Raw genomic sequence first — 130,745 nt, forward strand, 5'->3', positions numbered from 1 at the left:
AAACCCCGATGTGTGCCACTGTCTGGCTCAAATGCTATTAAAATTCTGGCTCGGGCGAAAACTCCCTAGGGCTTCCTCCCCTCCCTCACTGATGGTACCACTGTCACAGGCTCACTTCCGTTAGGACAGGAGCAGGGGCAGACCCTACCTGCCTTTTGTGATGTTCAGATTAGTAAATTGTCAGGTGTCCACCATCACCCCCACCACTTCTAGTACATTTGTCTGAAGTGTCACCAAGAACCCTTTTTTGGGATTGGGCTGGGAGGGAAGAGAACAGAAAGACTCCCCAAGAGCAAAACCATGCATCCTTGAGAACAGCTGGAAGGGCAGCCATCGCCAGTGTATTACTATAGTTATCACCGGGTGATAGGAAAGTGCCTGGATGGAGCCTGAAGACCATCCTTGGGAGAGAGCTCCATTAGAAATTCTCAAGATGGTGGTGGTGGCACTGGCCTTTAATCCCAGAACTCAGGAAGCAGAGGCAGGCAGATCTCTGTGAGTTTGAGGCTAGCCTGGTCTACAAAGCTGGTTCCAGGCTGTGAGTTTGAGGCCAGCCTGGTCTACAAAGCTAGTTCCAGGATGGCAAGAGCTGTTACACAGAGAAACCCTGTCTCAAAAACAAAACAAAACATAAAACAGACAAAACAGAAAGAAAGAGAGAGAGAGAGAGAGAGAGAGAGAGAGAGAGAGAAAGAAAGAGAGACAAAAGGAAGGAAACTCTAGTTGACTGCCTCAACTTCCCCAGGTGGCTTCTGTTGGCTATTATGAGACCTCAACAACTGGTGATGTCATCTCTCTGTTGCTATTTGTTCTGTTACTTGTAAGCCTCACCCAGGGGACCCTTGCTCTGCCCAGGACTCTCTCTACTGGGAACTCCAGTTGGCTGCCTCAGAGGGGCTTTCCCGTCGATTCTGTGGGACATTTCAAGAGCCCAATTTTGTGATGTTTTGCCGCCATCACTTGCTATTTAGTCTTTTTCGATTTCTTTTTCTTTTTTGAGACAGGGTCTCTCTATGGTGCTCGATATGTAGACCAGTTTGACCTTGAACTCACAGAGATCCTCCTGCCTCTGCCTCCCAAGTCCTGGGATTAAAGGCGTGTGCCACCACTAACGGCTTATTATTTTTAACTATTCCTGCTACATGACTTAAATCCACTCGCTCAAAACTGAAAGTGTGGCCAGTGTAAATCATATTAAGGAGTACTTAGTGAGGAAAGACCCTGTCCACCCATGAGCAGCTCTCTCAGAAAAATCCCTCGGAGATTTCCCCAGCCAATGGCAATCAGCAGCCAGGTAGGGCCAGTGCCAACCAACACTCCTCCCTTTCAAACAAAAGGCCTGAGGCTAAGGGACTGCTCCAGCCTGAGGCTCCTAGCCACGAAATCCTGGAGCTCTGGGGAAACTGAGGTGTTAACCCCCATTCAGGCTTCCACTGGAACCGAGGCACGTGACATCACCTCTAGTGACAAGAACAACTGAGAAAAACCCATTGGTCAGCCGTGACTCCCAACAACCCATTGTGTTCGGGTTGGCATCAGGGCCCCCAGGCAGCAGAGATGGGAGGCTCCACTTGATAACCTTTCTCCTCCATCTGACTGACCCTGATGCTGAGGGACAACAGCAGCCCCTGGGCCACCACCAGCCTCTCTGTATTCATCTGTGGCTCTTGGTCCCATGCCTCCTGCAGACCACCATCAGGGAGCAAGAACTTAAGCCCAGGGGTTCAGGCTCTACTCCAGAAAGAGATACCAGGAACCCCAGGGCCCGCTCGGCTGTGGCCGCAGCCTACTGGGATGCTGCTGTGAACAGCTGCACATCTCACCCTCGGCACCTATCATCCAGATGCCAGCGATGGAGACTAGGGATGTGGCTCTGTCGGTCAAGTGCCTGCCGCACATGCATCAAGTCCCAGGTTGCCCCCTAGGCAGGTCATCACAGCTCTAAGAGGAAGAGGTGGAGGTAGAAGGGTGGGAAGTTCAAGGTCATCTGCAACTACTAAGGAACTGCAAGGCTGGACCAGAACACATGAGGTCCTGTGTCAAAACAAAAATACATGCCTGGTGCAGGTTCTCTGCCCTTGACATGGAGACAGTCTGTCCAAAGAGCCACGGTAAAAAAACAACAACAACAACAAAAAGGTGGCATGTGCCAGAGTGGAGGGGCACACAGGTATGAGGTGGTCAGAACACTAGAGGTGCAAATGAGGTAGGGAATGCCCTAGTGTGGGTGAAGGCCAGGGGTTGATGCCTTTGTCACATCATGTGATCAGAAGACCTCCCTGAGAAAGTGGCTTCTTGGAGTAAGGAAGGAACCAGGCAGGCCGAGAAGTTCGGATGCAGCCAGCACAAAGGCCCTGAGGTAGGAGGGGGCTACCCCTGAGGCTAGCAGGGTAGGGGTGTGAGAGGAGGAGGATTCTGATAAGGGGCCGAGGGTGGATGGAATGTTGTCTGCTGAGCGGCTTAGCGGCTACTCAAGAGTATGTCCCTGTCCAAGCAGTGGGAAGAGTCACTAGAGGTCTGCTATGTTGAAAATAGATGAGGGAGAAGGGCCCATAGGAGCACTCTACTACATCAAGGTAAAGCAAATGAAGGTTCCCACCAGGCAGGGGCAGTGAGGAGAGATTCTGAACCAAGTTTGGGGTAGAACTGAGGAGATTTGCTGATGGCCGGATGTGAACAAGAAGCAAGAAGCGATGCAGTGAGTACAGACTGGACCAGGCTTCCTCAGAGCTGGGGGAAGGTGCCAGTCCTGAAAGAGGGCAGACAACTGTGAGGATGGCTAATTCTGACCATGGGGGCCAGTGAGCAGGGACCGGCTTCTCTGAAAAGAAGTCTTCCTGAGACCTAAATCAAGGAAGAGGCAGAAGGGGATGCTGGGAAGACCTTAAGGAAGGCTTTAGGGGGACTTCCAACAGCCTCAGAGGACCCCAGTGTTGAAGACAAGGGGAATGAGCCCCAGAGGAGGTCAGAAGTGGGCAAAGCCAGTCCAGGCTGCTGACTCAGCTCTGAGGAGGAAAGGGGGCTCGGGACTGTGAGCAGCCTAATCAGACCGAGAAATGCTGGGTGAGAAATAGCCCTGGCTGAGTCATCTCACGCCTGCTGCTCCAAGCCTGCCTTGCAGCTCACTGGGCCTTCACGCTACCACCTAGGAGAGGGCCTCTCATCTCCAAATGACCAGGTCAGCCCCCCTGGGGCCCCTGTGTGCTGAGTGCCCCACTGCACGGGCTCAAGTCGTGAGTGGGACAGCTTTTCCTCGCCTCAGCTGCTCCCCATGGCCTTCCCCAGGACTCAGATGAAAACAAACAGCACACACCCAGTTTGTGTCATGAAAGTCAATGTGTAATTGGAGGTATCCAGGCGTGTAAAAGAGAAGAGGGGGGACAGCTTTTGGAGGACAGCTGCTGGAGGAGTTCTCTGTAATACTTGTCTAGTGTGCAGGAAGTCCTGGGTTCTAACCCCTGTACTGCATTAATCCTGGGGTGGCAGCATAAGCCTATCTTAGCACTTAGGGAAGTAGAGGCAGGAGGATCAGAAGTTCAAGAATGTCCTCAGCTAGATAGTGAATCTGAAGTCAGCCTGGGCTACTTGAAAAGTCATGTCAAAAATGAGAGAAGGCAGGCATGGTGGTGGTATACATCTTTAATGCCAGCTCTGGGGAAGTAAAGGCAGATAGATCTCTGTGAGTTTAAGGCCAGGCTGATTTATAAAGGGAATTCCAGGCCAGCCAAGGCTATACAGTGAGATCCTGTCTCAAAATAAATAAGTAAAAATAAATAAATAAATAAAAGCCAGGTATGGCGGTGCATGCCTGCAGTCCCAGCACTGGGGTGAAAGAGGGGTGTTATCCCAGAACCTCCTTTGTAGACCAGGCTGGCCCTGAACTTGCAGAAACCCCCTCTTTCCTGCCTCTGTTGAATTAGAGGTCTGCATCACTGTGCCAAGCTTAGTCTCCCCAATGATTTCCCCTGAGAGCTCTTTAAACCTGTAGGATGTTCTATGCATGGAATTTAACCGTGGGGATGCTGGACCCCCAAGGCAGGAGTCCCCCAGTCTCACAAGGGACTACTAGCAAGCCTATCCAATCTCTGCTCACCTATCCCTGACTGGCCTACAACATGTTGTGTCAGTCAAAGGTAACCTTGAACTTCTGATCCTCCTACCTCTGCCTGCTAACTGGGATTACAGCCTAGATTAAGCAGTACCAGGGTTGGAATGTGCTAGGCAAGCGTTCTTCGGACTGAGCCACACATCTCCAGCCCTGAAAACAGTCTCATTGCCTTGGAATAGCAATCCCCAGAGGGTGGAAAGCCTTCCTGTGCTGAGCAGTATATAGATGAAGACAGATCTTGGGGTCTCAGGGCCTTTTCCTGGACAGAGAGTAATCCTTGTTAACTTACTGAGAGGTTGTACACATGCCAGCCATCGAAGTGAAGGCTGACCACTCCTAATCTGAAAATTCAAATGCCCAAACATCCCCAAATCCAGAAGTCTCCAAGTGCCAATGCCATGACGTAAGTGGAAAATCCTGTCCCTGACCTTATGTGATGCTCAGTCTTCACCATCATCTTGACTGGGTTTGGCGTCACCTGGGAAACACACCACTGGTCGTGTCTATGAGGACATCTCCTCAGAACTTCAGCTGAGGAGGGGAGACAACCTGAATGTGGGCAGCACCATCTCACGGGCTGGGATCCTTGACTCAGTAAAAAGGAGAAAAGTGAGCTGAGCACCAGCTTCTGTCTCTCTCTGCTTTTGGTCTGCAGACACAACATGACCCACCACCTCGTGTTCTGTCAGCAGGCCTTCCCTGCTGCGTGGAGGGTGTCCCTCCATGACCAGGAGTACAGACAAAGCCTCCTTGCCTTACATGCTTTTGCCAGGCTTATGCTAATTTATTGGATGTGTGAGTGCAAGGGCCCACGTGTGGAGATTAGAGGACACTTCCGCTCTCGCCCTCTCCTTCCACTGTGCAGGACCATGGCACAGAGCTCAGGTCATGAGGCACATTTACCTGAAGAACCGTCTCACTAGCCCTGGGTAAGGCCTTTTTTTTTTTTTTGGTCATAGCTGCATGTGTATACAGCACATTTGAATTGTGTGTTTGGATTTGTGCCTCGTGTCCAAGATGTCTCCTTGTGTATGCAAATCTATAAAATTCCTGAAGTCTAAACTAGTTCTAGCCTCAAACATTTGAGCCTGGGGACAGTGGTCCTGGAGTAGCTTCCATTGGTCTGCCAGGGACAAGACACCAGAGACTAAGATGTTTACTCAATAGAAATCTCACTGCTCCCAGTTCAGGAGGCTGAAGGCCAAGATCAGGCGTTGGTGGTCTGGCTTTCCTGAGGGTCTCTGTCCTTGGCTCGTAGACAGCCACCCTCTCACAGGCTCCTATACAACCTTTTCGTGCTTGCACTTTGCTGAGGGCCCATTTCAAAGGACAGCAATCTTACCGGAGCAGAAACCCACCTAAACCTGCTCACCTTCCTAAAGGCTTTCCCTCCAGATACAGTCATGTGATGGGGTGTCCAGAGCTTGGATGCACAAGTTGGGGTTTAGGGGCACAGTTAGGTCCATGCTCATTTCTCTGCTCCACACCACACAAAGCGGGCATTATAGAAGGTGTTTTGTAGATAAGATATTGAGTTGAGGAAGCTGGAGAGATGGCTCAGTGGGTAAGAGTGCTTGTTGCTCTTCCAGAGAACCCGAATTTGGTTCTCAGCACTCATATTGGGCACCCCCCCACACACTACATATACCTATATAGGCATATACACATAAATTAAAAAAAAATAAATGCTTAAAAGAAGATACTGAGTTGAGGCAGGCATGGTGATGTACATTATTTAATCCCAGAACTCAGGAGATAGAGGCATAAAGATCTCTGAGTCTGAGGCCAGCCAGAGCTACATAGTGAGAACCTGTCTCAAAAGAAAAAAAAAGATACTGAGTTTAGAAGTGACTTGTTCAAAGTCACATCGGAAAAAAGAAAAGCCAGAGGTATAATCCAGGAGTAGAGTGCTTGCCTAGTGTGCATGAGGCCCTGAGTTCAATTCCCAGCAAAGGAAGGAGGAAGAAAGGGAAACAGAAGAGTACAGGGGAGGAAGAGAGGGGGGGATAAGTAATAATACAGCTGCTTCCAAGCATCCCACACAGCTGCAGGAAGAGTGTGTGAGCGCCAACAGGAAGACTCCCCCAAATCTGATGGCGGAGGATGGGGTGTCCACATGGCAGTCATCCTGGAGAAGCTCTGCCATCAGCTGGTGACCCCAAGCAACCCACTGGCGTTCCCAGCTAGCTCTTCTCATAATCCTCTGAAGCAGCACTTATCGGCTGTCCCTCAGCAGGCCACGAGGAGGAAATTTAAATGACATACTTAACGGGTCTGTCCCCACACTCCCTCCCCCATGACGTCATTTCTGGTCTTCCGGTCTCCTTCCTCTCTGCCTTCCAACACTCAAACCACTGGGCTGGCCAGCAGGGAAGTCCTGGGCCTCTCCCAGCCCTAGTGGACTGACCAAAGAAGCAGGTGGTGGCCTGGAGGCTTGAGGTTTGAGCACCAGCCACAGTTCTGTCAAAACCACATGAGAGAGATCGAAAACAGCCCTTCGCAGTCAGAATGAAAAGTGAGACCAAGAGAAACTGAGTTCGAGGCCTCAGCTACGGAGAAGCCCAACGGCGGCTTCTGTGAAAGACACACAGCCCCAAGGCTGTTAAATGACTCAGTTCTGGGGCCATGGTAATGAAGGTGGTGCCTCCTCAGCACGTGTGTGTGCGTGCGTGTGTGTGTGTGTGTGTGTGTGTGTGTGTGTGTGTGTGTGTGTGCTTGAGTACGTGTGTCGGGGCATGTGTGGCTACAAGAACATGAGGGAGGTGCGTTTAAGTGCAAAAAAAAAAAAAAAAAAAGAGAAAAGAAAAGAAAAGAAACCCACAGCTCTTCTCTTAATGGGAATTAGAGATATAGTTTATTCTGGAGCCACTCACAGATTTAGGTTACCCTAATTCCATGATCCAGAGTGGAAGCAGGTCCATGAAGTTTATAGTTTACAGAACAAAGAAAGGCAAGTTTAAAATACATTGGTGAGTACATCAGAGAGGCAGGTTCAGTGAGACGAGAAAGCTTTCCTACATGCCCAAGATACTAGCTGAGCTTTTGGGTTGGAGGAAGCTGGTGGTCTACCAAGTTAATAGATTCTAAAAGGCTTTTATCTATTAGTCGAAGGATGTTGGGTGGGCAAAGAACGGTTGTTCTAGAGGGCTAGAACTGGTCCAAGATAAAGTAACTAGCCTTCAGACCTGCCTCATTCCAACCTCTCCACAGAACTGTAGTTCTAATCAATGGGTTTCTGCAGACACAGCTTCTTTCCAGTTTACATTCACATAAGAGAGTGTGAGAAGCTGAGATTATAAGTATATGCCACCATTTGTAGCACCTGTCACTCAAAGGGACATCCATGGCTAGAGATGAGCCCTCCCTAACAGGATCATCTTGTCTCCTCAAGACACCTGCAATGGATTCAGGAAGACTCTCCCTCCACACAGGGTCACTTTCTGAGGTCCCAGGTGGCATGCATTTTGGGGGCCACTACTGAGCCTCCTTCATGGACTCCGAATGTGGTGAACTCTCCCTGTGTCAATGATCATGGAGCCTTTGAGAGGTAGAGGCTGGGGACAGTCTACACCCGGAGACCCCTCTCTCAGGAGTTCCAGTCCAGCAGGGCAGGAGGATCTGGTGAGCCCACCCAGCCTGGGTCGGGAGACAGAGGTGAAAATACCCATGTGGTGACCCAAAGGCTCTCAGGAGTCCATATGGCCAGGCGGCGGGGACCTTTGGCTCCTTCCTCTCCCCAGTTGTAACACTCCGTCCTCCAAACACCCCATGCAGGGAGGGCTTGAACCCACCGGACAGGCAAGGAAGCAGGCTCAGGTTCAGTGTTTCCTGAGTGCCCAAGGGTGAGGGTGGACACTGAACCCAAGGCAGAGCCCCACCACCCACAGCTAGCTCTCGGGCTCAGGTTCAGGGAGAGTCCTGACTTGCCCAAGGGTGAGGGTGGACACTGAGTCCCAGGCAGAGCCCCACAACCCACAGCTAGCACTGAGCCCCTGAGAACAGGAGGGTTGGCTCTGCTGCCTCTCCTTCTGTGGACCAAAGCCTCCAAGGAGGTGGAGGAGTTGGCAAGTGTTGCTGATAACCCTGATGGTGCAGACACATGGACAGACATAGGAAATGACTTATCAGGGGAGACACAGATGAGCTGGGAATTGTGCCAGGGCTAGACTGAAGTCTCGCTCCAGAGGCTGAGCCGGGATCACTGGATCTTTTCACGGGTCATTTGCATGGTGTGCATATGTATATGTGCAGGCTCGGTTGGTTTCCCGACACTTAGCAGGAAGATTTCTGAACCTGCAGGCCAATAGTCCATCTATCATGTGTCAATCTTTGGGCTTTTCCTCAGCTAGCCTTGTCCCTACTCACCTACCTCAACAGGGAGGACCCCACAGACACACCAGATCTTAGACCTGGAAAATTCTTCAGGCCTTCTCTATCTTCCTCCCCAGGCTGAGACTTGAGGGTGTGTCCCCAACCCTGCCCAGCAGACACAAGCATCCTTAACATGGGAGCAGGCACCTGTCCCAACAGCAGGGGCTGGCAAATCCAAGCAGTTTCTGCTGTCTCAGGGACTTTCGGGTCTGGGAAGAGGAACCTGTCACTGTCAGTACCAGATCAGAAGGGGCCTGGAATACTCTGCGGTCAGGATGGACTCAGATCTGTGCCACGATGGGAATGTTTTTATCTGACTGCCGACCAGAAGATCTCAGGTTCAATTCTTGGCTGGCTCACCAACCTTTTGACAGGAGTTATTGGGGTCAAAGCCTGGACCTAGCAGCCCTAATAAGCCAGATTCAGCCACCTTTCCTCAATTTTAAAGCATTGTGAAAAGCAGAAGAAGGCAATGTATTCAATGTGGCCACATTGGGAAGAAGAACAAAGAAATCCAGTGATCCCCCAAGTCCATTTGGGTCCTGCCATGAGGTTTAGGTGAAAGTAGATGAGAGCTGTGCAGAGCCAAGCAGTCAAGGTCAAGGTGTGGCCCCACCCAGGAGTTGGTTTGCTTTTTGTTTTTGCTTTTGCTGTTTTGTTTTGTTGTTCAAGACAGGGTTTCTTTGTGTAGCCCTGGCTATCCTGGAACTAGCTCTGTAGACCAGGCTGGCCTTAAACTTAGTGGTCTGCCTGCCTCTGCCTCCCAGTGCTGCTAACCTGGCTCATCCTTTCAAGTCCAGTCTCTCTGAAAGTCAAAGAATAACCTGTTCCTGCCAGGCTGGCTCCATTTCAACCCAAACCACCGCAGGAACCTTCCTGCTGCTGTGGAGCACAACCTCAGGCCACTCTCACTGGCCACATCAGTCTGGATTCCCCCTTTCGGTTTCCTGTGCACCTCAGCCGTGCTAGACAGACACCTCAGCGCTCAGGTGCTGGTCACAGGGAAAGCCCTGGTCACCCACAGCCTCTTCCCCTCTATGGACAGAGCTCTGAGTCCAAAAATGGTAATGAATGAAAAAAAGAAAAACCAACGGGTGGTGGTGGTACATGCCTTTAATCCCAGCACTCAGGAGGCAGAGACAGAAGGATCTCTATGAGTTCGAGGCCAGCTTGGTCTACAGAGCGAGTTCCAGGACAGCCAGGGCTACACAGAGAAACCCTGTCTCAAAACAACAACAACCAAAAAAGGAAGAAAGAAAGAAAGAAAGAAAGAAAGAAAGAAAGAAAGAAAGAAAGAAAGAAAGAAAGAAAGAAAGAGAGAGAGAAAGAAAGAGAGAAGGGAAAGAAAAGATATGACTGCTCCTAGGCACAGTGGAGGGGAAGGTTTGTTGTAGACAAAAGGAGAGCATAGCCAGAGACAGAGACATCTGGGAAGGTCCAGAGTGCACATGATCAGGCTGAGCTGCCCCATGTGGGAAGATTGAGTGGGGTGCAGATGGGAAGGTTCAGGGTGGGGGATGGGGGGCAGGTACAGCAGTCAGGAGGCCAAAGGTACAAAAGGGGTGGGTAAAATCTGGTTTATAAAAGAAAGGGCCTGGGGGCTGGAGAGATGGCTCAGAGGTTAAGAGTCATCTCTTCCAGAGGTCCTGAGTTCAATTCCCAGCAACCTCATGGTGGCTCACAACCATCTGTAATGAGATCTGGTGCCTTCTTCTGGCCTGCAGGCATACATGCTGTATACATAGCAAATAAATAAATCTTAAAAAAAAAAATTTTTTTTTTTTTAATGGGAAGAGCCTCTGGGGAAGGGCTGGAGAGTTCAGGGTAGAGGGCAAGTGTGCCAGCCATACCCTGTAACAGGTAGGAACTGAGGGATGCTGGGAGAACCTGGCAGCCAGATCTGCTCTGATGTATTAAATAGGCACCTCAGCTGTTTTTCTCAGGTTTGAGAACTAACAGGCAAGAAGATGCATTCCCTGTGTGTTCCCAGACAGGCAAAAGCAAAAAGCCTGGGAAAGCTGAACAAGAGTGAATTCAGCACCTTATCCTTTTCAGGATGATCCTGATGTTCGGACAGGCTAGAGCAGAGGACAGGAAAAACTGAGGAGAGTCTTAACATCTCCCCGGTGCAAACATCCCCTACTTACCACGGTCCAACTTACAACCTATAGTGCTTTCACAGGAATCATAGAAGCAATCCACACCTTGATCGTATCTTGACTTTTCCATGGGCTGCTACGACATGGATCCTCTTTCATGATGCTGGATGGAGACCCCAGCTCAGATCCCAGCCATGAGACCATGAGAGTAAACCATCGAGACACTACATGGGATAAAATCTGCAGCACCCTGGGTGACCTCTTATCGGCACTGTCACAGTTTTATAGGTGATGAAAGCCAGCTCACGGGGTCACACAATATACCAAAGGTCACAATACTGGCAGGAGTGTTTCTGAAGCCATGCTCTGTTTCCCCCATTTGGGCTGAAATACTCAGAGCAAGCCAAGAACAAGGCTGAGGAGGACCTGGGGTTGGACCAAAATGTGAATTCCCAGAACATCAGAGCATCATAGAATACTTGTCTTGGAAGAAGGAAATAATCGTGTATGCCACATACACACTCAGGAGGGACTGGAGGGAAAACGGAAGAGGTCTGGTGAAGACACACCTGTAATCCTGGCACTGCAGAGGGAGAGGGAGGAGGATCAGGACTTCCAGGCCCATGCTGGGGGCTGGAGAGATGGCTCAGAGGTTAAGAGCATTGGGTGCTCTTTCCGAGGACCCTGGTTCAATCCCCAGCACCCACATGGCAGCTCACAACTGACTGTAACTCTAGTTCCAAGGGATCTGACATCCTCACATAGACATACATGCAGGCAGAACACCAATGCACATACAATAAAGAGAAATCAAGGTCAGTGCTGGGTTCATTAAAAAAATATGAATGGTGAAACAAAATGTGGAATGGACACGTAATGGAATATTATTCAATCTTCAAAAATGAAAATTCTGAAGGAAAAAAGCAAAGCACGCTGTAGTCTTACTATTGCCTAGCCCTGCCACTCCTGGCAGTATACCTGCTAAACTTACTTCCTTCCAAAAAATAAAATTACCAAGGAAACCCTGACACATGGCAACATGGATGAAACTTAAATTATATACAGTGAAATGAGCCAGTCAACAAAGAACAGCCGTTGGTTGATTCCAGTTATATGAAGTTCCTAGACTAGTCAAATCCAAAGATACAGAAAGAATAATGGCTGCCAGCAGCAAGAGGAGACAGACATTAGGAGGTCCAGTTTAAAGGGGACAGAGTTTCCCCGGATGGAGTGAGAGAAGTGAGCAACAATTCTTGTGCTGACAAGATGGTTCTAGCAAGCCTGACGACCTGAGCTTGATCCCCAGGACTGAAGAGACCTGACTCCACAGCGTTGTCTCCTGACTTCCACTCACACACGTTAGCATGTGCAACCCCTCACTAGAACAGACGGATCCTTTAAGGGACAAACTGTCCTTTCCGATTCCAAACAGATCATCACCTGATGCGTTTTACCTGTCCTAAATCATCTGTTCACAAATATAAGCCATCATTAATTTTTCTACTGTGGAAATTAACAATGAGATGACATATGAAAAAAACATTTTAATATTCATTTATCTTTATTTCATGGGTTTGAGTGTTTTGCCTCCGCGTATGCATGCTCACTGGGAGAATAGGCCAGAAGAGGGCGCTGGATTCCCCAGAACCAGAATTATGAATGGTTGGGAGTCACATGTCGGTTTTGGGACTGAACTCTGGTCCTCTGTAACAGCAAGCACTCTTCACCACTGAGCCATCTCTCCAGCCTCAAAATAGGGAAAATTGTTTCTTAAGTGAAAGGTATGACATTGTATGTATATGAATGAATGAATGAATGAATGAATGAATGAATGAATGAATATATAAGTAAGTAAATAAATAAATAAATAAATAAAAAACCTTCACATTAAACCAGTTTGGGGCATTAACTCCTTACTGCAGCATGACCTGAGTCACCCTGACACATGGGAGATGAAAGAAAAGCATTTTCACAGCTGCATGAACATAAGTCACAGGACAGTACAACCCTCTAAGCTAAGAAACTTTAAATAAAAAGCAAAAAGACACATGCTTAGAAGGGCAAGGTGGTAGACACCTGCATCTCAGCAGCCACAGGCTAAGGCCTGAGGATTGCCACGGCTTTGAAGCCAACCGGGCTATCATGATCTCAACACACACACACACACAGAGAGAGAGAGAGAGAGAGAGAGAGAGAGAGAGAGAGGAGAGAGAGAGCAAGTGCCTCTGAATGGTTCAAGTTCCCATTTGCTCTTTTTCGTTCTATGAATCTGGCATTTTTTAAAAAGGGTTTCTTCTATACATATGGGTGTGTGGTCTACATGTATGTCTGTGTACCATATGCATGCCTGGTACCTGCAAAGGCCAGAAGAAGGCATCGGAGTTCCTAGAACTGAAGTTACAGAGAGTTACAAAACACCATGTGGGTGCTGGGAATTGAACCTGGGACCTCTGGAAGAACAGCCTGTACCAACTGCCGCGCCATTTCTTCAGCCTGAAAGTAGAACTTAAAAGAAAAAAAGATTATGTGTATGTGCTTATATGTGCAGAAGTGTCTCCAGAGGCTAGAGACCGGTGTTGGATCCCCTGCAGCTGGAGTCCCGGGCGTCAGTGTGCCACCCAATAGGAGTGCTCCAATGCCAGCCCTCTGATGGAGCAGTGTCTTAGTTACTGTTCCACAGCTATGGTAAACACCACGACCAAGGCAACTCAGAGAGGGAAGGGTTTATTTGGGGTTCAGGGTTCCAGGTTAGAGTCCACAATGATGGGAATGGCCTGGCAGCAGGGCAGCTGAGAGCTGAGGTCTCATATCTAAAACCACAAACTGGACAGAACACACTCCCGAAGCCCACCTCCAGTGACATACTTCCTCCAACTAGGCCACACCTCCTAAGCCTATCCAAACCCCATGGACACTAGAGAGTAAACCTTCCCATGCCAGAGAATACCGAGAATATTCCCATTCAAACACAAATACTATGTGCACTTAGCTGGGACCCATCTCTCAAATTTTTTTTTTTTTTTTTTGAAAAAGCTGAAAACAAAATTTTTCAAAGATTTATTTATTTATTATGTATACAGTGTTCTGCCTGCACATATGCCTGTGCGCCAGAAGAGGGCACCAGATCTCACTATAAGTGGTTGTGAGCCACCATGTGGTTGCTGGGAATTGAACTCAGGACCACTGGAAGAACAGCCAGTGCTCTTGATTTCTGAGCCATCATCTCCATCGTGAAAAGCTGAAATTTAATATTATGCAACCTAAAGCATACAGGGATAGGAGAAACAAGACCCTACTCCCAAATCCCAAATCTGTTTCTGACATCAGAAACCAATTTCTTGACTGTCAGTTTCCCAATTTATCCTACCTAGGGTTGTGGGTCACCTAGTTTCTAGAACCGAGCCCAGAAATGGGCATGTAGATGCCAGGGACCTCAAGAGAACCCTTCCAATGATATCAAGGAGAGTGATCGCTCACTCAATATGAGACATATTTTTCAGTGAGTGTGTGTGTGTGTGTGTGTGTGTGTGTGTGTGTGTGTGTGTGTGAATGCAGGTGCACACATGCCATGGTGTGCATTAAAAAGTCAGAAGGCCACATTGGGTGTTGACTGACCCCTTCCACCGTGAAGTGGGGGTGTCTTTGTTGTTTTCCCAGGTATGTACCAGGCTAACTGGCCCATGAGCTGTAGGCCTTCCTCTTTCCATCTCTCATCTCCCCAGAGGATTACAGACACTCAGTATCTGGCTTTTACATGCATCCTGGGGATTTAAACTCAGGTCCTCAAACTTATATAGCAAGGATTCTTATCCACTGAGCCATCTCCCCTGCCTGAGATACTGTAACACTGACCTTGGCTCTAGCTTGCCTTGGAGAACCACTCCATTTGTCTAGTAGTCAGCCATCTATCTAGACCTGAAAGTTACAGAAAGAGCTAGAAGCCAGAGCAGGGCCCAGAGGCACATGCCTGTAATCCTAATACTCAGGAGGATCAGAGAAATTCAAGGTCATCCTTGGATACATTGTGAGTGCCAGGCCAGCCTGGGCCATGAGAGACCCTACCACAAAAAATACACGAAAAAGAAACCACACTCCAATGATGGGTGCTAGTGTCTCCCTTAGGCAAAGTGAAACCCGTTGAGGCCAGGGCACTTGGACATCAAGGGGACCAGCAGGAAAAGCAAGTTACTGGGGACAAAAGCTTTATTTACATACCACTCATCTCCTCTCCCTTCACCCTGGAGTTCCTACCCCAGGAGCAGAAGGGCCAGGGCCACGCCTGGACCCTCCCATCTGCCCAGCCCACGAAACACAGCACAGCCACTTCCACCTTGTGAGGATCCAGCCTCATCTTGAGGGCTTCCATCTCTCAGGTGCCACCTCCTCAGGGGAGGCTGATGGTACTGGTAGAATATCGTCCCTTCTGAGTGGTCAGTCCACAGCACTTCTAGTCGGTGTGGCGGAACTGGGTAAACTGAGGCTCTGACCAGATGGGTGGTAGGACCCGTGCTGGCAAGGCCTGGAAGGTGAATAGGGAGGTGTTGGGGAGCTACTAGGGGTAGATGACTGGGAAAATGTTAGGGGGTCACTCGGGGATAGGTCACTTGGAGTGACGGCCACCGTCCTGAGTAGACTGGAGCAGGTGGCAAGCAGTGCCCAGGTTGGAGGGACACCGTGTCAGGGCCTGAGCGCCCATCTTGATAGGCTCTGTCTCACCCGGACGCCCCGGACGCCTCCCACCCCAGGTTGGGACAGACCCTGGACCCTACCTCACGGGCTGAGCTGGTGGCTGACAGATGTCGGCGCTGTGTTCCACAGGAAACAGAGGACCACAGGTCAAGACTCTTGGGGACAGAGCTTTTCTCAGGCTTTGGAGGGAGGATGTCCCAGCCCAGCAGACAGTGCTGTGGAGAGCAAAGGTTAAAGGCTCCTGCCATCCCCAACTGTGGAAAAGCCCCTGAGCAGTGGATTCCTTCCCTGGGGCACCAGGTGTATCTAACCACTGGTTACCCAGGTCACCCCAACCTCAGTCCCTATTGACCTGACCACTCCAACCCTCCCCAAGACGGATGGGATGATGTGGATATTAATGGAGCCCTTTCCATGCTGGACTTGGCCCTGGACACCTAAGTTGCATGACCTCACTAAACCATCTTCGTGACCCCAACACTGAGGATGTTCCCTTTCTACCCACTTTATAGGGGAGCCAAAGGGTCTTTTCCCTCTTCTCTTCCCCCAATTGCAGCTACTCTGTCCTTCACCAGGTATGAGCAGGATACCCTTTGACTTCCATTCTGACTAGGAAATGGGATGCACAATGGAAACATAAAGGTCTGGGTTCGAATCCATCTCTCCTACCAGCTCTACTCTGCCTCTGTGGCCTGTGTGAGGCGGGGTAAGACAGTGGCTGCAGTGACTCTGGGAAACAGCCCTCCTAAGAACCATGCACGTGCACCCAAGAACTCATCGAATAGGGCCCACGGAGACACCCAACTTAGACACCACATGGGGGGCAGGTGCCACACCGGCCCGGTGAAACCAGAGGCCTGCTAGCAAGGAGCCCTGGAGCAAGCTCTCTTCAAGGCTAGCTCAGGATCCCGCCCACATATGCCTGCGTCTAGCCTCTTTGGGCCGGCAGCTTACCCGAGGCAGAGCCAGAGTGTCGGATGAATCAAAGCTTTTCCGTCTGTGAATTCGATACCGGTGTGGGGGGTCCAGGATGGAGAGGGGGATGCTGACCCTGTGTAAGAGGTAAAGCATCGAAATCAGCAGGGGCCACATTCTGCGCCCTACCCTAGTTGCAGCCGCCCACTGGGACCTGCTAGGAATTCCAATGCTCTTGACACTCACCTGACTTGCACAGGCTCCATTAGATTGTCAGGGCCCCGTTGGTCTCGGGGTACCCCACACAGGCGGCAAGGGGCACCTGGGTCCACTGGCACAGGAAACAGGCGCCGGTTGATACGGTAACAGTACACACCTGTGAGGCCCATGAGATACCACAGTTCCCCCTAAGCCGGGGAATTTGTTGCCAGGGGCTCTGGCTGTTCCTAGTCACGTAAGCCATACCATCCATTGAGGAGTCACTCTGTGCCACTTTTTTCCCAGCCCCTCTCCTCCCAAAGTCCTGGGTCCACACCTAAGATCAGGGAGAAATGTCCTCTCCGGGGCAGTGAGAGCTACACCCCACCATCTCCGAAAGCTGCTGGAGACAGACAGTTCCAAAGGGCAGGACCGAAGCCAGCCAAGGCCCCAGGCCAGAATGGACCGCACACTGCTCAGACACCAGGCTGCCCTCCCTGAGTGGCCAGCCCAGAGTGGCCGGGGGCACACTCACACTCGTGGGCCTCTTCTACAGCACTGCTCTCTTGCAGGTCTGGGAACACAGCTCTGGGGGCGGGAGGCGGGTGATAAGCAGGATGAGTGACAGAGTCCCCTACCCACCCTCGACACTCCTCATGCACCCTTGTTTACTCAGGGGAGTTGCAAACACAGTCCTCTTCGTTGGTTTCTCGAAACCTCTGAAGCATGGAGAAGAAGGCCTCGGGTTCACTGGTGACTGTGGAGCTACTGTCCAGGGTCCCTGGGTTGAGCAAAGCGCCACTGGTGAGTTAAGCTAGATGGGCTGGGGCCCCACCTCGCCTCTAGGACTCTACCCACTGTGAATACCAGCTCTGTTTGAGCACCAGCCTGTCCTGATATAGTCGGTCACCCATGACAACTCCCTCACAGAGCCCTTAACAGGGGTCACACACTCATTTTATTAGAGAGACAGTAACTATGTAGCCCTGGCTGGCCTGGAACTCCATATATAGATCAGGCTGGCCTTGAACTAACAGAGACTGGACTGCCTCTGCTTCTCGAGTACTGGGATTAAAGGCATATGCCTCCATGTCCTACCTACTTTTTTGAGGGGTGGGACCAGGTCTCATGTAGCCCAGGCTGGCCTCCAATTCAACACTTCTGCCTCCACCTCCCAGCGCAGAGATCATAGACACACACCTGGCTTACATTCTTACTAGCTGAGGAAGAGTGGGAAGCTAGACAAGGTTCCCACTCTGAGGAGGCTATATGCTAACGGGTCAAAAGACTAACTAGTCACCAAGAACTCTGTGAGGCGATACTGAATGGTGACACTTGCTGGGAAGCTGGAAGCCAGAGCCAGGTGGCTGAGTGCCACAGGGCAGAAGTTCCAAGGGGGCTCTGAGAAGGTGACCAGAGCAGAGACCAGAAAAGTCAGGTGGATAAATCAAAAGGATACCCCAGCAGGTGAAGAAAGTGGGTGCTTGGCATGTGTGAGGAACTCAGGAAGGAAATGCAACCAGAGGACAATAGAGGGCGGGGGTGGAGGGATGGAGTCTGAGAGGACTCAGGGACGGAGTGTCAAAATCAGGTCGGCCATGTTTTTACAGGACACATCCTTGAAGCTGAGAGGTGAGGGAAAGCGGGACAGTTAAAAGGAGATCGTGGATTCTAGAAATGCACTAAGGAAGGTCTAGAGAATGTACTCATGGTCAGGACATGAAACAGATAAAAGGGAGGCAGGGCCCAAGGTCATAGCCTGACTTCCTAAGTTCACCAAGTTGTCATTTACAGAGACAGGAGGAGGAGGTGGAAACCAGGATCCCGGTTACAGATGTGGAATTAGATATTTTTAAATTACATTTTATTTTTACTTATGTGTGTCTAAAAAAATTTTTAGTGGGGTGTGGTGGCATACACCTTTAATCTTAGCACTTGGGAGGCAGAGACTGAGGGGTCTCTGTGAGTTCCAGGACAGCCAGGGCTGTCGGGAAGACAGGTGCCCTCGGGTGCCAGGAGATGAGCAGTAGAGTGGAGATGTGCCCACTAGGGTCGGGCAGGGGCCTGACCTCTATAAATGCCTAAATATAGAGCAGTCCTGATTCATTCACTCATTCTGCTTCATGTGTGTCCAACCCCGCCACTCACCTGCTGTCCAGTCATCGCTCAGGTATGGCGAGAAGTGCCAGTCACTTTCAGGCACTGTAGACTCTTGGGAGAAGGTCACTTTGGGCTGAGGAAGTAGACAAGGAAGGCATGGGCTAGATCAGCAGGCCTGGCCCAGAAGAGACCCCATTTCAGGAGAACAACCCACTGTGTCTTGACTTAGACTCCAGGGTGGCGCTAACCTCAGCTGGGGAGCTCAGAAACCGGAAGGTAAGTCTGGCCCCACTTTGGTGTCGCTTTGAACAAGCCTGGGCTCCAAGCCTCAGTCCTTCCATCTGTACGATAGGGTGTGCCTCCTTCTTCCCAAAGTGCTAAGAACTAATAGCAATAATTGGACACACCTCACTGGACCTTCTGGAAGCCTCACCCCCTACAAGGGAGGCTTGTCCAGGAACAATTTGTCAGACAGGGAAACTGAGGCTCAACAAGCTCTCCCTGATTTTCGGGCACTCCTGAGTTACCTTAGATGGCTTGCTTGGTTGTGACAGGATGGATTTGGGGACCTGTGTCTTGTGAGGTCCCAGACCTTTTGGTCCGACCAAAGGCTCCTTCAGGCCTTTGGTGGCTAGCAAGGGTACTGAGGGAGGCCACAGTCCATCCTGGCGCTCCGGGTGTTGGCATGTGGCAGGTGGAAGAGAGTCCACTCTGCAGCTGTCCTTGCCATACCGGGACATGTCAAAGGTGTCTCCTCGATGGCTGTCCAGTGGGTCCTGTGAGCTTGGGGCCACTGAGGCGGTGGAAGAACTCTCTTGGGACAGTGGCATTTCTAAGTTGCTGCTGCTGCTATAGTCCAGGTTTGACTGCAAGAAACAGGTCAAGTTACCCAAGCAGCAGCCTGGCCAGTGCCCACCCACTCCGGCTCGCTCTGGACACATAGGTCTTCATTCTGCTGTGTCCTCTGGGTGTCCCAGCCCAGTCTCTCCCTCCCAAGGCCTCAGTTTTGCAACATAAGGCTGACCCTGGAAGCTTGGACACAGTCACAGGGGATAGGCAGTCTTTTCTTCGCCACCTGGGCATTGCCAGGGGGACCACCTACCTTTGACACTACTCTGGCCACTGACCGACACATGGCATCATGCCCAGCCCACAGCTGCTTCATCAGCTCCAGGCTGAGCAGCCGAAGCTGAACGGGGTCTTTAGTCTCTGCCATCTTGGGCATAGGTCACAGCTTTTCACAGCAATGTCACTGGCTCTGGGCTGCAGGATACTCACAGGAGGTGCTCAGGCTAGGTTCTACCTGAAGTCAAAGGATCAATGACAAAACATGAGGGAAGGAACCTGTCACACAGGCCTGAATTACAACCATCACCAGGATTCTCTTACTGTGCAGTCTCACCCTGGTTAGTTAACCTCTCTGTGCCTCTTGCCCTAACCTGATTACCTACCATTCTGTCACTAGGGTAACAGGACAGTGCATGATCAACTCCTAGTACAGCACTCGATAAATGTCCATTACTACTAAGCCAGCCAGGATGTCTGGAATTCGCTGTTTCTTTCCCCAAAAGACCACACCTCAGAACGCTGTGCAGGGCTGTTTTGAATGAATATGGACAACAGGAAATGCTTGCCTGCTGAGAGACTGACTTCCATTGGGCCTTCCTTGTGTGATCTGATTCCTGGGGCCTGTGAGATAGCTCAGTGGGCACAGATCGCCTTCTTACCTCCATACATGTGTCATGGCATGGGCCTGCCCATACCACACACAAATAAAAAATTGTTTTTAAAATTAGAGACTAGTACAGAGTGTTAATTCAAAGATTAGTAACGTGATATCTGGTGCTGACACTGAACCCCAGACCTGCAGCATTAAGCCTGTTCTCTGACACAAAGCTACCCCCAGACAATCTTCCTTCCTTCCTTCCTTCCTCCCTCCCTCTCTCCCTCCTTCTCCCTCCCTCCCTCCCTCCCTCCTTCCTTTGCACCTGTACCCCAAGGTCACATAACTAAGTGTCAAAATAAGGGTCTGAACTAATATGTGGGTTCCTGGTTGCTGTGCAGCGGCTACTCCCCCTGACATTCAAGCATCTCCCTCCTGGTGGAAGGAGGGAGTCTCCTCAGAAAGTTGCAAACGTTTTAAGGTTGCTTTAAACAACTTTAGACCGGAGCCGCCTGCAAGCTGTACAGGGGTGAATGCAAACCCATGCTAGGTGGGTTTGGGTCATATAAGTTCTCGAAGTGACCCCAATACACTCATGGGTGAACCAGCTACACTTGTGTGGAATCTTTGCTCTGCTCTGTTGGCTGTTCTCTGGGCAAACAGACCTTGGTTGGCATATGACTCCGGACTAAGGGTCTGCACTAGGAAAGCCTGGCTCTGACAGGGTTGGTAGGTTCCTGGGAAACCTCCCTCTGCTCCTGCCATCTTTGGTCCTTCAGAGGTCCAGCTCAGAGACACCTCCTTTCTGCAAGGGATGTCTGCAGTGTAGGGAAGCGCTTCCCACTTCCTTTACAACCACAGTTCCAGACTCCTCCACCAGCACCAGAGCTGGTTGGGTCAGAAGCCCTGCCTGCTCTGTCCCAGCCCTGCCACCCTACACGCCCCTGGGGACTCGGTCTCCATGCAGTCTGCAGGGGGCGAGCAGAGAAGCAGACTGTAGACTCTCAGTCACGAGCACCAGGCACATCGGGCCTGAACGCTTGCCCTTTCTCTACCTGGTCTAGCTGGACGTAGGCACACCTCTCTGGTCCCAAGATCAGGGGCGGCTTTGGATAAAAGGACTTGGACGCTCTCCACCCGGAAGCCCAGGTCCCCAGCAGCCCGGGGCTCCGCCCCCTCTGGGTGGGGCCTCGACAGTTGTCCTAATTGGGTAATGCTGGGGCGGGATCCCAGTCAGCTGTCCTGATTGGCCAATTGCCGGGCCGGACACCAGACAAACGTTATTTCGCATCCGGAAGCGGCAGTTTCAATTTGGGGGTGGGGCTAATGGCCCCTCGTTGCCGATTTGTTGATAATGTCAAGTCAACCAACTCGAATTTTACTGAATGGAAAGTACCAGAACTACAGGTTCCGATTGGTCAGTGTGGCCCAGCTACGTAAATTCCGGATGATTATGAAGCCTTGAGTGGCTGCGGGTGGGCGGGACAAGCGACGAGGGCAATGCATTCCATCTTTCAAGCTTTTTTTTTTTTTTTAAGAGAAAATCATATGAAGCCTACCCTTGCTTCAGACTAAGGGATCCTCTCGGCTAGTGGGGGAGGGTTGATTTACAGGCGACCCCTATTATGCCTGCTTTCTTTAACACTTCAAGTCTTTTTGAAGTGCCTACTTTGTGCCAGAGGCATTGGAAGGCAAAGATTTAAAAGAGTGGGGACAGAGAGAGAAAAGTCGCTGGCAAAATTATAATATAGATAACAAAAATCTGGTCCTATAAAATATAAACCAAAATTAGCCGGGCATGGTGGCGCACGCCTTTAATCCCAGCTTTCAGGAGGCAGAGGCAGGAGTTCTCTGTGAGTTTAATGAGAATTCCAGGACAGCCAGGGCTACACAGAGAAACCCTATCTTGGTTTTTGTTGTTGTTTTGTTTTGTTTTTCCAGAGCTGAGGACCGAACCCAGGGCCTTGCGCTTGCTAGGCAAGCGCTGTATCACTGAGCTAAATCCCCAACCCCGAGAAACCCTATCTTTAAAAAAAAAAAAAAAAAGAGAGAGAGAGTCAAAACGTAATGTAGCTCAGATTGGCCTCAAACCGCTATGTCATGAGGATGATCTTAGATTGAGTCCTTTCCAAACCTGCAGCCTTTACCTCCCTAATACTGGGATTATAGGCATATTCCAGCATACACAGTTTGTGTGGTACTGCGGATTGAACCCAGAGCTCTGCATGGAGGTGTGTTACCGTAGTGTTTTGAAGGGCACCGTGTTTGTAATACTCCTGTTAGCGGGTCTCCTTTCTCCCTGTCACCGTCAGAAGGCCAGCCTGCCCCAGGAAAAGGCCTTGAAGGACACTTGAACTAAGTAAGCATCCTGGAATTTAGGGTAAGAGGCCTGTCTTGAGCTCACTGTCTTCATTCAACAAGCACAATGTACTGATACTGCAAGCGCCTGTTCTGTGCCAGGTATTGGGGTGGGGGCGGGGGAGCCGCAGAAATGAAGTGCCCTGTGACAATCAATACAGTTCCATGGTGTGCTCCTGCATACCTTCAGTCCCAGCACTCAGTAGGCAAGCGGCAGGCAAAGTTCAAGGCCAACAGCATGGTCTACACATTGAGCTCCAGGATAGCCAGGACTGTTACACAGAGAAACCCTGTCTCAAAAAACAAAAAATAAATAAATTGGAAAAAGTAGCACTAGGAAAAAATGTCCTGAGTGCCTCAATTGTCACTGCTGCTGCCACCTGTCACTGTGATTGATACTCTGCTGATGTTATCCTCGCAGCTCTGCTGGCCTTTCAACTCGGATCTACCACCAGCCACTCCACAAGGAGCTTCTGGGCGACCAGGACTGGTTTGGACTGCTGAGCTGCCTTCCTTGATTAGACGGCTACCAGATTCTCAGCCTCTCCAGCATACAGATGGCCACTTTGGACCATGCATCTCCATTCTATAAGCCAGGCTAATGAATCCCCTTTTAATAACACATGCATACACTGTTGGTTCTGTTCCTCTAAAGAAACCTGCCTAATACAAATGCTCAATATAACACGACCACTGAGGCCTGCTGGACCTTCCATACGGCACCCTTGTTCACCACAGGCACCTTTAGCACAAGCTCCCATCCTGTGGCTTCTTCCAGAGTTTTCTGTTACCCTGAGAATCGCTCACTAGACACATAGAGACTAAAACCACACACACACACACACACACACACACACACACACACACACACACACAGCTGGGCAGTGGAGGTGCATACCTTTAATCCTAGCATTTGGGAGGCAGAGGCAGGTGGCTCTCTGTGAGTTTGAGGCCAGCCTGGGCTACAGAGCTAGTTCCAGGACAGCCAGGACTACACAGAGAAACCCTGTCTACAAAAACAAAATGTATATATTTATAATGTCTTGAATTATCTATTGGGTCAAGGCTGTAGCTCAGATGTAGAAAGGATGCTTAGCATGTGCAAAGCCCAGGCTTCTACTATAGTAAAAAGAAAAAAAATCAAAGGGCATACAAAGTGATTCACTGTACCAGCTGTTGCTGAGGATGGGAAAAGCTGGAACTTGTCCACTGCTGGCAGGGATATAAAATGCTATAGTTACTTTAGAAAAAGGTGGTAGTATGTAACCCAGAAATTCCAGTCTGTGGTATCTGCCAAGAGGGAAAATTTATGTCCATACAAAGACCTGTATACGAATATTCCTATCATCCTTGCACACTGTTTCCACAAAAAAGCTAAACCATCTGACTGTGTATCAGCTGCACTCACTAGTGTCACAGAAAACAAAGGCTACATATTGTAAAATTCCACTTACATGCAATGTTCAGAAAGGGCAAACCTATAGAGAAAGATCAGTGGATCAGAAAGTCTGGGGTGGGAATGGGGCTCGGGGATGTCACCACAGAGGGGTCTTTCTGGAAAGATGGAAATTCAAAATTGGATTGTATTTGGTTGCTGCACATTTTTTTAACAGACTGAATTTTTTTTTTTTTTCCCAAGACAGGGTTTCCCTCTGTACCACTGGCTGTCCTGGAACTTGCTCTGTAGCCCAGGCTGGCCTATAACTCAGAGACCCACCTGCCTCTACTTCCCAAGCTCTGAGATTAAAAGCGTGCACCACCACGCCCAGCTGATTGAATATACTCTTAAAAATGGACTTGTCAGAACTGCAGCACGAGCTGATAGTCCTAGCACTAGGGTGCTGAGGCAGAATTTTAAGGTTGAGGACAGCTATGGGTACACAGAAACCTTGTCTCAAAAATGTGGTGGGGTCCAGGAGATGGCTCAGCAGGCCAATCTCGTGAAACATGAGGACTCTGGGTCCAATCAATAGAAGACATATAAAAGCCAGATGTGGCACACCTTGGAAACCCTAGCAGCCTATGCTGAGATTGAGGGGAGGCAGGTGGGGACAGCATGGCCTGTAGGCTCTCTGGCCACTCTGGAGTGTGTTTGGAAGCAAACAAGAGACACCCTGCTTCAACAAGATGGGGGTGGTGCGGTAACCACGGACTCCAAAGTTGTCCTGGGACCTCCATATGCTGAGATGGCGCATCAATGCGTGGGCATGCACAAAGTTGTAAAGAGAGGTCTATATGTGCTGGGGATGTAGCTCAGATGGTAGAGTGCTAGTCTAGAGTGCACAGAGCCCTGGGTTTGATCCCCAGCATGCACAACTTGAGCTTAGTAATGCACACCTTGAATTCCAGCACTCAGAAGGCAGAGGCAGGTGGATCTCTGTGAGTTCAAGGGTAGCCTAGTCAACATAGTGAACTCCAGGCTAACAAGGCTTAAGGGTAGAGAGATGGCTCAGTGTTGACAGCCTTTGCTGCATAATCATGACAACTGGTTTTTTGGATCCCAGAAACTACATAGCAATCCCCCACCACCACCCATACACACATACACCAGCTTTAAAAGTAAATTTCTGAAAATGTGTGTACACGTTGTGGTGTTTCAAAAGATGTACAGAATCTGACCCTTTTTGCCGCTCCTGTTATGAGCAGCCCAGGCTAGGGCACCTTCATGGCCCTCCTGGAGTGTTACTGTCTTGACCTAGCTGGTCTCTTTACTTCCATCCTGGCTTCCATGTCTGCCTCCAGCGGCATCAACGGCCCCTACTAAGATGTGGTTAGCTCGGGGTTGGGGATTTAGCTCAGAAGATGGAAATTCAAAATTGGATTGTGTTTGGTTGCTGCACAATTTCAAGGCCCTGGGTTCAATCCTCAGCTCAAAAAAAAAAAAAAAAAAGATGTGGTTAGCTCTTAGGAGCCCTCTCTCCCCTCAGGCGCACCTGCCTCAGGAAAACAAAACACTCCATCCTGCCCCGGTCCTATCTGTGTTCTCTCTCACTACTTTGTTCTTTGAAGACAATGAGCACACCTCAGGGCCTCTGCACATACTATTTCTCCTACTTGAACATACTACCGAGATCTCCCAGGACTTCATTGCCCAGACTGTATTCAAGTGTTACCTCAGTTAGGTCTCCTCCAACCACACTATCCTTTTATTTTACCCTTGCACATCTTCCTCACACACCTATCTTCTGACCTCTTGTCTTTCACCTAAGTGATCTTGGTTCTTGTCCAGACAAGCTCCATAAGGGCAGGAGTACTGGAACCAAACCTAGAGTCTCCTGCATGCTGGGCAAGACAATGGCAGGGACTCCCACCTCCACCCACCCCACCCCCACACGATTTCTCTGTGTAGCCTTGGCTGGCCTCTGCCTCCCAAGTGCTGGGATTAAAGATGTGTGCCACCAAGCCCCGCCTTTTTTTTTTTTTTTTTTTTTTTTTCTTTTACGACCGTCTCTATGCAGGGTTGCTAGCCTGAAACTTGCTGTCTGGGAGAGGGGTTAGTCTCCCAGGCACCCTGTCACTGGAGGTTAAAACCTGCATGCCCTTGGTTCCCCTCACCTCCCAGTGGGCAAATGAAGTAGGGCTGAGTCTGGCCTTCCCTGAGAATAATTAACTCAGTGTGTGATATAAGGCAAGGTCTAGAACCTTTCCCGTGAGCCACCACCCATTGGGTCAGCTGCAGCAGCTTGCTAATGACAGAAGCCACCATCCCCTGCGTGTGCGCACTTGGTACACTGTTTCACATATACGTGTACTGGATCGTGGTGTATTTCTAGTAGAGGGGAGAGTAAAGAACACATTTGAAAGCTGACAGGCTTGAGGAAAACAAGTGTTGGGCTCAAAAGGAGGCTTCACCCTCTCTTCCTTCCCCTCCCCAATCAGCCCAAGATACTAGGACATACATCATCAGCATGTCTTATTTCTCTGAACTTCAGTTTCCACAAAGGGGCTGAACAAGCTGAATTCTTAACACACATCTGAAAGTCCTAGAACTGTGTCCGCCCACAGGCTTCCAGGAGCACTGGAGCTCCCCCGAAGTCCTGGACTGCTAATGTGTGACTAGCTCTGCTCTCCTGAAGCACTGAGCAGCCCTTACAGAGACTGTTCTGGCAGGGGAGCCAAACACAGCAGCTCCTGAGATGACTATTCTGGAACACATGCACATCCTGTGTGCTACCCAGGGTAAAGCTATCAGTTCAGGGTGACAGCGGCACTCGGACACAAGCAGAGGGGCCGGGAGGGAGGGCTTAATCTGAAGAAGCAGGGAAGAACTCGGGCCTGGATGCTGGAGGGGCTCTGGATGCTTGGAGTGTGGCACAGGCTAACTCCAAGTGCAAGGCCATAAAGGTAAGGGTGGAGAGGGAATAGCAGGAGACAATCATCTGTATCAGCCCAGAGCTTTGGTGGAGAAGAGGTCAGGGTCTCGGAGATTCGTATGGAAAGTGACACATTAGGTACAGTATGTGTGACAGTCGATTTCATGACCCCTCAAGTTTATGGCCTGGGAATCTGGAACGATGTAGTCACCATCAGCTGAGCTCAAGAGTTTCTCAGACAGATAAGTGGGTGGGGAGACAAGAAGTAGCCACCAATGGCCTTTTCCCCTCTAAAGGGCCCTTCAAACCAGAAAGGTCATACATAGCTAAGTTCTCAGAAGGCCAAGTGGGCTGGCCCGCTGAGTCACTGATGGTTTACATGAAAACTGGGTGTGTGGAATTACAGAGAACTCTGTACCAGTCACTCTGGATCTCCTGGCCCTCAGAGGCTGCCTGTGTCTTTTCTTCTCAGACCAGCCTACAGATTTTGCAGGGCCACTGCCAGGCAGAGAACTCACACAGAGTCACAACTGGGGCTTTATTTTAGTTTCCAATACAACAGCAGAGATACAGGTAACCCAGACAGCTGCATCACCTTCAATATACCAGAAGCAAATTCACTGTGTCAGGACCTTTCGTGCCCAGCCAAGATCACACGACAGTTAGCAGCAAGAAACTAAAGTGCTCCGCTAAACGTCTCAGGTACAGGCTCGCCCTCCCTGGTGGTACAAATGGAATTTTTACTTATACAAGTTCAAAATTCCATTCATTACTCAGGGGCTATACTGAAAAAGAGTTTATTCTATTTTTTTCCCCAAAGAGAATACAACATTCATTGGGATGTGACACTGATTTGTCCTGACCCACTGTGAGGTGATCCCATCTGTCAGGCTGGCAATACACTCACAACTTCTTCCCATTACATGCTGACCTTGACCAAGACCATCACTGTCCCAGCACTGAGGGGCAAGTGAGCACACAGACATGGGCAGGAGAGGAAGGACATGGCCACGGGGCACCCAACCAGCAGGACCTTGTCCCCAGGGAGCTCCTGGCTATGGGTTTCTGGGAGGGGCTGGAGCTCCATGGTTTGTCTCTAAGACAGTCTCTACCTGGTCTACAAAGGCGTCATCACCCTGAAACTGCTTTTCTAAGACAGCCAACCTTGGTGACTGGACTCTTCCCCACTGTGACCAGTAACAATTTCCACACTCAGCAGTGGGAAGTTCAGAGTCGACAGGAGGCTAAGCAAGCAGCAGCAGGTTTCTGGAGTAGAAGAGGTGGTCTGAGGGTTGGGGCAGTAGGAAAATGGCTGCCAGGCTTCTCATGCTGTTTTGTGGCCAGCTGCAATCATTGGCACAGGGTACAGTCTAGAGGATGGTGGCCACAGGGAGCTTGCAGCAAGGCGGGATGAGCTGAAGTTAGGGAGGTGAGCTCACAGGCTTGGGTGCCCCTCTGCTAGGTCAGACAGAGGGCTCTCTTCTGTACCTACCTCCTCCAGACACCCCAGGCAGCCCCATCTTCCACCATTCCTCCTGCTACATCCTTTAACCACCGGGACCAAACTAGCTTCTCACTAATAAACCAGGACTAACAGGCCAAGAGCTGACCTAGGAGCAAGGGCCTCAATGGCAAGAAAGGAGGCAAGTCCCATGTCATCGTGATGTCCAACACCACCAGCACTACCATATCTGATACCCTAATCCACATACCTTCTCCCGAGCTCTCCCTCGGCTCTGCCTGGCAGAGGTCCCCAGCTTCCCATACGAGCTGCCTGAGTCTAAAGCCCAGGGTGTGTTGAGCCTGGCCATCAAGCACAACTGAAAGAATCTGCAAGTGGGAAAAGCGCTAAAGCTGAGGGCCAAACACAAGATACAAGTCCTAGGACAACTTGGCCCTTCTTCCAGAACTACCCTGAAATCTTCCGGGGAGTCCAGTCATCCCAACATTGTCTTTCTCTAGGTATGCTCGGACTGGAGAAGGTGGGAGTGTCTGTCTGATGCCTGTGAGGGTTCCCCTCAGTCATTCTGCAGGGTGCTACCCTCAGGAAGACCTTATCAAATGCACAGTGAATTTCAACCAAGTGAACATGATGAGCAGACACGGACATGCATGACTCCTTGGTGCTGAGCTGTCCAATCCTTGTCAGTCTCCTTCAGGGTATGAGCCAGGGTTTTCCTGCAGGGTAGGGAGCAACTGGTGCTGGAGGGCTCAAAACAGTACAAGACAGGGGGTGCTTTCCTTCTCTCTGCAGTGGCCAAGGACTGGAGCTGATGGGAGGCACGGCCCTGCCTCTTCTCAGTGCAGGCCTGCCCCAGCTGCCCACTATCTGCTGGGCTGCAGGTACTGGTGTGTGAACATGTTGAGTTCACTGTCCAACCAGCCAGCTTTATTCCTGTGAAGACAAGATTGCTCTGTTCAAAGGGCTGGCAGTGGCAGTCACATGAGTCTGTCTGGACCTTCACTTAATCCTTCAATAGCACATTTCCCCACTTTGCAGGTGAGGAAAAGGAGGTCACAAGCTGATGGGACAGAACCAGGCTTTTCTAAAAAAAAAGGTGGGCTAAGACAAAATCTCATTAGCCCAGGCTGGCCTGGAACTCACAGCCATCCTCCTGCCTCAGCCTCCCATGTACTCTGATTACAGGAGTGAACCACCATGTCTAGTTTCAGATTTTTCTAGTTTCAGGTTTTGTTGCAACCCAGATTCCCAAATCTCTGGAGGCCAGCTTTCTTGATGGACAAGTGAAGGTTTGGGGCTAGCTCAGCCTGTCTTTGTGGCTACCAGCAGCAGCAGCAGCCACTGTCCCAAGAGCCCAGCAGGTGAGCAGTGTGTCCCCGTGGTAGGCAGGAGGAGCTGCGAGCTGACACCCTGAGTGTCTCTTCTCTAACTCTGTCCTCTGTGGAACTCTGACATCAGAGGTGGGGGCAGGCCATGCAGGTCCCCACATGCTGATGTCATCACGGCCTGAGCAGGCTGAGGCCTCTGAGTACTTCTACCTTCAGCTGTGGCTGTCATCTCAGAGAGAGAGCCGCAGGACACAGAAAGCTGAGGAGGTGCAGGGCCAGCACCCAGAACCTGGCTCCTCCAACTGATCCTCCTCCCAGCAAACTTCACAGCTGCATGAGACTACCAATCCTGTTCTTGTGGAGAGACCTGGTGCTAGACACTCCCGCTCCTGGGATCAGAGAGGAACTGAATATGACTGACATAGGTGGCAGATTCTCACACAGGGCAAGGAGAAGCAAAGTGCAGCCCACCTGTACCCCAAGTTCAATCTGGCCACTTCCTGTGGCACTCCAGACAAGGAACTCAGCTTCCACAGCCACCAATTTTCCTATTCAAAAGCAGAACTGAGGTGGTCATGGTGACACACACCTTTAATCCCAGCTAGGGAAGTGGATCTTAGTGAATTTGAGACTGGCCTCATTCACATGGCAAGTTCCAGGCCAGTCCAGGCTAAAAAAAAAAAAAAAAAAAAAAAAAAAAAATCCTGTCTCAAACAAACAAACAAACAAACAAACAAAAAAAAAAAAAAAATGGAGAACTGGGCTGGAGAGATGGCTCAGAGGTTAAGAGCACTGACTGTTCTTCTAGAGGTCCTGATTTCAATTCCCAGCAACCACATGGTGGATCACAACCATCTGTAATGAGATTTGGTGCCCTCTTCTGGCATGCAGGAATACATGCAAACTGAACACTGTAAACATAATAAATAAATCTTTAAAAAAAAAAAAAAAATGGAGAACTGACGACCCACTCCTCCAGGGGTGACAAAACTGGGGGAGAGAGCCTGTGCCTAGCACCAAGACCCTGCAGTCCAGAGGAAGGCAAGCCACGAGCTGCACCATCACAGCACTGTCTCGCCTGTTTCCTGGGTCACTAGGCCCCATCTGCAAACACCTCGAGGACAGTGACACTGTGTGCAAGCCTCCAGCACTAGTGCCATCCTGCACTAGAGCCTGGCAAACATCTCTCAAGAGAGCTACATCCCCAGAGAGCACCTGGTGCCTAGACTGGAGACACCAGATGGTGGGCGGGCCCCAACTCCCCCAGCCTGGCCACCAGGCCACTCACCTGAGCAATTTGGCTTTGCTCTGAAGTGATTCCAGAGCCTCAACTTTCTTGTTCATGGCAGCAATTTCCTGCTCCAGATTATCTCGGGTGACGTCAACTTGCTGGCAGAGATGAGCAAACGTCCCAGACAGTTCCCTGAGGGACGAGATGGGATCAGCTGGGCAGATGGTGGTTTAGGCAGGATTGTACTGCTGGCCAAATCTACCCAGAACAGAACAACAGCTGAGTCCATCCACATCTGCTCTGGCCTGAAGGCCTGATTTTGGTGTCCTTCCCACCTCTGCTAAAATCATGAACAGGTTCTCATGCCCACATCAAAGACACTGGGCATCACCACAAGAGGTACATCAGTCCATCTGTGAACCTAACCTGGACACAAGAGGTCAGGATTCTGACTCTGATGCTCATCAGCTAAGTGGTAAGGAAAGGGTCTCGACTCTGAGTCCAAGTCTCAATATCCTCTCAAGTGTGTGTATGTGTGTGAGGAGAGGGAGGGAGGGAGGGAGGGAGGGAGGGAGGGAGAGAGAGAGAGAGTGTGTGTGTGTGTGTGTGTGTGTGTGTGTGTGTGTGTGTGTGTGTGTGTAATGCTGCTAGGGATTAAACCCAGGCCTCTATGCGTGCAAGGCAAGCTCTCTAAACAGAGTGATACCCCTAGCAGTGCTCTCACTTGGTAAAGTACACATCAATAAAACATCTAGCTCACAGCTACAAGAGTAAAGAGAAAGCTAGTGTAAACACGGTCTGCCATACCACAGTTAGGACAACCAAACAAACTAAGCATGTGGCTCATGTCTGCAACCCCAGGACTCAGGAGGCTGAAGCTGTTCTGAGTTCGAGAATAGGCAGTGCAGGGCAGTAAAACTGCTTTCTCGATGTCCCAGACAGAGTGACCACAGGTACCCCTGACCCACTGAGGCACTGTAACCAGGCTTTGATTTAGGATCCCACAGCTCACACCTTCAAGGCAACCTTCAATATTTATTTATTTACTTAGAGACAGGGTCTTATGTAGCCCAAGATAGCCCCAAACTCCCCACATAGCCAAGGATGATCCCCCTGCCTCCATCTCCTGAATGCTGGGATTATAGGTGTAAGATATCATCATGCCTGGTAAGACATCTATATCATATTGGTGATCAAGCCCAGGGCTTCATGATGCTAGGCAAGCATTCTACCAACTGAGCTACATTTCCAATTCAAACCAACTTTTAAAATCTATGAAGCATGTCCCCAGTTCCCTCATTTTCCCATTCCTTCCCCTCTTGGGGTACTAGAGGCCTACCCGACCTCAGCCCTAGACCCCCTGTCATCCCTGGACGCAAAACTGGCACTACACAAAGTCCCGGGGCCCATGATGCTGAGACCCAGAGGCTTCCGGGTCAGGTTCAAAGGGAGGTGGGAGAGTCCACCTATTGGGGTGTCCTTCCTCAGGTCCCCAGGCTACTCACTGCTGGACTTGGTGGCTGCAGTTAGAGCCAGTATAACTGATAATGAGCTGCAACTTCTCACTGGCATATTCCACAAACTGGCGCTTGAAGGCCCTCTCCTTAGCTTTGGTGGTCCAGGTCAGCCGCTCGTAGACGTAGAGGAGGCCATACAGTCCAAAGGAGAGGGCAATGAGTCTCCAGCCCACTGCCTTCCACACCTGTAGAGATGCATAGTCAATTTGGAGCAGGGTCTCTGTGACCCTGCTGAGAGTAAGAGGGTCTATCTCCAGCTGGAAGTGAGGGAAACTGGGTGCTGGCCACAGAAGATAACTTAAGGTTAGGACCACTATCCTGATCTAGGTGAGAAGTTGGTTTGGTTTTGTTTTGAAGTGCTGGGGATGGAATTCAGGGCCTGGCAGATATTAGGCAATCTTTGTACTGCTGAGCTTTAGTCCCAACCTGAGAAACAGGCTTCTTAAAGAGAAACACAGACGATCCAGAGCAATAGCTTATTCTGGTGGAAACAAGAGGCAGAATTTGGAATCAGTCCTCATTGCTGACTGAAGACAGTGTAGTTTAGTCACAGAATGGGGCTTTGAGCTCAGCACATGGCTTTCCTGACATGCATCATCCTGGCTGGATGAACTTGGGCTCCTCATTCACAAAGGAGGTATGTGGTGTAAATTTAACCCACAGGTTGTATAGCTAGGTAAACAAGATGCTATAAAAGGGTCTGTCAAGGGTCAGAGCTGCAGTTCATGACCCTCTTCTAGGCCACTACCTATGGAAAGAGCCAGAGGTGCAACTCTCAGTCTGGGGGAAGGAGCCTCATGATCCACCTTGTACTACATGTTGGAAAAGCAGTTCCTGACAGTGTTTGTGACAGTCACCTGCCTGTGGGGTCTGCCTCTCCACAGTCTATAAGGGCATGAGAGCTTGCCAACACCACTAGGAGATCTCAGATGTGAGGGACTGTGGCTGCAAAGTGTCTTGAGTTGAAACAAGGTGAGCTCCAGAGAAGCCAGAGGACACCCAGCTGCTCCTTAGGGCTTTGGTCAGAGCCACATATCCAGAAGCCAGAGAGGGGAGTTCAAGGGCCAGGTGGGCCTCCTTCCTAACCTTTAGTTGTTCCCCATTCTCTACTTGTTATGGAGGAAGAGGCCTCAGTGTCAGATGGGGAGGGTTCCAACTAGTGCTGGGTTTTTGCGAGCCCTATCCAGGAAATAGGAACATCCTGTTAGCTGTGTGACGACGTCTCAATGGAACAACTGTATGTGAAAGGGCTCCAGCCACACAGCTCCCCAGGGCAGAAAACACTCACTGAGCCCCCAAGTCCCCTCTCCCCCTCCCCGAGCAGGTGCCACTGACCACTCCTCCGACCACGAGAATGCCCATAGAGGTCCTGGATGTCAGAGAGGCCAGGCCAGTAACCATGGAGACCATAAGCTCCTCCTGCGTGAGGGAGCCCTGTGGCAAGGGGGGCATACTGGGGTTGGCAGGTGTCAGAGGGATAGGACGCTGAACCTGTGAGAGAGACGACAAAGGGGAGAAGAGTGTTACAAGTCTGTCATCCAGGCACACCCTCAATGACCCTCAGACTCAACGAGGGAGGACAAGGACTGAGCAGCTCTTCGATTCCCAAGAGGCAGAAGAGGGGAAAAGCTTTGTATGTACCACAGTGGGTTATCTGCTTCCTAAAACCGCTAGCCCAAGGTGAGCACTGTGGCATGCCACAGGAAGTAAGCCCTGGTCACTGGGCTTGTGCCAGCACAGGACCTGTACTAAGAGCAATCACACAAGCGTTTGTGTGAGTGTGTGTGTATGTGTGTGTGTGTGTGTGCACACACGTGCACGTGCACGCATCTGAATCCATGCATTCCCAAGCAGAAGGAACCAGAGCAGAATGTCGGATGCCCTCCTCTACACTTTCTACCGAAGACTGGCCTCTTAATGACTGGGAGCTTCCTGTTCAGCCAGGCTGACAAGCCATCTCTGGAAGAAGAGTAAGTGCTTGCATCCACTGAGCCATCTCCTCAGTCCCTAACACGCTCCTAGATTTATTTAATTTTTTTTTAAAAGGTTCCATTTTTTTTTATTCATTATGTATACAGAAGAGGGTGCCAGATCTCATTACAGATGGTTGTGAGCCATCATGTGGTTGCTGGGAATTGAACTCAGGACCTCTGGAAGAGCAGTCAGTGCTCTTAACCTCTGAGCCGTCTCTCCAGCCCGATTTATTTAATTTTATACTTATGATTGTTCTGATTACACGTATGTTTGTGCAGCACATATGTGCCTGGTGTATGCAGAGGTCAAGAGAATACCAGATGCCTTGGAACTTGAGTTAAAGAAGGTTATACACCATCATGTAGCTGCTGGGAAGAGAACCTGTGTCCTCTCCAAGAACAAGCCCTCTAAACTGCTGAGCCATCTCTTTTGTAGATAAGAATTTAAAATCCACCCCCCACTCCCCTCCCCCCCATAGTGTTAAGGATCAAATCCAAAGCCTCCTGTATACAAGGCAACTTTTTCCTGCTGAGCTATGACTCCAGCCTCCAAGTGGTCTGTTTTGAAGAGTGCACACTTAGATAAGCACTAGAAAATCCTTCTGCATTTGTAATCAGGACAAGACCAAGTTGACAATGGCAACAATGCTGACCAGTGACCAAACGGCACATCCCACTAGTAGGCTGATTTACATATCTGGTGGCAGGTGATCTTCCATGATGCCCTGGGGAAGGGAGCTTCTTGCCTGATCACTGTAGCCCATCAAGGCCCGGCGGCTGTTCTTGGGGCCCAGGAACCTGTTCACCAGCATTGTCCATCCAAGGGAGAAGTGGAACTCGATGTCCTCCTGAAAGTCAGCGCACAGCTTGTCACAGTTCAGGTCATAGCTGAGGGAGAAGCACTGGCGAGGGACCAGCATGTCTATCTGACTCCGCACAGACACAGGAAGAAGGGGCTTCAAGCCATCTGTCAGGGGCACAAGCGGGGAGAGAGTGCATCGGCTCAAGCCTATGCCACACCAGGGCCCAGCCTCAGACACAGAGTCCATACCAGCTGCTAGGGATGCTGCAGCTCTGTGCAGAAACCACACCCGGGTGGTCAGCCAGTAGGACCAGCTGACAGGTCACCTGTCACCCAATCTGACAGGAGTCATGCCAAAGTTTCAGCTTGTATATTCCCATATGGCAACCCAAGTTCATACAGAATGAATTCAGGACACTAGAACCTGAAGGTAGTGAGTTAAATCATTACCAAAGGTAACATATAAGGAAAGGTCATCCTAGTTGATTCATTATTTTGATTATGTGTATGTGCATGTATGTATTGGCTATGTGCTCATGAGTTCAGGTGCACATGAAGGTCAGGGGCATAGGATCTCCTGGATGGATCTGAAGTTCAGGCAGTTGTGATCCGCCTGACATGGGTTCTGGGAACCAAACTCAGGTCCCCTACAGAGCCGTACACACTCTTAACACCCTGAGCTGTCTCTCCAGCCCTGTCTTACTTTAGATTAGCCTCATCTTGGATGTGGCAGCTCCACAGATTCCAAGGTCCCTGTGGTACAAACCTATCATGTCCTGCTGCATAGTCTGCAGGGAACTGGTGATGGCTGTGGAGCAGCGGTCAGACATGTTCCGGCCCAGGCCTTCCTCTATATGGCGATGCAGCTCCTGCCTCCAGAAACGAGAGGGTAAGAAAAGAGGCACCACCATCAGAAGTCTCTGAGGGTTCAGCCAGACCGCCAGCTGACCAAGGAGGCCTCAGGTCTCTGTCACTTCCACTCAGGGACCCTAAGACAGACCAGCTAAGGCTGTGTTGCCGTCTACCAGGTGATTCTGCCAACCGTCCCTGCCGAGAACACATACTGCTTCACTCACGTTCTTATAGACCTTGAGGACCACTGGAGATGGGTGGAAGTCCATCTGGTACTCATCAACCAGCACAGAGAGGCGTCTGATCTCTTCGGCCATGGCTGTGGATACCTGCAGCCAAGGGAGGGTGCTGTTAGCATCAAGAGGACTGGGCTTTGCTTCGGCAGGAGAGGCTGCAGTGAACCCCACGCCTGTCCCCACACCAAGCAGCCTCCTCAGCTCCTCTTGATTTGAAGATGCAGACGTGGAAGAAAATGGGCAATCAAAATGGCCTTGGAAGGAGACCCAAGGGAAGCTGTATTCCAGAAAGCTGAGGAAGCCCCGGGGTGAGATGCCTTGCTCTCAGCCCTCGCTGCCACCGAACCTGACTTTGACCTGGAGTCCAAACCTCCCCATGGAACTTTCTCTCCACTTCTCACCTGCCTTTCCACTTCCTCTGTAATCTGCTTAATTCTCAGCTTATAGTCTTGAGCCAGGAGCTCCAGCTGCTTGTCAATAAATCTCAGCCGGTCTTGCCGGTCTTCCCGCATCTCCAGACAGTAAACCCTGAAAGGGAAGGCACTGCTCAGAAACCCACGTCCCCACAGGACCAGGCACAGGAGCCAAGGAAGCTGGGACGCTCCCCAGGCCGCAGCTCTCCTGCCTGGACAGGGCGTCTGAGGCAGGCAGAAGACAGCCCTTCATCCCTCAGCTTCCTGTAGGGGAGGGGTGGTGACGAAGAGAGGTGGCTAAGGAGGGAGGGTGAGAAAGAGTTCTGCTGACTACTATGGGGGAAATGTCCACAAGCCAGCAAGATGGCTCAGAGGGCCAAACGCTCGCTGTGCAGGCCTGACAACTTGAATCCAGTCCCCAGAGCCCAGATAGAGGTGGAAGGAGAGATCTGGTGCCATAAAGTTGTCCTTGGACCTCTACATGTGAGCTGTGCCATAGACACACAACCTATAAAAAAGTTTTTTTTTTGAGACAGGGTTTCTTTGTGTAGCCCCAGCTGTCCTGGGTCTCGCTCTGTAGACCAGGCTGGCCTCGAACTCACAGAGATCTGCCTGCCTCTGCCTCTTGAGTGCTGGGATTAAAGGTGTGCACCACCACACTCAGGGTAAAATTTAAAGAAAAAAAAAAAACACACAACAACAATAAGAATGTTCCACTTGTCCAGTAATTGGGAAATGAAATTAAAACTAGCAGACATCTGGAGGAAATGGTTGTGTCTCATGCTGTGGTGAGCGCCACAGAAATGGGACGAAATGGGAAGTCCTCCAGACAGGTGCGCAGATGCTCTGGAGAGCTCCCATGAGAGAATGAGCAACGGTGGGTCAGGCACATGGTCAGTTCCCAGCACCCACGTCAAGTGTCCCAACAAGAACCAAGGGGGACAAAGGCGGAGAGGCAAAAAGAGCAGCAGGTGCAGTGTCAAGACAGTAACACCATGCCTGAACACGTGTGGCATGTGCCCAGCAGCCTGCAGTCTCCATGTCTCCTCGAGAAGCACTTTTCATGTGGGGTAGCAGGACCACACAAACTCACCATCACCCCCAAGGAGCAGGTGGGACCACAGAATCAAGGTTACTTAACTTCTTTTCTGTTCTGTTTTAACTTGGCCAACACTTCTTCTCCAGCAGAAGTAGAATATTTGTAAATGATTTCCTTGCTTTTCTATATTTTAAATTCTCAAACTTTTTTTCTTTCTTCTTTTTTCCTTTTTTTTTTTTTTTTTTTTTTTTTGAGACAGGATCTCATGTATCCTAAGCTGGCCTCAAACTTACTATATACCCAAGAATGACACTAAATTCTGATCCTCCTGCCTCCACCTCTAGAGTGCTGGAATTATAGGGTGTCACGACCATACCCAGTGTATGTGCATGTGTGCACGGCTTGAGCTAGGGGTTCCTGCATGCTTGGTAAACACGGCCAACTGAGCGCATTTCCTGGACCCCACCATGTTTTCAAAAGTGGCACATACCTTTAGTCCCTGCATTCAGAGGCAGAGATAGGCAGATCTGAGTTCAAAGCCAGCTGGTCTATAGAAGGGAGTTCTGGACTAGCTAAAGATGCATAGTTAAACCCTGTCTCAACAACAACAACAAAAAGGAGGTTCAGGCTGGATGTGGTATGCTGGGATGGGGACCTGAAGTTCAAGACTAACCTGGACAACACAGCAAGAATCTGTTAAAGCAAAACAAACAAACAACAACAAAACCCTACAAACAAATCAGTAGTCAAGTGCTTTTTCTGGCTGGTGCAAGGCCTCAGCTCTGTACCACTGAAAATTAAAAACAAACAAATACCACAGCCAAGACCCCCAACAAAGAGCCCTCCCTCACTGTCCAGGCCAAGTGGGATGTCAGACACCAAGAAGCCCTCTCCAGGCTAGGTTGTCTACGTAGCTCTTATACGCCCTGGGTGTGAGCCCACAGACTCAGCTCAACATTACGGATCTGATCATAGACATATCTTAGCACTGTAATTTCCCAGCACTCCCTCTACTTTAGCCTTGGGCTCTCACCTCTGCTCCTGAGCCGCAATGTGCAGGGAATCCATGATAAGACGAACAGCCTCTGCAATCTGCTTGGCCCGGACTGTGTGCTGCTCAAATTTGGTCTTCACTGCAGACTGGGAAATGCACTCCTGGAGCAGACAAAGGCACTGAGGGAGGTGGGGGCCAACACCTCCAAGGGCTAGGCTGTGGCCTTCATAGCCAGGGACAGGGCTAGAGAGAGTCTGCAAGGACAGAGTCACCACATGCCAGAATCAAAGACTTACCTCAAATCGCCTCTCAAAATTCTGAAACTCAAACATCCTCACTTGAAAGCCTTCTGCAAGGGCGCCCCCTAGGAGAATGGCAGTGTTAGCGAGGAAACGGCTGTTCAGAGAGGAAAACGGGGAAATCTCTCTCTAAGTTCCTTTTCTTTTTTATTTAACTTTATTTTACATGCATTGGTATAAAGGTGTCAGATCTCCTGGAACTGGAGTTACAGACAGTTGTGAGCTGCCACATGGGTGCTGGGATTTGAACCTGGGTCCTCTGGAAGAGTAACCAGTGCTCTTAACCACTGAGTCAGATCTCTATCCCCTCTAGGTTACTTTTCTAATCCTGTGACCATAAGCACTTGACAAGGGACAACTTCCGGGAGGAGGGCAGGCTCACTCTGGCCCTGGTCCGAGGGGTACAGTAGGTCACGGCAGGGAAGAAGGGCAGCGGGAACCTGAGGCTACTTGCCCAGACCTCACCGGTTAAGAAACAGAAGGAGGAGAGCTTGATGGTCCGCGCTTTCTCCTCTCAGCCCACGGGATGCTGCAGCTGACACTCAAGGAGAGTCACCCCTTCTTAGGATTCCTCTCTGGAAAGCCCTCAAAGACACGCCCAGAGGCATCTCCTATGTGATTCTAAGGAGCAAGGCCCTCCCTCCAGGCTCTGCTCACTACCTCACTGCCAGACCTATTCCACCAACAGACCCAGACTCAACATTTCAAAAACCCATAGAAAGGAGGCTGTCAACTCTCATGGTTACCTCCTTCTGGCATGCCCTGGGCTTTCTGGACCCTGGCACTGAGCACTTCCTTGGCAGACACGAAGAAAATCCTGTCCCCGGCCTGAGCTCGATCCACCACGCCCAGCTCATCCACCAGAAAGCTGGTGCAGCGTTCCATGTGCTGCCGCCGCACCTGGGCCCAGACAGACAGGTGTGCATGAGCAGGGCAGGGCTGGGGAAACCAGATCCACATGGCTCAACAAGCAAGAGGGGAAAAGCGTTTCCACAACGAAAGGTCACCCACCACCTCTGCTCTAGAACCCCCAGCCTCCCTAGTTCCTCTCTGGGGGCTCTTGAGGCACAGAACATGCCCCAGACTGCCTCCAGTGAAAGTCTACCTAGAATTGTTCTTTCCCAGAAGGAAAGGAGCCTAAACCTGGCTCTACACTGACAAGCCAAGTCTCCCAGGACCTTGATTTAGAAAACAAGTAGGCACCCAAGAGTCTCAGCTCCCAGGTAGAACTTAAAAGGGTTAAGAGCCTCCACAGAGCCCCACCCGTGTGTCAGGCATTGTGAGCAGATACCACTCCCTCAGGTGTGGAGGCAGGATCACCACCAATGTTCCACTGCTGAGCCTCAGCAGCATCTGGACTCACAAATCCCTTTTCTTTTATTTCACACAAATCAGAGTCGGGAACTGTCCTAAGAAACACCTATACTTTACTCTCTTTGAGCTTCTTTCCCAAGTGTCTTCCTAAAGTCTGTTTCTGATTGCATTGAGCTTTTGTGAGCCAAAGAGTTACTGACCTAAGCGAAAAGAAAACCAAAGAGAAAAATAAACATGGCAGAGATGTTCTTCAAGGAAAAGAAAAAAAGTGAATGGGAGGGGAAGGGAGTGACTAACGCCACCAGAGACTACATGGTAATCTTTGGCAGTGACTTTAACTCCAGAAATCCACTAGATCTGAGGCTGCTTGGGGACATAGAGCAGATCTGAGTGGTTAGTGTTCATGGCTCATGGCAGTCTTCAAACTGCCAGAGAGACACCCACCTCCTCCATGTACTCAGGTTCCGAGGCAGACGCGTCCCAGCGGTTGTTCAGGATGAAGATGTTGGGCCGGGAGAGACGCTCGCTCACTTTGTGGAAGAACTGCTTCTCCTAAACAAGGGCAGGATGTTGGTGGAGGAGGGGTCCTGGCAGTCGAGGCCCCACTAGCTGCCCTGCCCAACAGGCCCAGGGACAAGGCAGAGGAAGAGTTACCGTTTGCATCAGTGTGGACTCTGAGTTGGCCACCAGCACAAAGACATCGGCATCCAGGCAAAACTTATCAATCCAGCTGTCCAGCTCAGTGGTGACATCGATCCCAGGGCTGGTGGTGACAGGTGTAATCAGTATGGTCAGGCACAGGGCATGGGCCTACTGTGAACAGCTCTGGGACTTGCAAGGTGGACAGGCAAAGGAGGGGAAGGAGAGTGCCAAGCCTGCCCTCACTGGGGATCTTTCCTTCCCTTTCCCTGTCCTTCCAGATCATGGAGCAAATTGGAGTTTGTTTTGAGAACCTATCACTTTTGTTTTGTTTTGTTTTTGGAGACAGGGTTTCTCTGTGTAGCCCTGGTTATCCTGGAACTCGCTCTGTAGAGTGCTGGAATTAAAGGCATGTGCCACCACCACCTGGCAGCACATGTCACTTTTATGAAAACCTAACTTGTAGTTTTCAGTCAGAGATAGACAACTGAAGTCAAGCTTTGAATTTCTTCCTTTTTTCAGTTGAGGTAAGGTCTCATATAGCAGAGACTGACCTTGAACTCCTGATCCTCCTGCCTCCACTTCTCTAGAGATGTGATTAAAGGCATGCACTACTACGTTCAAGTTTATATTTGAGTCCAGGTCAAGGAGATAGTACTGTATTTTATGGTACAGGTGGAACATGTCCAAAAGGCAGGGCAAAGCATTCCTTCAAGAGAAACAAAATGACCACATATGCTACCCAACACACACACACACACACACACACACACACACACACACACACACACACAAATTCTGGAGTCACCAGCCTTCCCAGAGCCAATGTCCTGGGGATTGCTAGAGGCACACTCTGCTAAGGGCGTTTCAGACAAAGGCAGACAGAACGATTAAATAGGTCCTAAGCTGTCCCAGGCTGGTCTACACAGTATTGTGTTTTGGTGTCCAGAAGGAAAGAACTGAGGGAGCAAGGAGCCTAAATGTGCTTGCACAAGTCTTCCAAGGACTGTCCTATAGGACAAGTGCCTCTGGAGCCCCGAACTGCCAGCTTGGACTGGCAGAACTCAAACACACTGACTGGCCTGTAGAACCTCCCCGACTTCTCAGTGCCCCATCTCTCAAACAACCTACTCCTGGGACATCTGCAGGGCACCGGTGCTAATGGCATGATAACCAACCAGCCTCTGGAAGAAATCCAAGAGGCAGAAGGATGTGGTTGAGCTGTCTGCAAGGCACCAGTACTTAAACAGAGCAAAGAGAGGACACAGGGACCTTCGACCTGAATCACCCAGAAATGGAGAGTTGGTACCCTCAGACCGAGCTTCTCGGAGTCTCTCCACTCTCACCTGTCCATCAGCACGAGGTCATCCTTCAGAAGTGGACACTTGGAGTTGGGCCACATCACACTCACTAGGCTGCCTGCATGCAGCTGCTCATCTTGATGGAGAGCATGGGCCAGCTGGTTCACTGTCTGATGGTGGAGACAGGAAATAAATATCAGGTCAAGAAGTGTCACCTGCTATAACACAGCAGCCTGAGATGGCTGCTCTTCCAGAGAACCTGGGTTCATTTCCCAGTACCTACACGGCAGCTCCCAACTATAACTCCAGTTTCAAGGGATCTGATACCCTCGTGGATAGACTGTGTGCACCAGGCACCTATGTGGTACAAAGACATACAAGTAGACAGACACTTATACACATGATGTAAGAAAATGTTTTAAAAGATTCATTAAATTTTTTTGTATGAGTATTTTGCCTGCATATATATACAAACACAACCTCTGTGTCTGGTGCCTCTTTAGGCCAGAAGCTGGCATTGGATCCCCAGGAACTGGAGTTACAAATAGTTGTGAGCCTCCATGTGGTTGCTGGGAATTGGACTCATGTCCTCTGGAAGAGCTGCCAATGTTCTAAACCACTATGAGTCTCTCCAGCCCATGTTTTGAATGCTATATTCTTATACATTAGTTTAAATAAATGAAAGAAAAGTTAATAAGTTTAAAAAAAGACTGATTAATTTTTATCTACGTGCATGTGTGTATACAGGTGTCTACAAAGCCAGAAAAGAGTGTTGGATCGATCTCCTGGAGCTGGAGTTACAGAAGGATGTGAGGCACCTGACCGTGCTGGGAACTGAACTCGTGTCCTCTGAAAGAGCAGCAAGCACTCTTAGCAGAGGCACCATCCCTCCAGCACCCTTTCTTTCCCTGCACTCCCCACTTTGAGCCTCTTTCTCAAACATCACCCTGAAGCTCGGTTGATTCTGCAATGATTAATTCTCTAGGAATCAAAATGGACACCTGGCTCCAAGGAGAGCACAACCGCCTCAGGAAACCAGAGTGCAGCAGCTGCTGGCTGGTACAAGAGACTGCCTGCCAGGGCACACTCAGGAGCTGCTCCCTGCTGGCAAGCCCAGGAAGAACCTATGTGCTCTCCTCCCTGCTCCCTGCACAGGCCAGCCAGCTCAGCCTCTCACCCTCAACAAGTTGGGCCTTGTTCTTGGTGCCCCATTTTCTGACCCTCCCCCCAAACAATCTACAATCCTCCACAAGTTCATGAGCATGGAGGTTGGGTGGGTCCTATGTCACTGATGTGTTAGCAGTTCCAAGTCCAGACTGCACCCACTGGCACCCAAGGCACAGAGCTGGCTGGCCAGCACCCACCTTGACGCTCTTCTTCTCCTCCGAGCCCTCAGTGAGGAGGAAGGCCTCATGGCCATCTGTGCCCTCCACCCTCAGGAAGCAATTGGTGGTGTGGCCAATTCCAGATGGCAGAACTTTGTCCCAGAGCATGGCGTTGATCACGGTGCTCTTCCCATTGCTCGTCCTAGGGGAAAACAACAGTCTGGGCTGTCACACTGTAGTGCCCAGCCTAGGCTCCGGAGTCTTACTCTCTGCCATGTCAGTGGCACCCAGGCAGCACTGGTCAGGCAAACATCACTCAGCCTGAAGCTGTTATGTGCTCATCACTTCAGCCCAACTCTCAGGCAGCTGGTGCAGCAGGGGCTGGTACGTGGGGCCTGTCTCACAGTAAAGCACCACTCATTAAGCATTGATGGAAACTGCTTGTCTTCAAAGTAAATTGTGCTCTTCCCTAAACCATGGGCCCTGCCCCCAGGGTTGTCTTCCTGTTCAAATGGTCCCATGTCCTGGCTTCCCAACACTGGGGCTGCTATGTGTCTGTTTGCCCATCATGCTTCTCCTCATACACGAAGCCCTACTTCTCAGGCCCACCAACGCCAGCCAGGCAAAAGGAAGATTCCTTTAGTGTTCTATTTAGCATACCCTTTCTACATCCTGCTTGCTGCACACAGCTCTACCTGTAGACTGCCCCTGCGGGCCTTAGTGCTGAACACTCAATCTCATGTTGTTCGGCAAGCCAGAGGCACACAGCTTCAGAGCCACTCATTTCCTTGTGCACAGCGACACGGGCAGACACTAGCACCCAGGTGAGGGCCAGGCCACACCTTCCAGGAAAGGATGAAAAAACAACAGGCCAGAGAAGCTGAGGGCACACTTGAGACCACAAGTCATCAAGGACAGGACTTGAGGCACAGTGCCCACTCTACACTACCACTGTGTGCCAAGCAACAGTTTATCTAGGAACCTTTAACCTACGTAGAATTTTAATTTTGTTTTTAATATAGGCTGGCTTCAAACCCAATATGGAGATGACCTTGAACTACACACACACACACACACACACACACACACACACACACACACACACTCTGCCACCTCCAGAGTGCTGCTATAGGTGTGAGTGCCATCATGCTGGGCCCCAAGGCTTCATGCACACCAGGCAAACACTTACCAACTGAGACACACCCCAACCTCGGGTGTTCATTGTTTTTAGTGTCTGATGCTCCTTATTATACTTGAAACTCTTAAAACAAAGGGGGAAGCTTCACCACACAGCAGTTACTGCTTAGATACGACACCACACAGACAGGGAAAAAGTCCAAGTAGTTGATTAGACTACATCAAATAAAGGACTGAACACCAAAGGCTATGACTGACAGAGTGAAAAGGTACCTACAGAATGGCTAAGATTTACAAATATACAGAATGTATTAAGAAGGCTGGAGCAGTGGCTCAGTGTAGTGGTTCTCAACCTTCCTAATGCTGGGACTCTTTTGTTTGTTTGTTGTTTGTTTGTTTTTGCTTTGTTTTTTGTTTTGTTTTTTGAGACAGGGTTTCTCTGTGTAGCTTTGGAGCCTGTCCTGGAACTTGCTCTGTAGTCCAGGCTGGCCTCGAACTCACAGAGATCCGCCTGCCTCTACTGTGAGTAAAGGCATGCACCACCACCACCCAGCATGCTGCAATTCTTTAATATAGTTCCCCATGCTGTGCTAACCCCAACCATAAAATTATTTTTGTTGCTACTTCATAACTGTAATTTTGCTACTGTTGTTAACTGTAATATAACTATCTGTGTTTTCTGATGGTTTTAGGTGACCTCTGTGAAAGGATGACCTAAGGGGGTCACAACCCACAGGTTAAGAACCACTGGCTCAGTGGTTAAGAGTGTGTACCTCTCTTGCAGAGGAGCCAAGGTCAGTTCTCAACACCCATGTTGGGCAACTCACAAGTGCCTGTCACTCCAGCTCCAGTGGGATCCAATGCCACTGGCCTGCATTGAGACCTGTACTCAAGTGCACATACCCATAAGCATAATAAAAATAAATGAACCTTTAAAGAAAACCCACCAATATATTTTAACAGCTTCTACAATAAAACAATAACCAAAAGAATAACCTAATGAAGGAATGGCCGTTTCTCCTAGATATACGACACACGAAAAGCAGCTCAGCATCACTAACTAACATTAAGGAAATGGACATCAAAGCACACCGGGAGCCCAGCATGGAGGTTCCAGGTCCCAGCACTGAGGCTCTGGCAGGACCACTTGGCCCAGGAGTTGGAAAGCAGTTTGAGCATCACAGTAAGGCCCCCATCCCCAAAAACCAAATGAAAACAAAACTAAACAAAACAAAGAACCCCACCTTAGGCTGTTACTTCTCACCACAGAAAACTGTTGAAAGGACGTGCAGATATGAACCCGTGTGCACTGCTGGGAACTATACAACAGTGCAGCTGTAAAGAAACCAGTCGTGAGATCTAGAAGCTTCAGAACAGAATGGCAGTGTTCTTCAGCAATCCCACTTTTGCATACAAACCCAAAAGAACCTGAAACAGGGACCAGGAAGGACATCTACACACTTGTGCACACAGTGACATTATCTGTTAGAGTCAAGAAGCCAAAGAACAATGCAAATGTTCATGGAGATGAACAAATAGAAAGTCACATGCACATGCAAAGGAATGTTCAGCCTTCCAAGGGAAGGAGCTGGGCTGGGAAATCTCTGGAACCCATAGAACAGCCAGGGAGGTGTGGCAGCCACCTGCAATCCCAGCTCTCTAATCCCTGGGGCAACCTGGCTACATAAACAAGCTTAGAATTGCTCAGCTCCAAATTGCTCAGTTCTAAAACGTGAGAACCTGCCTCACTAAAGTAGAGAATGATTGAGGAAGACACACAAACCACCAGACTACACACACACACACACACACACACACACACACACACACACACACACACACACACACACAGAGCAAGTTCTGACACATCCTGCAACATAGACAACTGTGAGGATACTATGCTGAGACAAGCCAGTAACCAATAACTGAATGAGAAACACTGTTGCACATGGTGGAGGATGCCTTTAATTCTAGCACTCAGGAGGCAAAGGCAGGAGTATTTCTGTGAGTTTGAGACCAGCCTAGTTTGTCTCAAACAAACAAACAAACAACCTCTGAAAAATTCTGTATGGTTCCATGTATGTGGTATCTAGAACAGTAACTTCTTAATTCCAGGCTTTCTGGTGATGATTAAGTATACTCAAATCCCAGCACTGGGAGGCTGAGGCAGGATGACCACAGCAGCAGGTCTGAGACCAGAATAATGGTTGCCAAGGGCTGGGGAGAGTGGGGGCCAGGAAGTCATCATTTACTAGGAACAACTTCTGTTCCACAAGATGAAAAACTCTGGGGACTAGCTGGACAGCATTATCAACATGTCACCAGGGACACACACTTTCTAATGGCTTATCAGGAGATGGGGCACAGCTCGGTGACAGACATAGGGCTCAGCATGTGTGAAGCCCTGGCTCCTTTCCACCCATAAACATTTTTTTTAATGGTTTTTTTCAAGACAAGGTTTCTCTGTGTAGTTTTGGTGCCTCTCCTGGATCTTGCTTTGTAGACCAGGCTGGCCTCAAACTCACAGAGATCCACCTGGCTCTGCCTCCTGAAGCGTGTGCCACCACCGCCCGGCATAAGATTTTTATGTTAAGTATCACAATCTAAACATTAAAAAGGGCTGCTGAGATGGCTCAGTGGGTAAAGATGCTTATTGCTAATCCAGACAACTTGAGTTTGATCCCCAGGACTAAGACAGAAGGAGAGAATTGACTCCCACAAGTTATCTTGACCTTCTTCACACATGCAATTTTGTGCACATCCCCCAACAAATAAATAAAGATGTAATTAAAAAAAGCAGTGTTTCCTTTTTAAAACCTCAATCAAAAGGAGCATGCCCCTGCTCCCCAGTGGTGAGGACCTCTCCCCCGTCATCGTATCCGTCCCCACACCCTGGCTAGGAGAAGAGAAGCAGGAGGCTTTCAAGTACTCACCGGCCAAAAAAAGCCACCTTCATGTGCCGCCTGGCCAGTACCTCGCCGATTCCCCTGACTTTGGACAGGTACCCTCTGACGTCCAGGACCTGCTCTTCTGTGGTGACTGGATCCAGTTCTGCATTCCTGTGGGTGTCTGGAGGGAGGGTGACAGAGTGTGGCAAGAGGAGCGCTCCCTCGTTCAGAGGCCTCCTTCTCCAGCACAAGAGCACCTCTGCTGGCTCCCTGCTCTCGCATGCACAAGCACATAATGGAGGGGGTTTTATGTACATGTGAGGTCAGAGGACAACTTTTTGGAGACAGTCCTCTCCTCCACCGGGATCTGAGGGTCTAATTCAGGCCACTAGGCTCGCTCAGCAAGTGCCTTTACCTGCTGAGCCATCCTGACAGCTCTCTTTTTCTTTCTTTTCAGATTTTATTTATTTTCATGCTTATCAGTGTTTTGCCTCCATGTATCTATGTGCACTATACCTGTGCCTGATGCCCTGGAGGTTAGACAGAGCATCAGCTTCCCCGGAACCAGTTACAGATGGTGTGAATCACCATTCGGTGCTGGGAACAGAACTTGAGTCCAGTACAAGAACAGCCAGTGCTCTTAACTGCTGAGCCATCTCCTCAGCCCCATCACTCCTATTAAATATTGACAAACACTTACAAAGTTCTCGCTTGCCAGGCACTGCTATAGTCACTTGTTTGTTGGTTTGTTTTTCGAGACAGGGTTTCTCTGTGTAGTTTTGCTGTTTGTCCCGGATCGCTCTGTAGACCAGGCTGGCCTCGAACTCAGAGATCCGCCTGGCTCTGCCTCCCGAGTGCTGGGATTAAAAGTGTGTACCACCACTGTCTGGCTATAGTTACTTTTTAAAAAGTTAATTTGTATTTATTTTTTCAGTGTGTGTGGCATGTATGTGCCACAATGTGCATGTGGAGTCAGAGGCCAACTTGAAGGAACCAGTTCCCTTCTACCACATAGGTCCCAGGGATTGATTTCAGATGGTCAGGCATGGAGGAGGCAAGTGCCTTTATCCACTGAGCCATCTTGCCAGCCCTCTAGTCAGTTTTTAAACACCATCTCACTTCATCTTTGTTACGTACACAATACACAATTTGAAGCAGCAGCATGGCTCTAGAGTATAATAGGCCTTCTCCACTCCATGTCACATTGAGAGGTCCTTCGTGACCTGGCCTGGACCTGGTTGGCCACATGGCCTCTTACGACAGCCCCACATTTTTTTTTTTTGGTAGTTTTTCGAGACATGGTTTCTCTGTGTAATAGTCCTGGCATCCACTTTCTAACCAGGCTGGCCTCGAACTCACAGAGATCTGCCTGCTTCTGCCTCTTGAGTGCTGGGATTAAAGGTGTGAGCCACCATTGCCAGCCCCCACTTTTAACTCTACCACACCCTCTCCCCAAACTCACCAGCCTCCTCTCCCTCTAGGCCTTACTTGCAACTACCCACCCCAATTCACTTAATGCTCTAAAGACCAGACACACTGCTATGAAGTAATGTGGCTCATCTCCACTTGGTCTCAGGTCTAGCGTGGAAAGCAAAGGCCCAGGAAGCCTTCCCTGGCTGGCACACTGCCGCCTGAGCAGTCCCTGTCTGAACATTCACAGCATGCTGTACTTCTTCCCAATGTAACTGGTTAGCACACCTGTCTGCATTATCTACCATGTTACCATGTGATGGCTGGACCATCAGGTGCCTCATCATTGGCTGAGTGGATGGATGCTTAGAGGATTGTTGTTGCTTTTCCCCAGTGCCCTTGACAGGCAGATGAGGGGGGAAAATCACTACAAAAGATAGGACTGAGCAAGATCTGGCCTCACCCTTCCACCGCTAAGTGCTTCAGCTATCTGGCAAGCAGATGGGTGTTTGGGCCTGCAGCAAACTTGCAAATACCAGGCTGGCAGTCCCAGTCCCAAGAACACTCCCAAAGCATCTGGAGTATGACAAGTGGCATGTCAGAGACTACCTAGTGAGTTTTCCCTCTAACTAGTGCCATGAAAGGAAATGACCCAGCCAACATGCCCCCATCCAGCAGTCACCCCGCCCCAGATGAATTAACATCCCTCCCTTATATGGGCACATGGGCATGACCTTTGCGATGTCTCACAGGAGGAAGCTCGCTCTCAAGGCACATCGCTTCACTGAACAACAAGCTCCTGCAGGCTGACTAGCTCTCATTATTGCCTGGGTGGGAAGCCTCCTCTCCCCTGACCAGAGCAATCTCAAACACAGCTCCAACACTCAGCCTCTTTCTTCCCATGTGGTCAATAAACAAGGGCCTCATATTTTTCACAAAAAGACACATCAAAGAACTGTGACAGGACACCTTCCCAAAACACCTGCCTGTCCACAACATCATGTGAGTGAATGACTCAGGGCATAGAGGACAGTCGGGCTCTGAGAAGGCAGCAGCCTGCTCCCCATCTCTGCATGCCTCGGCCCAGCTCAGGGAAGACAGAGCAGAGCTACTGCTATAAGCAGGTCGTGATCTGCACTCATTTTCAGCCTCAATCATACTATAAGATCCCGAGTCAAACATTCAATTACCCAGGGGACATTATTCCTTTCTTAAGCCCATGCCCAGGGCAGGGCACAGGTAGGTTAACAAACCTGGACATGATTCTTTTCTTTAAAGGAGCCTCATGTACCGGCTTGCCCATGTGAGACAATGAGCAGGCCGGAGAGATGGTCCACCTGAGCTAGGGGTGGACCCTTGCACCAGTGGGTCTGCCAGGTTCTGCAGGTAAACCTAAGAGTCTGAGTCTCATATGAACCCCCCTTTCATACAAAGGAAACCAGAGACAGAAAAGACTCAGCACCTGAGTCTCCACAAACAAGCTCCAGACCTACAGCCAGACACCCTTTAGGGGAGCCTGATAGCCAGCAGCTGTAACTACCCTCAGACAGAAAGGGGTGCTGGGAAGTAGTCCTCTGCACAGAGGCTGTGCTCAAATTAGTGACTGGAGAAAATCCAGTCACATGACTTCCCTACTTGCACTTCTATTGCCAATCTAAAAATACCGGCCAGAGCCCTGGAATAATCAACACCCAACAGGGTTTGGTGCTATGGCAGCCAGAACTAAGCCAAATAAAACACATGGGTTGTGGCATGAGAGACACCTGGGTAAAGCTAGTCACTCTGACACTAAGGCATCACTAACTCTCAAAATTTAGTCTACTTGCCTTTTGGTTTTCTGTTTGGTTAGTTTTAGGAGACAAGGTTTCACAAAGCTCAAGTTGACCTCAGGTTCATTAGCAGCCAAGACTTTCAGCTCTTGTTCCTCCCACTGCAATCCCAGGGCTGGGGTTACAGGCATGCACCACACACCTCTGCATGTGACGGGGATGGAACACAAGCTTTGTGTAAGCCAGGCTTCACCAACAGAGCAGTCACCACACCACTCCTCCTGCCTGCTTGCCTTTTTGATAGGGATAAGATTCACCTACGCTTAAGAGGGCATGGTGGCACAGGCCTTTAATCCCAGCTCTCAGGAGGCGGAGGCAGGTGGATCTCTGAGTCTAAGGCCAGCCTGGTCTACAGATTGAGTTCCAAAACAGCCAGGGCTACATAGAAACCCTATCTTGAAAACCAAAAAACAAACAAACAAACAAAAACCAATCTCCTTCACACGTTTCTGTGGAATCCTAACTTAGCAGTTCACACCTGATCTTCCTGGCTCCTGGTACTCAGGATCCACAGGGATCCAAGCAGAGCACAGGTGAGGGTAATGAGACACCTGAGTTTCCCTAAAGCAGGCCCACTGTGACCCCCGTATCCTGTTTCCCTAAAGCAGGCCCACTGTGACCCCCGTATCCTGTTTCCCTAAAGCAAGCCCACAGTGACCCCCGTATTCTGCTACTCGAATTTCTCACAGGGCCTGGCTGAGAAGGGGCCCAACTCACCTTCAAGGAAGCTGGCACTCTCTTGGATGTAGGCCCCCAGCTGCTCAAAAATGCCATTGATCTTTTTCTTGGCAGTAACGAAGTGCTTGAGTGGAGAAGCATTCACCTCAGCCATGTGTCGCTTATCCTTCTTGACGGTGACGATGGAGTTGCATCGAGAGAAGAGCAGGGACATCTCGCTGCGAGAGAACCAAGACCGTATGAACACAGGCACACTCGTGTTTGGCTAGGCTGCTGGGGTACAGAGCTGGGAAGAGAGCCAGGACCACCAAGTACATGGGGTGCTCCGGACTCTCTCAAGGGAAGCAAGGTCCCAACATCTTTAAGCAGGAAGGGAGTTCTTAGTTCACTTCGGCCCATCTCCATGTCACACTGTGTGGGTTCACAAATGCCTGGTTGCAGAGCCCCGAGTTCAGGTTTGGTGCTGGCAATCCCTGCCTTGCCTGGTCAACACTGACTAGTACCTCAGAGAGAGGAGGAATCTTGGGATGACACAATCACACACACAGGAATCCTCAGGTGGAAAAGTAGTAGAAACTGGACCTATCTCCTCAACACCATCACCCTAAAAGAGCATCAGACAGTGAAAGCAAAGTGCATTCAAGGTCAGGGTTACTTTGCGGTCCAGGAACACAGTGGTCCTCATTCCTAATGGGCTTGTTAGTGTGCTTACCTACAGAGTAGAGACAAGGACAAGTGACCCTCAAGTGACAGAGATCTACTTCTAAAACTTGGGAGCTGGAATCAAGATCATGAGTTCAAGGCCAGCTATGACTGCACAGTGAGTTTAAGGTCAGTCTGGGCTACATAGACCCTGTCTCAAATAAATGACAACAACAGACTATTAATTTCTCCTATTATAGCATATGACAGAAGTCTACTTGGAAATGAAAGGTAAAACCCTGGACATTTTCTCTCCACTAGTCTCTTTTTTTTTTTTTTTCCAGTTTCACACATCTCCACAGAAGCCACGACACTTAACTCCAGAGTCCTAGAGATCCTTGGTCAAAGGTCAAAACATACACCAGTGACTCCCAGGTGTTGCCGGCCCCCAAGTGGATCCCTGGAAGGTCCTACTTAAGAGTTCCAACCATGGAGAGAGCTATTTCACTAGCAAAGCCCGCAGATCCTGGGACATGGAAGGAAAAGGCCCTCCCAGGATGAGGGAAATGTGCAGCTGTGTGTGTCTGGTCCTGTCATTCTGTGCATGGCCACCCTACCCATGGTGCCTGCCATCAAGCCTCAACCCCAACAGCCCTTGTTCATGAGTGAGCACACAAGATAACCCAACAATGAAGTCAACAGCTGCAACATAAGGTCCTTTGCAGGAAGAACAGACAGAAAAAGGCACAAGAAGCCTGCATGCTAAAACTGGGTCTTTTGAGAAAGGCCACCTTCAAGGTGGGCAAATAGATAGGTCCAGAGATGGGGACGAACCTGTGTTGCTCAAATCAACAAACCTGTTTGCATGTGACAGATTCTGTATGGCCAAGGGGAAGGGAAGGGCACACTGCCATTTCCACCTTCCCCACTTCTTTCTTCAGGGTGTGTGGTGGTGTGTGGTGGTAGTGATGGTGGGGTTGTGGTGGTGGTGGTGAGATAGGTTCTCATGGAGATCTTGCACTTATTCTCCTGCTCTATCTCTCAAGTGCTACAACTATGGGAGTGCACTACCACACCCAGCTTCTGAGACAGACAGACCTTCTCAACTAGGAAAGACAACAGAGCTCGGAGAATGGGCACTAGAGATAAAACAACTCAACACAGCAAAGGAAGAGTGCCTTGAAGTCATGGGGTGGGCGGGAACAAGAGAACAAAAAAGGGGAAGGGGAGGAAAAAGAGGGTAGGATGGGGTGAGGTTGCTCAAGACAGAGATTCTGAAATCAACAGCAGAGTCCCTGGGTTCTTCTTGCACAAATCCACACCAGTCATTTCACTGTGAAGCCCTGGTTTCTCATATTCAACAAATAAGACATGGTGTGAATTGTAAGATGACTACAGATAACGACGGGCAACATGCTCAGCACAGGCAGGGCTCAAAGGTAGATACGTACCTCATGGTCTCAAACAGTAATAAACTACAGCCAGGTCACAAGACTCTCCCCATGGCCACCCAGCAATCCAGCCTAGGATGCTGGGAGCAATGTTGGTGAGTAACCCTACAGACACATCCTGTACTCCCCCACCCGCTGCCATGGAAATGGAGTAAACAGGTCAGCTGGAAAAGATAAGCAGTGCCCAGCCCACAAGTGACTTGCTTGTAGGAAGAAAGTTCCTTGATAGCTGCTGGGCTTTTAGAAGTGGGTGCTTCCAAGGTGCAGGTCATAGTCGTCAAGCCCAAACAATATAAACCAAGAGCAGTTAGTGTTCAGTAAATGCAAGATTCAGGGCATGCACACTAGTAAAGCCAAGTGGCTGGAGTTAAGGGCCTGCTGGGTGTTCAGCTGGTCAGGAGCCTCACACCTGATCTCACACCTACAGCTATGCATCCTAGCCCTGCAGAGAAGTACCACAGCTGGCTCCAAGCTCCAATTCTTCTGGCTCTGCTAATTTCCAGGCAGAGTGTCTGCATTTGACCTTGCTTCTGTCTAGAAACCATTGTCCTTTCCATTCATTTTGTATATTCTTACTTTCCTCCTAGATATAACTCAAAGTCACCCACACACAGAGGACACAGCCTTACCAGATCTTTCATTTGAATTGCTTTTAAAATCACTTTCTCTACCTAGGTACTGAGCCTCTACAAAGCCAGGCTTTGACAGCATAGCATCGTCCCCATCCCACCTTTCTCATCCACAACTGTGAGAGGTACATGCTGTGTCAGTGAAGACCACTGAGGGAAACAGCCTAAAATCTTCCATCCCTAAATACTCAAATCCACTTTTTCCTGAAAAGCAGCTTCTAGCTAAGTATCTGGAGCTTAACCAGTCAAGAGAGATGAACAAATTTTTCATTCTGAAATCTAATCCAAAGAGCAAACTGCACATATCCATGTGTACAAAATGACTAAATTTGTAAATATATACACAAAAGCCCCCAAAGAACCCGTGCTATCTGGGGCTTTTCCTGTCAGTGAGGTGGTGGGATGATGCTGAGTTCTTGTCCCTCTTCTGGAAATCCCTAATAGACCTCACCTTACCACAGGGCTCACTGCAGGCATGTGGGGCCTGTCCCCTAAGTACAACTGGACCAGAGGTTCTGTTTCAACATCAGTTACACTACCTTAGCTATGCTATATGGCACACCCTGAGTTTCTGTGACATCCCCAAAGTGATTCGGATTTTGGAGCACTTAACAGCAGTATTTACCAAACAGTGATCTCCAGAACTCTAATACCCAATGGTCCATGCACAAAAAGTTCCACATGGACATCAATGTGTAAAACTCTAGTACAGCCAAATCATTTCTGTGCACATGAATGTGGCAGAGACCTGTGAAGGACGGCAGACTTAAACTCAGTGTCACTGCAACAGATTGGCACTGAGCAATTTATTCAATGATGACACTTTTTTTTTAAATGGAGTTTTTTTCAAGATTTATTTATTTATATATTCTGTGTATATAGATGCTTTGTCTACATGTACATCTGCACACTAGAAAGGGAATGTTGGATCTCTTGAGACTACAGTTATAGATGGTTGTGAGCCACCATGTGGTTGCTGGGAATTGAACTCAGGACCTCTGGAAGAGCAGCCTGTGCTCTTAACCCCTGAGCTATCTCTCCAGCCCTAGTTTTTGGTTTTTCAAGACAGGGTTTCTCTGCATAGCCCTGGCTGTCCTAGAACTCTCTCTGTAGACCAGGCTGGCCTTGAACTCAGAGATCCGCCTGCCTCTCCTCCAGAGTGCTGGGATTAAAGGCATGTACCAACACCAGCCGGCAGGAAGACACTTCTTGACAGCCTGGTGGTGCACAAGTGCATTCATAGCACTTGGGAGGTGGACACAGGAGAATCACCAGTTCGAGGCTGGGAAGAAGAGATGGCTCAGCCATTGATAAAAGCTCTTGCTGCCACACTTAACAACCTAAATCCAATCCTCTGAACCCACATGGTAGAGGGAACAAATTCCCACAAGTTGTCCTCTGACCTCCACATGGGCACTGGGACCCACATGCATACAAAACAAATAAATCTGGAAAAAAGAATAAGAAAGCCAGGCGGTGTTGGCACACGCCTTTAATCCCAGCACTTGGGAGGCAGAGGCAGGTCTCCAAAGCGAGTTCCAGGAAAGGCGCAAAGCTACACAGAGAAACCCTGTCTCGAAAAACCAAAAAAAAAAAAAAAAACAAGAGAGCGTAAGGTCCTCAGTTAATCATGGCCAGCCTGTTCATGTGACCCTGCCTTTCTCAAAAGAAAGGAGGGGTGAGGTGAGAAGAAACTTCTAACAGGCTTTAAAATTCCTTAGAATTTTAAAATTCCTTAGATCAGACTTTAGGGAAAGGTTCATTCATCTGACAGTCTTCTCTTACCCCCAGAAGTTGCAAGAGCACAATAACAGCATATTAACTTAAGATCAGAAACAAACCCAGTTCAGAACAGAAACCAGTATTAGCACTTGAAGGCCATCAGAAACTCTGCCTCAACCCAGGCTATTAGTGGAGGAGCATTAGGTGTTTGCACAGCAGCACGAAATTCAGTGCAAAGTATTTGGATCAGGTGTGGCCCTGAATCCACATCACCTCCTTACCCAGTTTTATGTACAGCAACTCCTAGCAGAGAAAATAAAATGGGTCCAGAGATGGTCTGCTGGCACAACTGGAACAGAGGAGAAGCTGAGAAATTGAAACAAAAGAGTACACAAGGTAACAAACAGAGCAGACTCTTAGAGCCACAATAAGGAGCCAACCTCTGCCATGCAGAGGGGAGAAGAGCCAGCACAGGGAAGAACAAACAAGGGAAAGAGACTAATTCTTCAGGGACCTCAGGAGATAGATCCTGGCCATGTTTTGAACTGTCAATTAGTGAAATCCCATGGAAGCAGAAAGGAGAAACAGCTTCTCCCAACAGAAGTTGGAAGCCACCAGCTCTGTGTTCCAGGATCCCAACCAAGAGACTTGCCACCCGAGAGCCAGCAGAACACACTCTTTTGCTCTCAATGCAGATCCATGGTGCCCCAAACCACACCTTCCACTTACTTTTTGGCTGGTAAGAGACCTTCACAGGGTGGGCATCGTGGACATGGTTGGAGTCAAAAAGACGGAAAGAGCTTGGGGTCTCTTCTGTGCTGACTCAGGTCCAGGTTGGCTACCGATGGTGTTGACTCCACCTGTCCCAACTTTTGGAAAGCAAAAGAGAGCAGTCAATAGGCAACTAGGAAGAAAAAAAAAAACCACCTGATGTGCAAAACACGTCTAATCAGGTGTTAAAGCCAAACTAACTCATCCCTGAGGGAAGTTACTCACTGAGGCACTTGAGGAGCAGGTGAGGAAGTGTGGAGGGGGAGGGGAAGATCATGACAAGGGACACAAACACAGGCATGCACAAACACATTCTTAGCTCCATGCTAGTGCAAGGTGTCAGTGAGGTTCCCCAAAAGGCACATCCAGCGGAGAAAGGAGGGAGCTGGACCAGGACAAGGCCTGGCCACGGGGACAGAGAAACTGTCAACTAGCAGAGGTGTGGTAAGAAAGAGGAGGAGACCTGACTGAAAGCCAGTACCCCAGCTGCTGGAAAGGAACCCCTTCCATTCTCACGTCTATGGAATAAACTTGGGCTTAGAGTACTCAGATGTATGCAGTCAAGTGGCCAAGCTAAAACCAAGACACACTAGCTGTGACTCCAAAGCTCACTTGTGTTTTCCAACATAAGAGACAAAAAGGGGACAATTCTGGAAGGAGGGAGAGATGACTGGAAAAATAAACAAACGGTAGGGAGTATTACAAGAGATGGGAGACGGCAGTTTTGCCTTTCTGCATCCAAACAGCTATGTTTTTCAGCATTTTCTGAGGCCTTCAATGTGCTAGGTGCTAGGGTCAGTGACGGATCAGAATAGCTCCAACCCTCGAGGGTCTTAACGGTGCAATGAGAAGTCATACGTGTAAAAAGACCTCCGCCACAAATGGGGTAGGCAGTGAACTGGGTCCTGAAAAAATGCTGGCAAAAAGAAAATAGAAAAGTATTGGATGAAAACTGGGAAAGGGTCAGGGGTCAGGAATGTGACCACAGGGCTGGGAGGACCAGGGTGCGGGAGCTTCCAGCCCACCTCCCAGCCCTGGGTCCTGCGGCCCGGGTCCTGCGGCCCGCCCCCTGCTCAGAGTCGAGGAGGGCACGGCGGCGAGGCCGGAGCAGGGGAACGACCGTGTGACCCGAGCCTGAGGCCGAGCCCCAGGAGCCCCAGCGTCCCAGCGTCCTAAGCTGGACGGCTCAGGACTCTCCCGGCGGAGGCCTGCCGGTTCCACCACCCCGGCGCGCTCGCCCTCTCACCTTCACCGTCCCGGCCTCGAGGCGGCCATCACACCCACGACGTCACTAGCTGGCGCCACACGGAGAGAAGAGGGAGGGGAGGGGGCTGCGCTCGTCACTCGCCCCGCCGCAGCCCAGATGAGCTGAAGGCTTAGGAGCTCAGTTTCTTCAACCCTACCACTCCTATGCGACAGCGTCCAGAGACTCCGCGTTCTAAAGGAAGTCTCCGCGTGCCTGGTAACCGTCCCGCGTCCTACGCAGATGACGTAATCTTTTGGGTGGGGTCCCCAATGCATCATGGGAGTTGTAGTTTAGATCGGTGCCAGGCAGGGCGGGGTGGGGCGGAGCCTTGAGCTGTCAAGCATGGGGGTTTGGGAGTGGGGGAGGCGGGGACGACCACAAGGGTGCGGATTAGAGGTCTGCTGTGCGTTTTCATTTGTTGCTCCAGAACTTGACCCTGTAACACCGGCCAAGTTTGAAATCCAGACTTGCATTTCATAATCTGAGAGAAGCGTCTTCAAAGGGAACAGACTGTTAGAGTGAAGTAATTGTCTTTCAGTTGCCTTTGAGACAATGAAAACAGCAGCCACAACGCATCAGGCAACTAAGTGCCAGTCACTGAGCTGGGTATCTAACATACAATTTTTAAAATTTTCACAGTAGTTCCAGGCCACTCAGGGCATCATTATCCGACCTCACATGTCACTCACTGGCCCCTTATTTTGGGCCAGAAACTAGAATACAGCTGACGACCCCAAGCTGGGAGGGCTCCAAGCCTGGGTGGGTTCTGTAACATCACCAACCAGCCACTTGTGGCTACTGAGGACCTGAAATGTAGCTACTGCAAATTGAGAGATGCCCCAATGCTAAATATGAAAAAAATGCAAACTACCTCATTAATATTTTTATTTGATAACATGTTGTTAAGACTTTGAATAAACTGGACTAAATGAAATACATTATCTTAATTAAATTCACATCTCTTTTTACTTCTAAAAGTATAGCTAATAGTGGAGGTCATAGGCTCAGTGGGTAAAGATGGCTGCTACCAAGCCTGCCAACTTGAGTTCCATCACCAGGAACCCACATGGTGGAAGGAAAAAAATCCACTCCTGAAAAGTTGTTCTCTGACCTCCACACAAGCACCATGGCATGGTGCATTCACCCACACATAGTAAGTAAATATGGCTGGAGCCCAGAGAGATGGCTTTTACAGAGGACCAGACACCCCCATGTCAGCTCACAACCATCTGTAACTACAATTCAGGGGATCCGATGTCCTCTTCTGTCCTCCATGGGCACCAGGCACATGTGTGGTGCTCTTTCATACATGCAGGCAGGAACTCATACACATTAACTAAAAATAACAAACAAAATCCTTAAAAGCATATAATATGGCTTGTTGAATATTTTAAATCACCCAAGTGGCCTGCATTTGAGGTGCATACTACATTGCTTTTTTGTTAGTTTGTTTTTTTGAGGCTCTCTAGGTGGTCCAAACTAGCCTTGAACTGATGATCTTCCTGCCCCACTTCCCTAGGGCTAAGATTGTAGTCAATCACCACCACACCTAGCTCTCATGTTATATTTTATACTGACTGGCCCTGCCCTACAGCCAGGGTAGAGTCATGTCACAAACAGCTTTAGAGGTAAGTCGGCACTCCAGTTATGAGTCTCCAGGGAGGTGAGTCAGGGGAAGCTGCTCAGTAGTCACTGCTCCCAAGGCAGCCTCCTGTCTGTAATGTCTGACTTTGGACTGGTCAAACCCAGCTCTTGCCTTAGGGTCTGGTGTGTACTCAAGTCTTAGCTGCACTTAAGTGTCTCCTCCTCCATCGTCCCCAGCCTCCCTAGGGAATTCTCTGAGCACAGAATTGTGGACTCCATTTCCTTTCCCTTTAGCAGAATCTTAACCCAAGACAGAGGCCAGGAAGACCTCACCTAAAATATCTCCTGTCCAGTAACCTCCCTGCAAGCTTTGGCCTAGGCCCTAATCCCATCCTAGACAGCAGAAGGAACTTTTTAGCCCATTCCCACGCTTCTCATTTTACCCTTCATCTGGGCTTCTCTGAACCAGAACTCCAAACCATGAGGCCTTCCTTTAACCCCTCAATGACTAAGTTCCTCCAGTACTGCTGATGGCCACTGGAAATGGGTCCAGGGAGAGCAGGGGTCTACCTGCAGGAGGCCTATCTTATGTCATTCTTTCCCAAAGATGGGGAGTCTTGGAACAAAACTGAAGAATCTTTTAAAAGGCATACATACTTTTTTAAAACAATTTTATTGTGTATGTGAGGGGTGTGTGTGTCTGTGTGTGAAGGTGTGCATGCACACATGAGAGCTCCATGTATGTAGAGGGTACAGGTGTGGAGTTAGTTCTTTCCTCTGCCCTTTACATGGTAGGTTCTGGGAATCAAACTCCAGCCATCAAGTTTGTCCGAGTGACTGGAGGATGAGCCGACTCACGAGCTCCAATATACACAATTCATAAATGACTGGTTGTTTCCAAGTGGAGTTCCAACCCCTTTTAGCTTCCTTATAGTTTGAATGTGTTCTCTGTGCTGGTCAGATTTTTTTTTTTTTAACTTGACACAAGCTAGAATCACCTGAGCAGAGGAAATCTCGGTTGAGAAAGTACTTCCCTAAGACGGGTCTGAAGGACTCGGAAGCAGCATTCCTCCACAGCCTCGCCTTAATCCTGCCCTGACATCCCTCAGTGACGGAGTGTGACTTGAAAATTATAACCTGAAACAAATCCTTTCCTCTCCAAGCTGCTTTTGGTAAGGGTGTTTTATCACAGCAACAGAAACCTAAGACACCATCCATGTTCACTTGTTACAAATCTAATTCTGAGAAAGTCCCTTTAATGGCATTTGGAGCTATGGCTTCTGGGGAGCAATGAGAATGAGATGAGACCAGGAGGGTGGAAGGGAAATCTGAGGTAGCATGTACCCTCTGCCTGACCGTGTACTGTTTGCCACCATGATGCAGCTCCCTGAGGTGCAGACTCATAAACTTCTATGCTTTGATTTAGTTTGTTATTTTTGTTTTGTTTTGTTTGTTCTTTGAGATGGGGTGGTCTCTAGGTAGCCCAGGCTAGCCTGAAACTTCCCATCCCTCCACCTCTGCCTCCCAGTGCTGGGATTATATACATGTACACTACCATACCCAAAGATACAAACTTCTAATCCAGTTATAGCCCAGGGGTCACATGTGTCCCAAGATAGCTATGAATTCAGCTCAACACATTTGTAGATGGCAGCATCATGTGGAATGTCAAAAGTTTGGATACCCCTGCATGTTTACAAATTACCAGACTGTAGTACTCTGTTACAGTATAGCAATAGCAAAGAGACAAAAAGTCAAGCCTGTAACCTTAGCACTTGGGAGGCAAAGGTAGGAGGACAGCCTGGGCTACACACAGACACTGTCTCAAAACCACAATAACCCACTCCTACCTTCTCCATAAGACTAAGATGCCTCAGTTTGACCTGCCTACCCACCTCCTCCGGCCACCTGCACCCTCTAGGTCTCAGGGGACTTCACTCACTGGGAAACACACACACACACACACACACACACACACACACACACACTAAGGCCCAGCTTCATTGGCATCTGCTGACAAGTCTTCTCCAGAACTACTGACACTTTAGGATAAATCTTTTTGTCCATAGTGGTTAGGAGATGCCCTGTGCACCCCTAGTCTCTGTCTACTAGAAACCAATAGCACCCCCTCCCTCAGTTGTAACACCCCAAAATTGTCTCAGAAATGGCTAAAGTCTCCCAGGAGGCAAAAATCATACAAGTTAAAGCAACAGCTTATATTAGCTGGCCATTCCCTGCTGCTCTACGTAGCTTTGTTCTTAGGGCCATTGAGACCGTTGACGTTTCTCACGGAGCCCACAGTGAAGCCCATGTGGTTCTTTTTCCGCCTTCCAAATGCTGATGCCAATTCCTCAGGCAAGGTTGCGATTGCTTCAACCTCTGAGACTATTCTCAAAGGCCTGTTCCTACCACTTCCCTGCTATGTCCCTGAGCCAACGACTCTCTCCACCCTCCACCGTGAAGAAGAAATAGCCCTCACCCAGGAGGGCCTGACTTGCACCAGCTTACTGTAAGAGATGGACAGATGGTAGCTCTTAGCAGGGAGTGGTGGTAGCGTGTCTGTAATCCCAGATCTTGGGGTCCAAACAGGAGGATCCTGCTGAATTAGAGTCCTGCCTGGGCTACATAGATGTTAGATTTTTATTTATTTTTTTATTATTTTTTTTTTTGGTTTGGTTTGGTTTTTTTCAAGACAGGGTTTCTCTTTGTAACAGTCCTGGCTGTTCTGGAACTCACTCTATAGACCAGGCTGGCCTCAAACTCACAAGAGATCCACCTGCCTCTGCCTCCCGAGTGCTGGGATTAAAGGCATGTGCCACCACCATCTCCTGGCTAGATGTTAGATCTTACTAGCAAATGCCCTAAAACCAAACCAATGTGCCCGGGGGATGGTGGGGCCACCCAAAGTTCTGTTCATGATCTCATAGTCGCAGCTGCAGATTAGCAAAGGCTATAGAAGCAATGACAGGTATGCAGGTCTTGGCAGCTGAAAGAGTATGGCCCAACCAGTGTGCAGTTCTTAGTAGAGACTTTGAGAATACATTAATGCACCCTGGAGGCCACACTGGGTTTGGGAAATGGGAGTCCTAGAGTCTACTAGCAGCCTGACCTACCAGCCAAGGGCTCTTACAACCCTGCAGATGTCTGCCAGTCACGTGCACACTGGCCCACCCCAGGCTTTGCTCATACAGTGGTTTGAACAACGTTTAATAGAACTCTCATTTCTGCCCCTGTCTCCAGAGGCATCGGGACAGGGTGACCCAGTACAGTGTGGACATATCATGCCCCACCCCCAAGCAGGGTCAGTAGAGAACCAAGCTGTGGCACAGACGTCTTTCCTGCCCCTCTGGGAGGATTTCTGAGTCACAGTCTCAATAGAGACCACTGTTTGTTCCGGTGACACAAGCCTGGGAGGGAGGATTTCAACAGTCCTAATCCAGGGCTGGAGTTGGGGGCAGGAATGCCCAGATCTTGGTGGCACGATCTTCCACAGGTATACTGGGCATAGCTTCTGACTCTACATTCTCCCAGGCAGCTCTGGCAGAAGTCTGACCCCAGAGAAAGTCAGAGGAAGGAGGAGGGCCGGGAACTCCAGGCAGATGACCATTACCACTGTCTCCTGGGACTGGTGAGAGCACCGTGGGCAGCCCCAGTCTTGGAGGGGCGCTCCATCTCTGGTCTACGCCCGATCTTTCCAACTGGCAGCTTCAAGAGCAACAGGAATTCAGGAATTGGAGGTTGGACTGGGTTCCTTGGGACCCAGAGGTCCCGGAGGCTGCTGGGCAGTAGTTGTCAATGAAGAGAAAAATCTAACAGAAGCAGGCACCGGCCAGTTAGGGATCGACGAAGGACACAGCAATATAGCGGGTGCCCTTGGTGGTGGGAAGGCCTTCGTGGTAGTGTGTGAGGCGCCCAGGGTGCATGAGGGCCCAGCCCTTCCTCGGGGCTCTCACGGAGCAGTTATAGCGCAGAAATCGGCAGCCTCCGCCCTGGGAGAGAGGAAGCGTCAGTGAGTTCTTTCCACATTCACATCCCTTTCTCCATAGCTCCCTGTCCTCTGGTCTATCACAGCCAAGGAGCCTGTCGGCACTGAGGTCTAGGGATGCCTTGTGGAGTGACAGTCATCACCTGCCTGAGAAACGCACTAGGAGAAGCAGAGGCCGACCTTGGAGTCAGGCAGCCCTGGGCAAAGGTCACCTCCATCCTTTTCACCCTTTACCAAGTTTATGATTCCCCCAAGCCTCAGGTTCTGAGTCTATAGACAGCTGACAGAAATAAATAAGAGTATACACAGAGTTTCGTCTAACTAGGTGTGGCAGGGCCTGTAATCCCAGCACTCAAAAGGTGGACGAAGAAGAATCAGGAGTTCAGTGCCAGCCTCAGCTTCATAGCAAGTTTGAGGCCAACCAGAGATACATGAGACCTTCTCTGAAAAGCAAACACATACATACATACATACATTCATACACAGAGCTTAGTACTGCTTGGGGGTATGGCTCAGCAGGAAAGCACTTGCCTAGGAAGCAAGAACCCCTGGGTTCCTTTAGCTCATGGCCAAATTACTCATTCCTAGAAGTACAGACACCTGGTTGCCAGGGACCATCCTGGGTAATCCTGGCCTCTAGTCATACTAGATGTCAGGAACAACCACAGAGTCTGACACTTCAAAATGTCTTCAAGCATCGCTAATGTTCCCCAGGAGTCAAAACCACTCCTGGTTGAGAACTCATGGCTCAGGGTTATACTGCTTCACTGTTACCTTGTTTTGTTTGGCTTTGTAAAAGACGTCTCTGCAGAGCCCTGGCTGTCCTGAGGCTCACTGTATAGACCAGGCTCCCGCCACTGCCTCCCAAGTGCTGCTACACCACACATAACTTCCCACTGCTAAGTTCTTGAAAATCACAGTTGGACAGAGCAAAGCAGTGCAGAGGCTCCTCCAGCTTACATTCTTGCTGAGGCCACTCCAGGTACAACTAGAACGTGATCTCCTTGATGGAGAATCCCATGGAAAATTACCCAACTCTCAAACTGCTTACTTACGTTGTGAAGCTCCCTACAGCTCCCACATGAGATGGCAGAATGTGGCTTCTGCCTTTTAAAAACCCCAAGTTCTCATGCTGGGCCTGGTGTAGCACATGGAAGGCAGAGACAGGTGGATCGCTGAGTTTGAGGCCAGCCTGGTCTACAGAGCTAGTTCCAGGACAGCCAGGGCTACACAGAGAAACCCTGTCTCAAAACCAAACAAAACACAACACAACCATGTTCTGGACACTTGAGGGTACCACCCAGGTCCCTGGACACTTGTGTAATTCCAGCCAGCTAGAATAAAGACTCCCAGTTAGCCGGGCGGTGGTGGCGCACACCTGTAATCCCAGCAGTCGGAAGGCATAGCCAGGTGGATCTCTGTAAATTTGAGGCCAGCCTGGGCTACCAAGTGAGTTCCAGGATAGGTGCAACACAGAGAAACCCTGTCTCTGAAAAAACAAAACAAAACAAAACAAAAAACAAAAACAAAAAAAACCCCTCCCAGTTAATTATAAACTGTGTCTGACTGGCCATCTCTGGTGAGCTCCCTGGAACAATAGCTGTTTTGGTTTTGGTTTTGAAGATGGATTTCTCATGTAGTCCAGGCTCGCCTCAAACTTGCTATGTAGCTGAGGACAGCCTTGAATTCTGATCTTCTTGCCTCTCATCCTAAGTTCAGGTGTGCACCACCATGCCTGGTTTTATGCAGTTTGGGAATGAACCCAGAGGTTTGTACATGATAGGCAGTCATGCTACCCACAGAGCCACATCTCCAGTCCCAACACAGTTGTTTTTATGGGTGTCCTTCTCAGTGCCTAGTCCAGGGCTAAGTCCAAAAGAACTTTAAAAAAAAAAAAAAGTTGTAGCTGGGCTTGGTGGTGCATACCTTTAATCCTAGCACTAAGGAGGCAGAGTCAGGCAGATCTCTGTGAGTTTGAGTCCAGCCAAAGCTACAGTGTAAGGCTCTCTCTCAAATCAATTTTTTTTAATTGCATAAGGAATGGATGGAGGCCCAAGCTAGCTCATTAACTGGCCCAATGCAGAGGCCTAGCTGAGGCCCTCAGAATGGCTTTTCTTGACCTCAATGCCTTCTTGGTTTCCACAGCTCTGTCTTCCAGCCACAAGTTTGTGCCCTATGCCAAGGCTAACAGTCCCCACACTCCCAAAAAAGCCTTCTTTCTTCTCATAAGGAGAACCCCAGATGCCTTCACCACTAGCTGTCACTCATTGAGTATTTACTTGGGTTTCTAATAAGCCATGAGCTGGGTCATGGCTCATATGAAAACAGAAGGAAACAGAGAAGCCAAGAAACCTGTTCGAGGGCACAGGACTACTGAGGAAGAAGGCAGGGTGCAGAACCACTGCCCAGACCTCCTGGAGTTTGTGCTCTGGCTCCTGTGAAGATGCGTAAGCTGCTGAACTGTGCCTTGATCACACTCTTCCAGAAAGCCCTCCCCACATACTTGGCACCATTTTCCTCCAAGCCCCCGGGCCCTTTGCTCACCAGAGCCTGGCTCCTCCCTCCACCAGCCTCAGAGCCCTGGCTCACCTCATAATCTTCCCCGACCCTGTTGAGGGCTATGTTGACAGTGAAGGTAGAGGCGTCGTGGTGAGGCATTAATGAAGGCTGCTCGTCAGGCTTATAGCGTACAACGAAGGCGAGATCAAACTGGGCCTGGGACAGGGCAAGGGACAAGAAAGCCGACATCCGTTAAGAGAGGCTGGGAGGGCCAAGGAGAGGCAGAGGGCACAGTGAGCTCCCATCTACTCTGCTATGCTGTTCACTCTCAGAGCATGGGGCTGCTTCATGCCAGTGCCTAGGACAGCAGCTGGCACATAAGAGTCTCAGGAATAATGTAAGGAAAGAAGGAGGGAAGGAGAGAGAGAGGGAGGGAGGGAGGGAGGGACAGACAGACGGACAGACAGGGAGATGGGAAGAGAGAGGAAGGAAAGGAGTCAGGCTGAGAACAGGAATGACTCCAACTCTGTTTGCCCTTTCTAGCCACTATATAAACTAATGCTTCCCTGGGAATGAGCCCAGCTACACTAGAGAAGGTGTGCCCTTCCAGAGGACCCAGGTTAGATTCCCAGCACCCACATGGTGACTCACAACCATCAGTAACTCCAGTCTAGTCCCAGGGAACCTGACAACCTCTTCTGTCCTTCTCATGGAAATGTACACTGTGGTAAACAGACACACATGCAGGCAAAACATCCACACACATAAAGTTAAAAAGTCAGGCATGCCTGTGAGTCAAGAGAACTGCTTCAAATTCAAGGCCAGCCTGGGTCTACAAAGCAAGTTCTAGCTAAACCTAGGCTATACAGAAAGACCCTGCCTCGAAAGGCCAGGAAAAGGGTGGGGGGTGAGGGGTGTGAGGAGGTATAGCTCACTGGGTGGAGTGCTTGCTTGGCATGCATGAGGACAGACTTGTCAATGAGGCCACTAGAGAGACAGCAGGGATTGGAAGGGCTTGCGGCCAGCTGAACGGTTTCTCTGGTGGACTAGTGAGAGAAGGAAGACGGGGTTTAAATACACAGAGAACAGGGATGGAAAGGCGGCTCAGTGGTCGAGAGCATGTCACGCTCTTGCAGAGGACCTAGATTTGGTTCCCAGTGCCCATGTGGTGGCTCACAGCTATCTGTAACTCCAGTTCCAGAGGATCCAGCACCTCTCTTGATCCCTCAAGTGCCCATACACAAGTATACACAGCACATATACTTAAAAATAATAAATTTTAAAAAGAAAATAAATTTACAAACAAACAGATAAAGGTATAGAATGAATGCTGAACCAGGTGGGCACATCTAGACTCCAAGTTACTTGTGAAGCTGAGGCAGGAGGGTCCAAAGTCCTCAGCCTGCCTGGGCTACAAAGTGAGTTCTAGGTCAGCTGGAGCAACTTAGTGGGACCTTGTCTCAAAAGAAAAGGGAAAAAGGAGAACCAGGATTTAGGCCTGGTGGTTCACACCTGTAGTCCCAGCTCTCAGGAAGCCAAGCAAGGAGGAACATCTCAAGTTTCAAGGCCAGCCTGCTCTACATAGAGAGACCTGTCTCAAAAGACCCATTTCTGAAGCCAGGCAGTGGTGTCGGGCACATGCCTTTAATCCCAGCATTCAGGAGGCAGAGGCAGGTGGATCTCTTTGAGTTAGAGGCCAGCCTAGTCTACAGTGTGAGTTCCAGGTTACACAGAGAAACCCTGTCTTGAAAAAAAAAAAAGCAACAAAAATAAAGAGCTGGGGATCTAACTTGATCCCCAGTCCCAATAAATAGATAACATAGGAATGACTCACAAGAAGCACAGTCAGTGCCTAGGGCAGCATACTGGACCCATAAGTGCCTCTCAAGGCCCCACCCAGAGGCACAGCATACACACACACACACATACACACACACACATTCCCCTCCGTACCTCACCTGACAGTGTGGAGATATTACTCTACTGTGGGGACCAGAACGTCTAGCGACTCCCTAAAGCTGGAACTGTGCCCACCATCCCCCATCCCGCCGCCTCCAGGCAGACCCACCCTGGTGTAGTAGCCAGGGTAGAGCTTCTCAGTCATGGGGGCGATGTACTCCACCAGGAACTTGTGCCACTCCCGCTCAAAGGTGATCTGGTTCATGTGGATGTCAATAGTGGGGACATTTTCATAGCCGCCCTGGATACGGTTGTCCTGGAAGCAACCATGGAGAGTAAATCCAAGATGACACCTGGTCTCCCATGCCTAGATACCCAGCCTCTGACTCATTCCTTCTCCTTGACCTTGGCACAGGATGGGACATTATATGACAAAGAGGAAAGGGGATGCAGATGTCATTGAAGTCCTAATCCCAACTTGAGGTTAATCAACAGAGAGGTTATCCTGGGTAGTCAGACCTATCCCAAGAACCTTTTAAAGGAGAATCTTGGGCAGACAGGTCATGGTGCCTGCTGGCCTTGGAGAACCTAGCTGTCCCAAGTTCTGCAGCTTTAGGGAACTGACTTGCTCCAACAACGTCATGAACTGATAATGAGACCCCAATCCATAGATGAAGAACAACTCCAGCAGACCCCGAGACTGCAGCTTTGTGAGGCCCCAGCAGCGGACCCGGGTAAGGCATGCCTGGATCCTGGCCCTCAGGAACTAGGAGACAATGAATGGGTGCTGTGGGGTTTGTCTTGGTGATGAGAACTGAACCCAGAATCTTACAACACTAAGCAGATGTTCTGCACTGAGTTACACAATGTTTTAAGCCTCTTAGAAATGGCATAGAAATGGGGGGCAGGGGCCACTACTCACTGAGGCTAAGGGGTCCATGGACTGTCCCTGTCTGCCCAGACACCAAAATACCTAGGTTAGGCAGGTAACCAGGGGCACAGTAGGGTCAGAGATCAGCCAATTGGGGGCACACAGATCGAGGAACTTGTGCATCTTTAACGGCAATGCCGAAAGTTCCCAAGTTGTGTGTAGGCAAGGGACTCCTTCGGAGAACAAATGTTCACCATGCCACTTGCATCAGATGTCTAAAGAACTTGGACCTGGTACCCAATGCCCTTGTCTCCCATTGGACCATTTCTCCCCATTTCGCATGCTTGCCTGGGGCAGGAAAAGCCGAAGCATCCAAATACCAGCCGGAAGTGAAAAACCAGCCATTGTAAGGCAGCTCAAAGCCACACAACTGGCAATGTCTGCTTGGGGACCAACACTCCCAGTTTCTAAACCTCGAGTTCTTGCCTGCTTGCACCCCAAAAGTAAAGAGTCCTGGGCACACTGGCTAGGTGACCAGAAGAGCCTAGAAGGGCATCTGGGGTAAGGCAGTCTCCTACAGCCTCCCAGGAGTCCATGGCACTACCTTATTATCACCCAGAGACCACTGGCCATAGTGCTCCATCTCCTCCACCAGCTCATCACAGGCCGTCTCCGTGAAGATGGGGAACCAGTAGACATCCGGACAAGGCTGGGAAGAGGGAAGACCCCGTCACAGGAGTCCAGAGTGATAGCACCATGTCCTCCTCAAACTGCGAGATCCCCTACGGAGCTCCTGGTGAGTCTCCCCCAGCCCACTCACTAAGCCTCAGAGGAACTTACTGAGTGTCCCCGAGGAGGCAGGGCTCAGCGGAGGCTGGTTAGACGGAGTGAGGGACTGGGGGACAGAGCTCAGAGGGACTTTCCAGCCAAGGTTACAGCCACTAGAGAGTGTACACCTAGCACAGGGGCTGCAGATGTGAGTGCCAGGACAGAGCCCCCACCCCTCGTTCTTGGCTCCGAGGCAGCACGTGGGGATGGTCCCTCCTCCTCTTCCTTGAATTCCCGATCCTTCTGCCTCCATCTCCTGAGTTTATTACAGGCCTACACCGCCATGCCCAGATAGAAAGTGCTGCTGAGGGAGAGGTCAATCCACCCCAAGCACTGCCAGAGCAGATACACTGACTCCTCCTTTCCCCTCACATTCAAGCTCCACCCCCGTGTATCCCAGGGCTGCAACCGTGGGATATGAACCCCTTACCGTCTCCACCAGCTTCCCCGCCAGAGCCTTGGTATAATTCTCATGGATGTACTTCTCTTTCCAATCCTGTAGAGAATGCAACGTGGAATGGGGTTCCCATGCCTGGCCTGAGTCAGCTGTGGTCACCTTAAGTTTAATAGCCTGGGATGCTCCCAGGGAGCCTTCAGCCTTCAGGTCCCTCAAAACATGAGTAAGTATGAACTCAAGGGAGGCTGGCAGATCAGGCGGTGGTGGCGCACCCCTGTAATCACAGCACTCAGGAGGTAGAGAAGGCGGATCTCTGTGAGTTCAAGGCCAGCCTGGTCTACAGAGTGAGATCCAGGACAGGTACCAAAACTACACAGAGAAACCCTGTCTTGAAAAAAACAAAACAACAACAAAAAAGAAGCCAGCAGGTTATCATATGTGCCTGCTGGGTGTGAGAGTGTTATCTGGATAGACAGGATCTCACATCTGCACCTTCATGTACATTCATGGGTCCGTATGTGGCTGTGTATAGGCATGTACAAATGCCCATGTCAGCTCCACACCCCATACACTGTCACAACTGCTACTTGCTTCATCTCATCACTGAGACATCCTCAGAGGTAAGCCAAGCCAGGAAAGAACCATTGTAGAATCCAAGTGTGGCCCAAAGGTTAAAAAGGCTCAAATAAGTCACAGCTCCCTGCGCCACTAGATGGCGATGTGGCTAAGGCTCCCTCTATACTAGAATAGCACTCTGGAGGTGAACTTGGACATGTGGAGAACAGGTCACCCAGGCGTCTATGGCCACAAGATCACTGAACTGGAGTCTCTGTGACTCCCAGTCCAGGTCCACCCACCCAGGTCTCACCTCAGGGTTGCTGAACACCTCCCAGAGATCATTATGGAGGTGGGTGGTCTGGTAGTTATCTAGGGACAGCAGATGGCCAAAGGTGTGTCGGTTGGTCAGGAACATGAACACCTCCTACAGAGAGTAGATGGTTAGACAAGTCTCCTTACCCTGCAGACCCCAGGGAGGGGCAGTGCAGTGCCCCACCGCCAGATTCAAGTTTACAAGATTAAAGACCTATGAGAACAGTGCGTGTCCCAGCACCCAGCACAGCTCCAATCAGGGAAGGCTTCCTGGAGGACTGAATATAAAAGAAAAGGACTCTCTCTTTCTTTCTTGTTTGCAACACTGGCGATTGAACCCAGAGCCTCAAGTCTGTGGGCAAGAGCACTCCCAAGGGCTGTGATCCTGACATGCTGGTCACAGGGAAAAACGGAACCATACTGTTGATTGAAACAAATTCATCGGGGCAGATGAGAAGGCTCAGTGGGTAAAGCCTGACACCTTGAGTGCAAGCTGTGGGACCCATGTAAAGGTTGAGAGAGAAAATCAACTCCATGAAGTTCCTCATCTACACACACACACACACACACACACAGGAAAAAATTCACATTACCGAGTGAGACACTCAGTTTGATCCCACACTAGAAAAAAATCACAAAGAACTATGTAATGGGACCAGATGTCACGGCACATGCTTCAGCTATCCTAGCACTCAGGGAGCAGAAGCAGGAGGATCATGAGTTCAAAGCCAGTATGATCCTGTTTCAAAACAATATACAAAGCCAGGCAGTGGTGGCCCACACCTTTAATCCTAGCACTAGGGAGGCAGAGGCAGGCAGATCTCTGAGTTCGAGGCCAGCCTGATCTACAGATCAAATTCCAGGACAGCCCTGTCTTGAAAAAAAAAAAAAGAAAAGAAAAGAAAACAAACAACAACAACAACAAAAGACACACACCAAAACCATGAAGATGATGTGAAGGTCCCTTGGACATACTTCTCAGGATACACTGAGGCTATACCAAATTTATAAATGAGTGGGATGTGGTGGTACACATCTCTAGTCCCAGAATTTGGGAGACTGAGGTAGGAGGGTCAGGAGTTCATGTCTATTGTAGGCTAAAGGTTCCATCTTGATACATAAACAAAACACACAAAAATACACAGACAGTGCAAAACCTGGTCTCTACAGACCTGAGGACTGGCCTCACACCCAGTGCCCAGAAGTCCCTGTTGGCCCCTCAGAGCTCCTGGGCCTATGGTGACAAGATAGCCCAGTGTGCTGGTCAAGGCTGGAGGACCACATTCCTGGCACAAGGACCTCCCAAAAGCCACACTGACCTGCTGCCGGACATTGGCACAGAAACTCATGTCGGCATCCAGCTTGCTGTATTGGAACAGGTCTACATGCCGCAGCTCAGCCCGCAGGGCACTGCCCTTAATCAGGTAGATGTTTGAGATGTAAGGCACATTCCAGACGCCGCTGCAGCAGAGAGAGGAAATACGAGGGTCACAGTCTAGCAGGAGGACTCACAGCCAGGAGCCAGAAAGAAAAGGTTGTATCAAAAATATGAACAAGCTGGGTGTGGTGGCACACATCTATAATCCCAGAACTTGGGAGAGGGAGGCAGGAGAATCAGGAGTTCAAGTCTATTGAACTTGAGGTCACAGCCGGTGTTTGAGGGGGGCATTCATCTGAGGGTGCTAATCTGAATTTTTTTATGTTTTCATTTTATTTTGTATACGTGTGTGTGTGTGTGTGTGTGTGTGAGAGAGAGAGAGAGAGAGAGAGAGAGAGAGAGAGAGAGAGAGAGAGAGAGAGAGAGAGAGAGAGAGAGAGAGAGAGAGAGAGAGAGAGGTGGGGGGAGTGTACGCCATAGGACGTGTGGAGATCAGAGAACAACTTTCTCGAAGCTGGTTCTCTCCTTCTATCATGTGTGTCTCAGGGATCAAACTCAAGTTTTCAAGCTTAGCAACAGGTGCCCTTACTTACTGAGCCATCTTGCCAGATCTAATCTGTCTGTAAAAATCTATCTTTTATCTTGTTTCGGTGCTGGGCCCAAACCTAGGGGCTTGCAAACATTCTACTACTGAGTTAAATCCTAAACTCAACAGTGCTAATCTCCTCTTCCCACCCTGGGCATGGGAGCCCAAGATAACTTTTAGGATTTCTTCTGTGTGTCTGACTCTAGTCCCCTTTGCTTGAGGGCAACCGGAACAGGGATGCAGGGAAGGAGGTACCACAAACCCAGGAGAAGCGATGAAGGTGATATGTACTCACACACGCCGTCCCTGCACAATATCCACGTAGTCCTCAGAGCGGGCATAGTACCCATCTGCACTCAGTGCCCCCCAGAAGTTGGACCAGAGCCTCCCATGGCGGGTCATGAGTGGAGCGATGACATTCCTGAGTAGGAGGCAGGGGCAGACAATACTGAGGATGGGGAAGGGAGGGGCCAAGCAACCTGTGATTTGCACACTGGGATCTCTACCCTTGTCATTGGGACAGGACAAGCTCGGCTCATCAGAAACTTCACCCCTCCCATGCTAAGGACAGACTCAGGAAAGTGCCAGTCTGTCAGCCCTTGGAGTTTTCAGGCTGGGAGGTCCAAGAAGAGGGGGAGAAAGTCAAGGGGCTTCTATTTGACCAGGCTTTGCTCAGGGGGCCACCCACACACTTACTTGTTTTGTTCAATCAGGAGCCGTAGGCTGTCTGGCTCAGTCAGAGCCACATCAGCATCCACACTGAAATAGTAGGTGCAAGTCTGGTCTTGGCGGCACAAGTCTCTGTGAGAGGAAAAGGAGTGAAGGGCAGAGGAAGGAGGGGGTCATCACAGCACTTCAGGCTGGCCCCAGAACTTCCTCAGAACTCCTGTGAACTCAGGTGCAGGCTGGGACCTCAAAGGTCCTTCTCCAACCCTAATACCCAGATCCCAGGCTTCTTAGCTCTCAGGTCAAAGACTTGGCAATGGCAAAGGTTTGATCTGGGGGAAGCACAGCCCAGCAGATGGGGCTCTTTGCAACATGTCTTGAGAGCAGCTGGGCAGCTAGCACCAACAGAAGCTGGGGGTATCCATTGGGGCAGAGCACTTGCCTGGTATGTATGAGGTCCTGGGTTTACTTCTAGTACCCCACATTAAAAAAATAATAAGAATAAGCTGGGTGACGGTGGCACACTCCATTAATCCCAGCACTCTGGGAGACAGAGGCAGGTTAACTGAGTTCGAGACCAGCCTGCTCTACAGAGTGAGTTGCAGGACAGCCAGGACTGTTTCAGAGAGAAACCCTGTTTTGAACTTTTCTCCTAAATAATATAATTAATAACAATAATTTTTTTGAAGTATGCTGCTGGGTACGATGGTGCATACCTGTAATCACCACACTAGGGACAGAAGAATCTTAACTTTAAGGCCAGCTTTGGATACATGGGGAGTTTGAGGCCAGACTGAGCTATATGAAACCCTGCCTCAAAATGCCAAAAACCTCCTAAAAATGTCCCTTTTGTTCAACTAGTCTAGGGTTTAGAAAATGACAGTCCCTGCCTGCCCTGAAGCTCCCACTGCCAGCTTTGTTCTGCCCAGAAGCTAAGAATGGTTCTCTGTTCTTAAATGACTAGGAAAAAGGGGAAAAAATCAAAAGAAAATTATGCTTTCCTTTGAGGAAGTCAAATTTCAGTATCCCAAAATAAAATCTTTCTGGAACACAATCCCACTCATTCATTATACATCAGTGGCCATCGTTATGGGACAAGGGCAGACAGCTCAGCAAGGGCGACAGAGCCCACCTAGCTGACTGGCAGCCCTTTAAGGGGCGTCTGCCACCCCCAGATTAAGACAGAAGTTTTTTTTGCTTTTTTGCTTTTTTTTTTTTTGTTTGTTTTTCGAGACAAGGTTTCTCTGTGTAGCCCTGGCTGTCCTGGAACTTGCTCTGTAGACCAGGCTGGCCTCAAATTTAGAGATCTGCCTGCCTCTGCCTCCTGAGTGCTGGGATTAAAGGCCTGCACCACCACCACCTGGCAAGACAGAGGAACTTTTATTTTTTTGAAACAGCATGTAGCCCAAGCTGGTCTTAAGTTAGCTATGTACCTGAGGATGACCTTGAACTCCTGACCCTCTTGCCTAATTTCAGGTGTTTACTACCAGAGCCAGTTTATGTGGTACTGAGGATCAAACAGAGTTTCACCATGCATGCTAGGCATTCACTCTACCAACACCCCAGTCCTATATAAATGGCTTCTTGTGTCTTTATTTTTGTTCTGGTTTATTTTTATTATTATTATTAGTGTGTGAGCACACCACAGCATGCAGGGTGTCAGAGGACAACTCTGTGAGTATGATCTATCCTCCCACAGTCAGGGGGAGGCAAGCCCCTTTAGGGAGTCATTGTATTTTTTTGTTTTTCAAGGCAGGGTTTCCATGTAGCCCTGGAACTGCTCTGTAGACCAAGCTGGCCCTGAACTCAAGAGCTCCACCTGCCTCTGCTTCCGGAATGCTGGAGTCATCCTATTTTTAATCAGAGGTTGTCTCTGTCAGCCTTGGTCTACTTCTAGCCCTCCAGTCTCCCCTCATTCCCTAATTTGCTTCCTAAATCCACGTGACACTATATCTGAGCATCCCCAAGTTGTCCTGACAGAGACTACTTCCTCATTTCACAGGGGAGCCCTGAAACCCAGACAGGGACAGGACTATGCTGGAGACCACAGAGCCTTCTGAATTTCCAGCCTGCTGTTCCCAATGCCACAGCCACCCGCCCACCACCATCCACGAACCCCCACGCCTGACTCACGCGCCCATGTTCCTGGCGTCCGCGTTGGCCATGCGCACCTCAGGACCCACTAGCTTCACGGACTGGTACTCACTGCTGTGCTCTGCCAGAAACTGCTCTACCTCAAGCTTGTGGTGGTGTTCCTGGACGTGGGACAGGTGTAGATGAGGGTGCAGGTTCCAGGAAACAGCACCGCTGTCGCTTGCCTGGGGATGCTCTGTCTCTGGCACACTCCTGCCACCTGCATCTCTGAAGGGACTCTAGCCAGCCGGAGAGTGACAAACATGGCTCTGGCAGGCCTTGCCCCTCCCCCATTCCCATTAGATTACATTCATAACGCTGGTCTCTTATTCGGCCATTTCCTCCTCCTAGGCTACCAACATCTACCTATCAAAGTACTGAAGTAACCCAGCAATCAAAAGCCCCCTTTGGCTCACCTAATTAACATGCCCAATTAAAATTAAACACCTCATTATAACACAGAGTTTCCCCTTGTACCTTTATAAACCACCATTTGCCTATGAGCCACGTCTGTCTCCTCTCTATCCAGAGGCAGTCCTTTGTCCCCTCTGAGACAAATACCCCGTCCCTCTTCCCTTGTTCCCTTCCCCTTCTCCCTCATCCTCTATCTCCTGTCTTTGTCCCTTATCCCTGCCCTCTGTCCTTCCGGGGAAAGAAATCTCCTTCTTGCCGAGAACTTGCTCTCAGGGTGTCCTGAGCCGGTTCTGTTCTCCTCAATCTGTCATGTGCCCTTCTCTGGTGATCCTTTCACACCCATCTTCCCCGGCCCGGCCCCACAGGCCTCTTCACAGCTCTTCATCAGGACAGCTCCTTCTCCCAAGGACATCCAGAAGCTCTGATGATGGTTGGGGTATGGTGTCAACCAATGTACCAGGGGATCTAGATACATACATGGACAGTCTGCACTGCCCCCCCCCCCCCAGGACATGGAGAGAACAGGATTTTTATTTCCAAACCTAAGCAGGGATGTCCAACCTACTGACATTGTGGTACCATATCAGCATCATCTACAAATGCTACCCTGGGATGCACGTGGCCTGAGGATCACAGGTTAGGTCTATGTGGTAGACCAACATCTGCTCTGCTACAAAGAGCCCGGACAAGGCCCGACCTTGGACAGGGCCCTTCACCTGTCTCTACTTTAGGGAAAGATGTCTCCTCCCTCAGGTCACTGGGAGCAGGCAGTGAGTCAGAGCCAGCACATAGTAGGTCCTCATGTCTATGACTGTTCTCTTTCTATACAAAGTGGAAGTTCATGCAAGGGAGCTGTGCGCCATGTGAGGGCAGGTCTCATTGCCTTTCTGTCTGTAGTGCCTGCTGTACATCAGAGGTGAATGTGAGGAAGCCAGGCAGGGAGCTGAGTGGGAGACTGTGGGTCCCTGGGACAGGACATCTTGTTGCAGCTGGAAGGTATACAGGGGAGACACAGATAAGACAACTGAGCAGAACTCAGAGAAGACAAAGGCCCCCATAGTCTGGGGAAGATCTGGCCAGTCAAAGACAGCAAAGCAGAGAAGCCCGCGCTTTACCTAGCCAGTGGAGTACTGAACCACCAGGCCTGCTCCCCACAGAGCTCAGGGCTCAAGACTTATACCCATTTTCCCTGAAGGTGCTAAAGCAATGGAAACCAACTTGATTTTGAGCAGATCAAACCCACAGCATGAAGGAGACAGGAAACAAAAATGGCCACAGTCAAGGTGTGGTGGTCTGAATGAGAACGGCTCCCACAGGTTCATACGGTTGAACACCTGGTCCCTAGATGGTGGAACTGTTTGAGAAGGATTAGGAGGTGTGGCTTTGTTGGCAGAAGTGTGTCACTGAGGGTGGGCTTTGAGGTTTCAAAAGACTCCTGCCATCCCTAGTGCTCCCTCTCTCTGCCTGCTGCTCGTGATTCTAGATGTGAATTCTCAGCTGTTTCTGCCACCACACCTCTGTTCCACCACGGTGTTTTGTCACAGCAACAGATAGGTAACTAAGATACAAGGGTACCCACTGCGTGCTGCCTGTAAATGGGGCAGTGCTTTCGTTCCTTGCTGTTATAGATAAAACCTAAGGATTTGGAATTGAAGAGACTGATTGTTCAGCTACTAAGAGCGCTTGCTGAGCTGGGCAGGCATGGTGGTTCACTCCTATAATTCTGGTACTGAGGAGACAGAAGCAGGTGAATCTCTCAGTTTGAGCCAGCCTGGTCTACATAGTAAGTTCCATGACAGCCATGCCTACACAGAGAACTCCCACCTCAAAAAAACTAAACAAACAAACAAACAAACAGTGGGTGCTTGCTGCTCTTCCAGAGGATCTGAGCTTGGTTCCCAGCACCCATGTCAGACAGCTCACAACAACCCGCAACTCCAGCTTCAGGGAATCCAGCACCCTCATCTGGCCTTCTAGGGTACCTGCACTCATGTGCCAATGCACACATACATACACATAATTTTTTTTTTTTTTCCAGAGCTGAGGATAGAAACCCAGGGCCTTGCGCTTGCTAGGCAAGTGCTCTACCACTGAGCTAAATCCCCAACCCCACATACACATAATTTTAAAAATTAAAGTATTTAGAATCCAGGGCCCCCACACCCTAGTCAAATATACTGTAGCTAAGATACATCCATAGCCCTCTGTAAAACGTTTTTGTTGTTGTTTTTTTAATAGGAGAAGGACAGGCTCACTGTAACCCAGGCTGGCCTTGAACTTACAGACCTCACACCCAGGCTTCCTCAGTAGCTAGACAGATCCTCTCTACCCTCTTTCTCTTCTATGTACTTCACAAGTCAACTTGTTTAACCCCTGTAACAATTTAGTGTGATTACCTGTGGGAGCCCACAGAGGTTTCCTAGTGAGATCTGAGCTTGCTTTACCCAGCAGGGCTGCATAAGGGGATGGACTGACCACTGTGTGGTTACCAGGTGTTTGAAAGGTTCTGCACTTGGCTGTGCTGGGGGAGGTCTTTTGCGCTACCCCTTGGCATTCCTTTAAGAAGCCCTTTAGAAGAGACAGAAGGGGCTGGTGGATAAGCATCCAGGCCCTCCCGAGGCTATCCTGTGTTTCTCTCTCCCCTCTATATTTCTATCTAAATCTCTTATCCCTCACTCCTCAAGATAACCTTGGGGGTAAAGGTGGGGACGGGTTCCTCACAATTACCTCAATTCCAATCTTGCTTTAATAAGTGAGAAAACAGGAGCAGAGAGCTTAAGGCTGGTATCCCAGGTCACACAGCCAAGAAAAGTCACATTGCTGAGATTCAAGTACAGTCCGCCTGACCTAGTCAGCCTAGTGATTTGGGGACACAGTTCACTACCCACTTCCATTCAGCCCAGGTTCAATGGGATCCTCAGAGGTCTTAGGCCAGTTCATGAGGCTGAGCTCTTGAGTCAAGCTCCACATGGCAGCTTCTACTCACGTGGTTGTGAATGAAGAGCCTCATCTGTTTCTGGGGGTATCGTAGGCGCAGCAGCCGCAAGAAAAACAGGGATAGGAACGGCGTCGGTTGCTCAATGAACACACCGACCAGGACAGTGGGCAGAGCTTCATCCTGCAGAGGGAAGGATAGAAGGAGTCATGCAGGGTCTAGTCACTGCCTGCCACCAAGCCCCTACCACAGCCCAAGGAAACCTGAGGGGGCACACGGCCGTGGGAAGCTAGATGCCCAGGTCGCAGGGCGTCAAAGCAGGCCATGCAGCTGTGGGGCTAGCAGGACCTACGCACGGCGAGGCCTGTTTGAGAAAGGTACAACCAGTTCCCAGGCTCTAACAAGGGCCAGTGGACAGCATGACACCAGATTCTGGCTGGCGTGGTGTTCAAGCTGGGCCATAAAGGGTGACAAGGACTCACAGCATAGGAAAAGGCTAGGGGAGAGTAAAGGGCTAGGTAGAAGAAATGGACTCGGACATTTGGAAGGAAGCTGGAGCCTGTGCGACATCCAGCTTCCAGAGGAGCTTCCCGGAAGAGGCACTTGGGTGGTCCCCCAGACAGAGAATAGCCTCTTTGCCTCTCACCGTTCTATTTGGAATCACCCCCCTTCCCCCCATCTCATGGCACTGTCCTCAACTGTCTCCCTCAGCTCAGGCCTGGCCTCACCCCAATGCCCCTGAGGCTGCGGAGGCCCTCATCACACACGGTGCAGCCCGTCTCGAAGGTCCAGAATCGAGGAATGTAGTTGCCCAGGTAGTTCAGCTGCAGCTGTTGGGAGTCAAATGCAGTTGAAAAGGCCAAGCCAGCCACACCCCCAAACTAGCAAATCCCATCTCCGTCCTGCCTGCCATCTTTCAGGGTCTTGGAGGGAATGCTCCCTCACCCAGAATAGCCTGTACCCCTGGCTGCTGGAGAGGGAGTTGGGGGCTTATAAAAACCCAGATTCCTAAGGACTGGGCCTCACAGGATTTCAGGCAGCAGAGCTGGGTGGAACCAAGATCTGCATTTTTCTTTTTCTTCTGCCCCCCCCCACACCCCTCCCCCCGGGGATGGGGAGCAGAAGTCTCAAGTAGTCCAGGTTGGCCTTGAACTCATCATGTAGCCAAGAATGACTTTAAAATTCCTGATCCTCCTGCCTCTACCTCCCAAGTTCAGAGATTATAGGTGTGCACTACCATGCCTGGTTTATGTGGCCCCTGGTGATCAAACCCAGGTCCTCAGGCATGCTAGGCAAGCACTCTACCAGCTGAGTTACACCTCCAGCACAGATCTGCATTTTTCCCTAGGTTTTCTTTCCTCTCCTGCCCACAGGATTCTAAGGCTGGTGACTGACAAATATTCTATGAGCCATAAACCAATCCTCCAGGACCACTTAGGTTTGCTGTCCCCAGCCACCATCTGCCCTAGCCCCTTCCATAACACCGTGAGTAGAGACAGCCACTCTATTTGTGGTAGACTGGTCCCTGGTGCAGGTATCCAAAACATGTCCACTCAGTGAATAAATGCCATATCACAACAGTGAGATGGTTCTGGAACCTTCCTCAAAGCCTAGATGGGGACAGTGGCCTCTAATGGGTCCTGTGATCCAGCAGGGATGGACAGGGTACCACTGCCCACCACAGTGGAGAAACAGGACACCAGGCCACGCCTGTGTCAGAGAACCCCAAACAGTGGCACTAGCCCCAGAATGCAGTCACCACAGAAGCAGAATTGGGACTCTGGCTTCCTCCCACACTCCCCCAAGGTTGGGCCCCTCCTTACCTTGGTGGGCCCATTGCCATGGATGACCACTGGAAGGGTGTCATAGGCCAGGTTCCGCGCTCTCACATGGCCCATTTCAAACTTGAGTACGACTTCATCTGGGGACCAGAAAACACAAACCCATCTATCAGCAGAGGGGCCACGGTTGGCGCCTCACAGGCTGTGGCTCTGCAAAAAAATCATTTCACTCCCTTTAAGCCTCAGTTTCCCCCATCTTAAATTCCTTCTTTTTGTTTTTAAAGATTTATTCTTATTTGTGTATATGTGTGTGTGTGTATTGAGAGTGTGTGTGTGTGTCTGTGTCTGTGTCTGTGTCTGTGCACATGAATGCAGGTACCCACAGAGGCCAGAGGCATCAGATCCCCTGGAGCTGGAGTTACAGGTGGTTGTGAGCTGCCTGACATGGGTACTAGGAACCAAACTCCCATCTTCTGGAAGATTCCCTAACCATTTTAAAAATTACATTTAGCCAGGCATGGTGGCTCATGTCTTTAGTCCTAGCAGGCAGACAGATCTCTGAGTTCAAGGCCTGTTTGGCCTACAGAGTCAGTTCTGAGACAACAAGGGCTGCACAGAGAAACCCTGTCTCAAAATAAAAATAAATAAAATAAAAGTTACATTGATTTGTTTAGTGTCTGGGGTGTATATGTGGAGGCAAGAGAACAACTTGCTAAAGTCGGTTCTCTCTTTCAACCACGAGGGTTCTGGGGCTCAAACTCAGGTCTTCAGGCTTGGCAGCAAGCGCCTTTACCCACTGAACTATCCCTTCTTTTTTTTTTTTTTTTTTTCCCGAGACAGGATTTCTCTGTGTAGCTTTGCACCTTTCCTGGATCTCGCTCTGTAGTCCAGGCTGGCCTCGAACTCACAAAGATCTGCCTGGCTCTGCCTCCCGAGTGCTGGGATTAAAGGCGTGTGCCACCACCACCCAACAAACTATCCCTTCGTCACTGGGGTAAATGTGTGGCTAGCAAGCATCTGGCACAGCAGCATGGAAGGAGCACAGAGATCACAGGGACCCTTATCCTTCGTGTGGTGACTCATTGGAGTCAGAAGTGGGCTGGGGGAGGGGCAGCAAAGACTAGAACATCCCAGCTTCAGACACAAGGTGCACACTGAGAGGGGTGTGTATGACACGTGGTCAGTCAGGAAGACCTGTAGCAAAGCAGTCATCACCAGCCTTGGGCCCGAAGAGAAGGGGTCACTTGTACTGACGAGGCATGCATGGTGGAGTTAGGGCCAGGTGCCTGCTGCGGTTATCACTGCCTCCCCCTAAGTGGAACATCTGCGCTTCTCCCACCTTCTGAGAGACACAACTTTGGTCCCATAACATCTGGAGGGTCTCTGGGATCCCGGCAGGAGGCTGACATCAGCCCAGCGCAATGACCAAGGAGGGGCCCACTTGGTTTTCCTTCTTTGGTCTAACCCTGACAGGAATCCTCAGCTCCTTCCAACTCACTCCTCAAGCTTCCTGCCTTAGCCCGCTTCCTCCTCGACCCCACCTTCCCTCCCCTCTCAGGCCCCACCCCTCCTACCCTCTCAGACCTGATTTCCTCTTCTCTCTGGCCCCACCCCCTCTGGGTGCTACAGCTCACCCAAGGCTCCATCCAGGTTCTGGAAGATTCGGCAGCGGTGGTCCAGGCTGATATTGATTTGCTCCTGCAGGAAGGAGGGCCTGGGCTGTAGCAGGGACAGGCCCTAGCCAGCCCAGACTGGGTCCCAGCACACCCAGCATGGGGAGCCTGCCCCCACACTGGCTCAGCTTGCCATATCCTGGCTCTATTCAGAGAAGCAGGAAATCTCAAAACTGGAAGGAAGCTAAGGAAGCAGCTGGTCAGCAGTAAGGATGACAGCCATGTGACAGCACACGCTGAGGTCTGATGTTGCTACATGTCAGTCTCCGGGCCCAGGTTCTATGTACATGTGTGAATCTGAGCTTCACACCTACTCCTGTGAGAAATGCTAACAGTGTGGGTTTTTACTCCTTAATACACTAACTTTTGGTTTCTGAGACAAAAATCTCAGAATGTGCAGGCTGGTTCTGAGCTATGTAGCCCAGGCTGGCCTCAAATCCATGATCCTCCAGTCTCCCACATGCTGGAATTACAGACACGCCATCAGGTGTAGCTTTGTTTGTTTGTTTGTTTTTATGTGTATAAGTATTCTACCTGCATGTATGTACGTGTGCCATGTGCATGAACCCACAGAGACCAAAGGAAGGCAACAGATGCCCTGGAGCTAGAATTACAGAAATTGTGAGCCATCCTGTGGGTTCTGGGAACACAAACCTGGTCCTCTGTGACAGCAGCAAGTGCTTTTACCCACTAAGCGTCTCTCCAGTGGCATACGTTTATTTATCTTGTATGCGTTTGTTTGTGTGAGTGTGTGTGCCACAGTATGGAGGTCAGAGGACAATTTGTAGAAGTCTGTTCTCTCCTTCTACTGTGCGGGTCCAGGAGACTGAACTGAGTCATCACGCTTGGCAGCAAGCACCTCTACCCACTGAGCCACAACACAGGCCTTTGGCTTTGCTTTAACCCAACCAACTTCACCCATTACTCCAGAATGGTAAGCAATGACCGTCTTATTTTAAAGCCCCCAAGTCTATGGCAGTTTGTCACAACAGCCCGAATGGACGGACACACCAACCCAGTGGCTCAGACCCCAGAGGACTGACCCCAATGCAGCCTGGCCAGTGAGATCCAGAGTCAGGATTCCCCAGACCCCTCTTCCCAGCCCACCTACCGCCTCTTACCCTCTTCTCCGGGTCCAAGAAGATCTTGGTGTAAAAGAGCTGGTCACTGTCACTGTCCTGGCCCTCCCACTCGGCCACCAGTTTGCTGAGGTTGGGGGCATAACCCATGAAGCCTGAAGGTGGTAGAAGGGACAGAGACACACTTAGCTCCCAGCCTCTGGGCTAGCTCCCTCCATTCCCGCCACCTCCCCCACTTCACTCCTAAACCTCACCTCTTCACTTCTGACTGAGGGGAGGTGTGATACAAGCTAATGTCCCTGGACAGCACTCCTAAGATGAAGGAACCCACTGAACTGGACCCACTTAGTGCTAGGCCCCTAGAGAGCAGATCCACAAGGATCCCGGCTTGGGTCCTTTATAGAGTCATCTGAGCAGCTTGGATCAGAGAAGGGGGGAGGCTGGAAAAATGTCACACAGCACTCCAGGGAGAGCAGATAAAGTGAGGGTTGCACAAGCAAGGAGGGAAGAAACAGGACACTTGACCCCTGGGCTAGTCACCCCCACCCCACCCCCACCCACCCCGCTCCCCACCGCCAACCATGGCAACTGTGTTAGCTCTCTGGGTGGGGCCTGTGGGTTCTACTCTCTGAAAGGACTGGAAAGGGCTGAACAGTTCCAGACAGTGGTGGAGGGCCAGGCTCAGCACCAGGAAACGAGGAGGCACAGAGGGAGATGGGTGGAGGTCTGAATAGATACGGGGGTTTTTAAACTGTTTTTGAGAAAGCGTCTCTCACAACTCTGGACCGCTTTGCCCTCATTAGCTAACCAAGGATGACCTTATGACCCTCCTGCCACCATCTCTCCAATTCTGGGATTGCACAGTGGCACCATAACCGCCAGTGCTGGCCGTGGAACGTAGACAAGCGTTCTACCAACCGAGCTACAGCCTCAGCCGTTTTCTGTATTTAATTTTTTTACACATTTATTTGTATGTGTTGTGTGTGCGTGAGAGCGAGTGTGTGTGTGAGAGAGAGCGAGAGAATGTGTGTGTGAGTTGTGTGAGTGTGTGTATGTGTCAGAGTTGCCTCTGTGTGTGTGTGTGTGTGTGTGTGTGTGTGTGTGTGTGTAAGTCAGAGGACAGCTTTCAAGGGTTGTTTCTCTCTTTCCATCATATGAGTTCTAAGGATCAAACACAGATTGTCAGGCTTGATGGAAGCTCTGCCCACAGAGCAATTTCTTTAGTCCTTTCTTTTTTCTTTTTTTTTTTTTTTTTTTGGATACAAGGTCTCATGTAGGCCTGGCTGAGCTACTGGACTCTAGATATCTTTGGGAAGCAGAAGTGATATGGGAGGTGAAGGACTACAGTTTCTCCAGCACAGCTGGATGGCCCTTCAACAAAGTGAGGAAGACATCCCACAGAGGGTCTCTTTGAGACTGTATGCATTTGGAACCCATGACCCACAGTGAGGTCAGGTACTGGACCCCACACCCTGCACATCCTCTTACCTCCAGAGCCCAGAAACCTCTTGCCGTCAGAGACTGTTGGATACTTGGCCTCCAGTCTCCGGTCGGGGTAGATGAGCTCCTCAGCTGAGAAGACCACCTGGCTCTTGGCCTGCTGGAACTTCTTCAAGAGCTCCCGAGGTCCCGAGGCGAACACCACATCATAGCTGTGGCCAAAGCGAGAAGCTGAAGCAGGTCCAGAGGGGGCACCCACAGAAGGACACGGGGATCAGGAGCTCCTCACATCCTACACCAGCCACCATCCGGGAGATAGAACTGCATGCCCTACCTCCCTCAGTCTGCCACATTTCCATGCCCATGCTGGGCAGGACACAGTCCCCATAATCCATGTCCTTGTCATATTCCAACATGGCTCATCCGTCATCTTTGGCAGCTCACACCTCCCATCTTTTCACCAAGAGGAGTACTGGCCTACATCAAAGAGACTTATCCTGGGGTCTCTTAGATAAGCTTAGCTGGAGGGAGCCTCCTTTACACATGATGTCCAGGGCTTATTTTGGACCCCCTGACCCCAATACCACCCTGCACTCCAGGGACGCAAGCAGGAATCCCCAGCACACCCACCCACCTGTCAGTGAAGAGAATAACCAGGTCTTCCTTGTCTGCGTGCTTTTCCAGTGCCTTCTTCAGCAGCCGGACCTTCTGCCCTCCACCTGCTGACAGTCCACTGTCCGTGCTCCAGTCCTCCCCCAAGCCCAGTGCCTGCAGAGAGAGGCCCCCAGCTTTGGTAGAGAAATATTCTTTCACCAGTTTGAGTAGTGGACATCTTTGCTTCCTTTCAATCCAATGTAAGGAAACAATTCCAGGTGATGCCAGTGGCGATCATGTGACCAGGGACAACCAATCACTATCCCCCATCCCTCTGCCCCTCCTCCCATAGCTAGAGCTTTGAGCATGTAACCCAAACATGGCCTTTCTTCCCTGGGACTGTTGTGTTAAAATTAAGGCAAGGCTGTTATGATTGGCTAAAATTGAAAAGTTCGGTGCAAAAGTCTAGGGCTAGAATCACCTTACCACCATGGAGAGAGCCTGCCTCTGGAGACAGAAAAATCCAGACCCTGGATCCAGCTATGTCTGAAGTAACACCCTGCTTTTTCACGATCCATAATTTCATGATGATACTCTTTCCTCCTGGCTTCGTACCTAGCTCTGTGTAGGCCACGATGAGGCCAGTGTGAGTACATCTCTTTTCCTAGTGCCCAACACTATGCCTGACAGTGTGCCCACAGAGGACGCCCATGCCTGGTAGACAAGCATGTTTCTTTGTGACAGTGTACACATTCCAGAGGTCTTCAGACCATATTCAAGATGCCCCAGGGGATTGTGGGAATGACGGTCCCCAGGTCCTGCCATCCACACTAGCCTTTCAAGAGAGGCCTCTGCATGTTTCCATCCAGGTCAACTCCACATCTTCCTCTCACCTCCTGGAATCATTCACATGACCTTCATCCTAACTCCTGCCCTTCTTGGCACCTGAGTCTGCCCAAGAGCCCTAACTGTGGGAAGCCCTAGCCCCTGGACCCCCACCATCTCTCCCTCTCTCTCTCTCCCCGCCCTACCTACCCACACAGCTCTCACCTGAATCTTGTAGTTAAAGAACTGAGCTGAGCGCCTGAAGCGGCGGAAGCCCTCCGTCTCTTTCGTGGCCACAGTGAGGACCAGAAGGTTGTCTGCGGACAGAGAAGGACATGAGGGGCTGAATGGGGATGGAGGAGAGTCTTGAACAGTGGCCTTCTTCTTCCCTTCTTCAGGCTGTGCCGAGGGCCGTCCTGGTTCGGGACAGCTGGGGTATAACCCTTGCTTCCCTGTTCCCTGGGTTCCTTGTATGTGGAAACTGACAAACAGGGCAAGCAGCACCCAAGGGAGGGCATCTGCACCTGCCTCATGAAACCAAGTCTCTGGCTTTCGAGGGTGCAAAGCATCATGGGGTAGAGGGGAAGATGCCCTGAGTGCTGACCATGGGGGGATCTCTCTGGCAGCTCTGAGCAGAAACAGCAAATGCAGAGTTCACGAGGCCACTTGCTCTCTATCCATACATTGAGGGTGGACATACTCATCCACTCTGGTCTCCCTCAGGCCTACGAGGCTGACTCTCCCAATGCCATGCTTCCCGTTCAGGCTGCCTGGGATGGAAACCGACTTGAAATCCCCTCACCAGTCCATGTCTGTGGCCAGGGCAGCTGGTACTATCTTTCCTCTCTCTCCCTCCCTCTCATTTTGAAAAGGGGTCTCGTGTAACCCAGCCCCATATCCAGCTAATTGGTAACAAAGCTGCCCATGAACTTCTCTATTGATCTTCCCGCCTCTGCTCCCAAATGCTGAGGTTGCAGGCATGAGCTACCTACCATACTCAACAAGCCTGGCTTTGTCAATACCTTCTTAACAAGGGACCCCTTCCCGCTCTGCAGTGTGACTTCACCCCTGCAACAGAACGTGCTACAAGTGGCTCCCAAGACATCCTTTGTGGGAGCCCCCAGAAGCCTCTCTTGACCCCACTGTGAGGTTGTGATGCCTGAGAAGTTGGGGGTTGGGAGCTGGCCCGCCTGGCTAGATCCTGGCAAACTGTGTGAATCCAGGGCCAGTCATAATAGCACCTCTCCCTTCCCTACTATCAATTCCTGTGAATCCCACCCAGACTTCTGCCCTTGGAGGATGGGGGACAGGCCCACTACCCTGTATTGGTATTTGCTCCGCCCATGACCCTGGGCTATACGGTGCTTGCTGCAGTTGAATGTGACCTCAGATAAGAAGCTGGAGAAGGGACACAGGCCCCTTCTCCCGGCTGCAAGGTGAAGTCGCTCCCGGTCAGATCAGAGGATGACTTCTGCTGTCTACTCCGTTCTGTAATCGTGAGTGTTATATGTTAATAAATTCTTTACCCATTTAATAGCCTCACGTGGACTGATCTTAATACTACTCAGTGGTTGTTATGGCTCCTTTATACCCAGGACTCACATTTACCTAGGTGAACAGAACACATACGCACGCCCGCACACATGCACGCACGCACACAGAAAAAAACAAAATAAAACAAATCCAAAAACCCAGCCAGGCCAGCGGCAGGCAGGTAAGGCCTTCCCCTTCCCCTACCACTGGATGTAAGAGTAAGAGCTGAGAGAACAAAAGGGACCAGCTCTCCCAAGCTGGCTGAGGCTGCATAGGCAGGAGGCTGTCCCTACAGGGATCAATCAATGTCAGGGATTGGCAGGACCCCGTAGGGTGGGCCTGGGAAGGAGCAGACAATGCCATAAACAGCTGTGGAGGAGTAACCTCCCCACTTGACCCACTTGAGGGCCCAGAGAAGAAACCTGAGGGGAAGGGCTGCCTCCAACTCTGGCCTGAATGGTTAAGTCTTCCCACAGGTGAGAAGAACCAGTCACTAGCTCTTTGAAGGCCTCTTACCAAAAGGAGAGCAGAAAAGTATCATAGGCTAGCATGTGTGCATGTGTGTGAGTGAGTGAGTGAGTGAGGGAGAGAGAGGGAGAGAGAGAGAGAGAGAGAGAGAGAGAGAGAGAGAGAGAGAGAGAGAAGAAATCACCCATTTCTTCATCTGCCTCAGGAAACTAGCTGATGGGGCTGAAGCAGAGGCCCCTGGCTTCCCAGACCTTCTTCATGTCTCCCAGGAACCCAGACTCCTGCCTCCTCTCCCTTCCACTGACCTGTCCTCACTCAACATTCACTTCTTTCCCTGCCTACCTCCTCCAGGAAGCCTTCCTTCATTTCATGCCTGATCTGCCCACTTGGTTGGATCAGTAGTTGATGTACCCATACAAACCCGACCATTTTCCCTAGGGCTACAGCTCTTCCCTAGGCCTCCCTCTCTCACACCAAGGGATAAGGAGCAACAGGAGAAGTGATTTTAGTAAGAGTGGCCATCAACTGAATCCTTCTAAGATGCCACATGCTGCCAGAAGCGAGCTATGTTCATTGCTGAATTCATCACTCCATGAGGAGCTAGGCATGGTAGCACACGTCTGTAATTCCAGTATGAAGGAGATGGAGGCAGGGGACCCCGGGACCTAAATGAGATTCTACCTCAAAAACAAAGAAACAAATGCACCCTCTAAGGGCAGTGCTACTTTTACCTTCTTTCTACAGAAGAGGAAACTGAGGCACAGAGAAGATAGGATATGCCTAAGGTCACAGACCTGGAAGTGAAACAAGTGAACTGGCTAACATTTTTGTTTTGTTTTGTTTGAGACATGGTCTCACTATGTAGCCCTGGATGGTCTGAAACTGACTGTATAGACTAGGTTGGCCTTGAACTCATAGAGAGACCCGCCTGCCTCTGGCTCCAAAGTGCCGGGGTTAAACGCATTTTCCATCATGCCTGGATGTTTTTGTTTTGAACACAGGGTCTTACTAAGTGGCCTAGCCTGGCCTCAAATTCACAATCTTCCAGCCTCAGCCTCCCAAGGGCTGTGATTGATTACAGCACTGTACCACCATGTACAGATCACAGCCACACTGTTTTTTTTGTTGTTTGGAGACAAGGTCTCTCTACGTAGCCTTGGCTGTCTAGGAATTCACTATATAGACCAGGCTGAACTCACAGAGATCCACTAGCCTCTGCCTCCAAAGTGCTGGGATTAAAGGCGTACCACCATGCCCAGCCACATCCACACTCTTGTTTTTTCGAGACAGGGTTTCTCTGTGTAGTTTTGGTGCCTGTCCTGAATCTCACTCTGTAGACCAGGGTAGCCTCGAACTCACAGAGATCCACCTGGCTCTGCCTCACTGGTGCCGCCGCCACCACCACCTGGCCCCACATCCACACTCTTAACCTGCCACAGTACCCAGCAGGGTAGAGCATCAGACTAAACACAGAATCCAGAATTCCTGGGGTTTCTCGGGCTCCTCCAATACAGGTGTCCTCTCCAGTTCGTTCTCCGGGGTACAAGAGCTCTGGGCCACCCACACAGTGTCAACAGGAGGCTTAGGTTACACCAGGATACCACCCCCCACTTCCCTGATGCCTGTTTTGTACGCTCAACAGCCACCAGGGCTACATGGGCCTGGCACCCTGTAAGTTTAGCCCTCCCCAGCCTGCTGTCCAAAGTCCAGCAATCATTTCCCCGATGGACAAACTGTGACCCAGGTCTTCAGAGAAGAAAGAGAGATGGCAGAGTAGGGTGGTAAGGACAGATGGCACAACCAGTAATTTAGCCTCCCTGTGCCTCAGCTTCCTCATCTGCACCACAGAAATCATGGATAAAGGAGCCCTCTTTCAGAGACTCTAGTGAGGACTCAACAAATATCTGAAGTCTGAAGAGCTGAGCTCAGTGTCCGTCAGGTGATGCCTCAACTCTTGACACAGAGAGGTACCCTGTCAAGAGAGGGAGCTGTGCACCCTCAGGCACAGCCCTTCCCCTGGCACTGCTGGGTCAGGGCACCTGAAGCCCTGTCATCAGCAGGGCCTATTTCTGACTTCCTAGAGAGCAGCTGAGGCTCTAACTGGGATGGTCTGGAGTAGAAGGGCATGCATCAGCAGCAGGAGAAAGTGAGATGGAGCGGATGGAGTGGGGTGGCCAACTGCAGGACTCCAGGCTCCTACCAGGGAGTGAACCCAGGCCCTTTGCACACATTACCAGCTCAGCCCTGTGGTCAGACTTCCTTATCAGATATTCTCTCATCTATCTTCCTGCACTCCTGGATTAGACCCTCCAGGAAAACTAGTTAATCTAAGCACAGAGAGAAAATGTCCAGTGCCTTGACTTTAAGGGGACTCGGGGACTGGCCTCATCTGAGGCATCTCTCATGATCTCTAGGAATAAGGTATTGCTACCCTGCACTGAGGTCATGAACACCAATATTCTCAAAGACGTGCCTCATCAAAGTTACTAGTGGGAGGCATGTGGCCTTGTGTATAATTTAGCACAGAATCGTCAGGCGTGCAAAAGTCTGTGGTTCCCAGCACATGAGTTTCAATGCCGGGTTCCTTTTCTTTCTTTCTTTTTATTCTTTTTCCTTTTTTTTTCTTCTTTTGATCAGGGTCTCAAGTAACCCAGACTGACTTCAACTCTTTATGTTGCTCAGGATGATCTTGAACTTCTGACAATCCTGCCTCAACTTCCCTGGGTCCTGGGGTTATAGGCATGCATAACCATGCTTAGTCTCTGCAGTACTGGAGATCAAATCCTGATCTGGGCTGCATGCATGCTAGGTAAGTGCTCTTACCAACTGGGCAGCTTCTCCAACCCATCCAGATTCCTTTAACTATCCTACCATCCACCATGTCCAGGCCAGCTCCCAGGTCCTCCAGCAGGATGGGCGGAGGGGAACAGGATGCCCTGGAGAATGTGGTCAGTTTGGCTTTGCCTGTCTGGGGTGGTCCACAGTATGACTTGGGGGGGGGGGATTCAGGGACTCAGAGAACAGTGCTGGGTGGTACAGTCCAGCATGGGTTAGGACGACAGGAGCACCCACTCAGGATAGTGGGACACAGTTAGGAACCCAGTAGCCCTTGGAGAAGCAGAATTAGCATTTGGCCAGGAGTCTGGCCGACCTGGAACCAACCACTCTCAGCTTCATGCCTCGCTTACCTCCTTCACTCCAAAGCCCCTCCCTCACCCAAAAGATAACAAGAGCTCGGAGCTGGGCTCTTGAACCAGACACACCTAGAGAGGGGGATGAAGCCATTTCCAATGCCCACAAGCTGTGTGCCCTTGGGGGAAAACAATCAACTCTGGAGCCTCAGTTTGTGAAGTTGGAAAATGGGGATGATATAAGCAAACACTCCCAAAGTAGCAAACGTGCTTGACTGGTGAGGTCGGGCTGCAGCAGGTCGTGTACGATCAACAGGAGCCTTGCTACTTATTATGGGAATCATCATGGGCTCCTCTGAGCGCTGAATGGTGGTGGAGGGCATGGGGGTTGCTTCGGCTATCTCCTCTCCTGCCCGCTGCACAAACGTGGGAATCGTGGCCCCATGAGAGGAAGTGATCTGTCGGAGTCATCCGCGGGCAAGTGGACAGATGACCACAACCCAGCTCCCCCGCCCTCCCAGCCCAGGTCGCCTGGACACCCGGGTCCTCGGCGAGGCGGCCGGGCACCGCTCCCGCACCGCGCCCTCACCCTCCAGTTTGGCGTCGTCCTTCGCCTGGGCCAGAAGGAGCCAGGCCACCAGAGCCAGGAGCAGCAGGGGCCGCATAGCCGGGTTTGAGTACGATCCGATCCGCCGGCACTGAGACTCTAGCTGAACTGGAAACTTCGCGACGGTGCCGGCGGGCGCTGCCACGCACTAGGCCCGCCCCGGGGGCGGCGCCGCGCACTCCTCCGCCCGCCCCAGGGAAGGGTTTTCTTGCTTAGGCGCTCAGGTCCTCCAGACGTGGGGCCCGTCATTATGGTCCTTGGGTCCAGTAGCCAACCGGCCTATGCTCTTCCCCCCACTCTCTCTCCAAGGGTTGCAACGCTATCCAGAGGAAAAAGTGGGCTAGGAGGGCGAGGCCTTGATGTCCAGAAGAGTGGGGCTTAACATTCACTGGCATCTGCACAGAGATGGTGGGATCTGTAGGGCACCTTAGAGTTGCCTCTTAGAGATTTCATTTTCTTTATGTCTTCCCCAAACTCCAGAGGTGAGGGTTTGAGCCTAGGGTGGACGCGGGTGTTGACATCTCTGAGGATGCTGGAACTATAGAAAGTCTAGCCCAGGCTCCCAAAAGGGAATCACTTAATTCGTCTTTTCTGCCCCCGGGAGGGAAGTCTGAAAAGAGTCAAAGACATTCTTGCTGCAGAGGTTAATTGTGGTATGGATATGTGGGTGCGTGGGTGGGTGGGTGGGTGGGTGGGTGGATGGAGTGTATTTTTACAGACACCCAATGTAAAAACGGATCAAGGGTTTCCGGAACAAAGGCTCCCGGTCCAGGTGTCAGCTGTGCACATCCACATCTGGACGAAATCCTGCCCAGCTGTGGAAGAGAGATCAAGCAGGGACCCTGGAGCCTCTTTCCCATAGGTTAGACTCTAGGGCAAGATTGTAGGGAAGGATCTTGAAGGAGTCAGGGAGTTCAAGAGAAGTGGTCTTTCATGGGCGCTACTGTGTCAGCCAGGAAACATGTATCTACAGAACGCTAAGTGGGAAAGGCTGTCTCTTCAGTAAGACTCGCTCATTAAAACAGATTCTCAGCCTTGTGGCTAGGTTAAAACAATGCTGGGTGGAGTAGGGTGAGATGTGCCTAAATCCTAGCATCCAGGAGGTGGAGGTAGGAGATTCTTTGTCCAAAGCCAGCCTCAGCTGCACAGCCAGACTGTCAGGGAAAAAGAGAGTGAAGGAAAGGGAAGCTTCGCCAGGCATCTCAGCCAAGCTGGAATCCCAGCACTCAGGAGGCAGAAGCAGGATCAGGAGTTCAAGACATGCTCAGCCATACAGCTAGTTGAGACTGCATGAGACCCTATCTCAAAACAGCGCCCCCCCCACCAAAAATAAATAAAATTACAGACAAATGTTTGCAACGATCATTTCCAGGTTGTGGTATAAAAATGTACATAATTTACACAGCATTTCTACGTCATATTATTTCTGGATAGTTCTTTTCGTGTCTCTTTTTTTCCTTTTCCTTCTTTCTTTCTTGAGAAAGATGTACAATATTTGTACAATTGAGGACCATGTGCCCTTTGGGGAAAATGGGAGTAGCCTGGAAAACTGCAGAAGTTTATTGTACAGAGGTTTACTTACACAGTAGAAGTGAGGCCCAGGACTACCCAGCAGCAAGCTCAAGGTCACAAGACAAGCCAGAGGAAGAGGTCTGGAACAGAACCTAGAAGATTTGCTTCCTAGCTGGGACCCAGGGTTGGGAGCTGCTGCAGCTGGGGTCAGGACTTGTTGCCAAGCATCCCCCACCCTCCAGCTGTTTGGGGCTCAAAAGACTGCAGACTGAGATTCCAGACTCTTAGAAGAGGAAATGCAAGGATGAAAGGAGGGAGAGTCAGCCAGCCTGGTTCTTTTTTTGTGGGGAGGGGTGTTTTAGTTTTTCAAGACAGGGTTTCTCTATGTAGCCCTGGCTGTCCTGGAACTCACTCTGCAGACCAGGCTGACCTCAAACTCACAGAGAGTTTGCCTGCCTGCCTCTGCCTCCTGAGTGCTGGGATTAAGGCATGCACCACCACCACCCAGCCCAGCTGGCTCATTTTTAATGTTCTCATTCCATGCTCATAATTGACTTTCTAGTCAGGCAGTTGCTTCCGTTTGCAAATGAGAAACTGAGGTTCAGAAAAGAAGCATCAGCTTGGCATTACACAACTGATGTGGGGCCACTGTAAGGAAGCATCAGACAGTTCCCAGAGTCTAGGGAGACTCTCAACAGTGGTATGCCCTGGACAGAAAGCGTTCCCAGGCACTCTCTAGAGTCAAAATTAAGAGGCATCGGTTTTAGAGACTGCTTGCCTCTTCAGGAGGAAAAATTCACGCTGGCAAAGCTTTGCTTTACTTTTTGGTGTCTGTTTCCTGTTTGTTTCACCAAAGTGCTAGAACTTGAACCTGGTCCAAGCACCATCTAGGATGGCCTGTCTCTTTAAGCAGAGGTGATGGCTGCTGTCCAGATGTTGCTTCTGGTATTTCTAGTACGTGCTACGCGTGCTATGAACTGTTAAAGGCACAGGACTCCACTTTATTAGGAAGGTGGTTGGATAGCTGTAGGGTGGGGAAAGGTGTGTGTGTGTGTGTTTGTGTGTGTGTGTGTGTGTGTGTGTGTGTGTGTCCCATTTCCTTTGTCGGCCTGAAGGAGCCACAGCTTCAGCGGGATGATCACACTGAGTTGTCTGATGGGCTGTCATTTCCCACTGGTATTCGCCCCAATAGAATACTAGAATTCTCTCTGCTCTTTCTTTAAATAAAACAAATAACAAGCAAATATACATCTTACGCTACGGTTTCTGGCTAGGAAAATAAAATGCATATATTTATCTGAAAAGCATATAGAATGGAAAAATGTCCTAGAAACAAGTACATTGGTTGCACCAGGCCTGGGGCCTCAGGAGGAAAGATGACTCTTTGGAGCTAAGCTAAATAGTGAACGCTTCATATGAGCCAGCCAGTGTGTTAAACTTCAAGCACGTGTCCAATTTAAGTCTCAGAGCAAGCCTACTTTATTGTATGATACCTATTTTTATAGGTAAAGAAACTGAGGCCCATGGGGTTAGTTGACTTGCTAGCAAGAGTCAGGCCAAGAGTAGAACCCTTCATGTCCCCAGGGCCTTGCTGTGGCTATGTGGCCGACTCCTGCCTCTGAGCACTCCCATACCCATGTCTTGGGGTATTTGAGGATGACAAGGAGTTAGGAGCACACATAATAAATAAGGCTTTCATCTAGAAATCTGTCTTAATGAACTGCTTCCCAAGAAACATGCACAGAAGTAGGTCAAGATATACTTCAATTACACCAGTGTTTGTAGCAAAAATACTCATAGGGGCTGGGGTGGTGGCTCAGTGAAGGACCTGAGTTTGGTCTCCAGTACTCATTTTAAAAAGCTAAGCTCAGTGGTGTGCACTGAAATTCCAGCACCGGGGTTAGGGACAGGAGGATCCCTGGGGCTTGCTGGCCAGTCGTTCTAGCAGAATCAATAAGCTCTAGGTCCAGTTTCAAAAAATAGGATGAAGGGTAGGTAAGATGGCTTAGTAGGTAAAGGGGGCTTGCTTCAAAAGCCTGGCAACCTAAATTCGACCCCTGGAACTCATCTAAAGGACAAGGAAAGAACTGGCCTCTCAGAATTGTCCTCAGACCTTGTGTAGTACAAATATCCAAGCACACATATATCATGCTCACATGCACACACAATAATAATAAATTTTTGAAAAGTAAAAAGAGGGGCTAGGGGGATGGCTTGGGGGTTAAGAGGCCTGCACCCCACATCAAGCAGCTCACAAGTGCCTGTAGCTCCAATTCCAGGGAACCCACACCATCTTTTGACTTGCACATACCACCCTGTGCATTTGGACGTCAGAAGACAACTTGCGGGAGTTAGTTCTCTCCTTCCATCATGTAGGTCCTGGATACAGAACTCAGGTTATCATGCTTGGTGGCCATCTTGCACGATTTTAATCCTATCGACTGGGGATGATAAGAAAAAAGGAGGGTCCCTTGGGCCCAGGAGTTGTTTGAAGTCCAGCCTGGACAACACAAGAGAGATCCTGTCTCAAAGATAAATAAATAAAAATAGTAAAAATACAATCAAAACAGGATGAGCATTCTTACAATGGGACATTGGCTCACAACTTCAGCAAACAGTTTCCCGTCTGCTTACAGTCCACTAGAAGCCACCTCAAATGACCGTTTAATTGTCGACTGCAAATTTGCAACTGACTGGCTGGCTCTGGATTGCCCAGTATCCAAGGTGGAAACAATCGCCCATTGTCTGCCCAGTATCCAAAGTGGAAACAATCGCCTATTGTCTGCCAGAGTGCCCCAGCTGATTTTTTTTCCCTAGATGGATGCTGCAGGCCTTGTCAGAGTATGAAATCTTAATGTCTCATGTTATTTAATGAGTTAAAACTCAGGATTCACATCAAGAAAACGACTTGGTGGCGCGCAGGAAACAGGCAGTCCTGGGCTGGATTTATGTCCCACTCTGGTGTACTCGCAGTCAAGGAGATTTGGGCACGTCAACAAAGTATTTCCTAGGAAATAATTTTTCACTAAGTACTCGTCTCTCCTTCCCCTGCCTTCTCTCCTCCCTCCACTTCCTTTCTTCTTCTGTCTCCTTCCTTCCTTCCTTCCTTCCTTCCTTCCTTCCTTCCTTCCTTCCTTCCTTCCTTCCTTCCTTCCTTCCATTTACCCATACTCACTGAAAAGCTAGGCTCAGTGGTGTGTACTGAAATTCCAGCACTGGAGGGTAGAGACATGAGGATCACTGGGGCTTGCTGTCTTTTCTTTACTCAGGAATAGTTTTACAGAAACAGTGCGTTTTTATTTTTCAACTTTAAGGCTGTTGAAACCATCAGCAGCAAACGAGGCGCAACACATGTTGGATTTGGCTTGCTCTGTGATTTTCTTTTCTTTTCTTTTTTTTTTAGCGGGAGATTTGGACTCCGGCCCACCCCTCCGCTCTCCTAATGCCTTCCCTCTCCCCCCGCCCCGGCCCGCGCCCAGGCCACGCCCCCAGAGAGGCTCCACCTCTCCTCCAAATCCCGCCCCCGGCCGCTTTTCCGTCTGTCGCAAAGGACTCGGCGACGCTTTACGGCTGGCGGCGTTTGACGGCTAGGAGGCAACCGAGAAGAAGGAGGAAGCGGTGGCGGTAGCTGCCGGGACGGCCGCGGCTGGTGTCGAGGGTCGCGGCGACGCGGGCCAGGGAGTGAGTGGCGGCGGCCGGGCGGGCGGGCTGGGCGGCGGGCCCGATGTGGCTGCAGCAGCGCCTGAAGGGGCTGCCAGGGCTGCTGTCGAGCAGCTGGGCCCGCCGCCTCCTCTGCCTGCTCGGCCTCCTGCTGCTGCTCCTGTGGTTCGGGAGCTCCGGAGCGCGGCGGGCGGCGGGAGGCCTGCGCTTGCCGTCCTGGGTCCACAGCGAGCCGGGCGCCGCCGAGCCGTCCGCCTGCCTGGAGGCGGCCACCCGTGCGTGGCGCGGCCTGCGTGATCGCGGCGAGGCGGTGCCGCTGGGTCCCGGGGTGCCAGCCCTGGTGGCCAACGGCTTTCTGGCTCTGGACGCCGCCTACAACCGGCTGTGGGTGACGCCCGGGGAGCGGGAGCCTGCGGTGGCGCCGGACTTCGTGCCCTTCGTGCAGCTGCGCCCGCTGAATGTGCTGGCTGAGGCTGGAGAGGCGGTGCTGCTGCTGCGGGAGGGCCTGCTGCGCCGAGTGCGCTGCCTGCAGCTGGGGACCCCGGGCTCGGGCCCTGCCTCTGGTGTCGCCGGGCCTGCTTCGGCCTCCGGGCTCTCCGCGGGGTCGGGCCGTGACTGCGTGCTACTGCAGGAGGACTTCCTAGCGCACCGAGGCCGACCCCATGTCTATCTGCAGCGCATCCAGCTCAACAATCCCACGGAGCGAGTGGCCGCGTTGCAGACTGTGGGGCCCACGGCAGGCCCAATCCCCAAGTCCTTCACCAGCACTCTGGAGAAGGTCGGAGATCATCAGTTTCTCCTCTACTCCGGCCGGTCCACACCCCTTCCATCGGGGCTAGTGCACCTGGTAGTGGTGGCCTCTAAGAAGTTAGTGAACCGGCTCCAGGTGGCTCCCAAGACACAGCTGGATGAGACGGTGCTGTGGGTGGTGCATGTCTCTGGTCCCATCCACCCCCAGGTGCTCAAAAGCAAAGGAGCCAAGGAGCTCAAGGCGCTGCAGGATTTGGCCAGGAAGGAAATGCTGGAGCTGTTGGAGATGCCCGCCTCAGAGCTGCTTCAGGATCACCAGCACCTCTGGGCCCAGCTGTTCAGCCCAGGTGAGGCCTTGATGGGGGCTTGGTACACAGTCTCCACTCTGCACCAGTGTGCATACGGTCCTCTTTAGAAATGTTCTCCATGCTCTGCAGTGGTCACACCTAGGGTTGGAACTTGGGCTTGTGTGAAGGGTTGGATCTCTTCTTAACCTCTTTGAAACTGTATGATCTAGGCTCTGTGGTCTTAGCTTTCTGAGCCTTAACAGTAAGTTTTATGGAGGTTTAATGAAAATCTGAGTGTAAAAGTTCGGTTTTATTGTTTGTTCTTGGCCTTGAGGCCTGACCTGAGCAGATAGAAGGTTTTGTTTTGTGTGGGGAGGGGGGTCAGTTCTTAAAGAATAAACCTTCAGGGAGGATACCCCCCACCCCAGCCTACCCCTCACTCCCGACACAACCTACCTGGGCCTGGCCTCAGCATCTAACGTTTGTGATTGCCGATGTGGCTGCAGCTATTTCACCAGACTACCGGAGGCGTCTTCCGGTGGGTTGGAATGTGCATGCTAAATGGAAACTTTATTTCTTTGTTGTTGTTTTAAATGCTCTTATTTGTTCTTTGCAAGTGAAAACCTTTCCTGTCAACTGTTAAAGAAAGCAATCACAGTACTGAGCTTTGGTTTCCAGGGTTACAGTTATTGGGTTGTGCAGAGGGAGTTTAGTTCATCCAACAGGTGCTTTTGCCAGAGGCTGTTGGACAAGTGAGCAAAAGGAGTTCTTGATCAAGCAGTAAAGTTTGCCTTAGTCTGGTGGGGAGGAAGACAGGAGCATGGACATTTTAAGTGAGACAGCTCTTAGAATGGAAAGGGCTGTGGAGAACAGTGAGCAGTGGGGTGCTGGTGAGAGTGAGGGCCGGGAGGGCTGCTGGCTGCTCCCTGGATTAGCGGCACTCAGTTAGGCCTGAGTCATGTGACAGGGAAGTGGGCATTCAGCCTGGAGATGGCCCTAAACAGGAGCAGGTTAAGCCTGGTGATGAGCAGGAACAGGGTGGTGTGTGAGCTTGAAGTCTTGAGGAAGAACAAGGAGTTTTATTGAGACGGGAAGGTGGGAGTCGTCAGAATATAGACTGAGGGGCATGGACACAGGTAAGGGGTTCCTGGGGAGCCCAGGGGAAGGAGGAGACACTGGGTTGTGACATGGAGATAGAAATGGTGCACTTTGATATTTTGGGAGGTAGGACTGTTGGGCCATGGTTTGGCTGTGGGAAGTGAGACCTGTGGACAGCTCCCTGATTTGGGGGTGTGAACGGTTGCTTGGAGATAACTAGGGGGAACCTTGGTTGGGGGTGAACGTTCATAGAGATCGGTTCTGCCTGTCAGATATCCAGGTGCAGACGCTGAGGGGGTGGTTAGCCATGTCATTTAAAGCCACAGCACTAAACCAGATTAAGGTACTTTCGTTTATAACCTCAGTGCTCAGGAGTAAGGCAGAAGGACGATGGGAGTTCAAGGCCAGCCTGTGCTACATAGAGAGCCCCTGTCTCCAAATGAAGAAACATTTGAATAAGATCAAATATTAAAATGGCTACAGTAGGGACTGGAGAGACAGCTCAGTGGGTACAAGCACTTGCTGCCCTTTCGGAGGACCTGCTGCTAGCATCCACAGGCAGCTCACAGTGGGCTATAACTCCGGTTTTAAGGGAGCAAGGTTATCTTCTGGCCTCCCAGGACTCTGTGCATAAGTTATGCACAGACATATACATACATACATACATACATAAAATAATTTTTTTTAAAGATTTATTTATTACGTATACAGAAGAGGGCACCAGATCTCATTACAGATAGTTGTGAGCCACCATGTGGTTTCTGGGAATTGAACTCAGGACCTCTGGAAGAGCAGTCGGTGCTCTTAACCTCTGAGCCATCTCTCCAGCCCCATAAAATAATTTTTTAAGCTATAGTTATTGGAGAGAGTGATAGAAGAACCAGACAGTATTGGCTAGGACACAAATGACAGCTGGTTGGGTGATAAGACCTGACCCATGTGTGTTGTGCTCGGCTCTGGCAGGAGGTCCCACAGACCCTGTTGGTCATGTTAGATGTCCTATTACTTAACTCTTCATCGCTGTGACAAAAGCAACTGGCTGAAGGAGGTTTATTTTGGCTTGTAGTTCAGAGGCACAGCCCATCGTAGTGGGAGAGCTGGATGCTGGGATTCAGCTCGCTGTTTCCTTGTACTCAGTCCTGGACCCCAGCCTGTGGTAGGAACCCGGACATTTAAGGTGGATCTTCCTACCTCAATCTAATGTAGAAACTCTTCCATAGACATGCCCAGAGGTTTGTTTCAGTGATGATTCTAAATCCCACTAAGATGAGTGAAGATTTTTCATCTCAGGAAGTCAGGATGGCTCTACCATACCCAGGGCACCAAATTGCTGTCCTTTATTACTGGACCCACAGCTCCACCTTTTGTCGCCCTGGTCTTCCATTTCCTTTGCCTCCAGCCAGGCCTTTCCCTAATGTGCAGCCTTTGTGGTGTTACAGGTGTGGAGATGAAGAGGATCACAGATGCCCACACGCCATCTGGCCTGACCGTGAACCTGACGCTATACTACATGCTCTCCTGCTCTCCGGCCCCACTGCTTAGCCCTTCTCTGAGCCACAGGGAACGAGACCAAATGGAAGCAACACTCAACTATGAAGACCACTGTTTCAGTGGCCATGCCACCATGCATGCTGAGAACCTGTGGCCAGGCCAGCTCTCCTCGGTGCAGCAGATCCTGCAGCTGGCTGACCTATGGAAGCTGACCCTCCAGAAGCGAGGCTGCAAGGGGCTGGTGAAGGTTGGCGCTCCAGGAATCCTGCAAGGCATGGTGCTCAGCTTCGGCGGGCTACAGTTCACAGAAAACCACCTGCAGTTCCAGGCCGACCCTGAGGTGCTCCATAACAGCTATGCACTGCATGGAATACGCTACAAGAACGACCACATCAACCTGGCTGTGCTGGTGGATGCAGAGGGCAAACCCTACCTGCACGTGTCCGTAGAGTCCCGAGGCCAGCCTGTCAAGATCTATGCCTGTGAGGCAGGCTGTCTCGGTGACCCTGTGGAACTGACCTCAGAGCCTGGGGGCCACACCTTCTCTGTCATGGTGACACAGCCTATCACTCCACTGCTTTACATCTCCACCGACCTCACACACTTGCAGGAGCTGCGGCACACGCTGCACCTTAAGGCCATCCTGGCCCACGATGAGCACATGGCCCAGCAGGATCCCGGTCTGCCCTTCCTCTTCTGGTTCAGTGTGACCTCCCTCATCACCCTCTTCCACCTCTTCCTCTTTAAACTCATCTATAATGAATACTGTGGGCCTGGAGCCAAGCCCCTCTTCAGGAGCAAGGTAGGCTACCTCTACTAAAGCCCCAAGCTCCTCCCATTCTCAGCTGTGTCCATAAAGGGCAGCCTGGCCAGGGGACAGGCTAGGCAATAATGGGATATCCTTCAAGCCAGTGCCCACAGCTCAGTGTCAAAGAGAGGAATCCATTTTGACAGCAAGCTAGTTATGGTAGTGTACTCCTGTTATCCCAGCATTGAAGATGCTAAAGCAGGAAAGTTGTGAGTTTGAGACCAACTTGAACTACATAGCAAAACAAACAAACAAAACAAAAACCATTGCCCTCAGCAGTCAGGCTCTCAGTGTGGGTCGGTTGGTGCAATTATTTAGTCAGCCCACGGCAGCAGGCCAGCCAGGCCCTCCCGGCCTCTCCTCTCCCCAATAGTGCCACAGAAAGGTAGACCCGGCATTTAGGAAGCCCTGAGCCCATTCAGGCGATGGGCCAGTCCCCGCCACCAAGAAACTGGCATCTGGTTTCTGGTTTAAGGCCAGGCTTGCAGGAAAGCAATGCTTGGCCCTCAGGAACAGGCAGCAGATGGAGGCAGGTCTGAGTTCCTCATGGTGAGGGAACCAGTGGAGACTTGGGTGGAAAAGCAGTGTGGAGAAGGCCTTCCCAGTAGCCAGCTTTTGGCCAGCTCTGATAGAAAAGGTGAGTTCTGCAGCCTCTGGAGTCAGTAGGCTCTTTCCCCTACTGGCCACTGGCCCCCTGCCCTTGCTCTTGCTTGACATATATGTTCTTAAATGTTCACCATTCAATTGGGAAGACAAACTGCCTCCCTGAGGAACTGCCCATGCCCCTCACTCCCATGCCCCTCACTCCCATGCCAGAGAGAACCCCAGCCAACATGCCACATCAACCCAAGGAGGTTCATGGGCCACTACATAGTAATTCTAGCCTGGCCTTGGGCTGGGAGCTGTCTATTTGGCTGGATCTGAGACATTGTCCCTGTGGTCTGCTCCCCTGCCAATGTGTATATTTGTCTGTTTTGAGATGGCCTCGTGTAACCCAGGCTGGCCTTGAACTTGCTATGTAGTAGAAGCTGGCTCGCACTTTCCTCCTGCCTCTTCTTCCCAAGTGCTGGGATCATAGGTGTGCACCACCATACCTGGATTTTCCCCAGATGTTTCTGTAGCTGGGCTGTGGGTTGGTGCTAAATAGTGACCTCTTGTTTCATTGAGCAGGAAGATCCCAGTGTCTGAGTGAACCTCGAGTCCCGCTCTCGGCCACCGTTTGCACAAGACACCCAGCACTGAGCATCCTGCTGCTGCATGAACAGGGAGCCTTTGGAAGCACCAACCCTTTGTGCCTTGTGGGGGACAGTGACTCAGAAGCGCTTGTGGGTACAAGAGTTTGCACTGGAGGGGAAAGAGGGCCGAGGACTCATGTAAGTTTCCCAGTCAATAAAGCGAACCCGTAGGGAGAATACTTGAAGTGGAGCGCACTCCTTCCACTCCCCATGTCTTCTGTCCCAGGAAAGAGATCCGCTTTCAAAGACTGGTTGAGGAAAAATTGTGTTCTTTTCCTAATTTAATGTGTTCTTTCTTGAATGGATTTCTAATTTATTTTTGTTGAAGTTTTGCTGGGTGGCTTTTTATCCACCTTAGATCTGGACTGTTGGTGGCAACACCCGATCCCTGCCACCTCCTTGGCACCCTGGGGCCCACACAGTCTGGAGGCTGGGCCTGAGTTCCAGGTGGCCACCCTGCCTGGGGCAGGTGTGCTTCCCCTGGCCTTGGCTGGTTTGCACATTGCCTCTTTCTCACCCTGAGCCAGTGGGGTCTGCCCTTTTGTACTTTGGGTCCCTGGGAAAGGTGTTTAACTTTCTAGTGATGGATGGTTGTTGGCTTTTGAAATACCAAAGCTTTTTTGTTCTTTTTTAAATAAATATCTTTCAAACTTCCATGAGTGATTTGTGTGTGGTTGAACCCTTGGACACATTCATCACACCCTCCCCCATTACTGGATTTTTAGGGTGGTGGCCTTCAGTGGTACACGCCACCTCAGTGTCAGTGATGGGCCTTCTGCTCATTGTAGAGAGAAAGATCTCCAGGATGAGAAAAGGACTGAATGAGGGACAGCAGCCCTCTGCTGGGGGCTGTCGTCCTTGGAGTTTAGTGGGTTCCCTGGGCTCCCTGTGTTTGTGACTCACCAGAAAGCCTGGCCTGCTTGCCAAGGACTGTGTGTTTACCACAACAGTTGTTCAAGGGTAAACAAGGGAGTAGGGCTGTGGTGTGGGCAGCCCTGGTTTTAATTGCTTCAGTCCACAGCGCTGGGAGGTGCGGAGATACGGATACAGGCCAGGTTGCCTCTTCCAGAGAGTAGGAACTGCATGGTAAAGGTGTCATTTACAGTGTGAAGAACGCTGCAGTTGTATCAACTGGAGGCTACTGGTAGCTAGGAGCAGTTTGCAGGCCTGGAATCCTTTAGAAAGCAGTGGCAGAAAATCCAGGAGTTCAAGGTCATTCCTGACTGCATAGTTTGAGGCCAGCCCTGCAAACCTCATGACTTGAGTTCAGTCCCACAATAGACGGAGAGAACCAACTCTCAAAAGTTATCCTCTAATCCCCACAAATGTACTGTGGCCCATGTGAACCATCATACACACATAATACACAATAAAAATGTTAAATTGGCTTCAAATTAAAGGAGGACCTGTAAATTGCAGCTCTCATTTACAAGCTCTTATACCAGGTATGGGGACATATGCCTGTAATTGCAGCACTGAGGATGCAGAGGCAAGAGGATTGAAGCAAGTTTGAAGCCAGCCTCTGCTACATAACAAGTACCAGGAGGTCCCAGGCCAGCCAGGGCTACAGAGCAAGACACTGTCTCAATGTCCCCACACCCAAAGCCCTTCACTATCTGTGTTAGGTATTTATATCTGTGTGGTTTCATGTGGGAGGGAGGTTGCTAGGGGGTTAAGATCTCAGATGCAAACCAGGTATGGTAGTGCACATCTGTAATCCTGGCATTCAGTATGGACAGTAGTTCACGACCAGTGTGGGCTACACAGCAAGATGGTCTTTAAAGTCAGTTGCAGTCTGGTGTACATAGCAAGTTTGAGGATAGCCAGGACTACATAGAAAGACCCTGTTTCAAACAACAACAAAAACCCTTCAATTGCAGAGGTGATGAATTAGGCCCCTGGCAGCAAAAATGAAAGTTCATGTAAGTTTCTAGTGTCAGGCTGGAAGCAAACTGGTCGAGGCTTTCTCTGTGTCCCTCCTCCCACAGCACCCCCAGTGGCTTCTGTGGGATGGATGGCGTGGTGTCTGCAGCTACTAAGTAAGCCACACCTCTGAAGGGTCTCTGTGGGTTTGAGTTTTTTTAGTGTGTGTGTGAGACAGAGAGACAGACAGAGATGGGGATGGCTCAGTGTACTTAATATGTGCAGGTGTGTACAGAGGCCAGAAGAGGGCGTTGGATACCCTCTCCATCACTCTTTGCCTGTTCCTCTCAGGCAGTCTTTCTTCCCAAACCTGGGGCTTGCATCTCAGGGAGGCTAGAAGCAGGCAAGCCCCTGTCTCTGCCACCCTCAGAGCTGGGGTTACCTGTGGCTTCATAGGAAACACCCAGCTTGTTACATTGGTGCTGGGGATTTGAACTCAAATCCTCACACTTGCATGGCCAGTCCTTTACCCACTGAGCCTTCTCCTTGGGACTTTTTGTTTGTTTGTTGTTTGTCTTTTGTTTTGAGACAGGTTTCATGTAACCCAGCCTGGCCTTAGATTTGGTATGTAGCTAAGGATGGCTTTAGACTCAATCCTCCTGCTTCTACCTCCCAGGTGCTAAGACAGTAGGCATGTGCCACTATGTCTAGCGTGGCTTGTGACTTTAAACATTTTTTCATTTTTTAACTATGTGTATGTACCTGCGTGGATATGTGCCTGTAAGTACAGGTGCCCTTAGAGACTTGAGGCATCCGAGTCCTGGAGCTGGAGTTCCTGTAATTGTTACTCAACTTATGTAGGTGCTGGGAATCAAACCTGGGTCTTCTCAAAAGCAGTATATGTTTTCAACTGCTGAGCCATGTCTCCAGCCTGTGAGTTTTGTTTTTCCTTTCTTTAAATTTTATTTTTATTTTATGTGCATTTTGTGTTTTGCCATGGGTGTTGGGTCTCCTTGAACTGGAATTACAGACAGTTGTGAGCTGCCATGTAGGTGCTGGGAATTGAATCCATGTCATCTGGAAGAGTAGTCACTGTTCTTAACCACTGAGCCATCTCTCCAGCCCTGAGTTTTGTTTTTTGATATAGTCTTTCTATGTAGCTCAGGCTAACCTCCTGCCTCAGCTTCCTAAGTGCTGATTATAAACATGAGCCACTATGCTTGAGTTTCTCAGGAGTCTTCCTCAGCATTAATTATAAAATGCACAGCCCATATCCAGGTGTCTAAGGAGGGCTCTGGCCTCTGCCATTCCCATGATATGACCTCTGACTGTTTGCTTTCTGTTTCTGTTTCAGCCTTGCTGGCTTCTTACACACAGCCCAGTTCTTCCCAACAGCCGGAAAATTGAAATGTCTCACCCACTGCATGGCTTCTTGTACCCCATCCCTCACCCTGCAGGCCACCTTTGATCCTTGTCGTTACTGTGGCACAGGTGTAAGTTACCCCACAGTACCTGTTTTGGGAACTCTTGTCTTCAGATGTAACTTTGAAGCCCTATGAGGGTAACACTACTTGGGGGTGATATTTCACCCCTGAAAAATGTTATGGTGGGGAGGTGTCAAGTGTTGTCCTCTTCTCTTTCCGGGGTGCACAATTAGTCTCCCTCCCTCCCTCCCTCCCTCTTGAAGTTCCTTTACCCTTTTAAACATTTATGTGTGTGTGTGTGTATGTGTTAGTATGTGTCCCACAGCACATGCGTGGAAGTCAGAACAGCCTGCAGTACCCTCGGTTCCCTCCTCCCACTATGTAGGTCTCTAACCTCCTTAGAGGGCCAGGGTGGCTCACCAGAGGAGGATAAGACCTCAAGTTGGCACCTAAACGTGCCCATCCAGGATAGAAATGGTGTGAGTTCACCAACAGATCCAGGGATGGTTTAGGAAAAGGGAATAGAAAATAGGCTGCTATGCTGGAGTTGGCAGACAGAAGCTGGGGTTTGCCTACATCACCATCGACCTCAGAGGGTGAGAGCTGGCTCTGGCCCCAGTCCAGGGCTGTGATAGGAGAGATGCTAATCACTTCTGTCTTGATCACCGTCACAATTTTAGCCAGTCTTCAGTTTCCTCCAAAGCCAAAGGAGGACAGCCCCCACTCCCAATCCCACCTGCAAAAGACTGAGACCAAAGGAAAAAGAGAGTGACTTGCCGAAGGTCACAGAGAGGTGGCAAGAGCCTGGGCTGGGAGGCAGGAGCTCCCTAGCAGGCTCATGTTAATGATTGTCTTGCTCTTCCGAGAAGCACTATAAACCTTGACTCTTAGACGCCCCCAGGAACTGCAGGTGACAGGATAGCAAACAGGACTGGCAAGCGGCTGGGAGAGGAGGCTGTGGCTTCTCAGAATGAAACCTGAGGGTGCTGGGCTGCATTCCCAGGGAAATAATCCTTCTGCACTGTGAATATATATTACTTTCATTGGTTAATAAAGAACTGACTGGCCTGTAGCCAGGCAGGAAGCATAGGCAGGGCAGCTAAACTAAGAATGCTGGGTGGAAGAAGGGCAGACTCGGGAGGAAGAAGGGCAGACTCAGGGGAGGAAGAAGGGCAGACTCGGGAGGAACTGAAGGGCAGACTCGGGAGGCGTCTGTGGAGTCACCAGGAGACACAGAGGGAGCAAGACATGCTGGAGGACAGGTAAAGCCACGAGCCACGTGGCAATACATAGAGTAATAGAAATGTGTTCACTTAAGTTGTAAGAGCTAGTTAGTAATAAGCCTGAGCTATTGGCCAAATATTTGTAATTAATATAAGCTTTGGTGTGTTTATTTGGGAGCTATTGGCAGAACAGGAACTTCTACCAACAAATGTGTGTAGGAGGGCAGTAAGCTGGTCGAGTGGGGCATGTGTCCCATTTCAGCTCTGTCATTAGGTGGCCTCATGCCTGTGGCCACACACAAGTGAGTTAAGTTTTCACACTGTACATCTCCACCTGTAAAATGGGCCTAATAGCATCTCCCCACTTCACAGAATGGCTGGAAATGCTGCTAAAAAATGACTGTGGAGGAATGTGTATGCTCTGTAAGTATCTCCCGCTTGGGGTGATCGTCATTACATACCATGGGGGCAAACTAACATGTCTTTACCCAAAGCCCAAGGACAGAATAAAGGAGTTCTGTGAACTCAGGTCTGAAAACCATCTTTTGTTTCATTTATTAACTTCAAACTGAAATTTAACATTTCCTCCTGTTCTTTATTTTATATTACCTTTTATTTTTTTATTTTTTATTTTTTTGGAGACAGGATCCCACATCCCCTAGATTGGCTACAAACTTACTATGTAGCAAAAGGTGACCGTGAAGTAAACAATTACTTTATTATTTTTATTTTATGTATATTGCGTGGAGCTGAGTGTATGTTTGAGCACCACATGCATGAAGGTACCCACAGAAGCCAGAAGAGGGCATTGGGTCCCCTGGCACTGGAGTTACCAGGCAGTTACAGCCAACTCAGGATTCAGTCCGAAGGGGCTGAAGAAGTCCCAAGGGCTTCTTGCCTGTTAGGCAAGCACTCTGCCAACAGAGCTGCACCCTCCGCCCTATAAATGGGAATATTTTTTCTTTTGTTTGATTTTCTCTCCTGTGGTGGTTTGAATGATAATGTCCCCATAGGCTTAGATATTTGAACACTGGATCTCTGGTTGCTGGCATTGTTCGGTTAAGTTTAGGAGGAAGTATGTCACTGGGGGTGGTCTTCCAGAATTTAAGACCTTACTCTACTCCCCATTCAATCTTTGCTTCCTGCTTGCTGTTTGAGATGTATGCCCCCAGCTTCAGCCACCAGGTCTAGCTGCCATGACAGATTTTATCCCAATAGAAAAGTAACTATACAGCCAGACAAGGCTAACTCCTCCCCAGTATTGCACTTCTCCCTGACAGGATTTCCTGTCCACAGTGGGGCTTATGGCTTCCCTGAAGAACGCACCTTTCCAGCTCTAGCCAATGATATCTATAAGAAGTTCACATCTTCTTCTTCGTTGTTGTTCATTTGTTTTTCTCTTTTGACTTTAAAAAAATACTTTATTTTTATGTGGTGTGTAGGTGAGGATGGAGACCAGAAGAGGGCACTGGACTCTGGATCTGAAGTTGCAGGCAGCTGAAAGCCACCTGACATGGTACTGGGAACCAAATTCCAGCCCTCTGAAAGTGCTCTTAACCACTGAGCTACTTCTCCAGCCCCAAAGAATTATTCCCTGAGAGCTTGTGAATTCTACTTTCTCTTGGAAATGAAACTCTGAAATGAAATTCTTTAAAACTGTATCTATTGAGCTGGAGAGATGGCTCAGCGGTTAAGAGCACTAACTGCTTTTTCAGAGGACCTGGGTTCAATTCCCAGCACCCACATGGCTCACAACTATCTGTAACTCCAGTTCCAGGGGACCTGACACCCTCACACAGACATACATATAGGCAAAACACCAATGCACATAAAATAAAAAAAAATAAATTATTAAAAAAAAACCAACTGTATCTATTTGTTATATGTGTGAACGTCGGCCCACAAATGCCATAATATACTTATGGAGGTCAAGTGGCAGGGCTTGGTTCTCTCCTTCTACCATGTGTTCCTGGGGATCAAATTCAGGTCACTGGGCTCAGTGATAAGCACCACCTTACTGGTCCTTGTTACTTTTGGGATGTTAAGGGGTTTGGGGGTTTGATTTTGAGACAGAGTCTCTTATAGCCTATGCTGGTCTCAAACTTCTGGCAATGTTCCTACTTTACCTCCTGAGTGCTGTTTTATAAGCATTAACCACCACACCTTGTAGCTGGACGTTTTTCTATGTCCTGCCTGGTCCCGCAGCCACTCAGACACAAATAAACATACAGAGGCTTATATTAATTATGAACTGTATGGCCATGGCCTATGGCTCAAGCAGAGAACTCTCATCAGAGGGCTGAGAGCTTAGAGGAGAAGGTAGAGGACCAGATGGAGAGCATGACACCCCCTGGGCCTTTGAAGATGGTGGAGGAGCAGATGGAGAGTGTGACACTCCTGGGGCAGTGGTCTTGTAGTTATTGGGGGGGAAGGAGATGCCTCGATCCCAGGGCACCATACCTCTCTTCCAGTTCTCTTTTCCATGGCTGTTAGTCAGCTTTTTTCCTTCCTGAGTTTCTGCCAGATGTGGACCATTGAAGTGACTCTTCCCAGACTCAGTAGCTGGTTCTTGATTGAAAGGAAACAGGTGAGAGAGAGGGGAGGAACAATTTTCCAGGAACACTGGAGAGGAAAAGTCAGGAATTCTGAAATGTGGCTGAGGGTGGGGACAGATCAACCTCTTTAAAAACAATGCAGCGAGAGTCAGAGGCTGGGCACAAGACATGGAGACACATGGTGACCAAATGTGCCATCCTGTAGGCTGAGTGTGGTGGCATGTGCCTTTAATCCAGTACTTGGGAGGTAGTAGCAGGAAGATCTGTGAATTTGAGGTCAGTCTAGCAAAACAAATAAACAAAACAAAAACATCCTCCGATGTGTACTCAAAGAAGCACCCAGAATGCACTAGAGACAAATTTATGGGCAGAAGGCAGTATTTGAACATGCAAGTACCAAGGTGGAGATGCTGTGCTCACTGAGCCACTGAAACAAATCCTGCCAAGAGGAAAGCTTCCCTTAAGGCATGGGATCAGATCTGGGAGCTGAGCATGTCATGAACAAAGGTCTTCAGCACCTCGGACAGAACCTGATCTCCCACCCAAGGCATCCTCCAAGCTGTCCTCATCTGGACTTGCTAGACACGTTCTACCAGTGAGCTGCATGCTTAGCCTCAGACATGTACATGAACCATGTCAGGCTCATAAGCCCAAATGGGGAACTGTTGAGATGGGATCACTGGCTACATACCAGCCAGTGTAGCTCCCAGAAAGTAGTATCTCAAAGGCTCTGGGGTTCTCTGTGGCCTTGGATTATCCTGATTTCTGTTCCTATATAGGATGGGGATCACTAAGTGCCCGGTAAGGCTCATTCATTGATTCCAGAAATACATCCCTAATGTTGTCTCCATTCTGACCCCTGAGGGATCTCCAGTGTCAGGAGTGGGTAGCATGGACTTTCCCTTCTTCAGTGGTGAAGGGACTAGAGAAACATTCCAGATCCTTGAGAATAGGCACTCTGGTCCAAAGGACACCTTGGTATGCTGCAGGTGACCAGTCCAAGCCCAGACTCTATCCCTTCTAGGGCATCCAGTGTTTGGTCAGCAGGTCAGGATAGGTGGCCAGGGAAGCCCTGGAGGGAAGGCTAGAAGCTGCCACCATGAAATGGGCTGAAGGTGGAGAGGTGTAGGAACTGCCTTTGACATTGAGAAAAAGAAGCAAGCATTAATGGAATGCCCACATTAATGTGAAACACATCCCACCCCAGGCTGTAGGCAGGAAGGGGTGATGCCATTTATAGACACCACAGTTCCATTAAGAGGACCACAGCTCAATGTGGCTCCAGCAGAAAAGAGGGTAATTTAGCCCCAGCCCTGAAAAATGCTGTGTAAGACCAGGCATGGCTGGATGCAGGGTCCCAGATGCTGTCAGTGGGAGTGCATGTCTGTCTCTCCATCTCAGGGATATACTTTCACTTTACAAGTCTCTCCACAACAGAAGGAAATGGCTTCCAGAGAGTCTTGGATCCCACCTATCCCAGAGAAAGAACATCTATTGCTGTGGTGTGGGTGAGGCCACACCCTTAAACCACAGAGACAGGAGCTGGAATGGGAGGCAGGCCCCTTGGAGGAAAAGCAAAGTGTAGTTTTCTTTTTTAATGATTGATTTTTATTTTATGTGTATGGGTGTTGTGCCTGCATGTATATCTATGTACCACATGCATGCCTAGTGCCTGCAGAGTTCAGAAAAGGGTTTCAGACCCTGGAGCTGGGTTATGGATGGTTGTGAGCCATACTGTAGGTGCGGGGAATCAAACCCAAGTCTTCTGTAGGAAGTAGAAGGCCTCCTGTGATATAACATGAGGGGCTATACGTGGCAGTCTCCAGTCCTAGGGTGTGCTTGTTAGTTTTAGTTCAACTAAACTAACGACACAACCTCCAACCATTTGGGAGAAGAGTCTCGGTGAGGAACTGTCTAGATCAGGTTGCCTGTGGCATGTCTGTAAGGGACAGTCTCCCCCCGCCCCCCAAGATAGGGTTTCTCTGTGTAGCCCTGGCTGTCCTGAAACTTGTTCTGTAAACCAGGCTGGCCTCGAATTCAAAGAGATCTGCCTACCTCTGCCTCCGAGCGCTGGGATTAAAAGGGTGTGCCACCACTGCCTAGCTGAAGGGGACACTCTTGACCACCTTAACTGATGTGGTAGGACAGAGCTTGAAAGTAGGCAGCACCATTCCCTGGTGTGAGGCACTGGATTTTATACACGTAGAGAAAGGGAGCTGAGAACTAAGCATGCATGCCTCCATTTCTCTCTGCTCTTGGTTTTCCTTCTTTGACTTCCCTGTAACAGTGGACTGCAAACTGGAATTGTCAGCTAAGGTAAGCCTTCTCCCCCAACTATCTCAGCAACAGGAAATGGGACTAGGACCCAGGGCCTCCTGCATGCTGGGCAAACACTACCACCTGAGCTAGACCCTCATCCCCTAATACTTTTTATAATTAAAAATTGTATGGGTGCCAGGCAGCCGTGGAACATACCTTTAATCCCAGCACTCAGGAGGCAGAGCTAGGTGGATCTCTATGAGTTCAAGGCCAGCCTGGTCTACAGAGCGAGATCCAGGACAGGAACCAAAATTACACAGAGAAATCCTGTCTTGAAAACAAAACAAGCAAACAAACAAATTGTGTGGGTACAGATGATTGTAGCAGCTGCCTCCCACACTCCCCTGCAGGGTCTAAGCCCGATAAATTTATCAACATATTCAAAACAAGTCATGTGATCTAATTTTGTGTATGCCTCCACCATGTCCCCACTCACATCTCTCCTCAGTCTCACAAGACATCCTGGAACATCCCCTATAAACTGTTCCTAGTGTATCTCCAGCAGGTGGCGCTGAAGGCCGTTTCCTTACCTGGGTGACACGGCCTGTTCCTGGCGGAACAAAACTAAACAGTTGTCCCAGTTTTCTGGTTATACAGAGGTGAGATCCCACCCCAGCCCATGGCAAAGTGGGCGTGGCTGTCTGTCTTTAGTTCCACTGAGTTTCTTTTAGGGCCTACATTAATAGGTCCATTTGGCTCACAGACAGGGTCTGCAGCAAGCCAGCTTACTGTCCAGGAAGGGACGGATCCAGTGGGAGGCCTCTAAACTCCCCTTCCTTTGTGGGAGGTCCCGTGTGTCAGGACTCCAAGGACAGGCAAGCTCCAGTGGTGAGATTATGGTTTGGGAGGTTAGGAAACTCATGGATGGGACAAGGGGCCACAGGAAGCTTGTGAATGGGGTGTGGTCTCAGAGGAGGGCAGTCTCAGCCTGGGCACTGGAATCTACCCATCACTGACACTTGCTGACCATTCCATTTTGCATTCCACAGTGGCCCTGAAGAGTAGGGGCATCTGTAAAGTTCCAGAGATGCCTGTCGTGTGCCTCATCAGCACCTCAATAACTTGATCTCCACTCTGAGCTTTTCTGAGGATGCTGGGAGAGGGAGGAAGGGTGATACAGTAGCTCAGCACTCCTGGGAAAAGCAGGTTGGGTGCTGTGGGCCAACCAGCTCCTCTCCTCACCTCAGCCCCTAGCTTTGGCATGGTAGACTGGAGAAAGCATCCCCTTTGGAATTAAAGACATCCTAGCTTAGATCTGAGCTCTGCTGATGCTGCCTGACACTTTCAAAGTGTTTCACTTAGCTGGGTCTCAGTTTCCCCAGCTTGTTAGGTGAGTGCCGCTGACCTGCCCAGATGGGTTTACAAGGTTATGGTGACAGTTTCATTTTTGGGAGGTAGAGGTCTCCTGTATACCAGGCTGGTCTCAAATGAATAACCTTGAACTTCTGATTCTCCTGTTTCCACCCACCAAGTCACGGATTACAGGTGTGTACCACCATACCTGGTTTATGTAGTGTTGGGACTTCAAGGGCTTCATGAATGCTAGGCAAGCACTCTACCAACTAAATCCCAAGCCCAAGATGATGTTTGTTTGTTTTGTTTTGTTTTCCGAGACAGGGTTTCTCTGTGTAACCCTGGCTGTCCTGGAACTCACTCTGTAGCCCAGGCTGGCCTCCAACTCAGAGATCCACCTTCCTCTGCCTATCGAATGCTGGGATTAAAGGCGTGCGCCACCAATGCCAAGCTGACAATGTACTTTTTAAACAAGAAAAGAACTTTCATTTAGGCTGCTTCCCATCTCTCACCATGGCTGTAGACAAGATTTGTTTGGAAAACTTAACGTGGACATTTTTATTGTTTTCATCTTTCTAGTGATGGAGATGGAGTCTGGGGCCTTGTGTAAGTGCTCTTCCATGGAACCACACCCAGACCTCAACCTTTTTAGTAACATTTCAAAATCAGATTTTTCCATAAAACTGTTTTAAGTGTTCCATAATATCTTTGTTCTACTTCTGTATCACCATTTCCCTAAGAGACACTCCTCCAGCACTCGGAGCCACTCACATCAGGTCCCCATTGTCCCGATGTGCCTGCAATGCCCCCAGCTGACTGCCAGGTACTATTTGCCACTGGCTGGCATTACTCACTGCAGGAGCCCTGTAGGTATGTTTGAGCTGCAATCCCACAGAGTTAGGATTCCCAGGCCATCCTGTTCTGTTCTCTCTGTGCTTCTGTTTGCTTGCTTGCTCCCACCCTCCTGGCTGAGAGCCAGCCCAGGAGACTGGAGCACTTGTGGAGTTGCTGGGCCCTGACTTCCTGCAGAAGAGCGTTATCCACTCTCACATAAACTGCGTGGGAAGCAAGTGCCACTAGGCCCTGGCTCCTGGGTGGCAAGGCAGGAGCCCTAGTGGAAGGGCCCTGGGAGGGTATTCCACTGCTTATTGTGTCCTGGGAGCTCTTCCAAGTGGGGTTTGGGCTCTGATTGCAGGAGAAAGAACCTGGAAGATCCAGTCCAGTTTTCTTCTTTGTGATGTATCCATTGCCCAGAAGAACTTGGGTCCTAATGGGCTTGTTCCTGGGAGCTGCTGAATCATGTGTCCTTACCACCAATCACGCCATTAAGCTGGACACCCTTTGGGGAGCTTCTCCTGGGCTACATATGTAGCTCAGTGGTGGAGCACTTGCCTGGCCTGCTCCAGGTGTCTGTTTCTATCCCCAGAACTGCCCAAGAGGGGTGAGAAGGTGGGGGTTCTTGATGTTGACTACCTAAGGAATGGGGCTGATGGCTGGGAAGCACCCCACCAGCCATCTCCTGGAAGCACCTCCTTTGCCTGGATGTGGCTGGTCTGGCACATGACTGTCTCTCAGACCCACCTCTTCCTGGCTAAGCCACAGCCTTCTTCTGGGAATACCACCGGAGCTTAGAACTGTGCAGTGGAGTGCCTGGGCTGTGACCTCAGGCCACCCTCTGGGCTGCTTTGTGCTGTCAGGTGCTTTGTATGTGTGTGTGGGGGGTGGTGGTGCTGAGACAAAGATGGTTGGAAGAAAATTGCAAGGATTAAAAAAAAAAAAATCAGTTCCTCAAAATGGCTGATAGCCGTATTTTCTGAATTCAGATTCCTCCTTCATCCCTTGGCTGCTGTGTGTGACCTTGGGGACAAATCTAGGTGGTTTCGAGAATGGAATTAAATCATGTACAGGAAGCAATTGACACTCAGTCAAGGGCTCAAGCCAGTAAGTCACTGTGTGAGTGACAGAAAAAGCACAAGAAAAAAGGGGGTGGGGTGCGGTGCCTTTCCCTTAGCTCAAGTGGTCCCTCCACCCCAACTCCTATAGGTAGATATGGGTTTGTTTAGGCAGCCCTGATGTCCAGGGTCTGAGGACCTGGATTTGTGTCTTGCCTGACAGTGGCAGATTGGCTGAGAGGAGGAGGAGGGAGGGGTGGAGGAAGGGAGCACTCACTGAGGCTGGGCCAAGATGGCTGAAGCAGATCTTCTGATGGTGCCAGTTGCTGCCCTTGGCCAAAGATAGGCTCTTCATCCAGCTACATAAACACAGCAGGGACAGAGCCTGCTACACTGAAACCCATACAAGGCCTGGGGACTGCGCACCAACTCGGATCACGGGGATGCAGGGGGTTCACCTCCTCCAAGGAAGGGGCAGGTTTAGGAGCGAAACCAGGGAGCTATTTCGAGAAGGTGTCAAAGGCCGGAACACTAAAATTAGAGTCTTGGTTCCTAAAAAGACATTGGCGCCAACCAAGGTCTGAGAAGGGGGCTCTTCAGTGCGGAATGTGACCCCAGGAAGCGCTCTGGCGATCCTGGGCAATGAGGTCAGCCGGCAGGACCAATGGGACCATCCACCGCCCTGTGGTCACGTGGTAGTCACGGGGGACCTCTCCTCTGGCCAGTCCTGGGGCTGTTTCCAACCACTTCCCCTGTGCATCAAGCCAGGAAAGGCGAGGGGGCAGAGCTGCCGGAGCAGGACTGACCTTCTGGGCTGTGCTTTTCCTTTTTTGACCGTCCTTTGCGCTTTCCGTTCCATTCTGGGTACAGGAGTGGGAGGGCGCAAGCTTGGAAGAGGCAGCCATCTTGGAACCTGGTGTTTTGGCCTGAGATAACCAAGAGGGGCCTGGGATCCCCGGCCTGACTGGCCTTGGTTTTCACCTCTGCCACACAAGGGTCCTTTGCTCATCTCCTCTCCATTCAGGCCTGTGGCACTGTGCCACCTCAGGGACCGTGAAGAAGTCCTTATGAAGCCACTTTCAGGGTGAGACACCAACAGCTGCCTGAAGAAGCTCTTCTCAGCCGCCCCAGGCCCAGAACCATCGGCAGTTCTGATTGCCAGCCCACACCAGCCCACCTGTGGCCAGGCCGTCCCCATAGCCCGCCCTCTGCCCTCCTAAGTTGCCTCACCCAACTATATTACCTCCTCCTCAAGGCCAGGAGAGGCTGCTCTTGCAGAGGAGGTGGGTTCGGTTCCCAGTCCCCACATGGCAGTTCGTAACTATCTGTAGCTCTAGTTTCATCCAGTTCCAGGGATCTGGTATCCCCTGCTGGCCGCTATGGCCGCTGAATACATATGGTGTAGACTTCCATACATGCAGGCAAAACACTTCATGCACATAAAACAAAAATAAATTAGTTTTTTAAAAGTTCAAGTTCCTTTTTTAAATTACAATAACTAGAAGCCAGTTCTCTGTGGCTGGCTATCACCCTTCCAGACATAACTTCAGGTTTTCTTTGCTACATGCCTCAGGGCTTTTTACTTTACTTTACTTTTTTTTTTTTTTTCTTACCACTGGTTTCTGAGTTTGGGTGGTTAACTGTGAGAGCCAACCTTCATCATCAATATAGTAACAAAACACCACCAACAAAAATGATTAGTCTTTTCTGTGTGGGGGGTGGGGGTGGAGAGTCAGGGTCTGTAAGCCACACTTGAACTCACTCTGTATCTTGAGCTGGTCAACCACTGCTCCTCACACTCCTGAGTGCAGGCATCACAGGCTTGAGGCACCATATCTGGTGGTCTTTAGAGACATAGAAACTCCTGGAGGGCAGGGACCTTTTGGGTCCCCTTCTTTCAAAAGGGTATCGAACTCATGTGGGTGTCGGTAGTTTTTTGCTGAGCTCAGCCCTGGGAGCAGGAATGAGCCCTTCCTTCGTCCCCAGTGACACTTTTTCCCTTGCAGGTCTGGGAAACACACTCACTTCTGACTATCCCACGTCTCACACCCACTATCTACTGGGGTAGGTATGTGGTGGGTAGAGGAATGAATGCACCAGGCTTGATGAGTCTGCCAGGCAAGGCATGGGAGAGTGGTGGTGCCTGTGTGGACACATACCTGTCGCCTGCACTGGGCAGTTTGCCTATTCTTTCCTTCCTGCCTGCCTGTGGCCGCAACTCTGGCTTTGGTCCAAGTACTTGCAGGCTCCTCTGGGTCCCACACGGGCGGTGGGCTGAAGAATTCCAGGAACGTGTCGCAGCTGCTGACAACATTTAACTCTCTGCCTGTGACCTGTTCCTGTGACTTCCTCCAGAACTATATGAAGAGGGGTGTTGTGGGTGGGCCGCAGCACCCTGACTCAATAGCTAAAGACTTCTGGGCTCCAGCTGTGGTCCTGAGAAGCAACATGGTGTGTGTGGAGGCGTCACAGATGAAAGCCAGTGGTCACAGATGGCTATCAATAACCACCCCCCTCAGTCTTCCAGTGACCAGTAAAGGCATCAACATAGCAATGTACACAGCACTTCAGTATGTCAGGAATTGTTCTGAGAAGTTCACAGGTTTCATCTCATTTAACCAAGACTTTGGTCTAGGAGTGTACCTCAGTGAGTAGAGTGCTCATCTCTCATGCCCAAAGCTCTGGGTTCCATCCTCAGCACCTCAATATAAAACTGGATGTGATGGTACACACCTGAAACCCCAATACTTGGAAGGTGTTGGGACACTAGGGTCAGAAGTTCAAGGTCATCCTCAGCTACATATTGAGTTTGAGGCCTGCCTGGACTACATAAAATCTTGTCTCAAAATAGAGTCTAAAAAAACCCATAGCTTTTGTTCCCATTTTACTAACTGGGATGCTTGAGACAAGAAGCCCCTGAGTGATCTACCCAAAATCACACAGCTGGTGAGTATTAGAGACAGGATCTGAATCCGGACTTAAAATATGAATCCTATGCCTGACCATGTGCTTGCCAGCTTCTGCTGCAGGGCCACATGAGTTGCCCCCTGCCCCAGCCTTGACAGATGCTTGCTTCCCTGGCCTGGCTTGTGATTGAACACATTTGTGTGGGTACAGAGGAAGGCCCCCTACGAATGCACAACAACTTTAGCAGGAAGCCACAGCCTTGCCTGAAGAGATCTGCCAAATTTGGGGACTCCTGCCTAGAGGTATGAGAGGTGCCTGGGGAGCCTGAGACCCTGAATCAGGCCGATCTAGTTGTGCCCTGGGCCAGCCTGGCAGCTGTCCAGTTGTGTTGCCGGTAGCAGTGTTGTGATGAAGTCCCAGGGCCTGGCTGAAGTCTGTCTGCCCAGTGACATCAGGGAGTACCATTTCAGTGGCTCTGATACCTGTGCTGTCACTGCCACAGGCGGCCCCTTACTTACTTGCATCTCTTCATGTCCAAATGTCCCCTTTAAATTATTTTATTTTTGTCTTTTTTAAGTGTCCCTTATTTAAATATTTATTTTTTAATTAGATGTCAGAGGTGGGATGGGGGAGGCAGTTCTGCTCATGTGTGGATGCAGGTGCTCTTGGGGTTCAGAAGGGGGCATCAATAGATCCCCTGGAGCTGGAGTTACAGATGGTTGTGAGTCACCTGACCCGGGTACTGGAAACCAAACTGGGGTCCTCTTCAAAAACAGTATGTAAGCCTGGCAGTGGTAGCATGTTGCTGGATCCTAATGGCTCCCTTAGGGGAGGGGGTGGGAAGGTGTGGTGTCAACGGCACAGACACCGGGAGTCAGTTGAAGGCAAACAATAACAAACTTGTTTATTTAATAACAGGGAAGGCCTTGTGTACTACCTTCCTCCCAGCACCCACTTCGTATCGCAATCTGGTGGCATTGTGTGGTGGTCCCTCTTTGACGGGGCATGATCAAGAACTCTGACATCAATCAGGAACTCTGACAGTGACCAGAAACTCTGACAGTGCCTGTTTCTAGGCCCTTGGGCAGACTCTGGGTTGGCTCATAAGGAGTATGTTATGCGAATGCCTTAGCAACTGGTCTGAGCCAATTTCCTCAATCCTACGGGCCTGTCCTACCACAGGAGTGCATGCCTTTAATCCCAGCACTCAGAAGGCAGAGGCAGGTGGATCTCTGTGAGTTTCAGGCCAGCCTCTATCTACAGAGAGAGTTCCAGGACAGCCAGGATTACACAGAGAAAGCCTACCTCAAAAAACCAAACCAAAAAAATAGTATGTGCTTGTAACTGCTGAGCCGTCAGAACAGTCTTGTTCTTCGGGGTTTGGTTTGTGGGTTATTTGGTTTGTTTGCTGGTTGGTTGGTTTTCTTTGTTTTGTTTTGTTTTGTTTTGTTTTTTTCAGACAGGGCTTCTCTGTGTAGCCCTAGCTGTCCTGGAACTCTGCTCTATAGACCAGGCTGGCCTCAAACTCACAGAGATCTGCCTGCCTCTGAGTGCTGGATTTAAAGGCTGGGTATCTACCTGTCCCAGCTTCCAGCACTGGGGTTATAGGCACATGCTTGGCCTTTTTTTTTTTTTTTTTTTTTTTTTTTTTTTTTGGTTTTTAAGACAGGGTTTCTCTGTGTAGCTTTGTGCTTTTCCTGGATCTCACTCTGTAGACCAGGCTGGCCTCAAACTCACAAAGATCCACCTGCCTCTGCCTCCTGAGTGCTGGGATTAAAGGTGTGTGTCACCACCACCTGGCACCTGGCCTTTTATAGTCATTCTGGGGATCCAAACTCAGGTCCTCATGCAGTAAGCATTTTTCCCACTGAGCCATCTCCCTATCCCTGAAGTCATGTTTTTTTTTTTTTTTTAATGAAAGTTAAATAAGACGAAAACTGCAATTTGCTTGGCTCAGTTCTTGACACACTGAAGTCCCGAAGGGGCTGGCTGGCCTTTTCTGACCCCTGGAAGGCTGAGGAGTAGTTTTTTGACTACAGGTGTGTGTCACCATACCCAGAGCCCAAATGTTCCTCTTATAGAATGCCAGTCACATTGGATTGGGGCCACCTCTAATGACTTCACTTTACCTTGACTTTCTAAAGACCTATCTAAAGCTGGGTGGTGGTGGCGCACACCTTTAATCCCAGCACTCAAGAGGCAGAGCCAGGCGGATCTCTGTGAGTTCAAGGCCAGCCTGGTCTACAGAGTGAGATCCAGGACAGGCTCCAAGGCTACACAGAGAAACCCTGTCTCAAAAAAAAAAAAAAAAAGACTATGCCTTCAAATGAGGGCAAATCCTATGTGACTGGAGCTTGGGATTTGGACAAGCTTTTTTTTTTCCTAAGTGGCATGGTTCAGCCTGTAACAGGTATTGGGGGAGCCAGGCAACAGCTTGAGACACACTTTCCTTTCCTTTAAGATGGAGTTGGTGAGGACCCCTCCTCTCCTCCCAGAATGCTAAATAGGAACATATGTGATTGGCATCCTTCCTATAATAATCATGGCCTTGAAGCTGCAGGGTTAGGAAGTTCCTGTATTTGCTACTAAAGGTGAGGAAAGGGTCTGTCCCTGGTTCATGCCAGCCCCCCTCACCCACCACCAGAGTGATACAGCTCAGGGGGTTTTCTATTTAAGCGTAGTGGAGAGTTGGGGCTGGGTAGTTATTTTATAGTGAATGATTGCTCTGTACACAGTAGGTGTTTAGTAATTTTCTTGGCCTCTACCTACTAGATGTAGGTAGCACCCCCTCCTTGGTAGTGGTAGAAATAGTGTGTGGACATGCTGCCCTGAGGCTGCTGAGCCTCCCACAACAGTCAGCAAAGCCCCTGCTGAGAAAAGAGGAAATGAATGGAGGCTGGGGTTCTGGATGCCTGGCTCTCCACCAGTACACCCCTTGCCGAAGGGCTGAAGAAACCTTCTTCCTCTCCTTCCTGCTTCTGTTGCTACATCCTGGCTCCCTAGGGTCACCTCAAGCTGTCTAGTGGTGGCCTGGAGTCCAGAGTGGGTGGCAGGGGAGGCTGCAGGAACACAGCGGCTTGGACATTAGCTGACACTTGCTGACAACCGAGACTTATCAGGGTGGGAGGCCCAGGCTCCAGACCTGCACACTGTGGGGCTTTATCAGCTGCCAGAGTGATGGAGTTCACAGCCATGCTGTGGCTACCACAAGTGCTGACAGCCAGGAGCTCCAGGAAGGCAACTTCTCCACACCAGCAGCAGCTCCCAGCCACCAGGGAGGCAAGCCGAGCCAGGCCCACACGGGAGGGGCATAGCCCAGGGACACTGGAGGAGAAGAGCTGGTGTTCAGGAAGTGGGAGTGGGACAGAGGCTGTGATCCCTGAGCTGAGGGGCGGATTTTTCTTTTCTTTTTCTTTTCAAAGATTTTATAATATGTTCACAGTTTCACGAAGCTGCAGAATTTAAACCTAGACATAGTAGCACACTTCAGTGATCCATAGGGAGTTCAAGGCCAGCCTGGGCTACTTGAGACCCTTTCTCATAAGCAAGCAAACAAACCAAAAACCCGTGAGGAATGCTTGCTAGCAGCTGGGGAGCAGAGAAAAGAGGTGTGTCTAGATAGGTGAAGGAATAAATCTCTCTCTATCTCTCTCTCTCTCTCTCTCTCTCTCTCTCTCTCTCTCTTACACACACACACACACACACACACACACACATACACACACACACACACACACACATGCACACGCACGCATGCACACACACACACTCCTCACTGCCCTCTCCATCTCTGTCTTGTCCACCCTCAGTCTGGATTAGTTAGTGTCTTGTAGCTGCTGTGACTAATTGCTCACAATGTGGCGGTTTGAAGCATCACAACTTTTTATTTATTTTGTGTGTTTATCTATTTATTTAGACATAGTATCTCATTCTATAGCCTGATTGTCCTTGAACCTGTTATGTAGTCTAGGCTGGCCTCAAACTTGCAGCTACTTTCTTGTCTCAGCATCCTCAGTGCTGGGGTCGTAGGAATATGTTTTTTGCTCCCAGTTACCCAGAGAGAAGGGCTTCTTTCCTCTCGTGGTTCTTCCATCTTCCCTGTCTCTATCCTGTCTCAACATGGCTATCCATCATCATGAAGACCTCTCTTACAGGCTAGGAGATGGACCTCACAAGCAAGGTAGTAACATACCTGGAGGCCCCTCAGACTCAAGACTGATACCCTGCTATATATTTAGCCTGTTTGTTTAACCTGCCTTTAAAACAATGTAGCGACCACCCACAGTTGCCTTGGTTTGCTGGTTCAATCAGCTTTTACAACCTAAGCTAATGCATAGCTTTAATCTTAAGTTATGCACTCTTCCATGCTCTGACCCAAAGTAATGCATATGTGTATATGCATGTGTTATGCCAATGATTTCCTGAAGACATCAAACAAGTTGAAGCAGCCTTGTACAATAAATATCCACCCCAAATGCTGAATGCAGCAGGGAGATGGTGTATTTGCAGAACTGTTTGTCATCTGAGTCAGTTGGAGTCAGTAAGTTTCAGCCCTTCTAATACTGTTAAAGATTTCTACAAAGCATCCCCATTCCTTCCCCCATGTGACTCTTTCCGTGCTGTTCAATAAAAATAGAGAGCAAAGCCCTTTGTTAGGGATAGACAGCATTCAGACGAGATGGCATTCAGGTGGGCACAGTTTCAGACTCATACAACACAATACAGATGAGCCAGAAGCCATATGATCCAAACAAACAGAAGAGAAGTGGAGAATCCAAATTTGGGCAAGCCTGTGGGTTTTTTCTTGGGTGACACTGAAGCATTTTGGTGCCTCCATGGCTGTCTTTCATGAGTCTACCCAACAGGGCTTAGGAAGGTGAGTAAGACCCTTCTGAGTCCCTGCCAGGCTCTATACAGCATGCTCAGACTCCTTTCCTGATTTTAATCTTCCACGTCTGGACAGATGGCCTCCAGCCTTCAAGACACCAATGACACACTGTTTATGTGAGCAGAGGCCAAGGTATACATCTGCCTTAGTGTCTCTCCAGGGAGAGGAGCTGACCTTTTCTCCACTAAAGCCAGAGGCTGGGTGTCTGGACAGAGAGGTGAAAGGTCAGTCAGAGCCACATGTGTACTTTTCTATTGCTATGAAGAGACACCATGGCACAAGGCAACTTATGAAAGAAAGAAATTATTGGGGACTTGCTTATAGTTTCAGGGGGTTTGTCCACAACCTTCATGCTGGGGACCACAGCAGCAGGCAGGCAGGCATGGTGCTAGAGCAGTAGCTGAGAGTTTACATGTTGAGACAAAACCATAAGGCAGAGAGAAAGAGAGAGATAACTGGGAATGGTGTGGGCTTTTGAAATCTTTTATTTTTTTAAAGATTTATTTATTTATTATGTATACAGTATTTTCCTATATCATGTCTGCACACCAGAAGAGGGCACAAGATCTTATTATAGATGGTTGTGAGCCACCATGTGGGTGCTGGGAATTGAACTCAGGACCTCTGGAAGAGCAGTCAGTGCTCTTAACCTCTGAGCCATCTCTCCAGCCCTAGGGCTTTTGAAATCTAAAAGCCCACTCTCAATGATATCCCTCCTCCAACATGTCCATACTTCCTAATCCTTCCCAAATAGTCCCACTAACTTCAAACCAAGCATTGAAACATTTGGGCCTTCGGGGGCCTTTCTCATTCAAACCACTATATTCCACTCCCTGACTCCCACAGGCTTGTAACTGTATCATAATGCAAAATGTATTTGGCCCAACTTCAAAAGTCCCCATGGTCTTTCAAGGCTGTTTAAAAGTCAGTCCAAAGTCTCTTCTGAGACTCAGAACAATCTCATACCACCCCCTTTTTTTCTGAGATGGGGTCTCTCTACACAGTCTTTTCTGGAACTCACTACATAGACCAGGCTGGTCTTGAACTCAGCAGAGATCCACCTGCCTCTTCCTTCTGAGTGCTGGAATTAAAGGCTTGCACCATCATGTCTGACTCAAGGCAATCTCTTTATTACGATCCCCTGTAAAATCAAAAAGCAGATCACATACTTCTAACATACAGTGTCATAGAATAAACATCACCACTCCAAAAGGGAAGAAAGGGAACAGTGAGGAAATACCAGATTAAAAGCAAGACAAAAGTCCAACAGGACAAACTCCAAACTTCTAGTTCTATGTCTTATGTCCAAAGGCTTAGTTGGCTCTTCCTTTCTAGCTTTGCTGACTGCAACACACTTCTCTCTCTTGGACTGGTTCCGCTCTCTGTCTGTAGCTCTCTATGGCAGGTAAACCACATTTCTGGCACCTCCAACATCCTGGGGTGGCCAACACAATCCAGGCTTCACCTTCACAGCTTTATGCAATAGTCTTTTAGGGGCCCTGATGCACGGACTCCCCTGCCACACACCCCTGGCCTCAGCATCTTTCTTTAACTAAAACCCTTTTCTTCTTGCACTCTTTGTGACTCTAAAATCAGAACCACATGGATGATGTAGCCAAGGCCTTTGCCTGTTGGGTGGAACCTGACCCTCCTTGACTTATATTTGCTTAAACTTTGATTTGTTGACACTTTTCCTTTGTTGAATAAGTTTTCTTTTGATTTAGGAGCAAAAGCTTCCTCAAGCATTCCCCTTTTACAAGTTGGAAACTTGAGATCTTGTGCATCACTCCCTTATTTCATTTCACATCAGGCCTGCCTTCAAATTTCTCATCTCTTTGAGCATAAGACTTGTCTCCAGTGCTGAATTTCCTGGTGCTTTTTTCTCCTCAAATTGTACATTTTATATTTCTTTTTTCTCTACTTGCTCTTTTTTATTGTAGACCAGCATAAGAATGATGACTAACAGCCACGAGACAGTCAACACTGAGATGTTTTTGAAATCTCCTCTGTCAATGAAATTCATCCCAAACTGCAATTTAGCACCAGGCAGATTCTTGAGACAAGGACAAAAAAAAAAAAAAAAACCCAGCCAAATTCTTTTCCAAAATGTCACAAGAATGACCTCTAACCCAGACACTAATGCTGTTCCCCTCTGAAACATCTTAAGCTGGGCCCCATAGCATTCACTGCTCTCAGGACCACTATCTTTCAAGCTCCTACTAAGATGGCCCACTAATCCTCACTTCAAGCAATCAATGGTTTTTCTAGTCCAGAGTCCAAAAGTTTTTTACATTTCTTCAAAAAACAGCAATATCTCACTCCTGGTAGTAACCTCCTAGTCAGTGCTCTATTGCTGTGAAGAGACACCATGACCAAGTCAACTTATAAAAGAAAGTGTTTATTGGGGGGCTTGCTTATAGTTTCAGAGAGTTAGTCCATGACCAACATGGTGGGGACCATGGCAGCAGGCAGGCAGGCAAGGTGCTGGAGCAGTAGCTGAGAGCTTTCATGTTGAGACAACAACCATGAGGCAGAAAGAAAACTAACTGGGGCTGGTGTGGGCTTCTGAAGCCTCAAAGCCCACCCCAGTGATATCCCTCCTCCAACAGGTCTGTGCTTCCTAATCCTTCCTAAACAGTTCCATCCACTTTGGATCAAGCAATCAAATAGAAAAGCCTATGGGGCAATTCTCATTCAAACCACATGTCCGGGCTTCACTGAATGCCTGAATAGGAAATATTATTAAAGCCCCACCACCACCACTAGCAGAGCCTACCAGGTCAGGACCAGCACCACTGAGGATAGATATTTGACCAGAGTGCCAAGCCGCCTGTTAAAGGCCTTGGGGAAGGACATGTTTTACTCTGTCCCAATAAAGTAAAAATTAAGAATAATTTCTAGGCACTGGCCCTTTCACATTCATAGGATGTGAGTGCCCACCAGCTATCAGGAGCATTAGCTTGTTTCTAGAGCTTTTCAAAGGATCATGGTGTGGGTGTGCAGCAGGGAAGGATGAGAAGGAAGTGGAGAGGAAGACGGCAATTGGGCTACACAACGTGGGACGGATGTTCACCTCCCTCGGCTTTAAAGAGCTCTTTTTCTGAGTGAGTTTTAACCTCCCCTTTGCTTTCCTGTTTGTTTGCCTTTTATTTTTCCATTTATTAAAAGAAAATGTGAAGAGATGGCTCAGCAGTTAAGAGCACTGGCTGCTCTTCCAGAGAACCTGAATTCGATTCCCAGCAGCCCCCAGGGGCAGCTTACAACTGTATAATAATTCCAGTCCCAGGGATCTCCAGGCTCTGTGGGCACCAGGCACCCACATGGTCCACATGTATATATGTGGACAAAACACTAATACACATAAAGTTATTTTAATTAAGAATACTTAAACAGGCATAGTGTGGGTACAGCACTTAGAAGGAAAACCAAGAAAGAGCAACGTTCAGGGCCCGGGTGGTGGTGGCCGGGTGGTGGTCACTCACATTCAGTGGGACTTCACCTTAACTAATGGCAGAGATCAATTTCTGAGCAAAGAGATATTCTGAGATTCTGGGTGGGCATGAATGGGAGTCATCACTTTTCGTAGTATGACGCCCCTTTCTTTTCTTCTAATTACATTCATTTATCTTGAGTGTGACATGCCACAGTGGAACTCAGAGGACAATGGTGGCAGCCAGTTCTCTCCTTCCTCCACGTGAGTCCTGGGGAATCAAACTCGTCATTAGGCTTGGCGGCCAGCTCCTTTACCCATTCAGCCATCTCATCAGCTCCACCCCTTTCTGGTCTTTTGTCACCCCTTCTTTGCCAGCCTCTTAAGACATTGTCCCCCATGACTCTTTAGATGGGGAGAGGGCTGGTCCAGTTATCAACTGCCCAGGAAGATTCAGCCAGCTTGGTAAGAGAGACTAGAAGTCTGGGTCTGAGCCATGAGTTCTGCCTTCACAGGGAAGTAAGGTTGTGGGAGAAGAGCCAGCTCAAAGGCCCGTGGAGCCCTGCCAGCACCTCCCCTTCCCGTGATGGGGCTGTCACAGGGTTCCTCCGGGTACACCCAGCCCCATTCCCATGGCATCCCTCTCCAGCACAGTGTGTCCTCCCTCCAAGGACTCTATTAATATCTCTCATGTGTAAGCCACTCACCATCTCTGTCCTCACATGTGCCCCCTAGTCCAAGCGATTCATGAATGTGGTCTCTCCCAGTGTGGTTGGCACTCTCCTTTTCTCCTGAACCACCTCTCTGCTTTTCTTCCCCCAACCCAACAGCCACAGTTGGCTTGCCATCATGGGCTCACACTGGCATTGAGGGGTAACCTCCAGAGATACAGCCATGTCTTAACCAATGGAACTTGAACATGAGACTGTATTTGAAAGAAATGTTCTTGCATCTACAATGAAATAAAACATTACAAAGTAAGGTCCCCTGGATATAAGGTAGACCCTAAATCCAATGGAGATTGTCTCCCCCCAGACAAGACTGAATTCCTGATTGCCCTGTCTCTGCATCCCCAGTACTGGGAAAACAGGTACTTGCTACCACTCCTGGATAGGGACCAAATCCAGTGCCTCAGGCACTCAGCAAGTACCGTGCCAACTAAGCAGCAGCACCAGCACTTAAAGGGGAAAGGGAGTTGAGACAGTCTTACTGAGTTGACCAGGCTGACCTTGAACTTGCCTTGTGGTCCAAGCTGCCTCAGCCTCCTGAGCGTTGAGACTGTAGGCATGTGCCTCTATACCTAGCTCGATGACAAGTATGCTTATGAAAGAAACGAAGAGAGTTTTGGGACACACATAGACAGAGATGGGAGTGAGGCATCTACAAGCCAAGGACCACCTGGAGCCACCAGACCCCGGAAGAGGCATGGAAGTGTTCTCCGGAGCTGGAGGTGACAGGCAGCTGACCCTTGGCTTTGGGTTTCTGGCACAGGGCAGAGCCTTTGCACTGTCCGCTCCCTCTGCCCTCAACACTCTTTCCTCCTTTCCACCAAGTGTCTGTTCCCAGCGCTCTAGTCAGCTATGGCCTGCTCTTCCTGTTCACATTGCCACAGTTCCCAGTAACTTTGTTTTTTTCCTTCGAGGCATTATTTCTAATACATGAACCAATTTCAGCAATTTCAGCTAATCCCTGTCTCCTTGATCCTGAAATGTAAGCCACTCTTAAGACAGGGATTTGGGGCTCAGCAGTTAAGAGCACTGGCTGCTCTTCCAGAGGACCCAGGTTCAATTCCCAGCACCCACATGGCAGCTCACAGCTGTCTGGAGTTCCAATTCCAGTGAATCTGGCACCTCTACACTGACATTCGAGAAAAATATCAATGCACATAAAAATAAGTAAAAATCTTAAAAAAAAAAAAAAAAAAAAGACGGATTTCATCTCTCTTGTTCACTGCTGGCTCCACAACCCTAACAACAGAGCGTGTTGATACATGTTTATTGAATGAATACATGAGGGACTTTCTAGTATAAGTACATTTACCACAGAGACATTCTGCATTCTGAGTGACCATGTCTGCTTTTCCTGTCCCTGGAGGGAGACAAGCTGCTAGAGTTTTGAATTGGAAGGACCTGGAGGTCAACCAGTCACTTCCTGAACCAGGTCCTTTTTAGAGCCTGCAAGGCCCCCTCTGAGCTCTCCAGTGGGAAGGGGTTGTGGGCTCCTCATAGCCTGACTCAGTGCCACATTGAGACTCTTCAGATCCTGAGCAAGAGCTAAAGACAGTCACATGTGTGTCGGCCCTTATGCTCCGGGCTGGAATGTCCCAGGGCACTGCACAGAGATAATAGCTGAGGGTGCGTGACAAGCCAATGGACGCCCTAAGATAAGTCCTAGTCGGATCATGTGACTGCTTTGGCTTCTTCTGGCTTCACTTCCATTCTCTGAAGCTCTCTCATCTTCTCCATGTGGAGGGCCAGCTCGGCTACTCTGTCTTGGGGTCAGTAAGAGAGCTGTCTCAGGGGCAGGCATGGCAGCTGTAACAAGGGGGACATCGAAGCTCAAAAGTGGAAAGCCTGGCTCAAGGACGTTGGCAGAGTGCTTGCTTAGCATACACAAAGTCCCGGGGATGGAACCCAAGACATTCACATGCTGGGCAGGCACTCTACTAATGAACTATAGTCCAGCCTAGTGTCAAATCCAGGGTCTCACACCAGCTACACAAGCACACTGCCAGGGAGCTACTCCCCGCCTTCCCACTGACCTTTGTTTGTTTGTTTTTAGATGTGTGTCAGTGTTTGCTTGCAGGTATGTCTGTGCACCACATGTGTACCCAGTGCCCTCGGAGGTCAGAGAGGGCATCAGATATCCTGGAACTGGAATTATAGACTGCAGACTCCATGTTGGTTCCAGACCCAGACCATACCAGGAGTTACAAGCAGTTGTAAGCCACCATGGCGGTGTTAGAAACTCAACCTGGGAGCCGAGCATGGTGGTATGCACCTTTAATTCCAGCACTTGGGAGGTAGAGGCAGGCAGATTTCTGTGAGTTTGAGGCCAGCCTTGTTTACAGAGTGAGTTCCAGGACAGCCAGGGCTGTTACACAGAGAAATCCTGTCTCAGAAAAGAAAGAAAGAGAGAGAGAGAGAGAGAGAGAGAGAGAGAGAGAAAGAAAGAGAGAGAGAGAGAGAGAGAGAAAGAAAGAAAGAAAGAAAGAAAGAAAGAAAGAAAGAAAGAAAGAAAGAAACTGAACCAGGATCCTCACTTATCACCACCATTAAAGAGCTCAATCACCGGGCGGTGGTGGCACACACCTTTAATCCCAGCACTCGGGAGGCAGAGGCAGGCTGATCTCTGTGAGTTTGAGCCCAGCCTGGGCTACCAAGTGAGTTGCAGGAAAAGGTGCAAAGCTACACAGAGACACCCTGTCTCGAAAAAAAAAAAAAAAAAAAAAAAGAGAGAGAGAGCTCAAGCTGGCCACAAGAAGAGGGGACACCGAGTGACAGCCGGTCAAACAGCCTGTGTCTGCTCTGGCCACCCTCCCCTAGACAGTGCCCAGAAAAGTCTTCAAGAGACTCCAGCAGCTGTCACCTGGTCACACTCTGAAGAGGGACAGCAAATGGGAGCCCCACGGCAGAGGCCTACCAAATGCCATAACTGGAGGATGCACTTGAAAGACTGTCACTGTAGGCCACCACGGTTTGTGTGACTTCTTTTTAATTTATTTTTATTTTATGCATGTTGGTGTTTTGCCATGGATGTTGGGTCCTCTGGAACTGGAGTTACAGACAGTTGTGAGCTGCCATGTGGGTGCTGGGACTTGAACTCGGGTCCTCTGGAAGAGCAGTCAGTGCTCTTAACCACTGAGCCATCTCTCCAGCCCCAATTTGGGTGACTTTTTATGTAGAAGACAATCATCCAAACAATTGAAGAGTGGGAGTGTGCCTCATGAACAGAGCTCATGGTACAGTGCTTGCCCCGGATGCTCAAAGCCC

General features: G+C 49.9%; 4 protein-coding genes across 6 annotated transcripts; 1 reads left to right on the forward strand and 3 right to left on the reverse strand.

Annotated features, from left to right (window-relative positions):
- Window positions 1-14,578: 14,578 nt before the first annotated feature.
- LOC118578196 (migration and invasion inhibitory protein) lies at window positions 14,579-21,307 on the reverse strand. Its single transcript, XM_036178924.1, has 10 exons — window positions 21,199-21,307; window positions 19,583-19,783; window positions 19,008-19,346; window positions 18,529-18,613; window positions 17,053-17,161; window positions 16,916-16,968; window positions 16,429-16,558; window positions 16,222-16,318; window positions 15,348-15,482; window positions 14,579-15,097 (listed from the first exon to the last, which is right to left on the reverse strand). The coding sequence occupies exons 2-10, from the start codon at window positions 19,703-19,705 to the stop codon at window positions 15,026-15,028; spliced, it is 1,143 nt and encodes a 380-aa protein (XP_036034817.1). The 5' UTR covers window positions 19,706-19,783; window positions 21,199-21,307; the 3' UTR covers window positions 14,579-15,025.
- A 6,026-nt stretch (window positions 21,308-27,333) lies between these two features.
- Mfn2 (mitofusin 2) lies at window positions 27,334-58,181 on the reverse strand. Of its 3 annotated transcripts, XM_036178031.1 has the most exons (20): window positions 57,943-58,181; window positions 56,655-56,794; window positions 56,207-56,291; window positions 51,521-51,699; window positions 47,610-47,745; window positions 43,579-43,741; window positions 42,260-42,384; window positions 40,929-41,037; window positions 40,719-40,826; window positions 39,707-39,860; window positions 38,958-39,025; window positions 38,701-38,822; window positions 36,617-36,743; window positions 36,204-36,308; window positions 35,894-35,996; window positions 35,072-35,292; window positions 33,688-33,843; window positions 32,341-32,537; window positions 30,893-31,027; window positions 27,334-29,209 (listed from the first exon to the last, which is right to left on the reverse strand). In XM_036178031.1, the coding sequence occupies exons 4-20, from the start codon at window positions 51,693-51,695 to the stop codon at window positions 29,140-29,142; spliced, it is 2,274 nt and encodes a 757-aa protein (XP_036033924.1). In that variant the 5' UTR covers window positions 51,696-51,699; window positions 56,207-56,291; window positions 56,655-56,794; window positions 57,943-58,181; the 3' UTR covers window positions 27,334-29,139. The 3 variants fall into 3 exon arrangements, with proteins under 3 accessions (XP_036033924.1, XP_036033922.1, XP_036033923.1); XM_036178029.1 differs by lacking the exon at window positions 56,207-56,291; XM_036178030.1 differs by lacking the exons at window positions 56,207-56,291; window positions 57,943-58,181 and adding an exon at window positions 57,400-57,926.
- Window positions 58,182-62,712: 4,531 nt separating this feature from the next.
- Window positions 62,713-92,258, reverse strand: Plod1 (procollagen-lysine,2-oxoglutarate 5-dioxygenase 1). The gene is made up of 19 exons (XM_036179312.1): window positions 92,101-92,258; window positions 86,605-86,696; window positions 85,595-85,728; window positions 85,009-85,172; window positions 83,563-83,675; window positions 82,403-82,466; window positions 80,811-80,908; window positions 79,716-79,817; window positions 79,039-79,170; window positions 75,639-75,760; window positions 73,536-73,640; window positions 73,135-73,260; window positions 72,195-72,336; window positions 70,874-70,987; window positions 70,039-70,104; window positions 69,385-69,489; window positions 68,079-68,225; window positions 66,101-66,226; window positions 62,713-63,515 (listed from the first exon to the last, which is right to left on the reverse strand). Exons 1-19 carry the CDS (start codon window positions 92,174-92,176, stop codon window positions 63,360-63,362), a joined length of 2,184 nt encoding a protein of 727 aa, XP_036035205.1. The 5' UTR covers window positions 92,177-92,258; the 3' UTR covers window positions 62,713-63,359.
- Window positions 92,259-97,203: 4,945 nt separating this feature from the next.
- Kiaa2013 (KIAA2013 ortholog) lies at window positions 97,204-103,613 on the forward strand. The gene is made up of 3 exons (XM_036179993.1): window positions 97,204-98,387; window positions 100,865-101,718; window positions 102,895-103,613. Exons 1-3 carry the CDS (start codon window positions 97,355-97,357, stop codon window positions 102,910-102,912), a joined length of 1,905 nt encoding a protein of 634 aa, XP_036035886.1. The 5' UTR covers window positions 97,204-97,354; the 3' UTR covers window positions 102,913-103,613.
- The last annotated feature ends 27,132 nt before the right edge of the window (window positions 103,614-130,745 follow it).

The sequence above is a fragment of the Onychomys torridus genome, chromosome 2, assembly GCF_903995425.1.
Source record: "Onychomys torridus chromosome 2, mOncTor1.1, whole genome shotgun sequence".
NCBI lineage: Eukaryota > Metazoa > Chordata > Mammalia > Rodentia > Cricetidae > Onychomys > Onychomys torridus.

Coding starts and splice junctions, on each gene's coding strand:
- LOC118578196 (XM_036178924.1), bottom strand. CDS start 19,705: ATGCCCAAGATGGCAGAGACTAAAGACCCCGTTCAGCTTCGGCTGCTC. Junction 16,969..17,052: donor TGTGTTTGCAACTCCCCTGA/GTAAACAAGGGT, acceptor TCCCGCCCCCAG/AGCTGTGTTCCCAGACCTGC. Junction 16,559..16,915: donor TGTAGAAGAGGCCCACGAGT/GTGAGTGTGCCC, acceptor TGGGCCTCACAG/GTGTGTACTGTTACCGTATC.
- Mfn2 (XM_036178029.1), bottom strand. CDS start 51,695: ATGTCCCTGCTCTTCTCTCGATGCAACTCCATCGTCACCGTCAAGAAG. Junction 39,026..39,706: donor CCAGGGCATGCCAGAAGGAG/GTAACCATGAGA, acceptor CCATTCTCCTAG/GGGGCGCCCTTGCAGAAGGC. Junction 33,844..35,071: donor TGATGGGCTACAGTGATCAG/GCAAGAAGCTCC, acceptor TCTCTCTCACAG/GTTCAGCGTCCTATCCCTCT.
- Plod1 (XM_036179312.1), bottom strand. CDS start 92,176: ATGCGGCCCCTGCTGCTCCTGGCTCTGGTGGCCTGGCTCCTTCTGGCC. Junction 79,818..80,810: donor ATGGCAATGGGCCCACCAAG/GTAAGGAGGGGC, acceptor GACTCCCAACAG/CTGCAGCTGAACTACCTGGG. Junction 70,105..70,873: donor AGGTGTTCAGCAACCCTGAG/GTGAGACCTGGG, acceptor CATTCTCTACAG/GATTGGAAAGAGAAGTACAT.
- Kiaa2013 (XM_036179993.1), top strand. CDS start 97,355: ATGTGGCTGCAGCAGCGCCTGAAGGGGCTGCCAGGGCTGCTGTCGAGC. Junction 98,388..100,864: donor GGCCCAGCTGTTCAGCCCAG/GTGAGGCCTTGA, acceptor GTGGTGTTACAG/GTGTGGAGATGAAGAGGATC.